Source organism: Leopardus geoffroyi, chromosome B3 (genome assembly GCF_018350155.1).
Source record: "Leopardus geoffroyi isolate Oge1 chromosome B3, O.geoffroyi_Oge1_pat1.0, whole genome shotgun sequence".
NCBI lineage: Eukaryota > Metazoa > Chordata > Mammalia > Carnivora > Felidae > Leopardus > Leopardus geoffroyi.
The window spans coordinates 67,585,674-67,729,852 of record NC_059337.1 but is presented as its reverse complement, the minus strand read 5'-3'; the positions used below and the strand labels follow the sequence as shown (position 1 = coordinate 67,729,852).

Sequence of the window (144,179 nt, the reverse complement as noted above, 5' to 3'; positions counted from 1 at the left end):
GATGATGGTCATTAGGGCCTTGGAGACTTTTAAAAGGATCTAAGGATGAATGAATAAATAAAATCCATGATGACTCATTCTGCACCCAGTGCCATTAGCTGAACACACATGGGCCTAGTTCCTCCCTCACAAAACTGCACTATTTAAATACATGTTAAATTTCTTTTTCAAACAGAATGAATATAATTTATTCAAAGAACATCATGAGATTGTGGACTGTCAGCCATCAAATAGGCATGTTGCAGAAAGGAAATACATTTTACCAGGTTGATTTTTTTTTTTTCTTTAAAACTAGTCCTTGTAGAAAAACCACCAGATTCTGTCAGGCTCTATGCTTATTCCTTCCCTCGTAAATGAAAGGAGCTTATTCTTTGCTACATTTTCATTGCCTTCTTTAGTTTATGTTTTAAATGTGTTAAAGAATGTCAAGTTGAATTTCCTTCTAGTATTGCTTTAGGTTAAGTGGGGAAAAAAATAGGATACTGAGATCTTAGAGCATCATCTTTTACATTATTAAATTATTACAGATGAACTAATATTTTATATTCATATTCATAAAAAATGTGAATGCACAGACTCTGACCCTTAATACTAGCATACAGGTACAAAGAGATATTCCAGAATTATTTTTATAAAGACATATGTAGTATTTCCCTAAAAGTAAAGTTGTCACAAGGTGGTATGGTATGGCCATGATGGTGCCTTTTATTTCACAAAAGATTAAATGATAGAAAATCCCAAGGCTGCAAAAAGATTTGGTGATGCTCATTAGGCACTGAGTTTATTAGTAGAGTTTCTGTTTTTCCCTTTAGGAGCCAGTTTCAAAGCCACTGACAGGCTTCCCAGTGACATGGGAAAGTATTTCTTTATCTAGTTCCCATATACCTGTTCTTCTCTTCTTGCAGCAGTCAGTGGAGCAGTGAAAAGGACATTGAACCTGAACTCAGATAACACGGATTCTATGCATAACTATCCACTCAAGGGTCAGGTGACTGATCACTGGATGGTGGCCAGAGTCACCTGTGGCTTGCTCTCTTCCTCATAATATAAAGAAAAGAGCACCACAGGGTCAGTATGACACAATTGTCATAATTCTGTTTAGTCTGCAAAAAAAAAAAAAAAAAAAAAAAAAAAAAAAATCACCAACAGCCCCAAAGAGAAGTAAGCTATAGAAAGGTTCTGGCTTTAGACAGATTCAGTATATTAAAATTTGTATTTAAATTAAAAGATAGGGGAGCCTGGGTGGCTCCGTCAGTTAAGCGCCAGACTCTCGGTTTCAGCTCAGGTCACGATCTCAGGGTTTTGTGGGTTGGAGCTTCATGTCAGGCTCCGTGCTGAGAGAGTGGAGCCTGCTTGGGATTCTCTGTCTCCCTTGGTCTCTGCCTCTCCCCCACTCACGCTGTCTCAGTCTCTCTCAAAATAAATAAATAAATTTAAAAAAAAATAAACTAAAAGATAGATGAGGAGGTATTCACTTTACTTTAGAAATATCTGATACAAGAAATGATGCACTTTAAAAGCTCACTTCCATAAAATGTTCAAAGCACAATTCAATTTGCAAATATTGAATTAAAATGCACCTATGGCAAGGCCTGAGGCACAACTGCATTTTAAAACCCACTGAGGGGCTTTGTACACCATTTAGGCTAATACGATAAGGAAGAGTACTTCAGATCGGGATTGATTGTTCTGAATCAAATTCTGTCTGTCCTATTTTCATGAGGCTGGCCCAATGAAAACCAAAACTTTCATCTGCCTGTGAAGGGCGAGAACTCCCCATGGCTGTTCGGGCTGGAAAGGAGCCAGTTGCCAGGCTTTGAGTTTGGACTCTTGAGCACGACTTGCTGCATGAAAATGAAATGTGCCTTTTGGTTCATTTGGCACATTTGCCAAACCCCTTGCTTTGGTAGCCAGCCACAAGGTGATAGATACTAAGTGCACATTGGTGCATTTCTCTTTCGGGAGGATGAACCAAAGCCCTTTTGGTAAAATGCTTTTGGAACATGAGCGGCAGAGCTCCCCTTTGAGTCAGAGCTGGTTTGGGGAGTGAGGCTTTGACTCTCGCTTATGTGTGTGTGTACCGTGGAGTCAGATTTACACTGGGTGGGTCTGAGCACCGCAGGGCATCTCTGAAGCGTGGTGTTTATGGTACTGTGTACACAAAACCTATTCACAATATGTATGTATAAATGTCTAATGCGTGCAACACGGCTTAGAATATAATAAAGAGGGTTATACGGTTGAAAAAAATAAATTTCTTTAAAAAACTTTTTTTAAGTTTGTTTATTTATTTTGAGAGAGGTGGGGGGAGAGAGAATCCCAAGCAGGCTCTGTGCTGTCATCAAAGAGCCCGATGTGGGGCTCGATCTCACAAACCTTGAGACCATGACCTGAGCCAAGATCAAGAGCTGGACGATTAACCCACTTAGCCATCCAAGTGCCCCCCCCCCCCCAATAAATTTCTTTAAACACTTTCAATCACTCATAGGGTAGTGAAGGGTTCACACAAAGGGTAAGACAAGCGAGGTGAGCAGCAGAAATGGTGGACTCCTGTCTCCCACTCTCTCGCCGACTGGATGGGGGCAAAGCCTCCTGCACTGCTCAGGTTGTTCTACCTCTCTCTCTGACAGGCACAGATGATGTGATTCCACAGTCTGTACTTCCTGTCAGCTTTCTAATAGCCACCTTACCTGCATGTAGTACTTTGGCATGAATGCTGTCTTTTCTATAGAATCTTCAAAAACACAGCGGTGCGGTTTGGCTGTCTTCAGAGACTTCTTGCTTCTAGAAGCATAGCCATAAGGTCTTCTAGTGTCCTGTTTAAATCAGGTGCGGAAATAGACAGTGACGTCCATCTTGAAGGAAATGGCAATTGAGGTACTTGATGCAGAACTGGATGCCACCGCTTCACACTCAATTTGAAAACCCTCAGTATTGTCTTCAAAGCAAAATACTTCCTTCTAAATGGTTCGTCCACCACTGCAATGATGTGCCACTCAATTGCAGCATCTCTGGGGAGACGGGGAACTGCCGCTACCACCAGGATATGACCTGTGTCATTGGAATTGCCGTGACACTTGTGTTCTTCCCAGAATAAAAGAACACAAGCAGGATGTAATGTCAGAATGGATCTTCTAGGATTTCAGAAACTTTATTAGGTTTACGTATGCATACTTCAGTAAATTTTTAGCAAATTAAATAATTATGTAATTAATGGAAATTGGTTGAAATACAGGGGATATATGAGGTGTTTCAGTTTACCAGCTCGTTAATTAATTAATAGGCATTGCCCATAATTACCAATATAAGTTATGAACTTTTTTTTAAAAAAAATTTTTAACGTTTATTAATTCTTGAGAGACAGAGAGACAGAGCATGAATGTGGGAGATGCAGAGTGAGAAAGGGAGACACAGAATCCAAAGCAGGCTCCAGGCTCCGAGCTGTCAGCACAGAACCTGACGCGGGGCTCGAACTCATGAACTGTGAGATCATGACTTGAGCCAAAGTCGGATGCTTAACTGACTGAGCCACCGAGGTGCCCCAAGTTATGAACATTTTAATGTACTTGTGCGATCTGAATAGTTTTTGTAACTTCACTTTAATGTCTTCAGTAGAACAAGAGAGAAAAGGTAAGAAAAAAATTATGCTTAGAAACATATGTGAGCATATATATTCAATCCAACTTGTTACTTCAGTATGTCACCCAACGTGAATGCGAACATATTGAAGTGTATTTATCTATGTAGATACATATAACTCAAAAAAGTACAGCACATCATCTGTGCTGACTTAGTTGGTGGTGTCATGCTTTTCACTGACTATACCAGTTCAGGGTCATGACAATAATTCAACTCTTAGAAACAAGTGCTTTTTGTATACCTTTACATTTCAAAAAGACTCTTATGAGGAAAGAAGAATATTTTTATATTGAACAATGAGATTTGTTTTGTATGTAAGGAAAGTATGCTCATAATTACTATGTAGGTATTTAGATTTGTTTCATCCATTTGTAATGGATTTGTGTACATCTAGTCTGAGACTACAGGGAGGAGTCCAAAAATAAACTTACCACTTTCCCTACCAAACACATCTTCCTCATCTTAGGAAATGGCATTTATCCACTTGGTTTCCCCAGGCTGGAGAACTGCACCTCATCCTTGTCTCTGTGTCTTCCTTAGGAACTTCTCCCAATGTCATTCCAAGTAGCCACTAAGTCTTGTCATCTCTAACCCCTTAAAATCACTTAAATAGGCCCATTCTTTCTGCCTCTTTACGTTTACCTTAATTTAGGCCACTGTCATTTATGTTGCTTAGATTTCTGTGAAGCCTCCTAATGGTTCTCCTTACTCATTTTCAGTCTTCTTCTTCAATCCATTTGCCACACTTCAGCTAATGTCATTTCTTTCTAAAATATATCTGCCTTTTTTTTTTTAAGACTCTGCATGATTAATATTATTACTTAGTGGCTTTTGATCTAACATTTAAGTTCCTTAGTGTGGCCTACAAAGCCCTTCAGGATCTGGCCTTATTTATCTCAATCAACTATGCATGCCCCACCCCTCATTCCTGGGACCATCTACAATTAACAGCTGTTCATCCAACTCTGTATTCCGACTTAATCTTTGGAATTCTCTGCTCCCTTGATACAGAAGGCCTTGCTACAACTCTGCCAGGCTTAATCATTCCAGGATGTTAGACCTCTCTTTCACTGGGAAAGTCTTTGCTGAATTTCCCACAGTCTCTTAAATGCACTGCATGAGGCCCAATCATAACTCTTCAACACCCAACATATATCTGTTAGGTGTCTGCTGTGTGCCCAGTAATAGTTTGGGAGGTGGGTGAGGTTGCTGATCAGAAGCAGAAAAAGATCCTTGCCTCCACGAGCTTTCATTCTTCCAGCGTTAGCATGGCAACCTATCTCACTATCTTCCTGACTCTCTTGCTTACTAGATGGAGGGCTCTCCTGAAGTTTTTGTATTATTCTGATTAGCACAGTGTCCAATCAGTAAATGTTTAAAGACATGAATAGACTAGCAAGCGTGAAACAAAGAAATGTCAATATATTTCCTTTATCTAGGTCATTATAATTATTCTGAAGCCAAAATAATAGTTCAGAAGTAAAAGAACCTGACTTTTTACATGACATGGGAATTTCATGAATAGACACAGAAACATGTCTTCAAACTTATATGTAACCTTTTCTTTCCCTTAACTTGGTTTTAATCGAGCCCATCTATTACCTCTTTTAATGTCTAGGCCAATCTGCTCATTTTCTGACCAACAGAGTCTATAACAGAGTCTCTAAGAATCTGTCTGAAAGACAAAAACACCGACTAGTCTTCTGAAACAGAAGAATAAACTGAACAATAGTATTAAATATCTGCTTTCAATGGGCCTGAGATTACTTGAGGGAAAGATATTTTTCTTGCAAACCTAAAACAGCCACAATAAACTCTTAAGCCATCCTTCAGAATTAGAAATAAACATCTAGAAGACAAGAAAAGGGTTTTTGATGTTTTGAAGTCTCATTGATTTTCTTTTTCTATAGCGAAAAGGAAGACCACAGCAGTATTTTGCTTTTGATAAGAATACATCAGATGGACTTGAAAAATCAGAAGCTAATTACTTTTAAGATGATCTTAGGCATGAAAAAATTTAAGGTGACATGTAGAGTTGGCATATCTAACATTTAGCATTCAAGTCCCATAATTCTTTTGCAAAACAAATATGATCAAAACATGATTTTTAAAAATGGTCAGGAACATGTATATTTCTTATCTGCCTACTAAAAATATGCACCTTTATTTAAACAGGTTTATATTTTCTGCTTCCTAGGTGCTTTAGACTTCTATGCCTATGCTATTCTTTTTCCAAACACTGTTGGTGTGTTTTGTTTTTGTAGAGATCACAAGTCCACTTGATATTAGTGACTTATACTTTCCTCTGCTTTGTGAGTGTGGGTAATAGCCTTTTTGTATACCAATTTGCTTACACTGCAGTCTATGCTGGTAATACTGTACCTTGCCTGACCTCTGAATGGAAAAATAATAACAAGTTAAAACAGTCATTTTACCTGAAGTCGATAAGGCCATAACACTCAACCTGCTTTCAATTCACATACTCAATTTTCATCCACTCACTCTCGACTTTGAGAGGAAGGAATAATGACAGGTTACAGGCACTTTATTTCAAAATTCACTCACAAAGTTATTGACAAGCATTTTTCACAGAAACAGCTCTTCTCTCTGACCCTCGTGAGCTGTTTACATGAAAAATGCTCTTCCTTGTAGATTAATGAGAGAGTGGAACCTAATTCCATACCAAACATGTAGCAATTGCTTTAGCATCTCTGTTTTTGATATGGGAACAAAAATAGGGATAATTTGCCTCAAATTGCAGTCACTTCAGTCATAATAAAATCTCAGAGAGTACTGTTTGCTTTCAACTTTCATTAGGTGAGCTGGGGCTGTTATTAAGGCACCAACACATAAATGTTATATTAGCACTTAACAGAAGCATAGCATTCTCCTCTAGGAGATAAATTCTACCCTTGTCAATATAATTCCTTACTGAGTGCAGTAAAAGAGTTTGAAAAGATGAAATAGTGAAGCTTTGAACTAGAGGAAAAAAAATACCCTGTTCATTCAAGCTTAAAGGCCATTTTGCTGGCCCAAGGTGCTAGGGTACTGTTTAGAAAATAAGTCTCAGAGAGACTCTCTTAGGTCAAGTCAAACATTGAGACAAACTTTCAGACATGTTCTCTTTGTCTGAGGTTGTTAAGTCAGTTACTTTAAATTTCGGAATGCTTTCAGCTGGCATTTCAACTCTGTGTAGAAATATAAAAATTTAGGGCCAAGATGGAGTTCATTTCCAGAGAGTAAATGATAATCCTTATGTGTAAGCCACTGTGTATACACAGCACCCACACTTTGGGTGTTTTGTTTTGTTTTTGTTTTTGTTTGGTAAGCCTTTTCAAAATGTAAGATATTGTGTATAATCGTTGTGATATAGCTGTTGAAATGAAATCTGTGTTTATCCATACTCTTACTACTATGTGTTGTAGGTATTTTTAAAATAACTATCTCCAATTTAGGCCTAAGAAAAGTGTTGTCACCCTTAGTGAAGTGAGGAGCACGTATTCATCTAAAATTGGAAATAAAGGAAAAGGAGGGGCATCTAAAAGCTTGGTTATTGCGTTTCGTTTCCATAGTCTGTCTTTCCCAACTTTTCAGAATTCCTTATCATATAATATTCGGCAATTTTAAGGTCTTTTAAGGAGTCTGTTGTCATTTGGATTATTTAGAAGCCTGATTGCATACAATAGACTATTTTAACTACCAAGTTGAAGCCATAGTGTTCTTCATGTGACATGTGAAATACAGAAGTGGCTACTGTCCCTCTGCATTTGTAAGACACATGATTACAGACAACAACATACAGTACACGATTATGCCTAAAAATGGCGTTGATGACTATTTGGCTTAAAGTTCTATTCATAAGGTCAAATGTATTTGTATTTGCCAATTTATGTTGCTATTCTGCAAATCTGGGAAGTCACTGTCATTCAGCCATTCCCAGAAGGTTAATGCATTTCTGTCTATCCTCCCTCATGTCCTTTGCATTCTGGTAATCCTGAGAACGGCCTGTAAATGTCCGTGGTGGCCAGCCATAAGGAGAAAAGAGGTGGTAAGTAAATTTCTGCTGAGACTTCAAAGCCACGGGTTTAATAGATGTTCATTTGTAATCAAGTTTTGAAACGGTAGTTTTGATACATAACATTTATATCAACAAGTTTCCTCTTCAAGACCAAATTAAAATAACTTTCAATTCATAAATATGAAGCAATTATCTTTTCCTTATTAAACACATTTTGGGGGTAAAATGATAACTATTGAATATACCCACAATTTAATATGAAGACAAATATTTTACGTGGAAGTTTTTGGTTGGCTTCAAAACTTAGAAAGGCTTTTTTGGGCAATATATAGTTAAAAAATAAATTTAGGTCCAAGCCAGGAACTTCTCAATCATACCACCAATAGAAATTCAAATACACTTTTTAGGGAAAGTAGCAGAGGCCTACCATCTAATTGAAGCAAACGGCTAACTGCAAGCTTTTTGATATGTTACATATTTTTGAATCCTCAGCAGGTAGCATGGTGCCTGGTACCCAGAAGGTGCTCAATCAAGCTTTCATGCTAAAGGGCAATGTATATCAAATTCCAAAACGTTCATTCAATTTGACCCTGAAATCCTAAATTCAGAAATTTTGTCTAAGAAAATAATTAGAGATGTCCGCAAAGAAAACATCTGGAGTTATACAGGGTTTTTATCATAGTGTTATATGTAATAGCAAAAACTGCTAGCAATCAAAATATCCAATAATAGAGTATTAGCCAAACACATTAGGGTCTATCCTGTAATGAAATTATGCAACTACGAAACTGTGTTTTGAACATTTGATGGAAAACAAAATATGTGGGAGGAAAAGAGTTCCAAGTCTAGTAGGTATGATATTAATAAAATGCATATGTAACATGTGTGTGCAGGTTTATATACACACATATATATACACATGCATACATATCTGAATGAGACAGGACAAAATTATCTAAGAAGAAACTCCACGGGTTTTTTGCAAGCCCTTGCTAGCCTATAAAGGTAGAGGATGCTAAAATGGACCCTTTATTTACTGCGTGAAACACAGAAAGAAGAGAGGCCAGAGCCGCGGACAGGGCCAGCTCTGTGCAGCAGGGCTAGTGATGGACAAGGAATTAAGGCAGCTGGCAATTAATAGGGAGAAGAACCCAGATGTCTAATGGGGATTTTTAATTCAGTTTTTCTGTGCAATATGCATTGTAGACTTCTCCTTTGCCTCCTCCTGAAAACTTCAGCAAAATTTTCATTTTTCTCTTACACTTTGTTAAGGTAGGTAGGTTTGCTTTGAGGGGAAGTGACAGAGTGTTGACTCCTGCTCAGGGGCAAAATGCAAGGCTGCCTAAGGGGCCCAACCACATCTGGGATATCTTTAAAAAGAAATGAACCAAAATATTAGCTTTGGGTAGACAGAAAAGAGGGATTTTTATTCCCTGCTGTGCATGGTAATGGATTTTCCAAATTTATTTAATGAATATGCATTACTATTATAATCAGAAAAAAGTTATTTAAAAAAATAAATTGATGTCGGATGAATGAATAAATAAGTTAATAAATGAATGAATTTAAAAAGTGGTAGTCTCGAGAAAGACTTTCTAATATATTCAAAAGCAAACTCCTCTAATTTACAATTAATTTAAGAAACCTCAGAGGCTCCTTTCATCTTTGGTTACCCTCTGAAATAGGACATTTGCTTTCAGCATACACAGATACACATAGCATATATATATATATATATATATGTATGTATGTATATATTTATATTTCTCAATGACTTTTATAATGCCTGATTAGCCAAATAATAAATTTACCAATTTTTTTCTTGAAAAAAATTAATTTTACCCTTTCAAATCAATATTTTAGTAATACATTTTAATATATATATTACTTGTGCCTATAATAAAGTAGGCAATGAACGTAATTTTAAAAATTCCATTCCTGGGGCACCAGGGGGGCTCAGTCAGTTCAACGTCTGACTCTTGATCTCAGCTCAGGTCATGATGTCAAGGGTTCATGAGTTCAAGCCCCACATTGGGCTCCTTGCACTGACAGTGTGGAGCCTGCTTCCAGTTCTCTCTCGCTCCCTCTCTCTCTGCCCCTCCTCTACACACTCTCTCTCACAATAAATAAACTTAAAAAAAGAAAAAAAATCCATTCCTCTATATTTTCCATTGCCTATCTAGCAAAATAGGCATGTGCATTTAAGTGACTAATGAATGTAGTTGTGTGGACGTTACTGTTCTCTCAATTGTCACTGCCAATGATCAAGATCACTGATACTAGCCAGACAACAGGTGCTTGACTCTTGGCTGCACCACTTACTGGCCGTGTGATCTCAGGGCAGGCATTTCACTTTCCCGTTTCCTATTCTGTAAAATGGGATAACACTAATTCCTGTCCCACGGTCATCATGAGAATAATAGAAAGCATTTTTAGATTTGTTTAGATGATCATCTTTTATGTGGCATTGCCACACATATTTATGGCCTTGTTTACATTGTGTTGATGCCAGCAATCATGTAAAGCACCTAACGGTTAAAGTATTCATTTGGCACCAACTTATGCAAACACGGACCCTACATCCTGCAGTTCTTGCATTCATTATTACTGCCCTCACAGTCTTTCGTCAGCTATGACTGAACTTGGCTTTGTAGTAAAAATTCACCATTAAAGATATTTTAATAGAGTAAGATTTTAGTTTCTTAACTTATGTAATAAATTGAGATTATGATTTGACATCAGGAAATTATACTGCAGTGGAGTAATGTACTACTTTAACTGTCTTACACTAACAGGGAAAGAACCTAGATGGACTAATATATAAATGATGCCCTTGTGCCAAGTAGAGGCCAAGTGATATGACATTCTGCTCAGAAGAAGGTTTTACAGTGGTTCATATTGAGAAAAATAGTGGGAGAAATGAGTCACTACATGTCATGTGGTATAGCTACACTAGCCATGAAAGGGCTTATACCATAGGAGTCAGCATTTATTTGATCAGGAGATCCATTACGTGAGTCCTACTTTTCAAATATTTTTTTTGCAGCAGCTCATTAGCAGTGCGGAGAAGTAAATATACAATAAGCTCTACAATTTCTTTGTTTAACAATATTTCTGTATTAATCAGTGTTAGGATCATTAAAGTGATTATCCTTCTAAATAAAGATGTATATACTTGTGACTAAAATCACAGTAATGTCACAATAATGTGATGCTTTCAATTACAGTTGTGTCGGCCTTGTAGGTTGATTTTTCTTTCACCTTTACATTTGTTTTGGTTGTATGAGTGATAAGAGCTGTAGTTAAAGGAGTTCATAGACTGTTTCGTAATTTTATGTGTACAAGTAATGTTATACTAAAAATAATACAGACCCAAACTGGACATTTGCAAACATTTTTTCCCTTATTTTCAAGAGTAAAAAGTTTGAGAAACACTGTAGTAGAGCAACCTGCTTTTCTTTGCAGAATGTTTCAAACCATATCATTACCAAAAGTAACGTGCAATTTTGGCTGAAAATCCAATACATTTGGCTTCTATTTAAGAAGCAGATAGCTTTGTGGGCTTATTATACTGACAAAGTCGACAATGAGAGTGGTTGAGGATGATTCTGCAAATCTAAAGATGAGGATCCCAGTCCCCATCAATAGTATGTGCACAGATTTATGCTGACCCATGGACAATTTTCATCTGGTTATGATAAATGACATGCATTTGCAGGTTTCCATTCTTACATCTATAAAACGGACAATACCTGTATGATTATCTTTGAAGTTTAAGGTAAGGAACAAAGGAATGTGTGAAAGCAATTTAAATAGCAAATTAAATAGTCTATGGCTACCCAAATGACATCATTATTATTTCATTAAGAATAGTCTCAGGCCTATTTACCCTTTGAGTTCTTGTTCTTCCTGTTTAAGTGATCAGGAATAGGTTACATGCAGTTAGGAACAGGTAGCAGTTAGTTCTTGGGCATAATAAAATGTGGTTGCTGAAACCTGATTGTTTTCAGACGTTACACATCACTAAAACTTTGGCACCTTTTAGAGAACCAAGGAAGCTTTCAAAGCAAAAACTACCATTCCATCTCTTTGATGAATATAGAGATATATATATTAAAACACCAATATAAATATATATAAACAATAAATATATATAAATTATATATATATATATACACATATATATGTATATATATATATATAACACCAATATAAATATATTGGTGTAGATGCCCCATGCAAAACAGCCACTGTGCCTCCTGGAGGCTGTAGCCCACGTTACAGAAAGAATGGAAGCTGAGAAACAACTCCAGTCTTACCACCTGAGCGTCTGCCCTTGAATTGATATTAAGTAACCATATCACTCATTATAGCCTTTAATGTCCCTTGCTGATACCTTTTAATTTTTAAACAGCCCTACTTTACAAATCATATCCTCTTTCATGTGTTCTCCCAGCTAAAGAATTAATTTTGCAAGCAAAATATCTAAACAGTAAGCATAATAAGAATGAAACAGGTTAAAGCTCATTAGCAGCAGGGAGCAGATGTAGTAAAACTCTGCCAGTTCCCGTACATTTCCTTCTCAGCGGGGACTGGGCACCAAGCTGTGAGTTAGTTCCACTGCACAATGCTTCGCTGCAGTTTCAGCAAGTGCACCTCTATTGCTTCAAGTATAAAACTAAGAATTCACTTTGAGTTTTGATTTTTCTTTGCAATAATAATGTCTAAAAGGACCCTGCAGAGCTAAAATGTAAAGTTAAGCACCAAGTGCCAGCTAATCAGGAGACTATAAAAAATGTAATTGATAGGAAAATAATTATAGATTATAAAGTCATTTTATCCTTTTAAAAATATTACCTTCTTGACAAACAGAGGCCCCAAAATTACTGCATGAAATCAGTAATTGCTCAAGTTAAACTTCCTTGAAATATCATGCCATATCTAACATTCATTAAAGTATTTGTTGCATAACTGATAAAAGAAAGCTGCATATGGATCGAAGCAATACACTGATCATGATATAAACTAAATGCAAATGAGTTCTGTTGGGAAAAACACCATCTCAAATTATTAAAATAGGAATTCTTCCTCATAGAGCAGTGTTAAAATAGATCCATCTTTTAGGAAACAGCATTATCTACCAAATTGAGGAGCCTACAGATGTGAATATTAGCAAGGTTTTACTTAAAAAATACTCTCCTAGAAAATAGAATACATTCCTGGGACTATAAGTAGTGCCTAGATGTGTCAAAAACACTGTCGGAGAGACAAATCATTAATATGAAATCACCAGCTAAGTTCTGGATGTCTAGGATAGATTGTTAGGACATATATTTTTTTTTCCAGAAAAGTGAAGATACATTGTAGAATCCAATTCATGGAATTTCCAATAAATAAAACTGCAACAGATCTGCATGTAACAATCAATAAATTTATCTGCATAGTCTTACAACTCTATAAATTACTCTAAAAACTGATGCCGTGTGTTTGTTTGCTGTGTTAGTGTAGATTTAGTTTCTGCAATGGATTCATTCAGCCAAGTCTGATAGACAAGATGCTTTTAAAAGAATGACATTAACAGTGTTCCAGGAAAGCTACTCTAAATCTTTCAGAGAAAGAAAAAGAAACTTAGAAGTGTAATTACTGGGAGAGAGGGAACGCACATTCTGAGTCTTCGAAGCTGCTAAAATAAACTCCTAATCTTTCCTCTGAAAAGTAATAGCATTGGCTTCAAAGCCTGAAGCAGAGCTAAACCTGCCCATTTCATGAAAATTCAAATGGTAAGGTCAAGAGGATCATTAGAGTATGAAGAAGCTGACCTAAAAAAAGTCACTTATATCTTCCTTTTTCCATTGTAAAAGGATAAGTGGGTTTCCTGACATGTCTCCTTTAATGCAAACATTTTTGAGTACCTTCACACTCAACTCCCAACAGTTTATATCAATTGGATCATGCATTTCAAAATCTGGGTTAATTCTTCAAACTCAATAGATTGTAGGTAATGTTGGAAGTCATGGCAACAGTGACCCGAGACTTGTGTATACTTTCAGGTGACACAAGACTGTGGGTCACTTTGTGGTATCAGCATTTTACTGTGCAGCTTCAATAACTAAAATCAACTGAGCTCTCTTAGCAATCGCCAGCATAGATCCTATGGACAGTTTCAGTATGGAAATATGGAACTGAAAACTTCCAGAGGATTCTGCCTTTAGGTTTTATCAGAAATTGATTAAGAATAGAACTGAATTGAAAAAGAAGACACGTATGTAGAAAGTGCATCTCTAATGTGGCAGGAAAACCCACCCACAAAAAAAATTTAACTAAAAAAAATTATGCTCTCTAATATTTTACAGGCTAGAAAACATGGACAGTTGCTGACATTATATCTACCTTCTGGAATAATTTTACCTGGGTTACTTGTCATCGGACCTGAAAATCAAGTGACAAGAAAAGAGTAGTAACTATAAAGTCCTTGAGAGAAACCACACCAACGGGACTGAAGGGATGCTCATCAAAACACAATTTCTGCCTACTGGTCATGTATGAGGAAGAGACAACAGCAGGGTACTGAGCACACTGGAGTAGAGTGTTCTGAAGTGTGATATTTCCAAACAGGAAGGCAGAGAAATGCTTTAAATCACTACTGAAGCAGAGCCTAGAGCAATATGGAATTAACTGTGGATGACTATGACATTAGGTGACAGAGCAGCCTAGTATGCAGTTACAAGAAATAGAATTGTTTTTAGTAAAAAAAAAAAAAAAAAACAAAACCACTTCAGGCTGATTACTGCCTAGAAGGTAGAAGGTAGAGTTGCAAATAGTGACGAACCTTTTCAGGTAGTAGCTCCTGCCATATAAATGACAGTTTTCACATGAAAATGTCTGAGTGGAGAAAATATTAAAGATCACGGAATTATAGGGGCGCCTGGGTGGTTGAGCGACTGAGTCTGACTCTTCATTTCAGCTCAGGTCATGGTCCCAGGGTCATGGGATCCCACGTTCAGCATGGAGCCTTCTTAGGATTCTCTCTCTCCCTCAGTCCCTCTCCCCTGCTCATACTCAATTTCTCTCTAAAATTAAAAACAAAACAAAAAAAAAGCATCATGGAATTTATAAAACTGTAAGATGGGGCAGAGCCATAGTCCTCATCTGTTCAATCTTCTCAAGTCCTCTTTGCTCACCAGTTAGAGAGTTAGCACTTGAATCCACGTCTCTGGATGTCTGGTCTAGCCACCCACCCTACTTACAGTGCATTTTATTTTTATTTATTTATTTTTTTTGAAGAATGTCTTATTTTATTTATTTATTTATTTATTTATTTATTTATTTATTTATTTTTAATATATGAAATTTATTGTCAAATTGGTTTCCATACAACACCCAGTGCTCATCCCAAAAGGTGCCCTCCTCAATACCCATCACCCACCCTCCCCTCCCTCCCACCCCCCATCAACCCTCAGTTTGTTCTCAGTTTTTAACAGTCTCTTATGCTTTGGCTCTCTCCCACTCTAACCTCTTTTTTTTCTTTTTTCCTTCCCCTCCCCCATGGGTTTCTGTTAAGTTTCTCAGGATCCACATAAGAGTGAAACCATATGGTATCTGTCTTTCTCTGTATGGCTTATTTACTTAGCATCACACTCTCCAGTTCCATCCACGTTGCTACAAAAGGCCATATTTCATTTTTTCTCATTGCCACGTAGTATTCCATTGTGTATATAAACCACAATTTCTTTATCCATTCATCAGTTGATGGACATTTAGGCTCTTTCCATAATTTGGCTATTGTTGAGAGTGCTGCTATAAACATTGGGGTACAAGTGCCCCTATGCATCAGTACTCCTGTATCCCTTGGATAAATTCCTAGCAGTGCTATTGCTGGGTCATAGGGTAGGTCTATTTTTAATTTTCTGAGGAACCTCCACACTGCTTTCCAGAGCGGCTGCACCAATTTGCATTCCCACCAACAGTGCAAGAGGGTTCCCGTTTCTCCACATCCTCTCCAGCATCTATAGTCTCCTGATTTGTTCATTTTGGCCACTCTGACTGGTGTGAGGTGATATCTGAGTGTGGTTTTGATTTGTATTTCCCTGATGAGGAGCGACGTTGAGCATCTTTTCATGTGCCTGTTGGCCATCCGGATGTCTTCTTTAGAGAAGTGTCTATTCATGTTTTCTGCCCATTTCTTCACTGGGTTATTTGTTTTTCGGGTGTGGAGTTTGGTGAGCTCTTTATAGATTCTGGATACTAGCCCTTTGTCCGATATGTCATTTGCAAATATCTTTTCCCATTCCGTTGGTTGCCTTTTAGTTTTGTTGGTTGTTTCCTTTGCTGTGCAGAAGCTTTTTATCTTCATAAGGTCCCAGTAATTCACTTTTGCTTTTAATTCCCTTGCCTTTGGGGATGTGTCGAGTAAGAGATTGCTACGGCTGAGGTCAGAGAGGTCTTTTCCTGCTTTCTCCTCTAAGGTTTTGATGGTTTCCTGTCTCACATTCAGGTCCTTTATCCATTTTGAGTTTATTTTTGTGAATGGTGTGAGAAAGTGGTCTGGTTTCAACCTTCTGCATGTTGCTGTCCAGTTCTCCCAGCACCATTTGTTAAAGAGACGGTCTTTTTTCCATTGGATGTTCTTTCCTGCTTTGTCAAAGATGAGTTGGCCATACGTTTGTGGGTCTAGTTCTGGGGTTTCTATTCTATTCCATTGGTCTATGTGTCTGTTTTTGTGCCATACAGTGCATTTTAGAAGCATCAGCTTTAAAATAAAGGTGATACTATTCAATTAGAAGAAAGCCTGTACCAATTTCTTTATATCTTCAAAGAAAATCTGGGGAGGGGCCAGTATACAAGGTGTGAAATCTGTATACTCAAAACCTTCAAGGTATCATTAAATACCACACCTTGATGATGTCTTTGAATTTCTAATCCAGCTGTGTGATTTTTTGTCTACCACAAAGGCCTGTTTTGATCTTGAAGGTTACCTTTTCCAACCCTTTCATTTCAAGAAGTAGGAGCTTTCTTAACTCATTTCCACATAAGTAGCCCTTTCTACTCTCTCTGTAAACATATGCACTGATACTTATGGTGGGATGAATAATTTGGGCTACTAACACTTCTCCAGAGTTCCTACCACTTTGCTCCTACCAATTGAGTTGTGCATTTACAAATCATCAGTTTTTTTTTATTTCGAACTTGAGTATGCTGGTTGCAATTGCTATTGACGTTATGTACTTTCAATTAAGTATTGCATAATCCTGTGAAATACGGATGTGAAGCAAGGTAGTGTTGTTTCTATAAAGCTTAAGTTGAATAAACTTCACAAAAAATGAGCTGTTAATAAAAATATACTGTCAGTGTTGGTGAGGATATGGAGAAATTGGAGCTCTTTTTCACAGTTGGTAGAAATGTAAAATGGTATAGCTGCTATGAAGAACTATATGAAGGTACCTGAAAAAATTAAACATAGATGTACCACATGATACAGAAGTCCCACTTTTGGGTATTTATCCAAAAGAATTGAAATCAGCATCTCAAAGAGACACCTGCATTTTCATGTTTTTTTTTTCTTTAAAAAAATAATTTATTGTCAAGTTGTCTAACATACAGTAGATACAGTGTATGCATTTTCATGTTCATTGCAGCATTGTTCACAATAGCCAACAACAGGTGGAAACAACCTAAGGTCCACTGATAGATTAATGGATAAATAAAATGTGTCATATACCTACAATGGAATATTATTCAGCCACAGAAAAGAAAGAAATTCAACCACGAATTAAACCTTGAAGACATCGTGCTAAGTGAAATAAGCCAGTCACAGAAAAACAAATCCTGCATGATTCCACTTATATGAGGTGTCTACAGTGTCATATTCCTAGAAGCACAAAGTAGAAGGATGGTTGCCAAAGGCTGGGGAGAGGCAGGAAGTGGGAAGTTGCTGTTCAATGGGTATAAAGTTTCAGTCATGCAAGATAAAAAAGCTCTAGAGATCTGATGCATAAAATTATGCTGATAGTTAACGATACTACAATGCACACTTAAACATTTGTTCTGAGAGTAGATCTTGTGGTATGTGTGCGTGGTTTTTTTTTTACCACAATAAAAAAAGCTATTAATTTAGCTGCAAAAGATTAGAAAAAAAATGTTAAAATTCAGAAATGTTTTTCACTCAGATTACTTCATAAGTGTCTTTAATTTGTCGCTCCATTTTATAGAAAAAGAAAACAGAAATTTTAGGAAATGTATTATGAGTATGATTTATGCAACAGATATCCAACACATACAGCACATGCCAAGACCAGACTTAGGCCCTACACCAAAAGACTAGTGAATTAATGTACATTATTTGTTTTAATCAGAATGTTTTAGGGCATGTGTAGTTCATTTCTTAATGAATCCCGGATTTAAACAACTTTTTTAATCCATAGTTTAAGTATAGGTCCCATGTCTAAGTTATTAGTTGAGATACCCAAAATTTTCACTCATAATGCAAAAATGATGATTTGGGCCTAAACTTTAAAGGATATGTTTGATGATTTGCTCACTTCCACTATAACCCAGCTCTTTTATCAGTTCAGTAGATATTTCTTGAGTGTCTGCTTTGTGCTAGGTACCATGCCTGGCATCTTACTATGTGGTATGGAGGGCGCATGAAATTTGGACTAAAACTCAGGCTCAAGGCCTGGCTCTGTAATACCCACCTCATTAAGTTGCCTAGAAGAATAAATCGTAGGCTACCTGACTCATGGAAGGTGCTCAATAAATATCAGCCTCCCCAAATATGTCATTGCATTGAATCACAATGACAAGTGACAAATGGGTACTACCATCCTTATTTTATAATTGTACAACTAATCATTTGGAGAGCCTGTATAAAAACCCAGCCCTGTCCAAAGCCTGTGCTATTTCCACGGCAAAATGCTGTTTCATTATGGTCTAATTTTGAGTAGGATTCCATTCTGGATGATTTAGCCAGGTTGGGTTGCAAATGCACCGTCAATAGCTAAATGAATTAATGTAACTGTTGAACATGAAGTAGACAGAATGGCTTAGTGGCACCCATTTATAAACTGGGGAATAGCTGCCAGATGCAATGATTTAAATTTCATTAGTGTTTATGCCTAGCTGCTTTTTTGTTTTGGCGGGAGGGTGGGGGGCAATAATCACTCAGGTTGTCCGGATGCTTCTTGGGTCTGCTTCTTTTATTGTAGTTTGATTTATTGTATTTTATAAGTTAAGAAGTAGCCATACAAAGCAATTTAAATAGAAGTTTGAGAGAAAGGAATGGCAAGGGCACAGTCATACTTCTCACCAGAATTTTAACTGGTTTCCGTGCACTCTGATTTCAGGAGGGCTACTGCTCTGGGATTTGGAGAAGCATGAAAAGCCTGGGGTCACTAACAAAGTACTATTGTTAGTGTTGCTCTCGTTCTGCCTTTCTAGTTGAAGGAGCATCAGCATGGCTGGATAGGACAGAAACAGATTCGAAAGTGAACGCCAATGCCCTTTTCTGTCAGCTGGTAACTTCACAGTAGGCTTCCCAGGCAATGAGATGATCACTTCTTTGCTCTACTTCTTACTCTAAAAGTAGCATTTAAATGACTTGTCATGATTAGGTATCTTAGCATAGTGACCAGCTTTACTTCATGCTACATTTCAGGTTTTTTTCTATCACTGTTCTTATGCTGGTACCACAAAGGTACTAACTGGTCTTGGTGTCCCTTTCTCCATTTTTTTCTCATATTCCTTTTGCTTCAGAGAGTCTGTTTCACAATTTAAGAGCCAGGCAAACCCCAAACCTGGAATTATCTGCTAAACTTGGAATTATCTCTCCCTGTTTGACTTCTCCATTGCATTTGTTATGGCATTGATTATAATTTACAGTACATTTGCAAATCCCTTGAAGGAACTTTTGTAATTTTTTTCTCAAAAAATTGTTTGAAATTTCAATGAATTTCAAGATGTATCATCAATCACTTTATAATGAAGCAAATAACAAGCAAAAATATAAATTCAGTGTAATGGGCCGTATTTCATTGTGCGCCAAAGGCATTTTACATCAAACTGACCCGTAGCTTGAGGTATATATACCTTTGTCATAAAATCAACCAAGCTTCCCCTAGAGACAATGTTTTTCTTTTTGTGTTGTGTTCCAACAACCAAGTTTTTCTTTAGGTAGCATACCCAGAAAGAAGAACGAAGCATGATTCTACTAAAATGGTGATTAGAGCAACCACCATTTTTGAAGGCCTTCTCTGTGTTAGGCATTGACGGTACTTGTCATTTGGAAATTCTGTGAACGCCTTCACTTTGTAAATGATAAAATTAAAAATTAGCATGGATAAGCAACTTGCATAAGATCACCAAGAAGTAGAACAGGGATATGGATCAAAGTTCATCTCAAGTCAAAGTCTGTTCTCTTCCACTATGAAGACCCTCCCTATTAGTCCCTCTCCCCGCCGCTGAGATGGGTATGACTTCTGATAAAGGTGGTGAAAATAACTTGTGTCGTTGGTTTATGCTCTGCCTTATTTTAGAAAGGATTCAAGATACAGGTGAAGCACAATCATGTTCTCTGCATAGAAGAATGGGTTTTGTGTTGTACAGCCCCAGTTTAAATCTTGGGACCCCTACTTGATAGCTGTGAGAAACCTGTTTCCTCATTAAATCTTGGGGCCCCTACTTGATAGCTGGGAGAAACCTGTTTCCTCATTAATAAAAGGGAATAAAACTGTCCAACTTCTAGCTGTGAGAAACCTGTTTCCTCATTAACAAAAGGGAATAATACTGCCCAACTCGTAGTAAGAACTACAAGAAGCAACAGTTACAGTTCCTGGCATAGTGGCTGGTGTGAGTAGAGATCATAAATATTAGTTCCCTCTTCATTCTACCCTATCTTGTGACCATGATTTCCCTCTCTTTATGTGGCAGTCCATTTGAGAGCAAAATAGTTCTGTTGTTTTCTCCCACTGACAATTACCATCAAGTTTAACCATTATTTCCCCCATGGATGAACAACTCTAGGTGCCATCCCAAGCCTTAGAAAAGGTCTTCAGTGACCACATCCGTTTTTCTCCATAAGATGGAGCCATATAACCTGCTTGGGATTAAGCTTGCGTGTCGATCTCTATGAGGTTCTTTGTTGCTTCTTGATGTACATTAAAATATAGTTAACTGGCACTATTTTGTAAGACTGTTGAATTTGTACACTTATAGCAACCCTACACAATTTGTGTGCATCTGCAACATCAATATCATTCATTTATTTATTTACAGAGCATTTTTGAAGTATTTGCCAGGCACCATGCCAAGAACGTATGTGTTGATAAGAAATGAACATAAGGCAGGCAAGGTTGTTGCTTTCTAGAAACTGCCAATCTTGAAGGGGGAAGAGACAGAGGTGTAAGTTAATGCTGGGAACTCAAACTGACACATGCTATATTGAATTATATTAAAAGATCTAATAGATCAAAGAGAAGACTTCACACCTTTGTAACGCTAAATTCTTATCTTCTATCTCAAAAATAATATTAATATAACAAAGATAAAGATAATGTATGTGTTGAGAAAATAAATTTACAATATCTATGAGTAATATCTGAATAGCAAACTATTTTCATTAAATAGTATCATTGAAATATATTTTTTTCAGGGGCTCCTGTGTGGCTCAGTTGGTTAAGCGTCCAACTCTGGATTTCAGCTCAGGTCATGATCTCATGGTTTGTGAGACTGAGCCCTGTATTGGGCTCTGCACTGACAGTGTGGAGTCTGCTTGGGATGCTTTCTCTTCCTCTCTGTCTGCTCCTTCCCTGCTCACACACGTGTGTACACGCTCTCCTTCTCTCTCTCAAAATAAATAAATAAACATTAAAAAAAACTTTTTCAAACCTTTACCCTTTGTAAGAATGATGCAAACACAGAGAAATTCGGACACTCACTAAATCTGGCTTCGCTAAATGATCCTAACTTAATGAAAAAAAGAACTTTTCATTTAACATTGAAAAGGGATTTTTCATTTAACAAAGGAAATCATACCAACAGACATGCAAACCAAAGATGAATTAACAATATTTGAGTACTGTTTAACTCTTGCAGTTATTGCTTAATATTTTCTCAGATATATATTCAGCTTTACATTTTTCTTCTCCTTTTACTTTTGGCTTTCGCTTATTAATCTAGATGGTCATGGAAATGTTCATTGGAAGTAGTGAAGGTAGTTGCATGAAATGAACAGGAGGGAAGTGTTTTAAATAAGACTCCTTCAAAGACTGTAAAGACAATATAGTGTTCAAACTAAGAAATTGTAGAGTTAGAATAATACAAACAGTTTTGGTTTAGAAATCACAACTAGAGAATTAGATGGGAGTTTCCGAAATGCATCTGAGGCATTTTTTTCCCACCTCATGCATGATGGACAAAACATCAAGAAAGGTTCAGTAATTAATCAGTGCCAAACCAATATGTGACTGGGACAATGACACCCACTTGTGAATAAGACTTTCAAGAAGTAAAGTCAGAACACACACAAAACAACAGCATATCATGAATAAGATAAAACACCAAGAGGGAAGAGGAAACAAATAAACATAGCTCAAAGAAGTTCTCAGCAAATGGTGTGGCACGGTGCTTCCTTCCCATTCTCATTTTGATGTTTAGTCTTCATCAGGAGTGCCGATTATAATTGACATTTGCTCAGAGCACCTAAGATGACATGGTTCAAATGAAGACTCTGATGCCAGTCAAAGAGGATGACAAGAAAACCTTGTTAAGAATACTCATTTACTTGTTAACAGAGTTTTTCTACACACTTTTTTTATGCTGCCCTCTAGGATTCATTTTTATTTATTTCCTCCTATGATTCCATATCTTTTATGACAGTCTTCTCAGTCATGTTGCCCAGAAATGAAAGAGCCTGGGGTTTCCTGACATTAATGCTTTTAAGATATGCTCTATTCCCGGGTTTTGAGCAAAAGTCAAAGGAAAAGATAATATATGAGTACAGGGTGACCTGAAGCTTGACAAAGGATCTCCCTCTTTCTAGAGAGCGAGAATACCTCTTCCTCATTAGGAATAAAAGCCCAGAAGCCACGAGCTGACATCAGCCCCTGCAACCCCAGGCTTCCTCAGGTTGTCAAAGTACACAATAGCCCTGTAGTGTCTGAAAGCGTGACAACTTCTCATACCCAGTAATAACCTATTTTTCTGGTCACCTTTGTTCTAACACGATGCACAGTATGTGTTCATGGAGTCAGATGTACCGATCAGCACCCACATATAGGATTATAAGATCTATTAATTGCAGGTCCTGTGAAAAGGGGATGATAGCCAGCGCTATTTCGGGCACTGCACCAGGGTTGCACTTGTATGTTTTCATTTAAACTTCACAGTAACAGTATGTTGAAATACTATTAATATAAACCATTTTACAGAAGAGGAAACTAAGGCTTAGGGAGGAGAAAGTCAAAAGTTTGGGTAAACAAATACCAAAGTCTTGCAGGCACTGAATCCACTTTCAAAGCAAGAGAGGTGGATTCAAGTATGGGAGATAAGGAAACATTTAGACAGCAGGCTAAAATGCCCTTTTATCCACACACGACTGTCTTAAGTCTATAGATCCAGTTTTTTATAATGGGCTGTGAGCAGGTCTGATACTCAGTCAGTATTTACAGGTAAGGCTTCACAGATTATTAAAATATTTTAAATTAAGAAAAATTAATGTTTATTTATTTTGGGGAGACAGAGAGAGAGCATGAGCAGGGAATTATTAAAATATTTTAAAACTCCCCAAAAGGTTGGTAAAAGTGTCTGCCATGCTGGCTTCTCACCTAAGATGTCCTTGGTATAGCAAGTAAAGAGTTAATGCCCTGGTTTGCAGAAATCTGCTCTAACTCTGACTAGATGATGCCTGTGCCAGTCAGTCTCTCAAAGCCTTCCCTCCTGGGTACGGCCAGTGTCTCCTACAGGGATGCCTACAGATAGACTGGCCCTTGTCCCTTCTGTAGCTCTGGGAACTTAAGTCTCCATGGGAATTTGGCTCTGACGGAGCCAAGGAGAGAAAAAGAACCCAGAAGTGTGGGTTGGTTGGTGGGCCACGAGTGGGTGCTACAGTAGATGTTAAATATTTTACTGCCATCTCTGAATTGAAGAGTAGGAGAGAAATTCAAGTATTGATAAAATGAGCTATCCTTTATTTAATAGAATAGGGCTCTTAATCACATTTTAATGGAATCCACAGGGAAAAAATAAAAACTTCTTTCCAAATGCAAACACGAAATCTAAGGTAAGACAGTGTAAACATTTCTCAAAAAGAATAACAAGAATATTGGGCTATGCTAAAGAGATCATGAAATAAATTCACCACAGGTGAAAATAGATTATGGTGTCAGAAACTCCGCCACTTCTGGTAAAGAGACAAAAATCCCTCTGCTTTGGCAATTAGTTATTTTTGTGGATCAATATTAATCATGTACCTGATTGGGTAGAATCTTTGGTAGAGATTTTAAGCTTATTAAAAAGGTGAAGTTCTTAAATCCAGTAAGGTTCTAATTATTCATTAGCCAGAAAAGCTTTATAGTGTATTGCCCTATCCATTTGGTGGGGGGGGGGGGGTAGCTGTGTGGCAGGGTACTTATGCTGAGGAAGGAGAAATGGCAATGAGTTGAGAACAAGATATTAGCACAATATCTTTCTGGGTAGCTGATCTATAGAATAAGCTTGTAACAATTTATGCATTCTTTGACTCTGAAACTTGGTGGTGGCTTTCTGCCATATTTGAGCTTGCTTTGTAAGGCACTTGACAATGTGTTGAAAAGAGGTTTGCTGAGTTATTTGTGTCCTTGCCTTTTTTTCCACACCACCAGTAAGTAAGCTCTTAAGGGTTGAGATAGCATTGACGCTTAAGTGTCCATTGGAAGGATCTGAATTTATAGCATCATTTCTAAGAAAACTGCATTTTGAGTTCAGGCAACTAACTTGTAAGCAAAGTCCGGGAAACACATTCAGGTAAATTGGTTACCACTTGAAAGTATTACCATCTTCAACTAAGTCAACTTTAAATCAAACATCTCTTTGGGATTCTCGAATGAATTCCCTATTGTTTTTGTACTTTTAAATTTTTTTGCAATTATACAAGGAACTCATAACTTGGTTAGTACTAAAGATTAAATTGCACTGGACTTTACTCTTCAAAGGCACACACAAACAATTGCTGGACTCAGTCACATTAATTCTTGTGAACACAGTCCTCTAAAATACAAGAAATGTTAATACTATAATTCACAGTAGAGCCCTGCAATCTTTAATGTAATAAAATGCAACCCAAAACTCATAGGACTGGAAGAATATTGCTGTCTGGTGTTGAAATGCATCATTTAAAAAATTGGAACTAAGTGCTGAACAGGGAAATCCACAATAAAAATGGCAGCAGTAAAGGGAAAAAGCAGCTTTCATAAAGAATGTCAACATTTCCTTTCATATGGATGCTTCTGCTAAAATATGTTAATCTGATCATTTTGACTTACTGGTTTTGTTTAATATTTACAAAAGGCCAATCATGTAGAATTTTACATCTTATACTACACATTCCATGGACTTTTACTATAATATCCACCCCTCAAAAAAGAGGAAAAAGTACTGATGAATGGTTGTGGCCCTGGATATGAGTACTATAAAAATGAGATAAGATGGTAACACACTCCTTTTGTAAAGCCCAACTAGAACTTTAAAAGGTGGCAAAGAATCTTATTTTACACATGGAAAATGGATACGTGCCTGAAGTATACGCAATCGTCCTATCTCTAGGGTTTCTAGGCATTTCAGAATATTTTTTGAATTAAGGCACATTACCATAGCAAGCAATTGTGTGTTATCCCCATAAAAGCAGTTTTCCTTGACCACTGACCTGAGAAATAGCTAACTGAAGTTCTCTGATGTTTACTGTAAAGATAGTGAAGAGCCAAGTGACCTCCTAAAAATGCAAATGGAAGAAATTTTTCTCAGCTTTCAGCATCATTCATTCATTCTGGAAATAGTTATTAAATCTCTAGAAATAGCGGGGCTTCACCTGAGTGGCCAGTTTGTTTTTATCTCATTGACATTATGGATTCTTTCACTGACTGCATTCCCTTTTTTGCATAGACTGCTAGAAAGCTCAGAGCCAAATCTGACAAGGACATAAAACTTTATGGCACATATTTTTATTAAAAAAAAACAAACCTAAACTCAACCCCTGCTGGTTTCATTTTATCATAAGAAACAAACATTTAGTGAGCACGATAAATGAACCAGGTACTCTACTTGGGTTTTCTTTTTCTAATTTCTATATTTAATAAAGACAATTTTTTTCATATTTTATATACTTTTCTAAGCTATCGAATATAGAATACTAGGCTCCTAATTTTTAAGGGTACAGATTGCAGCCATAAGACCACGCTTCTCCAAACTAGAGAATTAACTTGCCTCAGTTCCTGGCAAGAAGGATGGTTTTCTATAAATTCCAATCACATCATATGGTTTGGTGCAAAATGAACTATCTATATGCATGAAGCTAATTGCTTAATAGCCCTTCTAGCATATGCTTTCTGAAAAAAAATGTACACACACATACACATACAACAAATGTACTTGGTGGAATCCTTTGCTTAAAGGTCTCTGGAATCTTAGCAGAAAGTTGTAAGCAAACCAAGAAACTTGCATGCAAAATTATTCATTTATTCTACTCTTTGAATCACGTGCAAGTCAGGAAGAGCTATTCATCTTGGAAAACTGTCTGGCTATTCTTTCTTTTAAAAGCAATTTCCTCAGGTGAGCAAATATGAAATGTGTTAAGTTCTTCTTGAAGGATACCAAAGATGTACCTTCCTATATTCTGAAAGTAACAGCAAACATAATGGGATCTGAAATCTTTATTTGAAAAGTCATCATGGAAGAAAGTTGCCTGCTCAAAATTCTTAAAAGTTAAATATAGGTAATATACCACCGTAAGTACAACTGGGAGGTGATTGTAAAAAATATAAATGCATTCCTATAAAATAACACCCCAAATAGCTTTAAATATAGAAATTAAAAAATTTTATTATTCTTTTGATAGAATGACATAACATAATTTAATGCTTTAGGTGTTCTATTTTAAATATATATACATATATGTATATATATTAATATTAATGTATATTTTAAATATATATACATATATTATTTAATATATAAATATATATATATATATATATTTATTTATAAGTAGGCTTCACACCCAGCATGGGGCCCCACATGGAGCTTGAACTCACAACTCTGAGATCAAGACCTAAGCTGAAATCAAGAGTCGGAAGCTTAACCAACTGAGCCACCCAGGTACTCCTTAATTCAAGCTCTAGTTTTAAAAGACCTTGCCTAAGAAGCTCAGTCAAAAGCCAAGATTCAACATCTTAGTTATAGTATAATCAGCTTCCTCAGAGTTTCATGCAGAAAGCAATGCAACTTGTATCATGGAGGTGAGAACTACCTCTTAATCATTTCTGTTCTAATTCATTTATAAATGAATACCTGACACAGTGGTGGAAAATCAGTAAACATTCAATAAATAGCATTGGTTGAATATATAAATAAGTGAAATGGTCAAAGACTGTTAGAGATGGAAGAGATATTATTTTTAAAGAAAACGGAGGTCACAGTTGGTTTAACTGCCATTCATTTTAACTTGTGGCTGAGAGAAAAACAGTAAGGACTAGAACCCAACTTTCTTGACTTCCAGATCAATTATTTTTCATGTTATTATGTTTTCAGTGTAAACTGAGGATGACAAATTGCCAAGCTTTTATGTGGAGAGTCCTGTGTCATAGAGAAGAATGGAATAACTACAACATCGGCTGAATACAATTCAGCGAAATGCTGAGCATAAATGACCCTGAGGGGAAGAAGATCCTCTCTCAACAGAACAGGACCATGCTCAGTGGGTGGCAGGAGGGGTATGGGTATATAATAGAAGAAAGAGAAAAAAAATACACTTCTTAAAACGAAGGCACCAAGACTTGAAGAAGGGTAAGGGTCCGACATTGTGACACCATTACAACGTAGACTCCAGGGAGCTGTTTTAATGAAAAATGATTCCCTGAGAATTAAATGTTGAGTCATTCAAAGGAGAGGTGGAGGAGAATGGTTTCTGTTTCTCCACTGGAGAAGTTTTGGGCTCCTCAAAAGAAATAAGATTCCAAGCAAGGGAGAACTTGTAAGCCAAATGCCCAGAGATGCTCTGGAAAACAAAGAAAGAATAGAAGAGAGAGGTTTTGAATAGGTGGCATGGTGCTATAGTTTAAGGGGGGGGGGGTTAAATTTCCAAAACCAGAAAGTCCCCTAGGAAGATTACAGGGCTAGCATGGCAAAAGGGAAGAAGTAAGACACTACTCTGGTGTTTTCAGTTCTTGCCTTGTGTACTATCCTACATCTTCCTAGGTTAAATTAAAAGAGGATTGTTTTTGGTTTTTTTTGAGAGAGAGAGAGAGAGAGAGAGAGAGAGAGAGCATGTGTGTCTGTGAGTTGGGGAGTGGGGCAGAAGGAGAGGGAGAAAGAATCTCCTTGATCTCATGTGGGACTTGATCTTATGACCCTGAGATCATGATCTGAGCTGAAATCAATAGTTGGGCACCAACTGACTGAGCCACCCAGGCACCCACAAAAGATGAGTGAGATATTTTTAATTGGTTCAAATTAGATACTAGATAATCCAAGAATTGGCATTCCTTAATTAGCTTGTCCCCTTAAAAAATGACTAACATGGAAAGAAAAAGATTATTTGAAAGGACCAATTCATTAATATTTTTGCAAATAGATGAGTTTTGAATTGATTAGTTATTTCTTTAGTCAAATATTTATTGCATACCTACTACGTATTACACATTATGCCAGGGTGCCTGGCTGGCTCAGTCGGAAGAATGTGTGACTCTTGATCTCAGGGTTGTGAGTTTAAGCCCCACATTCGGTGTAGAGATTACTTTAAAAAAAAAAAAAAGAGAGAGAAACCATTATGCTAAGTGCTGGAAATATAATGGTGAGCATTGCTGTATGCCCTCTGCTTATAGAGGTTATTCTAATTGTACATTACAAAAGGAAAAGGAAAACAACAACAAAACTGTATCTTACTTAAATTTTTTTTTTCTAATGTTCATTTATTTGAGAGAGACAGAGTGCGAGTGGGAGAGGGGCAGAAAGAGAGAGGGAGACGCAGAATCCAAAGCAGGCTCCAGGCTCTGAGCTGTCAGCACAGAGCCTGATGGCAGGCTCATACTCACAGACTAGGAGATCATGACCTGAGCTAAGTCGGATGCTTAACTGACTGAGCGACCCAGGCGCCCTGAAAATTGTATCTTGAGGCAAGTCTGGAATTATTTTATGCTAATAAATTTGATGCTAATAAACAAATTTTATAATATTTGTTATGTGCAGGGATAACATGATGGCTACTTTAAAATCCAAGGACAAAAACTTTTGCTTTTCTGATTATATAATATACTATAATTGAAGAAAGAAACTGGAAATTACAAAAACTATAAAGAAGAAAATTAAAATCATCTGTAATCAGATCAACATTCCCTGCCCCTGCCCTGCCCCCCCCCCTTTTTTTTTTTTTTTACCATTTTTATCATTCTGGTATAATTCCTACCAGTTTATATGTATGTATGTGTGTGTGTATGTATATACATATATATACATATGTATATACATACACACACACATACACAGGCATGTACATACACGCACATGTTTTTTACCTGACTAAACTCATATTGCATAAATATTTTCAATTTTTTCTATTTTATGAGCATTTCTATGCAATTAAAACTCCTTAAAAATTATGTTTAATGTCTGATTTCTATTGTATCATTCTTTTTTTTCTTTCCAAATTTCCAGCCAAATCTTTTACTATCATTCACTGAATAGCCCATCCTGTCTACATTATTAGGAGTTTCTGTCGTATTTGGTTCATAGAAATGTAGAGTTAATTTTATGTTTATCTTTCACATTTTACTAATCTGGCTGCAGCTGTACCAAGCCATCCTAAACATGGTAGTGTTAGAAAAATATTTTCATATTTAATACATCATATCTCTTCTTATTAATACTTTTTAAATTGTCCTTTGCCATTTTGATTCCTAAACAGTTTATTTTTTTTAAAAAATTTTTATACATTTATTTACTTTTGAGAGAGAGACCGAGACAGAGAGCGAGTCGGGGAGGGGCAGAGAAAGAGGGAGACACAGAATCTGAAGCAGGCTCCAGGCTCTGAGCTGTCAGCACAGAGCCCGACGCAGGGCTTGAACCCACAAACCCTGAGATCATGACCTGAGCCGAAGTCGGACGCTCAATTCTGAGCCACCGACTGAGCCACCCAGGCATCCTGACTCCTAAACACTTTAAAACAGCTTTTTCATGTTTTTAAAATAATCCCATTAGAATTCTGACTGATGTGTTACAGTTATGTCTGTACGTTGAATGCCGTCTTACAATAGTCCTATTAAGAAGCATAACTCTTGACGCTTATCTGTCTTCCTGTATGTTACACAGGAAAGTATTGTAATTCTGTCCAGACAGGGGTCTTGTGTAATTTTTAAGAATGTTACCAGTTATTTAATAGTTGTGATTATTATATGATCTTATTTTCCCTCTTCCCCACCCACAAATCAAGTTATTATTGGAGGATGAAAAATTTAAAAATATATTCTTTATTTGTATCATGCCATCTTAATTAATTTTCTTTTTAGTTCAAGAAGTTTTCCCAGTTGATTTACTTGGATTTCTCCATGTGAGAATGAGCTCAACACAAATATACATATGTGTAAGGCAGGAGTCTGCAAATGTATTAGAAAAAGTTATATCAGGCAATTCCCATTATCCCAATTTATTATAGTCTTCCGAAACAGGATGAGTAAGCCCTGGGCAATTTTAGGTATGTTTGATCTAAATTACATTGTATGTGATTATACATTTCATGATAATGACAATTTGCTCTCCTTTTTTCTAATGCATCTTAGTAGTTCAGTGCCTTACTGAATTGTCTAGAACTTCCAGAATAATCTTAAATTTTAGTGCTATTGTTAGCCGTCTTTGACTCGGTCCAGATATTAATGTGGTCTGTGCCTGTTATGTACAATATAGTAGCTGTTTTCGAGGACTTCATCAAGCATAAACAATGAATAGTAGCTATATTAATATATTAACTCCTACCGGTACTGGGAAGACACTTGTTTGTTTTCTAAAGTAACGTCTGGGTTTATCAGAACATTCAAACAAGCTGCTATGCTAGCATGTGCTCCACACAAATACATGTTCACTTAGAGAGAAAGTCTGTAATCTTTTAGAAAATGTTGTATTATTTTAGCCTGTTACATTGACCCAACTTATCATTTTCTTTTGAGACAGTATAATTTAGCCTCAAGCAATCACTGGGTATGTTTTAGCACTAAAACAGTTTCTGAATATCATTTAGAGCTCAATGAACTTTATCGATATTTGCACTCTTTTGTAAAGAAACTTCCTGTAAGATCACATGATATCATCCAATGTAATATAATTTTTACACTGGTTTTCAGTAACTGATCATTCAGTGACAGGCTGGTCCAGTTTAGCACTCACAACCAGCACAAAGAAATAATTTATTTCCTTTTGGCTTTAACAAAGCCAATGTCCTGAGAGAAAGAGTGAAAGAGAGGAAGAGAGAGAGAGAGAGAGAGAGAGAGAGAGAGAGAGAGAGAGGTCCTACTGTATCTGAGCACTTCAGTGAGAAAGATGGAAAATCACTTATGGGGCTCAAATAAAAAGACTGCTTCAGGGGAAAAAGGAGTCTGGAAAAATCTGCCGTGGGTACATAGCTCTGCTGAGCAATTCTTTCCCAAGTCTGTGAACAAATAAAATACAATTTTCCTCCCACTTTCCATCATGGGAATAAAAAGGAAATATCAAGATTTTTTCAAATATACATATCTCTGATTGTAAAGATTGTAAAGATTGTTAATAGTATCTCATGTGTTTCAAATGTATAATTATTTGATTCAGATGCCTTATTTTAAAAATTCATTTAAGCAATTTATGCTCTTTTCTGCCAAAGATTTCATTAGATTCACAAATAGAACAATATAGCATCGTTAAACAAGGCGTGGTAATCTTTTTCAATCTCACTGTGGAAAAATGTATAAAAAGGCAAATTATTTCTAAGCACTTCTAGGGTGCCAGTATTCTCCATTTGACCCATGTTAAATATTCTCATTACAATTACTTCAAATGAATACAAAATCTCAATTTAATCCCAACCCTAGGGAAATGAAACATACCACTCTGAGATGAAAGGCCTAATGTTACTTAGCTATTTGAATGCACTGCGTGTTCTTAGCATAGATCATAAGCAAACTCTATTTTAATAACTCAAATCATTGCACATTCACAACAATATCTAGCTACCAAATAAATGTCATAAACCTGATAATGCAGAATAAATAAACAGAAACCTGCATATTTTAACTATTGAATTTATGGTGGAGTCCCACATGGTTCATGCCGATAATTTTCAAAACTCTTAGCTTTCTCTTAGTAACACAACCAATTATATTAATTAATCGGTAGGAGTTCATTGACAATGAAATCTAGGGCATAGCTTTTTGATAATCTAACAGCACAATTTTTGTTAATGTCAGCCATCTCTTTGTATCTTTTAAAATTCTACTTTTGTGTTAATTGCCAGACTGTTGAGTAGTTTTTTGGTGGAAATTTTACATTATGTTTTCAAAAAGGAGACCTGATCTCAATTAACATTTCCTTGACAAGGTATAACAATATTGTACATCTAAATTTTTATTTATTTTGCCTTTCATTGTTGGCAATCCCTTAAGCTTGAAAACATTTTTCTTCTCTCTGATTTGACATTTGGCAAACATCAATCTTTCTTGTACTTAAATGCATCATAGTTGACAGGCTGCTTTTGTTCAAGAACTTCAGCTTATATACTGCTTTAGTACGAAACATTTATTTCTTTATTCACAGCATGATCAGTTACTATCATCCCATCTTCAAAAATTAAGTAGTAGCCTGAAAAAAACATTATATATATTTTTCGCCTGACAAAAATGATTAAATCAAAGTCCGAATGACTAGGGACTAAATTTAGAAATTTATTATAGAGAACTTTAATATTGTTTCTTCTGTAAGAACATTACATCTTAAAAAGAAGATTAGTTGGATAAATATTCCAGGGCTCTTAAAGTATTATAAAGAAAATTTGCTTCCATATAGTTCTTATTTATTTAAAACACAATTTTAATACCTTTTGTTTGCCTTTAAATAATTTTGGGCCATATGAAATACATGGAATACAAATTAAGTTCTGAGGTTTAGTCTTCATGTCTTATTTTTAGGAATGTATGGTCTTTTTTGAGTGGAGAGGATGGGCCATTCTCAAAACTATAGTTGAGAGGTTTCAAGAGAAAATTCTCTAGCAAAATACAGTGAAGAGAGTCATTCATTCACTACACATATGATCAAATATTTTTAGATATTTGCTCTGTTCTAGATAGTTTTTTCTTCTTTCCATCAGCGGGAAGACATAACAAACTGTCTCCAAATATACAAAATTGAAAATAAGAAAGGAAAAATAAAATCTTAAAACAATCACCAGATAACAACATAACTACATTGCAGTGTTGCCTGAAAAGTTTCTCATTTCATGATCCAAAGGAATGGCTGATGTGTCTTTCTGTCTTTGTTTCTGTCTCTCAATGTATGAAAGAGTACCAAAGGAGGAAGGAGAGAGGGAGAAAGACAAACATCAATAATGAGAAAATTTAGAAGGGTATTGGGGCAGGGTAAAGGCTGTGAATGTAGTTCAGAGTAAAAATTGTTCCCAAATTTTATTGGAAAGCACTTTTATTTGTGATTCCATAAAGGAAGAAAATAAAAGTCTTTACTGATAAAAAAAAAAAAAAAAAAAAAAAAAAACACCAAAAAAACAAAAAACAAAAAGCAAAAAAACAGAACAACCCATGCCTTTTATATTACTTAGATTTGATTTTTTTTAAGTTTATTTTTATTTTTGAGAAAGAGAGAGAGAGTGAGAGTGAAAGCATGGGAGGGGCGGGGGGGGGGGGGTTGGGAAGAGAGGATCCCAAGCAGGCTCTGCACTATCAGTGCTGAGCCCGACATGGGGCTTAAACTCATAAACCATAAGATCATGACCTGAGCCCAACTAAGATTCAGACGCTTAACCAACTGAGCCACTCAGGTGCCCCTGGACTTTGATTTTATCTTAAATGTTTATTTATTTACTTTAGAGAGAAAGAGAGAGAGAGAGAGAGAGAGAGAGAGAGAGAGAGAGAGGAGAGATTGGAGGGGGAGGCGGATAAGAAAGAGCAAGCATGGATGGAAGAGGGGCTGAGAGAGGGAGTGAGCGAGAATCCCAAGCAAGATCCACTCTGTTAACACAGAGCCTGATGCGGGGCTCAAACCCATGAACTGTGAAATCATGATGTGAGGCCAAATCATGAGTCAGATGCTTAACTGACTGAGCCACCTAAGTGCCCCTAAACTTTGATTTTTTTTTTAAAGGAACAGTAAATATGAGTAGAATTCCATATCACTTCAATTAGTGCTAGTCTTTTCCTTGGTTTATTATTGGTCGTAAGATTTCTATCAGGACATTGTCTATGCCATTTTAATCAGTGCTTCTGAAACTGTCCTAAAGTGTTGGAGAAATCTGGAATCGTCAGGGTGTATTTGGTTCACTTGTATTTGCTAGCGCAGTAGGAATACAAGTAGTGCTGTTTTGCTCTAAATCATATGGCAGACAGTCTATCTTTAGTGGGATATGTCTAAGTTACCTTGTCCTCTTCTTGCCTCACTGAATGCTCTTACATAGTTTTGACTAAATAAACCTTGGTCAACTTATTCTTTCAATATGACTACATAGTCTGTATCTATAGGAACTTTCTTAAAAGATTGACCTTATCACACTTTAGCTTAAAGTTTCTATTTGATTCATGGGATCACACTATAACTTTGAAAATATATATATAACTAAACTCTATGTTTCCAAATGTTTGTAGATGTACAGCGTCGTACCTTATTTATCAACCAGCAAACATCGAACTCTCGGTATGTATAAGGCAGTTAGCTAGATACTGGGAATTTAGTGATGTCAGTCAGGAGTGCAGGTAACTTGATAAATTTTTAGCTAAATATAAAAGGCTTTAGTTTTTATGTTTTTGTATTTTTTTCACAGTAATAAATTTACAAATTAAAAAAAATGCGATTGGACAATGTGTCCTGAATTTTAGTTTGAAACATAGGGACTACTCTTAAAGAATTTATATTATTTTCTCTATAAAATAGTAAGTTATCTGGAGGTACGATCAGAAACCTCCTAGCAGTGTTTAAATACATATAGACTTGCTTCAGATTCTGTGTCTCCCTCTCTCTCTGCCCCTCCCCAACTCATGCTCTGTCTCTCTCTCTCTCTCTCAAAAAGAAATAAACATTAAAAAAATAATAAATACATAGTAGACTTTCAACAGTAGGGATTGATAGCATTTTAAAAACAAAACAATGGCAATAGAAGTTTGGGAATGACTCAAACTATCATTTTTTTACTCTGCAGTTGCAAAAGTAAAGCTTGACTACATGCATTCAGTAAGCATTTAAACAATACAAAAGTATACACAGTAAAAAGTGAAGACCTCTTTCCCACTGGATTTCATCTATTTCTACTAGTGCAGGTGTGATTTTGGAATGAAGTCCAACATTTGTGAGGCCAGTGCATTAACTATACTATACCAGCAGTAACCCTTCTTAAAATGACTCAATTTTCAAATTGAGAAAATGAAATATAATTAGAACTTGAATCATACCATTCATCATTCTCTCCTTATGTTCACACTTATATTAGGACATAATTTTAGGAAATCTATTGGGGGTAGAAATTTGTGCAAGAGGCAAATGTACAGAGAGTCTTTAAGACTAGCCCTTTCCTCTCTGCCTCCCACTGGAGGTGATGTTGGGGAAGGACTGTTATGGAATCTGTACTTCATTCACTTTGGGGATCCTATCTTTAACTTACTGTCTGCTCCAAATACTGTTTTCAGCCTTAAAATCCTCAGTATTGAACTGATGGCTTGGTCAGGAATCAGATAAACACAAAGGCTTATAAAGAAAAATGTCCATCATGTAAAATAAAGTATTAACTGGAAGGTAATTAATGCTACAATTCACACAGTGATATAATTAAATGGAATACATGGTAACTGAATAAATTACTTAATTTGCCTGTTACTGTAGAAATTAAAGTATTAAAATTCAGAAGTCAGTCCCTGCGATAACATTATACAATAAATATTTGGAATATTTCCATCTATCAATAATGCCATCTGTCCTATCAATACAAATGGACTACAACCCATATGGCTCCTTTCCCCATTGATTACTCTGATGAATGAGATAGCAAAACCACTCATAAAACCATCATATTATATGACACTGTCATTAAAAAGATATGGAGAAAGGAAAAACACAAGATGATACTTAATTTGAAACTGTCAAGTCAATTTAGTAAAGTTTTAACAGCCAACACTATGATCCTAAAAAGTACCAGCATGTTGAATAATATTATGTCAGTGTGTACTCTCCTAGCACCTTCAGAAAAAACAAAAGAACCAAGAAATTTCTGGAAAGCGTATAATAGCTTATTATGATATGTTCATATTACTAATTATTCCAGTAAGAACATACTCAAATATCCTTTTAGGCATAGGTAATTAAATTAAAAACACTTTTCTTTCACTTTATAGAAAATTATAAAATGATCATTTAACTTCTGATAGCAAGTAATTTTTATTTTTATTTTTTAATTTTTATTTTATTTTTGTTTTTAGCACGTCATTTTTATTTATTTTTATTTTTTAAAAAAAATTTTAACACTTATTCATTTTTGAGAGACAGAGAGAGACAGAGCATGAGCGGGGTAGGGGCAGAGAGAGGGAGACACAGAATCTGAAATCGGTTCCAGACTCTGAGCTGTCAGCACAGAGCCTAACACGGGTCTTGAACTCAAGGACCTTGAGCTCATGACCTGAGCTGAAGTTGGACACTCAACCGACTGAGCCACCCAGGTGACCCAACAAGTCATTTTTAAAGCAAAAACTAGGTACATTCCTTTTATATCTTGGAATACTGGCCATAAGTGTCAACTCTGCAAAATAATCTTTCCCAAACTTATTTTCTTCTTCACTCTAAATGCACTCTTACAACAGCAAAATAATTACATACAATGATTCTGTAACAAAGTATTATAAGCAGTGCCCAAACTGACACTAACTAAGCAGGACACTAAATACCACTAACTGGAACACTCAAATTTTCTGTTTGATATGGTAATTTGCATTACACTTAGTTGTAAAGTGGGCACAGTTGGCATGCTTAGAAATTACCTTTATTTTTCAAGATCTATAAAGATGACCAGTATTTATTTGGCCCCTTAGCCTCACTGAAAATACTGCCCAATCTTCTCTTGGTGAAACTTTTTGAAAATTGGGACTTACATCTGTGGATAAGTGAGAAGAAATACATTATGACTAAATATTTTAATTCTATATTAAAACTGAAGTTTAGCTTATATAATTTAAATTTTTATATCATCTTATTTTTAGCTTACATTGAATACCAAATGAAGCCACTAGGGGCGGGGGGGGGGGATCTGTGAAATAGCTCAAATTCAAATGTGTCAGCCACAGCAAAAATTAAATAAAGCACAAATCCAGGAAATATTTTCCCTACCAATTGAAAGTGACTTTTATAAGAATGCTACAGACCCCCGTAGTCACGAGGAGGAGGGAGGGCTCTCAGATACTTGAGCTTTAGACCCTGCTGGGTTCGGAGAAACTTCAAGTGTAACAATCAAAGTAAGAGGCAGCTAGTACAGACTGTTGGCAAACTCCACCTTTTATCAGGTGTGGAATGAGCAGGCTCGTTCATGGAAGACAAGGCATCTCCAAAGCAAAGTTTGCTAAATCCTTAACAGGCAGCATCTAAGCAAACACTTCTACCTCTACAAATATGAAAGCATGTGATTTTAAGAGAGATTTCAAGTTTGGGATTATTATCTGTTACTGTACCAAAGCTACTTGATTTTAATTGTATCTTTCCATTATATTTTAACATCTGGCAGTGTGAGGCTTTTTTTTTTTTTTTTTTTATTCTTCCTCCTCTCCTCTTTTATATCTTTCTTTCTTCTTTTGTTTCTTTTTCTGGTAAAAATTTCCAGGCTATTTTTGCCTGCTTTGTTCTTCCAAATCTGCTTCAGAATCATTGTGTTAAGAACATTCCTTATGAGATTTGATTTTAACGAAATAACGTTTATTTTAAAAATAAAAACTATTTAAAACCATATATCTTTAAATAATTTCCATTCAGAAACATGGTGTATCTTATGAATTTTTTTAAACATTTTTTTTTAATGTTTATTCATTTCTGAGACGGAGAGAGACAGAGCACGAGTGGGAGAGGGGCAGAGAGAGCGGGAGACACAGAACCCGAAGCAGGCTCCAGGCTCTGAGCTGTCAGCACAGAGTCTAATGCGGGGCTCAAACCCACAAACTGTGAGATCATGACCTGAGCTGAAGTGGACACTTAACTGACAGTGGCTCACCTCTTATAAAGGCACCCCTCTTCTAAATTTTTTAAAGCTTCATCCTGCCATAAAGATTTACAGTTTTCTTCATAGAAGAAACCCAAAATATATTTTTAAGTTTATTTGTTTTTGAGAGAGAGAGTGTGTGTAAGTGTGGGTGAGGTACAGAAAGAGAGAGAGGGAGAGAGAGAGAGAGAGAGAGAGAGAGAGAGAGAGAGAGAATCCCAAGCAGGCTCTGTGTTCAGCGCGGAGCCCAACATGGGGCTCGATCTCATGACTATGAGATCATGACCTGAGCGGAAACCAAGAGTCAGTCACTCAACAGATTGAGCCACCCAGACACCCCTAGGTCCTAACATTTCTTATAGTTTTTGAAGACTACTGTGCATGTTGTCTTTTTTCCTCCATTATCTTTTTAAATTGGTTACTCCTGATATTTAGAAAGTAAAAGATTTTTTCATATTTCCTTATCACCGAAAAACCTTATTAAGCTCTAAACATACTAAAACTCTTACTAGCTTTACTGGTTGTTCATCCATCTCAGAGATTTACTAGGGAAATAATAATACCACTGCAAATAACAATGGCATTGCCAATGTAGCTTTAAATATTAGCAGAGAACAGATTCTTAGAAGTTCTTTCTAGAATAAATTCCAACCATCAGCTTAAACTACTACTTATTTAAAAACTTCTTATATTTATTTATTTATTTATTTATTTTGAGAGAGAGAGAGAGAGAGTGTGCACAAGCAGGGGAGGGGCAGAGAGAAGGAGAGACAGAATCCCAACCAAGCTCTGCACCATCAGAGCAGAGCCCGATGCAGGGCTCAGACTCACAAACTACCATGGACCTGAGCTGAGACCAAGAGTTGGATGCTTAATCGACTGCACCACCCAGGCACCCCTTCTATTTATTTTAAATATTCATTCCTTTCTGATGATACAATAGTATAAATAATGGTGCATTCTAAATTCAGTATATTTCAGAAATGGCTTTTGGATGTCTGTGGGATAACTAAAAGTTACCACCTTAAACCAAGATACAGCTCTTATGCTGAAAAATATCATCTCTGTTACATATTTTAGAAGAATAGATAGAAAAGGCCCTTTTCAAATGTCTCTGGAGAAATAAGATAAAACTCACCCCAAGAGAATACGATGTCAGAAAGATAAACCCCCATTTCCAGAGAGGACAGTGTGCCATATGGACAGAAGTGTTTCTAAACAGAGTAGTTTTTCAACGTTTTCTGAGAGCTCTAAGCTGCTCTTAAATGAGTCTTAACTTACTGCTTTGGAGAATTAAGATAAAGTTAGTGATGACTATAACTTCCTATTAAGCAATTTTCTTTCTCAATTGTGCACAGCCACTTACGCAGCAGAACATAACAGCTCGATCAAATCTCATTATGCCAGATTTAGTTCGAAGCGTTATGAAATGCACAGAGAATGACTTGATATTGTCTGAAGAAAACCTTTTCATGAATTGCTCCTTTGGAGACCAGAAATAGAACAGATACTGTAGGTACCTTCTTATGTGTTCTGAAGTTCTTCAGCCAGGAATCCAGAGCAGTTGCCATGAACTTGGTGCTTGTTATGTAACAGTGAGCCCTGAGAACGTGGGGAAGCCCAGTGCCTCTATGCGTGGCCTCCAGAATTTGCAGGGTATGGTGTAGGGACAAGGAAGCTTCTGCTCATGTTCCACCACTCACAAGTTTCATTGTGCAAAGTGTTAGTGCAATTTGCCCAGCAAGGCACAGGACTTCTCCAACCTAAAACAGGTAAGGAAATTAAGGTCCAAAGTAAGAAAATAGACTCTCTTCTCACTAAAGCTATTTCTGAGTTCTTACCCTACTGGGAAAAAGATAATAATAATAATAATAATAATAATAATAATACCCACTTTGGTGAGTTATTCTGCAGATTAGAAGTAGTGTATATACAAAATTTGTTTTATAGAGTTTAGGCTCAGAGCAGCAATTGATATATGCTAGCCATCGTTATTACTTCCAAATTAGGACTTCAAACCTAATAGGTGAAGCTCTCAATTACTAACTACTGTATGTGTTTTACAGGGTGAAAAAAAATATGAGGATGAAAAGTCTTATACATTGAGCAGGAAAAGAAAAAAGCTCTCTGGGTATATATGATTAACACTTTAAAAATATAATACGTGTCTTAATGCATGGGACACAGCTATCACTAGGACATTGATTTATTCTTGAGAAACAGCTGAAATAAGATTAGGAGAAAGATCTCCTTTTAATGCAGTGTGTCCCTCAGGGGTGGCCCTGTCATTCAATGGGATGAGGGGATGTGGTGTTGGGGTCTTGAAAGAGGGTTTTCAATATGTTTCTGTAAAGTTGAAAATGGATTTGCACCTTTCTGTTTCAGAGACTAAAGGCGCAGTATTTTTGGCTCCTAACAGTTGATAGATAACATTTTTTTTTTCCTGTGGATCATTTTCTATAATTGGACATGAATTATATGAGACCTTTTTACAAAGCATCTGCTTCCTTTTTCTGTTGAGACATCTACTAGATCTTGCTCCAAAAGAGCAAGGAGGATAATAAAGGCTCTTAGCTTTCTGATTTTCATAAAAATTCTGTGAATTTTTTTCACTATTGGAAAAAATAAACATATGAACTGCTCAGTATATAGAGATGCCAAATACAGAGTGGTGTTGAGTAAAAACTTTTTTTTTTCTTCCCCATTCCTGGTGTAAATTCTTTAATAGAGACTTTGCTGAACTTCCATCACAACTAAAAATTCCTCAGTATTAAAGCTCAGTGAAAAGAAATCTCAGTGCCTGGAAGACAAGGCAATCAAATCATGTGACAGTCCCATATGCAACTCCAAATCTGTCCTCATAACTGTCTGTAGAGCTCACAAAAGAGTCACACATGTAGCTATTGGAAGAATATCTTACACAATTTGGCACACAAGTTCTAAGATTAGCAGCTGAAGAGGGGGAGGAGGAAGAGAGGAACATAATAGATTAACTGACACCCATCCACTATCTTTCTAAATTGTTTGGAATGTTAAAAAATATTATTTTGATCAATCTATATATACACCCTCAAATTTGAAAGAGAAATGCAAAGCATGTTGTGGTTGAAAGAACAAATGGTTTAAAAAAAAAAACCACTATGAAATATATGTCACTGAACAAGGGAGTCCAGCCAGCTCCCAAGTGGCATGATAACATGATGAAAAGCAAATCCAGGATGCTGTGAATCAAAAAGGCATGGGTCTATTTTTAAAGAGGTCTGTGTCTCCCCACCCTCTTTGCCAAGTATAGTTTTTCTGGAGAAGTCTAACCTCCGAAGTAGGTGAGCTTCTAAATGTTCCAGGAGTTACCTACCCAATATTTGACCGCCTCCTCCCTCTATAAGGTCTCAGGCTCTACACACATCATCCATGTTAATCACTAGACAAACAGAAGAGCTGTCCAACTAGTTCACTTCCCCTATTCTTGAACAGATTGTTTGAGACATAATATGAATACTAATTAATGATAAAATATCTGTGAGTGTTTTGAAATATGGACAAAGATAGCACTTTTAAAAAGGCACCCAGATAGATCTTATGCAACAAGCCCCACTGGTCATATGAAAGGTCAGGGTACAACTCAGAGACATGAGAGCAAAACTGGCAGAGTGCTTGGCTCCAGTACAGTGGGAAACTGTGGACTACTTTTTTTTTTGTTGTTTGTTTTTGGAAGGGGGTGTTTGATTTTCTTTTTAACCTTTTCCCTCTGTTAGATTGGAAGAGTTTAAAATGAAAACTCTCTTCACAGACAAATGGAGAGAGAGCAGAGTTTTGTTAGAGGTCAACCAGAGTAGATGGAGGAACAAGGCTCCAGCATGTTTGGCCCAGGATTATGTGACTGTGCTTTTGCTCTGCAGCAAAAGAAGTACCAGCAGGTTGGGTCTGAGCCGGTGCTCAGTGCCTGAGGCTGACTCAGGCTCTCTGATGCGAGGGCTGAGGAAAGTCATCTAAAAGAATATGATCCCTCTTCAATTCTCATTTCACAAATAGTTTTCTTAGTCTCCGAGGAGGGTACCCACAGAGACAGAGGAAATATAATTTTCTGTTACAGGGAAAGCATATTATTAGATTCAATTATGAAGACGATTAAAATAATATCTTCTGTACTAAGAACCCAAACTACTGCCAAAACATATTATCTCTCCTCCTTTCCCTCTAAAACCGAGTGTTGTACTTTCTCCTAAAAACCTGTGTAATTTGCCCCATCTGGTCTCAGAAACTTTATTCTTTAACACACTAGTCTTTGTGCTCTCTCCTAATCTTGATACTTCACATGAATGCTTAAGTAGTGCTTTATAATCTTTGGACTTCACCAATGGTAATTTGTTCTCATGCCAAAGAAAAGACAAGAGGATAATCCAGAATTAAATACAACAGCAAAATAATTTATATTTGACCTTAGAGTTGTTTTTGAATTGAATTTTGCCAATGGATGTATAAAGTATTAGAGACATTCATTTGTCTCACTCAAAGAAATGACAGGGTTTCATGGAAATCTGATGTGGGAAAGAATTAAAGTTGACCACAGTCTGTATTTCATGTTCAGTCAGTCCTTATCTGTCTGAGGATTAGGTATGGACTCCTACACTTTTCTGGAATTAGATGGTATTTTCCAAGACACACTCAAGTCTTGCCATGTTCCAAACCTTCTTGGGGGCATGAGAAAGGATCAATTATTTGCATTTCAAAGGTTTTCTTTGCATTCAACTAAATCTAAAAGAGGAGAGATGTCAACAAATTTGTCATTATCAAATGAGATGCTGTTAATAGTAGCCTAAAATGACAGTAAAATCTACCCATAAAATAAAAGAAGGAGGAGGAGGAGGAGGAGGAGGAGGAGGAGGAGGAGGGAGGAGGAGGAAGACAATTTATTGTGGACATGATTTTTTTTTGATACCACACATTTTTATGCTTTTTACATTTATTCATATTTCTCTTTATATGGATTATTCTCCACACTCTCCCCCACCAACCCACTTCCCCAGTAGACCTGTTGTTAGTGTTTGAAGGGTACAACATGACCTTTCTTAAATACTGAGGAGAAAAAAAAGAGATAGGAGAATGGTGTCTGCGTTAACTAGAAAAATATACAGTGTTCTGGGGTGGGTCTTTTCCTTGTGATAGATTGTTAGGGTCAGCCTGACCCCTTACTCGAGACTAACATTTTATACTGGGCCTCAGTTCCCCAAAGCCATCTCACCTGGAACTTCTTACCTGGACCTCCCTTTACATCACACAGGGATCCGAAGCTAACTGAAACCCCTGTATTCAGGCCCTGTGCCTGAGATCCAATCCCAGACCAACTTGGATTTCTGCTTAGCCAGGTGGTAAGATAGACAGTAAGCTTAAAGAAGACAAGGACTGTGTCATCTAATTCTCTTGTGTGTTCCAAGTATCCTCATGATGATGTTATGTTATCTAGTAAGTACTAGAGGGGGTGTTATCCTTAAGTGACAGGTAGCGCACCAATTTACACAGGGATACTCTGAATTTAGCAAGAGTACTGTTGGGACTTTTGAGTTGGTTGGGTTTCTACTTTCTAAGTATCTGAAGACTAAAATATAAATTAAAACAGTTTTACAAGTAGAGTTGACATATAGAATCACTAGGAGCAGGAAGTATGTAGGGAAGGATTTTCACGTTCTTATGTTCTTCTGTTGGTTAGGCCCTAAAACTTGTAATCTTCCTTGAATCCTTTCTTCCTTTTACTGCTCACCTTCTATCTTTCAGGAAATCCTGTCAGTTATAGCTTCAAAATATATCCAGAATACAACCACTTCTTACCAAGTTCCATGTTACCATCCTGACCCAAGTCACTATCATTTTTCATATGGATTATTGGGAATTATCTTAATTGGCCCATCTGCTTCTACCCTTTGAAGAATCCATGCTCAAGCCAGGGCCTAAGAGATACTCTTAACGCGCAAGTTACATCCGGTCAGTCCTCCGCTTAAAGCCCTCTTGGTTTCCCATTTCACTCAGAGTAAAAGTCAAATTCCTTCCCCAGGTCTGTAAGGACCTTCTCCTCCCCTGGCCTTCTCCTCTCACCTCTATGGCCTTGCCTTCTATCATTATCTTGTAAATTCACTTGGCGTTTAGTGACATTAATGTCCTTGCTGCTTCTCAAACAGGACTGGAACCTTAAACAGTGACACATTATCAAATTGTCACTGGCTGTTTCTTCTGCCTAGATTGTCCTATGCTGGTAATCTGCTTGGCTAAATCCCTTGTTTCCTTCAGTTCTTCTGCTCAGATGACACCTTCTCAATGAGCCCAACTGTGACCACCCTATTTAACGTAACATCCCCTTCCCCTCTACACCCTTACCTCCATTCTTGATTTCCCTTATCCGGTCTATTTTTTTTTTTTTTGTCTCCCCCCTCTTAGCATGTAAGTTCCATGAGGGCAGCAACAGAGAACCCAGCACAAAGAGAGTGTTCAATAAATATTTGCTAAAAGAATCCATTTCAGAAGGAACACAATCAATGATAAGGTAGGGTTTTTGCCAAGAACAAATATTGAAAATCATGGGAAACACTGTAAAAACTGGAAAAAAAAAAAAGGAATATATATTTCCAATCAAATTATACAATTCCTTTGTTTAAAATAAACCAAAAGATTAAGAGAAAGACAATCCATACTTTTATGATTTATTTTAGATGAAGACAGAGCACAAAAAATAGGTAATAGCTAGGCAAGGCACTATAGTTGTTATTATAGAATAAGAAGCGTTTGATTGAAAAAAATGGTTAGAATAAATTAGTTATTAAAGGATTAACCTAGCCATGCTAAAAACAATAAAATATGAAAATTCAAGGTTACATATCAAATATTAAGTGTAAACTGTGATCATTCCAAGGATATCTGAATAAGAGCTTAACCTGATATTAATGTCTGAATTTTATTTAAAATTTCTAAATTTTATCTGAAGAGTATAAATCAGTGTTTCTTTTCTACCCTAGTTTGAGTGAAACGAGTTCTGTAAAATCAGGGACATTCTCCTCAACCTCTAGCTCAAGGTCTATGTCACACAGCAGATACTCCATGCATGCTTATTTATTAATAGATGAGTCAACATACTTTCTCGGTGTGGTGAATTTACTGGTTCCTTCTTTGTGTGACTAGAGAGTTTCCAGTAGCATCTGGGTAAAGAGGGAGAAAAGCAATAAAGTATCTCTTGTATTTGCCTGTCTCATATATAAAGTACAGGCAATAAAAGAGAAAGAATTGGCCAGCTCTTTTAAAACCTCATTATTGAGTGAAATAAACATATTTTCTTTCACCAGTAGGGTAACAGGCCCAAGATCAAGTGGGAGATGAGGCTCTCCCCACCCTTTAACCACAAGATTTCTAATCCTGGAGGTGCTAATGAAGCAGAAGAAATAATTGGTTGATCCACACCAGAGAATCTCTTTAGCTCTGAGTGAAACTCTTCATGATTCTAATACGATATAACTAAGAGTGACTCATGGAGCTTGGTGCTCAAACAGCCAAGTTCTGTGAATTCAGTTTGTGATTTATTATAACCCCAGTTTGTGTGCTAAGTCACCAAAGAAGTGAATGTCTTTTGTGCACATTTGAGATGCAGCCTGAGGGACTAGGAACAGCTCTGCACAGGATGTTCTCTGTGCTGCCCGCCCACATGATGATCATGAAAATCAAGGGAGTCCCTAACAAACTTAAACATTTGAATATCTTATCTTTAACCCGACCTGTGTCCAGATTATTCTCTAGGTGTCAGTGTAATACATGACTCTTGTGGGTGTTCTGTAATACCAGAGCACACAGATTCAACCAGGGATAAGGAAGTATATATAACCTCATTCATTTTGGTAGTAAATCTTTATTAACAGCAATAAAAACTATATTTACTGAGCTATTATGATGTGCCAGTTACTGTGCTAAGCATTTCACCTGCATAATCTCATGTGATCTTCACAAATCCACCGATAGTTACTATTATTATCTATTGTAAAGATTCGAGCACTGAAACTTGGAGATCAAGTAGCTCATTCAAGGTTATGCAGGTAGGACACAGCAGACTTGGAACTCAAGTGTAAGACTGTGTGATGCTAAAGCCCATGCAATCTTAACTACTAAGTCATATTACCTTTAATTTCTACTGTCATTTTTCTCACCTTTGTCTCTACTGATGAACCACGCTTAACCCAGCGTTGGATATGAAACAGTGCTATATAACATGTAGTGAAGTTTCAGAATAAATAGATTGTCCAAAGTTCTAGACAAGGATGAAAACGGAGAGATTAGTGTGATAGACAGAGCTTCGGCTTTGGAGACCTGGGCCATGCATCTTTGGAGAAGTTACCCTGTGAAATCAGTCTTCTTATCCACAAAATGACAAATATGATGTTTGTATTACATGGTTCTTGAGAGGATGGCAGATAATGTGTGTGGAATTCTCAGTACTTGGTAGACAATATATAAATAGTAAGTATTAATTTAATGTTGAATCATCAGAAAATCATATGATCCCACAAAGCAAATGTTTTGATAGTATATGGATTTGTTTTCTACAGGTATTTGGTAGCTTAATTACTCAAGAATTATGGTAGTAATTTTTTCCTTTGATTTGGACTCTCTGTCTTCATATTCAATGCTGTCGGTTTAGTCACATGGATAAATTACAGCTTCTTATTTCTTATAACAGTCTGAGAAAGTATTAATTAATAATTTAATACCAGTGAAAACTTTGATTTAATGAGTTCTTAAATCATAAAAAAATTACTCTTCTATCAAGGTTTACATTTATATGTAGCATAAAGTTAATTATGGTCATTTAATTATTTATTCAGTAAATTTTTACTGAATGCCTATATGTACCAAATACTAACTTTGCTGGGGATACAATGTGAAAATATATCACTCTACTCTGAAGGAATCACACTTGAGAGGGAAGACAGTTATGCCAACAGAGGTCCACTGTGAATCATTTAGAAGACCAGCAAAAAGGCATTACAACAGTTTAATCGAGAGACAAATTGCTGAACTGAGGCAGTCACAGTGAGTTGAAATGGAGGGTACTTATATTTATTGATGATATTCAGTAACTAGAATGGATGGAAAGTGATACTTAGCAGGATGCTTATTTAGGGAGGGCAAAGGAAAAAACTCTAGGCTGACTCATGGGTTCTAGTTTGATTTAGAGGCACAAGTCATAAAAGTGATGCCTTAAACAAAATTTTCTCCTTAAAATCTAACTCATGGAATTATCAGTGATATCTGAATCAATAATAGAGAATGGAAGGGATAATGGTGTTAAATTTAAGTAGAAGAAGAGAAATAGAAAGAATAAAATAAAATAAAATGCTAACAAAGGCAACTAATTACATGACCACCCTATAAGTTAGGTGTAATGATTTATGATGATAAAAATTACTGGGACTATAGGCAGAAATTTTAGATTACTCGTTCATGAATAACCTTGAATTGCCCTTCCTCTTTTGTTCTGTAACAAATATACAATATCCCATGTCAGCAGCAGTGTATTTAAAAAGAATAGTAATCTCCTCACTAAGGGGAGACTTAAATGTGGTTCTAACCCTCAACTTGGAGACTGGTACCCGAAATGCATTTCAGCATGAGTGTGCTCAACTAGTTCCAACTTGCTGCAATCATTTAGCAAGAGAAAAGTCTAGATTGCAAAGGGATATAGTCATTGGATTGGTCTGCTCTTTAAAAAGCTATTTAGAGTTTGAAGTGCAAGCTGCTAGCTGAACAAAAATCCTCAGACACAATCAACCACAGAATTTCAACCAGACCTCAAGTATTTCACAAAGAAATGATATATCATTTGTCCAAAGAGAATGAAACACCTGTTTCTAAGAGTGATTTAAGTCAATAAGTAATAAACTAAATCTTTGTTATGAATGCTTTCTGGTGTCTGAATGACTATTGCCCTTTTAGAGGGCAAAGTGCACAAAAGATTCAGTGACCTTGTGACTTGACAGTCAAATAACTACCATTATGTTCAGTCAATGTAAATAAGCATGGCTGACAATGTGCTAATTGGCTGCCTCTGGCCAGCCAAGTGTACTTTTGACCTTAATGAGAACCTAATCAATTAATACTTAAGGCAATAAAGACCTCTTGCTGATTAAGTAAGACAGAAATCATCTTTTTCCAACAGGACTAGAGCTGCAAAATGGCAAACTTTTAATTTAATATATGATAATCCTCCCTTCTTAGGACCCTCTTATTGAGCTAACATGGCGAAATTGAACTCTGAAATGTGAAATCTTTGATTCAACTGTTTATATTTAACAGCTTTCTTAAAAAACTAACGAACTGTAATTCGAATACTAAAAGGATAACTGCCAGTATGTGTTTGAATTATTTATTAATCAGCTGAATGTGGTCATGGAGCTGAAGACACACATGTAGTTTCTTAAAACTGAAAGAGTCCATATTAAAATTCTCAAGAAAAGAATGAAACTTGATAGAATTGTTACTCAATCTGGGACTTTTCTGAGAACACTGAGATGAGAGTTGCTAGCATTTCAGGGGCGTAGAGTTGCCTTTTCAACTAAAGAGAAAATGTTACTATTGACTTTCACAAAGATACTGAAATGCTCTTATAAGAAACACTTCTTTACATTACTACAGATTGTCAGTTTTAAGTCACAAAGTGGAGTCTTCTGTCACTTGATTGCTATAAAGCAGCATCTCTTTCAATTCTCTGTACATGAGGCAGTCTTTATGCTGCAATGAGGTCATAATTTGTAAGAGCATCCAGAATTACTTTCTGTTTACAATGTATAATATCTGACTTGGCAAGGGAACACATTTATCATTTTAGGTTAAGAATTTATCATTTGGATGCAATGACTAAAAATTTACAATTCCTCTCCTTTAATGTCATACTCCTCTGAGAATAAGTTTTCCTGTTTAGAGCTTTGCAACTCCTTTGGATCAGATGATACATTTGAAAATGTATGTAATTTATATAGGAGAGGGTGTACAGTTTCTTTCTAAAAATGATGAAGAAGCAACAGCTGTGTATCTGCAGTAACTTGAGGTTTTTAATACAGATAAATATGCAAATATGTCATACTATTTTTAATGCACCGTTTTTACAGTGTAGTGACTGAAAACAGCAAGCATTCTGTGTATTTAGGTTCATAATGAGAAATATGCACCATTCAAAACTGGAGTTATTGTCATATTGTAGCAAGTAATAAAAAAATTTGGTCTTAGATGGTAAATAAAACAGTGCTAAGTCATTACAAGAACACTGACAGAGTCCAGAGTTGTGTAGATCCTACCACCATGGCATCAGTATGGATTATTTATTTATTTTTTAATGTTTGCTTATTTGTTTTGAGGGAGAGAGAGAGAGACAGAGACAGAGACGGAACTTGACAGAGAGACAGGGAGACAGAGAATCCCAAGCAGGCTCTGTGCTGTCAGCCCAGAGCCTCATGTGGGGCTCCACTGCATGAACCACGAGATCATGACCTGAGCTGAGATCAAAAGTCACGCACTTAACTGACTGAGCCACGCAGGTGCCCTCATCAGTATTGTTTTAAAAAAACTACAAAGTGAGGCACCTTGGTGGCTTGGTCGGTTGAGTGTCCGACTCTTGATTTTGGGTCAGGTCTTGATCCCAGGGCCGTGGGATTGAGACCCTCACTGGGCTCCGCACTGAGTGTGTGGAACCTGCTTAAGAATCTCTTTTTTCCTCTGCCCCTCTCCGCCACTCATGTGTGCATGCTCTCTCTCTCTCTCTCTCTCTCTCTCAAATTAAAAAAAAAAAAAAAAGTTAAAAAACTTTTAAAAATAAACTACAAAAGCACTGTTCATATTCCTCTACCCATGAGATAACACAGAATATCTAGTTGTACTTCTCAAATACAATTAACTAGTTGTACTTCTCAAATAATACTAACTAGTTAATAGTTAGCTGTATTTTCCAAATAAAAAGGTACTTTAATCTAGACTCTGGGTTTTGAAGACCAGACCAATTGGGTTTCAAAATCTAGATTACTAGTTCAGGTCATTAAGTCAAATTATGTATTTTGTACAGAATCAAATGAGAAATCCATACTGTAGTTAGAATTAAATCCCACAGGCTCATATTGATCTTACTATACTAAGCTTTACCCACAATGACTTTTCCCCCACATTTATTATGAAAAATGTCCAACAGAACAAAGTACAGTTATGAAGTGAAAATCTTTATATATCACTGTTAACATTTTAATACACTCTCTGTATCATATATCTTTCCCTCTACCACCAATTTTTTCTTTTCAATTTTGATTGTCTTTTGTTTGTTTTTTTTTAAATTTTTTTTAACATTTATTTATTTTTGAGACAGAGAGAGACAGAGCATGAACGGGGGAGGGGCAGAGAGAGAGGGAGACACAGAATCGGAAGCAGGCTCCAGGCTCTGGGCCACCAGCCCAGAGCCTGACACGGGGCTCGAACTCACGGACCGCAAGATCGCGACCTGAGCCGAAGTCGGACGTTCAACCGACTGAGCCACCCAGGCGCCCCTGTTTGTTTTTTTTAAATATACTTTGTGGAGGCAGTTTTGGGTCTGTAGAAAATTTGTGCAACAAGTACAGAGTTCCTGCATCCCCCTCAAGCCCGCTTCCCTCGTTTTTGCCATTAACATTTTGGATTTGTGTAGTACACTTGTTACAACTGATGAACCAATATTGATATATTATTATTAACCAAAGCCTATAGTTTACATTAGACTTTACTCTTGGTGTGTGTTCTATGGCTTTTGACAAATGTATATTGACACCCACCATTACAGTATCTTACAGAATGGTTTCACTGACCAAGAAATCCCTTGTACTTCTCCTCTACCTCATATCGACCCTTCCCTGAGAGATAAAGGTTAATGTCTCTTTTGAAGGATACCACAGAGGTGAAGTGTCCTTCCCATTATATCACATGCTGGGGTACATGCAATGAACATAGCTTATCAGTGATGATGTTCCTTGATCATTTGAGTAAGGTAGTGTTTGCCAGATTTATTCATTCTAAAGTTACTCTTCCTCCTTTTTTCCTACTCTAATTTCTGGAAAGGTGTACTATGACCAGTGTATACTCAAGGGTCGGGAATTATTTATATCAGTATGGACTCATATATATTTATTTTATACTTAGGATTTTGTTGCTAAAATTTGTCCAGCTTTGGCCACGGTGGGGGCTTGTTTCTGATGGCTCCTCTTGTCTACTTGTCTCTATGTCTCTATCCTTTTGGTTTTGGAACAGTTTCTTACTTTCTGAGACTATGAGACACTCCAGGCTTATTTTGTATCTTCTACCTCGGCCAGAGTCAGCCATTTCTTCAAGGAGTCCTAGTTCTTTATATTGCAGAATGGCATTTAGAAACTAAGATCTAGGTGTCAGTGTGTTCATTGCCACTGGGGTGTTACCACAACGATTTTTTTTTTTTTTTAACTAAGAATGTAATAGGAGGAGGCATAATTTGAAAATTCAATTCTTCTTAACTTTAAATACCTGAGAAAAGTTAAGGAGGAAAACTACCATTAGTTGTTCTATTTCATCTAATGTCTTAGGAAAAAAATCATACTACCTTCAATAATATTTTTATTTGTGATTTTTTTCAGCCTTATTTGGACCTTTATAAAAACTGACTTATTTTAAAAAATGACAGAAACTTCAGGAATAGTCATAAATGCTCATATATCTATTCAGTTTTATGCTCTCTGAACAAGACATGTTAGATGTTATTGGTGTGGTACAGCAGTAGCTGCTTTGGCTTTTAGTTAAAATATGGTCTCCTGGTATCTTTCTCTGCACTTCTCTTCCCCTATACTTCTGAATACCTTTCCTCAGTCTTTACATACATAAGGTAACCAACAGAAATTCATTCACTAATTACCTGACATTTGGGAGTGGTAATGAAGATTCCTACATATATCTCAAAAGGTAAAGAAAAGTGTAGTATAATTATAGTTGTATGGGTAGCCCTATCGGTGCCACTCAAAATGATGTATCATCAAAATGGTCTTATGCTTAGTGGAAAGAAAACTGTCCTGGGAATCAAAAAATGTAAGATATTTCCTATTTATATATGTATGTGTATTTAACATGCTTCTGTTAAGAAGAAGAAAAGTCAAACACTGTAGCAATGCATGGTAAGGAAAATTACCTGGAATCCCAATACTCAGAGATAACCACTTTCAATCTTTCAGACCAATAGTATATATACCCTCATTGGGCAATATACTAAGATATCTTAAGTACAAACAAATGTATATGTAACTTTACATGAATGGGACTACATGATATATGCTGTTCTGCTATAAGCTTTATTTATTGGTAAGAATGAAGATCTGCCCTTATCAATAAATGTGGATATACCAACCATTTTAATTCTGGGTAATATGTCATGGTACTATTATGCTATAACTTATTTATTAACTTTCCTACTGCTGGATATTTAAATTGCATCCAGGGGCGCCTGGGTGGCGCAGTCGGTTAAGCGTCCGACTTCAGCCAGGTCACGATCTCGCGGTCTGTGAGTTCGAGCCCCGCGTCGGGCTCTGGGCTGATGGCTCAGAGCCTGGAGCCTGTTTCCGATTCTGTGTCTCCCTCTCTCTCTGCCCCTCCCCCGTTCATGCTCTGTCTCTCTCTGTCCCAAAAATAAATAAACGTTAGAAAAAAAATTAAAAAAAAAATAAATTGCATCCAAAGTATTATTGTTATAAATTATACAGAGACCAATGTCTTTGTTGTCAGATTATCATCTTAGAATAAATTCCTAGGAGTAGGATCAGAGAGTAAAAGAATATGGATATTTTAGTCATGGATAAATATTGCTAAACTGTCCTTTGGAAAGGTTGGTCAATGCATACTCTCATCAGCAGAATATTCTCTTAAGATGTTGTTATCTCTGTTTCTGAGTTTAAACACTGTATATTTAAGTGAGGATTTCTTATTTGTCCTGCATGAGGAGTCTTTCCTCGTTCTGGAACCTCCTCACTCATGATCTCTGAGCATTGATCTTTGCCTGTTCCCCCTACCTTCTTCTTCCAAAGCACAGTTGGACATATGTTAGACCCTTCTTTCTATCTTTCATGTTTTGTTTTGTTTTTTAACCTGTTTCATGTAACTCATGACTAAGTGGAAAACAAAACACATTCCCCTGGGAATTCAAACACAGGTTTTCCCTCAAACAAATTTGGAGTTGAAACTGCGTGATGGGTGTGGTCCTGGAAACCCTAAGCAGATTAATTTTATCTTTGTCTTTGTCTTGTTGGGCTGCATTCTGGAAAATCACTTTAGTTCTATATTCCAGTTTACTCATTCTCTCTCTCTCTCTTTTTAAAATCTTTCATTTATTTTTGAGAGAGACAGAGTGTGAGCAGGGGAGGGGCAGAGAGAGAGGGAGACACAGAATCTGAAGCAGGCTCCAGGCTCTGGGCTGTCAGCACAGAGCCTGATGCGGGGTTTGAACTCACAAACCATGAGATCATGACCTGAGCCAAAAGTCAGATGCTTAACTGACTGAGCCACCCAGGCACACCTCTCTCTCTCTCTCTCTCTCTCTCTCTCTCTCTCTCTCTTTTAATGTTTATTTTTGAGACAGAGAGAGACAGAGCATGAGTTGGGGAGGGGTGGAGAGAGAGACACACACAGAATCTGAAGCACAGAGAGCTGTCAGCACAAAGCCCGACGCAAGGTTTGAACTCATGAACTGTGAGATCATGACCTGAGTGGAAGTTGGAGGCTTAACTGACTGAGCCACCTAGGCGCTCCTACTCATTCTCTTTTTGAGTTGTGTCTCATCTTCTGCTTAATCCATTCCCAGAATTTTTAATCTTAATAATAATATTTTTTATGTCTAAGTTTTCAATTTTTTTCTTTTAAAAATCTGCTTACTTTTAGTAGTCTCCTGTTTTTTCAAATACTTCATATTAAGGATCCATAATTTGAACATAGAAAGTTCCTAGGGTCTAATGCTGCTATTTTCTTTTGTGTCTTTTTATTTGTTTGTTTGTTCATTTATTGTCCTAATGACTGTTGACTCTTCTCTGTAGCGGCTTGTTTCTTGATGTAATCTGTTATTTTGGATGGCGGACTAATGTTTGGCAGGAGCTCCGATGCTTGTAGAGCTCCGATAAAGCCCGGGGTCAAGGTGCATTTCTTCAGAGGAATCTGTGCTTAGTTCTGCCAGTTGCTCCACACTACCAATTTACTAATTCAGAATTACCTAAAGTTAATTTATCGGCTTAGGGTTTCTAGGACCACACTGATCATGTGGTTTCAACACCAAATTTGTTTGAAGAAAACTCTATATGTTTGCATTTCCAGGTTAACGTGTTTTGTTTTCTCCTCAGAGCCTAAGGCAAGACACACAAATTCCTTGCTGTCTCCTTTTGCTAGTGAGCCTATTTTCTTAGTCCATCCCTTTCATGCAGATTATGGCCCTTCAAAAGTGTTTTTTTTTTTTTAATGTTTATTTGTTTTTGAGGGGTGGGGGGACAGAGAGAGAGGGAGAAAGAGATCAAGGAGGCTCCATGCTATCAGTGCAAAGCCTGACATGGGGCTCAAACCCACGAACTGTGAGATCATGACCTGAGCCAAAGTTGGACACTCAACCGACTGAGCCACCTAGGTGCCCCAAGAGTGGTGTTTTAGACAGGCCTCAGGTCCAGCTCTCCACGCAGCTGCAAAGCACTGTCTTCTGTCCCCATGTGGCCAAACACAAGTGTTTTGGTCACCATAATTAGCAAATAATTCCCATGATTTCAGCTTCAGTTTATTAATTTCTCTTCCATTTGTTACCCTAGAGATTTCCTTTACTCTCTTAGGAGCTCAGTCACACAAGGTAAAGGATATATGTATTTTTTAATATGGCATTTCTAGTTATACGTTAGGGGATTTTTTTCAGACTGTCTAAGGTTGCAAGCAATTTAGGAGGCACAGTTAAGTGTGGATTTCAGAAAAACAAGGAACACTCTGTTAGTCTAAGTTTATCCCAAACATTGCCTAGACCACACACTTCTACCGAAAGATTTAAATTTGATTGGGCATTCTGTAATTTTATTTGATATATCTGACAACTCTAGAATCTAATCCATCATATTGTTGGAAATGGAAATCTTGCTTATGTTTTAAGTACAATTTTCAGAACTCAAACATGGGAGATGCATACACATTTGAGAATATATTTTCTCCAGTGGTATCAATTTGGCTTGATACACATAGTTTTAACCTGAAAATTCTAGAAATGATTCCATTGTCTTCACATGTGCAATTTGAAAAAATCTGAATCCCTAAGTCTCCTCCCTTCCCTACACTTTTTAAGTGATCTTTAAAAAAAAAAATTTTTTTTTCATCCCTGGGGTTTAATAATTTAAAATATTTATCTTGCTATTGCCCATTCTTTATAAGCATTTTCTAAAATGAACTGAATCTTTTTGATCTATAGAGTCAGGATTTTTTCTCTTCTGCAGACTTTTTTTTTTTCTTGAATTTTTGTGTGTTTTATTTATTCAGTACCCCACCTCTTACCCCTGCCAGCATATAATAACCATATGTTAACTTTCCATTTTTCTTCACATCTACTTTGGTATTTTTAAGTGCTTAACTCTTCATGACTTCTTATTTTTGTGTGACTTTTCACAACCCTGTCCTCAATCCTGTCTGGGTTTTCTACATTGCTGAGTCTCTTCTTTGCTGTTTTTAATACATTACATGTTTTTCCCTTGTGGTGTTATTTTCCTCTCAATTTCTCTCTTTCATTCTTCCACCTTCTTTTTCACCTTATTCTTTGTCTTATCCTATATTTCATCTTATTATTTCATAAAATTCAATTTTCTTGAGTGTGCAAAGCAGTTGGACATTTTGATACCATTAAAAAAATTTTTTTAATGTTTATTTTTGAGAGACAGAGAGAGAGAGAGAGTATGAGTGGGGGCGGGCAGAGAGAGAGAGAGAGAGAGAGAGAGAGATACAGAATTTGAAACAGCCTCCAGGCTCTGAGCTGTCAGCACAGAGCCTGTTGCAGGGCTCGAACTGCGGAACAGCGAGATCATGACCTGACTGAAGTCAGACGCTTAACCAGCTGAGCCACCCAGGCCCTCATGACACCATTTTTGAAGTGCATTTTCTTCCAAGTATTCCCTCTATCTGTGTTTTATATGTTCTATTCTGCTGCTTCCATTTTTCTCATTTTAGTGGGAGCAGAATTTATTTGATAGCTCTCAATTCTAAAGGGGGTCATTCTATCCAAGCCTGGCTCATTCCAAAATAGTGTGGGTGTATTTCCATTGCTTTTCTTTTCTTGAATGCCCAAGCACTCAGTAAATTTTCTGTTCAAACATATGCAGTGGACATATGCCAATGTTCAGTATTATTTGTTTTGTGTCTCAGATATCAGAGGGGATGGGAGGAAGAAATTCTGTTTTTGATAGCACTTCATTCATTCTCCTCATACATCAGTAGAATTCAGAGGTGGGTAAGTATTCTGTGCTTCATCTTGTTTTCCTATGTTAGCATAACCCAGATATTTCCAATGTGTGGTTCATATGGTTTGACAACACAGTTTCCCCCCTGCCTCCCTGGCTTTGTTGGCTGCTGCTTGCCAGTCTGGATCAAGCCCAGTTACCCATAGAGATTATTCCCCCTTTCTCTCTTCTCTCCATTTTGACCTAGAACAGAAATGACTGAGCTCAGTGGCTCTTCAAGCTAGGACCCCAGGTTACTGTATTGAAACAATAAGGGACAGGCTGTTTCCTAAAGGAAATAGTCAACATATTTTTATGTGCCTTATTTTTACTCCTAGTTTCTATCCCTCCAGATTTAGGATAAAATTGGGAGAATATCAGTGAGTTGTTTTCAACAGTTTGATTCACATATTCTCCCCTCATTACACTACTCTCTAGAAAAGGAGTTCTGTGTTGATTCTTACCATCTTATCCTAACTTGATTTAAATTATTCTGTATGTGTAATGCATTTGATTCTTTCCTAGTTTAGCATTGGTCATTTACTTTTTATTTTTGCTTCATTTGTTAAGTTTTGGTACGTTCTACGGAAAAAAATTTTTTCGTGAAACTTCCCTTATGTTGCTTGCCATCTTTCCTCTAGTTGCTCACTCAAAACACACACATACACATGTCTCCTTAGGAAAGTCATTTTACTTCTTTAGGTCTCAACTTATAAAATGAGGAGACAGCTATATGACTAATGGGGTCTTGTCCATTTCCATGAGGACATGAATAGAGTATGTTTACTATGATGTGAACATACGAAAATAATTGGAGAACAAATGGGTACACTCTTACCTTGCTTAGTTCATATGCAAAGACTAATTTACGCCATAGGCAGCATTCTAATTTATGATTTCAAGTTTCCTTGCCTCAAAATTGGCCTTTGACACATACACAGACAGTTCATTTGCAGTAACAGGAGGAAGGCAGATAGAATATTGAGTGTGTGTGTGTGTGTGGGGGGGCAGGTTGTGGAAATTTTGCTCTGATTGCTTCCATTATCTCTGAGAATTAAGGTCCTAATCGGGAGTCAAGAGGTAGGTCCGGAATTGTTGGAGGTTTAGGATGAGAGGAGACATTGTGAACTAGTTATCAAGGAGTGCCGGGGAGTGAATGGATTCAAGAATATGGTAAGATTGCTGCATTAGCACAAAGGGCTCAGTTAGGGTACATGTTCACAGATTTAAGTAGACCATCAGTATAAAAGTGTTTTTTTCCTTAGCTATGTTTAGGTGCCTAGGTGCCGGTAAATAATGTGCAGTGAACTGGATTGCACTGGGGTTGGGGTTTTGTCGGGTGAGTGTAATAGAGGGAGGGGGAGAGAAAGAGGCCAGGAAGATGAGGGTGAATGCATGGAGTGATCATAATGATGGGCCATTACATCTTTCCAGGGAAACAAAGGAAGGACAATGGGGAGCTAACTAAGAAGGGAGGACAAGAAAGGACTAAGAAGCACTAAGAGATGGTAGGATTAATGATTATACTTCCTACTGGAATCAGAGTACTACAGGGAATAAACTGGAAAGATAGGTGGTAAACAGAGGGTACGTTGCTGCAAGTGAGAATACAGAGGGCTTGTTGTTATTGGTCAAATAACAAGCCTCAGTGTATGACCAGTGAGGTTCAGTGTGGATGAAGAGTAGGTAGGTATTGGAAGGACTACCTTGTCTATCTTGAAAGGATACTGTAATCACAAAGAACTGACAAAGAAGCAGAAGTTAAAATATGTAAGGAATGAGGGGAGATAATCTGAGGGTCTGCAGATGACTAAAATAAGAACTTCTGCAACATTTTTCTTCTATGTGTTTGCAAAGATGAAAAATATTGACAGGTTCCAGTGTTGGCCAAGTGTGGGAAGAGTATGGGACAACATGTTCATAGGCAGTCTGGCAATATTTATCTGTATTCTCAAGCTTTCACTCAGCAATTTCATTATGGGGAATTTGCCCTACATAAATAGTTGCACAAGAATGTAAAGACATTTGTAAAAGAATGTTCAAGTGAAGAAATTTTTACAATAGCAAATAACTGTAAATAACCTAGATGTCCATAAATAATTGGTGAAATAAATTATTATACACTCATCAATGAAAAATCATACAACCATGAAAAGGAATGAAGAGGGTGGTACATGTACAGACATCAAACAGTGTCCCCAGTGCCTCATTAAGTGGTAGGGAGGGTGAGGAAAGATATAAAATGGTATTCACAAAGTACGTCCTTTTTGTTGTTAAAAATAATTTAAAACTTCTTGGATTTTATAAGCTTGTACACGTTCTTAAATAAAAAAAAAAAAAAGTAAAGTTATTCCAGTACAAAATCAATGAAAGGTAAAAACATTAGACTTCATCAGAGGTCTGTGGAATACTCCAATGACTTGAGAACAAAGTTGGAGAATGAAGACAGTAGGAATTTGAAGCTCATCTCCAGCTGAATACCAGCCGCCCTGAGAGACAGGCACAGAGGACTCCTATATGGATCTGGCCCTAGGTCCACTCTGACTACACCCCACCTCTCCCCTCATCACTCACCATGCTCTAGCCACTGCTTCTTTCCCCCTCTATTTTCTATGCTAATTTACTCCTACTTTTTGCCTTGGCAGTTGCTATTTCGGCTGCCTTTGAGGCTCTTAGAGATCTCTGCATGTCTGCCTTTTTCTTCTCAATCAAGTCTCAGCTCAAGCATCACCTCTTCAGATAAATGCTCCACTTAATTGACTCAAGTTCATTCTCTTTTATTTTCTGCATTGTATTTATCATCCTCTAAAGATACCTTGTTTTTTTGCCTATGTGACAATGTCTACAACTCCCCTGCTAACAGAAGGCACCCATTATGTTTTGTTCCTCACTGTACTTCTAGTATTCAGATGAGTATCAGGTATACAGCAGGTGCTTCATACTTATTGAGTGCATTAATGAAGGAATGGTTGGGAGATAGTCATATGTCCAAGTGATGAAGCTTCACTCTTCTGGTTTACTCCAGGTTGGATCTATAGGGAATTTCTGTGACATCCAGTCACAAGGCTATATTAATGGCAAAGCTGTGTCCTAACTAAGTAAGTATGGTAACAAGGCTTTTTTGTCTTTTTGTTTGCAGGGGTGGGATGATGAGGTGACAATAGTGGTGGGAGTGATAGCATGGGTGGTATGCTTTGCATACTAACACATAGATTCTGAGAACTCCTTGCTTCTCCTTCCATCCAAACCAATTCTGCTCACCCCAATTTGCCTCATAAAATGGCTGAAACATTACCACACCTGTAGTTGGAAATGAGGTTCAGAACACAGCCGATCCAGAGATGAGTTGCTCTTTATTAATTTCTTTCCTAGCGTGCACTTTCTTTTTCTTCATTTGTAATACTATTCTGAATGTCCAAATGATGAAATTTGAATAGTATTGACTCCACTCATGAATGTAAGCCAGATTTTGTAATGGGCATGCGACACAGGCATAAGCCAATGAACACACTGCATTTCTGTGGTCTTTTCCACTGAAATAAGATGGAGCATGGGATCTAAACCGGATCAAAGCAAGTAACCCAGTATTTTTGCTGTGAAAATTGCGCTATGGTATCCCTCTTTTCTATTTGTGCCTGGTGTATGGAGATGTAAATCTTGTAACCGCAACAGCGATGGGAAGAGAGACTGGAGCTGGTAGGAGGTCACAGCAGAATGGTGTAAACCGAGAGCAAGTAGAGCTGAGAGACGGAACCTGATAATACTGTGTAAATTCCAAAATAGACTACATCTGAAGTGAGATGTATTCAGTTTCCATATCCTGAAATCAAAATATTCTTAATAGATACCAAGGCAAATGTAGATCTTCAGTTGGGCTTTATTTCTGTCTCTGGTATCTGGGGTACAACCTGTTGCCGACAATGTCAGTGCTTTGCCCAGAAGTCCTTTTGCTCTTTTTGTTTTTATGCATTTACCTCCCTTTGGTGTAACAGCCACATCTTCCTGGGCCACTGGAACCACTTGGCCCACAAGTAGCAGAGAGCCTGGGAGTTTCCCAATGACTGTCTAGTCCAGGGGTAGGAGAGTGCAGTTCCCCTGCCTTGATTGGGATAATGCTATGGCATAACGTATACTCCAGTGATCCCGTGCCCGACATCTGCCTGAGGATGCCCTATGCCTGGCTTCCTCTGTTTCCTATCCTACACTTCCCTCATGAATCACTTGCACACGGACCTTCATTTCAGGGTCTGATTCTAAGACAGTGTCCCCTCGATATGTCAATTGTTGGCAGAAAAGTTCCAATAAAAATATTAGAACTAGGAGAAGTTTCTCTTTTGTCTAGTTTTTACTGGCTCCAGAGAGAACAGAGAGCGCCCATCTGCAATGCAACTTCACAGACTTCTAATCAAAGATTCAGTGTCAAGTGTGTTTTCTGGATATATAATGTTTTAAAACTTCAAATTCATAGAAACTTATAGTATTCCAGATTTTAGCTTTTTATTTTATTTATTTTAATTTTTTAATTTATTTTGAGAGAGACAGAGAGTGTGAGCAGGGGAGGGTCAGAGAGAAAGGGAGGAGAGAGAAATCCCATGCAGTCTCCACACTGTCAGCACAGAGCCTGATGCGGGGCTCGAACTCATGAACCAAACAGTGAGATCATGACCTGAGGTGAAATCAAGAGTCAGACACTTAACCAACTGAACCACCCAGGCACCCCAGATTTTAACTTTTTAAGATGGAGAATTATTTCTCAAATACTTGAATCCTTGTATCTGCTCACAACATTCTTCCCCACAGTGTGCTATATCATCTGTGGAGGATTTGCTGTCTGGGTTGTAGGAAAATATACTGCTGTTGCAGGCTATTCGGCTTAGAAACTACTGATTGTGCCTTCAAAGTCTAATCTGTGGTATGAATATTTTCTTAGTTAAAAAAGGAACAACCAGAAAAATACTGTGACTAATAGTATACCGAAATAACACCAACACATATGCTTATTATAATGTGTGATTAGATGGACTCAAAGAACTAAGTGCTTTCTAATCTACTATTTTTATAGAACCACATGAGTTTCTGGCTTTAAGGTTTTTTTTTAAATTTTTTTGAAGTTTATTTATTTTGAGAAACAGAGAGAGTGAGCAGAGAGGAGCAGAGAGAGAGAGGGGGAGGGGGGAGTAAAAGAGAATCCCAAGCAGGCTCTACACTGTCAGCGCAGACCCCGACGCCGCTCGAACTCCCCAGCCGCGAGACCATGATCTGAGCCAACACCAAGAGCCAGCTGCTTAACTGACTGAATCACCCAGGTGCCCCTCTGGCTTTAAGTTTTATGCTCTTGTCTCATTTTATATTTATATATATAATATATAATATTATATATATTGCATATATTGCACATTCCACAATATTAGGTCAGTATTTTACTATTTATGGAAAAATAATCATTTCATTTTATAAAGTTCACTTATAAGTCAATATAAGTGGACAAGTAGTAAGAGGTTTGAAAGTGGATGTTGGTGAAAATATTCAAATAGGAATAATTGTGGACTCATAATTTGTGAGTTCAAGCCCCACTTCGGGTTCTCTGTTGTCAGTGCACAGCAAACTTCAGATCCTCTGTCCCTCTCTGTCCCTGCACCTCCCCAGATCATGCTCTCTCTCTCTCTCAAAAAACCAAAAACAAACAAACAAACAAACAAACCAATAATTATAGGCTATGTAATCTCTTAAAGGAATTTGCTGTATTATAATCATATGTTAGGAAACCTTGAGTGTTGATGATATTCAGGCATCTACTATTCATATGTATTATAATGGTTATCTACCCAGGATCTTGGTGTCCTTTCTGTAGAGCATCACTACCTATAAGTTGGTATAATTTGATGAGTTTAGATAAATAACCAGCAGTAATAACTGTTGCTTTAATTAAATAATATAATATGGAAGTCATTTCATTACTCAATAGCCTCAAGAGCTGGGTTCTTCCGTGCGGCTTTCCATGACACACTTAATGTATTCTGACTGATGCATAGATAATAATGCTTGACACAAATTATATCATCTGGTGAGTTGTTGAGGGCACTGGACCTGAGAATTCTGAAATTAATAGTTAAGTGGCTAAGAAAGTCTTATGGAGATTTAAAAGAAATGCTATTTATAAGTGGTACAAGTGGTTTACTCACCTCTGAATTTCATTACTGGATATCATACTTTCAATAAAAATACAATTAGGAAAGTTTTGGATTTAGGCCCATAATGAATAATAATAATAAAAAAATACAACATGGGCCTTTAGGGTTAGTCCCGAGTTAAAATCCAGGTTTTTTCCTGCTTGTAAGCTGTGTGATCTTAGACTACCTAGATAACATCCTTCAGGGTCTTATTTTGATGTTATTTTAAAAATGGGATGAAAAGATCTTTTGTGGAGGGTTATTGTAAGGACTATGTGAGTTGATGCATGGAAAACACCAGATTTATAACTGGCTCTCAATAAATGATAGCCATTATTATCATTGTTGTTAGTGGTAGAAAACACGTGAGATTAGAAAATTACTTATGGGTTGAGTGCTACTTTCAAACTGGGATGGTTGGTAAGGATTTATGGATTGTTCACATGGCCTTCAATGCAGTTGGCTTCTTTGCCATCATCCATAAAAGTCAAATCAATAGTAATTTTCAATGACTGTTATGTATATGGTATTGTTTAGGCACTAACAGAATTTGAAGGATTCTTGTCTCCAATAGTCTACAAGCAAGTGGGGCAAACACATGAGCCTATGGCAAATTGTAAGACCAGGTATGATAAGGGCTCAGGTTTTTAAAGAAACGGTTGTCATCTGTTTTAAGGGTGACAGAGGAGGAAAACGAAGGAAAGCAGGAATTCTGCCATCTTTTATAGCAACATTAATACATATGAGAAAGAGAAATCTTTGGTTACGTAATTAACAAATGGCAGAAGTAGAATTCAAATCCTATCTGTTCAATCCCCACATTGATGCTTTCAAATTCTATGCTAAATATCATACACTGCCTTAGATGCTGCAGTTTTCATATATCATAATTGATACTGGTTTTCTTAGGTTGGAATGGATACACTTAGTTGTTGTTTGGCTGCTTGGGTTTTCCTATACAATTCCACTTTGATGGTAATCCTTACTTAGAATTTCTCCCAGTATCTTGACTTGAAAAGCCAGCATAGAAAGAGTGACCATAAGCAGTAAATGAAGTCATGCTGTCAGGACCGTGTGGCAAGAACTACTTCCTGCTTACAAAGTCATTTCATTTCAGTAGCTGCCTTTCCTCACTACTGGGCAACACTTTATTAAGACATTTCAATATGTTTCCTGCTTTAATTAGCCATGCAAATGATACACCACCTTCAGGAGCAAATATTACTGAAAACTGAGTCACATGAAGAACAAATGCCCAGGTCTGCAACTCGGTAATGAGATTATTTTGAGCAAACTTATTCATATCTCTGTGGTTCTCTTTATCTCCTTGGAAATTCAGGAATAGACAAATCTGCCAATAACATTCTGTCACTTCTATTTTGCATCATGATTATTTACATAATAATTTTATTTGCCTTACCAACGTATAAGCTACTTCGATGCAGCAGCTAGAGTAGTATCTTGCACATGACCAATAATTATTGGATGAGTGATTCATAAAACTGAAATATTTCCAGTGAATGTTCATATGCTTAATGTTCAAGAAAACTAACAGTATTGGATTATGTAATTCAGAACAGTGATGAAAGCTTTAAAGAGTAAAAACTTTTTGGCTTTTAAGCTACTTGAAGGCAGAAGCTATAAACAAATGTGAAACATTCTCATGATCAGATAAGAGTGGAATATACAAAATGATGTTTAATTAATGATTTTGAATCAATATAAAATGAGAATGATTCAGAGTGCAATCAGCATTTTTTAAAAATTCCAAACTATCTGCTTTCTATGGCATTTTGCCCCCTTCTCACTTTTTTCTCCCCTCTGGGAACTGGAAGAGCCCCTGGAATGACCTCTTTAATGTTAAGCTTTCTCTGTTGCACTTCAGTGTGAAATCTTTTTCTCCTTCTGAAAGCTGGAGGGAGCTTCCTGAATGATTGATTCGTTGGGTGTCCTCTGGACACACTATGCAACCACTGATTGATGTGCTCGCTCTTTCACGAGCACATTCATTTTCTCTTCTCTAACTCATACAATTTATTCATCCCACGATGCATTTCTGCATCCATTATCACTGTCTTTCAATTTTTAAGCAGGTGAAAAGATGGAAAGTTAACACTTATAAGGGTATAAGGCTTATAAAGCAGGTTTGTCGTAAGTAAAATATCGGATCATTCCACATATCCAGAAGAATATTTTCTGGAGAGTTTCTTTTACTTTGATCAGTTACAAATTTAGAACAACTTTGGGAAGGGTGGGGCGATGTAGTTATAGACTTCTACTACAAACTAACTGAGTCAGCTACTAACACAAGAGCTAAAATAGGGATCAAAATATCAAAATTCCAGTTAGAATCCTATCGTTGCTTGGCATCTTGGGAAAGTCAGTTAAACTTCTTAGGATTCAGTTTCCTTATCTGTACAGTGTGAAGAATGAACTAGAGCTTTGAAGCTTTGAAGTCTCCTTCTGGCTACAATGTGCAATGATTCTGTAACTACCATCAACAGGTAGCAACATCATGAAGAAATCTGACACTCATGAGAAATTTAAACCAAAGTCATTACACTTTTGGGGGGAGGCTAATCACAGTACGTATTGTTAATGTGATTTAAATATGAACACCATGACCGCTCAGGAAAAATATGAACAATTTATAAAAGAATCTGTCATCTAACTCAAGATTCTATACAATGAGGAAAAAAAATTCTCCAATCTACATGTACTTTAGGAACAAACATTAATCTTATTAACATTGCTGGGTCACTTTTCTACATTGGGGTAAAGAAGAGGCATCATGAGGTAAAGTAGAAATTTAGTTTAAAATTGGTTAGCCTTTTGGTTTACAAAGCAGAGAGAGCCTTCTCTGATATAAGAGAAGGTTGCTTTTACTTTCCAAGACCTATCTCCACATGGCTCATCACTTCAATGAACTGCAAAACAGCCCTTTCACATCAACCAAATCAAAACATTTTAACTTTTCATGAAATTAAGCATTTTGAAATGTCTTAACTCAAGAGTCTCCCACAATGACATAATTTACAGTGTTTATCTGTGAGAAATTTTAATCCCAGAAGAAGATTTAAGTAATATAATGCAGGACATTCTGAAGCAAATGCTAAGACAGTCTGAGAGAGACGTTTCATTGGCAGGTCAAAACACACTGGCGAACTTTTATTCATTCATTAATTCAGATAATATTTGTGGAACAGTTAATTGTCAGGTGCAGTCTTTTGTTTATTCCATTCATCCGTGTATCCTTACCGAAGATGACACATAGTCAGATGATAATTTGTATGTTGTGATATCAGCTACCGTAGCCTACCTGCTTCCCTGTCAGTGTCTCCCTTTTGACTAGTATTTTTCTTCAAAGCTCTGCCTGCCTTTTACTGAGCAATGGGATTAGTGCCAGACCGCAGTAAGCAATTTGTTCATCCTTGGAGAGCACATTTGCACTACCCCATGATACAGGCATTTAAATGATTTTATTCGTTCACCTGTGTTGAACATTAAGGGGGTAAATTTTCAGTCCAGGGATTTGGCTTTAAAACTCCAATTGATGTTAATGAGAATTTGTAATGAGCCCCTTCTTCTTAATTAGTGGCACCATACCTGTGACTGTAGGAGGCATGGCTTAGACGTGGAGAGCTTAACGAGGTGATAACAAGGAGAAAATGTTTAAGCCTGGATTTTGGCCTGGTCCATACTTTACTATGCAAACATACTTTAGGAGCTGGTGCTTTAAAGTAAATTTATTACCTGGCTTTTATGACCGTGTAGACCTTCCCTAAGAACAATCTGTCTTTTCTATAAAAATACTCGTGTTCCATAGAAAAAGAGTGACACAGAGGAAACTAAATCAAAGGAGCAAGAATAGGATCCGACTTTCCCTCCTTGTTCATGTAGAGCGAATTTGATGTTGAAACAAACGATCTCTCACTGTTTTGTTTGCCTCAATTAGGGAATACCACAGCTTATAAAACTCTTTCCACACTGAGGGGCAAAATTTTGTTCTTTAGGTAAATTGAACCTGTAAATATCATTCAGGATATCACAGGGATGATTTAAGGAAATAAGAATCTGGCTTTTATAGCATCTTTCCTTGAATATTATATGATCATTATGGCATGTGGGTAAAAACCCAAGTTTCGATCTTGCAAATTCTATCCACTTGAGCTGCTTCTTACTGCTACAGCACATGACCTAATCCAGGAAGAATAAAATAATCACAGAATAATAAAATTTTCACTGTACCTAGCAAAGGACATAAAAGTTGGATTATTGATTTTGTTTGAATGATGTGCTGTAATTTCATACGCCAACAGAGTGGAGCACAAATCCTGGCCTGCCAGCTTTCATTACTGGAATTCACTTTCTTGCCACCAAGTAACTTCTACCGAGTCACAAAATAAATCTGGATTTCTCAACTTACTGAAAATGAATCTCTTTTGCCCCAGGTAATTAATAGGAATTGAGGGCTATAGATCTGCTTCATTTGGGAGAAGAGGGGAAACAGCTGAACACAGACAGTTCTGTTACCGCTTCTCTGGTTTACCATTATTCCTGTGCCAAAGATAAAGTAACATGCATGCAATTTCTAAATCTTTACCGTATCTCTTTGCCTCCTTGACATACTGTTTTTGGTTCTTTCTGTTGGTTCCACTGTGCTAGTTTAATAAATAGTATTGGTAAAAGTAAAAAACTGTGCATCAAAACAAGAAATAGGGGCGTCCAGGTGGCCCAGTCGGTTGAGCGTCCGACTCTTGATTTCAGCTCAGGTCATGATCCCAGAGTCATGGGATGAAGCCCCGTGTCTGGCTCGGTGCTAGGCATGGAACCTGTTTGATATTCTCTCTTTCTCTCACCCTCTGCCCCTTTCCCCTGCTTGCACACACTCTCTCTTTCTCTCTCTAAAACAACACAACACAACACAACAAAACAAAACCAAACAAAAAACAAGAAATAAAACCAGGTAGAGGTCAAAGTGGCCAGGTTTGACCATTGTAAACATTGTTTTGCATCAGCTATCATATGTTCATAGAGCTAAACCTAAGAGTTAACTTGTACTGATTTTTAAGGGAAAATGTGTGGATGACAATATAAAATCAATGGTAAACAGTGCAAAGGGCCTGAAAACATGTCAGTTAGTCCATGATGCAATTCTTATGTACATAAAAAATTAGAAATTCATATGTAACTAAAGGCATATACTATGCAAGTGACAAACTATCTCTGATTTATTTAAATAGGAAGAATTTTGTAACACAAATAATATATACCAATGGAATGAGAATTTCATAGAATCAAGAGGAGCTATGGATATAATTCCCAATAATGATTATTATATAATTAAGTGACAAGTAATATGTAAAGCTTTATGCATTATAGTTTTTCTTCCATACTCCAATAATATCTACTGAACTCATGTCTAAAGTATCAGAGTTAACAATGAATAAAGATGGCATGCTTACGGAACTAGCAGAAACTGTAGAATTATATTACAAAATTCTAGGCCTATAATTACTTGAAGAAGAAGTGGTCCATATCAAGATGAAGGTTAATATAATGGTGGCATAAATTAGGATTGTGCTTCTTTTATTGAAAAATGACATGGCCTATGTATTTTCAGGGACTATAGTCCCTCAGCTTGTCCCTCGAGAAAGCAGCCTTTTATGAACCACATTTATTCCTGTAGATGAAATTAATCTGCAACTTGGAGAAAACCTGGCCTAGTCCAGGGAATTAGGAAAGACTGGTGATTAGAGAAAAATATTTACATTAGAAAAAAAGTATCTAGATTGAAAAAGTTCGATATTTAGATTAAAACAGTTTTAAGAATGAGAGAATTTTCATGGTCACCTTCCCTTCTCAAAGCATAAATTCCTTTCCTTAAAATAAAATGAAATCTTAGAAATACTTAAAAAGAATGCATGGCATAAATCTACATTCCTGGGGGTAACAAAGGCATGGATAAATTATTTTATGTAAAATTCTTTATGGTGGAATGAATAATTATTAAAACTTTTAAGACCTTCCACAGTCTTTACACTGGTTATTTTTTACTTCTTGTCTCTTTGCAGGACAGATTTATAATCTTGGTACTGCTTAAATAGAGTGGAGAGCAGAAAGTAATATGCTCCTCCAATTTGGGAGTTAAGAACAACTTTAAAAATAGCATATTAGTTCTGAATTTGGAGCTGATAATGTCTTTTCTGCTATCACGTAAGTTTGTGTGATATGTTAGGGAATGGAGAAAACTGGCACAACATAAAATTAGATTAAAATACTTACAAGCAGACATTCAACTGATGTCTGATAAAACTGTTTCAGATATAATCTAACGGTTTAACATCACCAGAAGACTAGAACTTCCTGTGCCTTCAAACAGACCAACCAGCAGGAGTCCCACGGCAGGGAAGAGAGGCTTCTGGTTAAAATACATGACTTAAAATGTCCTCACCACAGTGTGTAGTGTTGTAAATATCAGAGAAACTGACATTTCATAACCATCAAACTAAAAGTTTGGGCTTATTTTTCCATTAAGGTTCATGTAACAGGGCAGTTCAAATTTATGTTGGAGGCTAATATAATCTCAAGGTTTTAAAAGTACAAGGAACACATTATGCAAAAATTCTCCTATGGCATTTTATAACTAATACTGCTGAATATTATTTGAATTTCTCTTTTCAGAATGAAATTAGAGTAATGGTGATTCACGTATTATATACCTACACCATTCAGTAAGTACTTACTATGTATCATTTGTGGATGGGTCTGGAAATACAAAGATAGACAAGCTCCAGGAATCCAAGAAACAATGAGAAAGAAGAGGAAAGTGGAGGAAAGCCTTAAAATTATGAACACAACAGAAAGTGACAAGTGTTTTAGCAGAGCCATGTGTAAAACTGAGTAAGCATGCAGATAAAAGGAAGCAATTTTTCAGTGTGATTTCTAACTTTGTATATGGCATTTTACAGTTAATTTTTAGCTGTATACTCCCATATACTCCCAGTAAGTTAGTGAGTTAGTCGCTTTTGGTTTGCACTGCCAGTAGTCTTCATGAGTTGTATCAAGCAATCTACACATATGCTTAATTAGTCCTTGAGAAGAAGGTTATAGTTACAAAACTGATGACAGGCTGTGGCCCATGGAAGTTTCTTTTTGAAAAACTCTGTCCCTGGTTATAAAATTAAATTGAGCCATGATTTGCACCACCTCCTAAACTAGAGATGCCAGTCTTATTCTTTGTTCCTCCATTTGCCTGTTCCCCTCCTTCAATTGGTTGTGGATTTTTACCAATTCTGCCTCAGAAATGTCTCTTTAATCTGTGTATGTTCTCTCCATTCCCATCGCCACTGCCTCTGTCCAGACGCCCACAACATCTTTCCTGTCTCCCTTTCTCCCTTCTCTTTTGTCCTTCCAGTCCCAGATGTCAAGTTTTCTTTCTAAAAAACAAGGCAGATCATGTCATTCTCATACATAAAGATTCTCTATTCGCTTTGTTGTTTGCAGGATACAACTCAAACTTCTGAGCTTGGATACAAAATACTTGATGCTTGGGCTCCAGTCTACCCTGTCCAGGTGCCACATATGCTTGTCACAACCAACATCTCATACTCACCTTCATTTCCCAGATACACTAGTCTCTTTCACAGAAGGTAAAACCACTCTCTCTCTCTCTCTCTCTCTCTCTCTCTCTCTCTGGGATTTCCCTTCTTCTTCTCTGGCAGTTTCTGAGACATCCAGTGGTTTGTCAGTGGCCAACTAAAACCTTTGGGGTCTCTTAGAGTTGGCAATAGACTCTGTCATCAGCACTGCACAGTGCTCCAGTTCCTATCTTTGTCCCTGCCCTTTCGATATGGTTCATACATGGCTTACATGCCTCCTTCTCCTTACTTCTATCTTATCCTATTGGCTCATCAAATCTCTGGGTCCAACCCAGTGCCTTACATAAAGTTTACTCCCTATATACATCCAGTAAACCAAAGCAAATACAGCAACGATGCTGGTCTCAATAATAGCATTGGCGGTATTACTGTTATTAAATAATGTCAACAGCAAATAGTTGCATAACACAGTGTGACAGACACTGTTCTAAGTGTTTTACGCAAATTAGCTCATTTAATCTTCATGCCAGTGGCACTATTACTATCTCCATTTATAGAAGAGGAAATTGAACCACAGAGAAAGTAAGTGGTTTGCCCAAAGATGCCTAAGCCTCTCACAAATTTCCATGAAAGATATTCATTGGCATTAAAAGAAACAAACATATGAACAAACAAACAAAGGTTTTGTGTTCAAAGTAGTTTTGGAAATCCGGGGTTAAACAGAGATATACAAATTTCTTTACTGCAGGACTCTGTAGAGTCTTTATGCTGCCAACAAGCACTGTGACCATGTAAAACTGTATTAAGGGCATATATGCCCTGATTCTCTAGACATAGCCTTGTGGTGGCCAAGCGTCCTATGAAACTAGTGATCCATGAAACACACTTTGAAAAACACTGCTAGAGGGTTATTTAAGGTGACACAATAAAATCTGTTATCAATTAATATTTGCATGTCACTTTCTCTTCCTCTCCTTCTCCGATCCCAAAATAGGTCTTAAGTCCCGTGGTCCTGCCTAAGGTCAGAGGTGAACAAATAAATTGTCAAAGACAGTAGTTAATTTCCTTTCTTCCTTCTCTCCTTTTGATTTACAGATACTTTAATTACATATTAAGAAACACTGGACGATTTTTTTTTGCTGGTGTTACATATAGTTCTTAAACTAAAGTGCAAAGGCTTTTATATTACAGCTAGAACATGTCAGCAACTTTCTATGCCTAGTTGAGAAATGTACATTACAGTTGTATCAACCTTCCACTGAGCTTCTATGTGTTTCTAAAGGCAGCAAGCAGGATATGTACAGGGTAGAAATAAAGAGACCTGAGTTTGCACAAACTAGCTGTGAGATCTTACTCTGTGCCTCAGTTTCTTTATCTGTACATTAAGGATATTTGAGTAGCGATCTCTCAAGTACCATCTAATTCTAAAAGTCAAACTCATGCAGATTGCTCCTCCAAATTCACTGAAGCATAGAACAGAAAAACATTAACTAAATATCTCAACTACATTGTTGGGAGTTTTTCCCCCATATTATAAAGAAACTTCTGTCGACGAAATTAAATATAAATAGTGGGTCGTGGAAAGCATCGTCAGGAGAAGTGAAGAACAGGAGGTAAGAGGAATAAAATTTTTACTGCTTCCTTGGTAGAGACAGTTTTTTAGGCTAGAGAAATGGCAGATTCTTATATTCTGGTGTACAGGAACCATATGAATAAAACATGGCTGTGCAAATGAACTCGCAACCTTATTCCAAAGTACCATTCGGGAATAATACGTTTAATGTCTCATCAACTTCCCCAGAAAAGTGAGAGTAAACCTGTGCGCACAGACAAAACAACCATAACAAAAACCAAGGTAGAAATAAATCTGCTCTGGGGAACAGATTTGATCGACATTTGAAGGTTTTCAAAACTCTAAGTAATATGCTAGTCACTTAAAAATATTCCCACATTTCTGCCTTCTCCCATCATTCTATGCCTTAAGATTCATCTGTCAACTTTGATGCATCTTTTTAAGTACCCCTCCAAGCCTAAAAATCTAGACCACAGAAGAGCCCTCTTTGCTTTGAAACTATCTGATCAGTCCATAGATCATTTACCTGCAAGGATTATTTGGTGAAGCTAAAGCGGCACATCCACCAGCAGCATCTGAGGGCCGAGGCGGCTGAACGTGAACAACAAATTGTCATTGGCATCCCATTTATGAACCTTCAAACGGCATCAGATCTTTTCCATGGGAAACCAGATCAGGTCAGACTAGAGCTGAATATTTCTTAACAAGCTAACCATCAAAAGAATTTACGTTTTGAATAAAAAGGCTATCATTTGTTGATTTGAATATCAAAGGGATCCACTGCAAACTCCCAGTCTAGAAAAACCTCCCTAAGCTACACTAGACAGGTGTTTAATAATCTATTATTAAGGCACTATTTTAGGTTACTCAGAATTATAAAAAATAGCTGTAACTGTGAAGCTGCAAATGGGACTGCACAAAGAAATGAATGCTATTAACATACTATTAACAATTCAAAAGAATGAGTTGACATACCAATCAAACTTGTTAATTGACTGTCAATGGCCTGTCCCTGAATATACAACATGACTGCATTATAGATTTCAAATGCTGACAGGAAGACAGTTCCATTTGCATTAACTTCATAAACTGATCAACAACCAAACTGCCACATACATTTATAATGGGAAGCTGAATCATTTCAATATTCATGGAGCTCTGTAATTGTAAATTAGGTACTGGCAAACAATACAATACTGTACGTACTCTAAAATATCCTAAATTTCATTGACCTACTTTCGTTCTGATTTTAAAAGACAGAGAAAAGTTTCATCTTGAAGTGATCATTACTTTAATTTATGGTTTGTGCCTTAGGCAAAATGTGTTTGCAACCCAATTTGCAACTGTGGTTTATAGAGGCAACTCTAGAAGCATCTGTGGTCTAGAAAATAGAAGGTATAAAAGGTGACGCACAGGTGCTCTTGCTTTAGTTGGGGATTTTGAAAACAGAAATATGGAACAAGATGGTATCAGCTCCTTCAGTGACGACCAAATGATCCATCATGACAAGATGTTTAGCAAATAAACATTCATATAACAAAAAGAAGGTTAAGTATTAGTCCTGTCCTGGAGCTTCCTCAAATCTACTTACACAGCCCTGCTGCTGTGAAACCATACTTCAACATCTTCAATCATCTATCAGTTTGGAAATCAATAGAGTAACAGTGAAGATAAATGAGGGCTGAAGATTATGGCTAACAGACGCTTCATGAGAAATGATCTGAAATTCAATAGTTATCAGCATGGAAATAGGCCTTTCAAATGCTTCTATGACCTCTTCAAGAATTAACACTGATTTCTTTAAAAAGCTGTTTCCCATGGAGGTAAATGCTACTTTTATCTCTAACATTTTTCTCTGATCGTTATCTATGCATGACTCCACCAGCCACTGGAGGTTGCTCAAAGTTTGTGGAGCAGTCCTGGAGAATTTGAACGTGTCTTCACAATTTTGGATTGGCCAATTTACTCTCATTAGCTTCTATAAAAAATATATTAATTTTGTTGTTGTTGACTTTCCCAATAGCCTACTGCTAGATAATTAACCAAATGAGTTTACTTGTTGAAGGGGAGGTGTGGTACTCCTAAATAATTTGAATGTTATCCTTAGAGGATTACTCATCCAATCTGTTAAGATTTTTAAAATCTTTGTACAAATAAGCAATAATATATACTACATAAAAGTAAATGATATACACACAATATGTCTGTGTATATAAACCTATATAAATGTTTAAATATAATATATAATGTATTTACTGTACTTACTTCTATTTACAAATATAAATGTTTATAATATAAATACATGTATTTATTTATATGCAGACAATGTATATATTTTATAAACTTTTTCTTTACAGTAGTTTTAGATTTACAGAAAAGTTGCATAGGATAGTACAGTGTATATAATAAACTGCATCCAGTTTCCCTTATTGCTAACATCTTACATTATCATGCCACATTTGTCACAACTACTTTACGAATACTGATACTTTATTATTAAGTAAACTCCATACTTTACTTGGATTTCTCTAGTTTTTAGCTAATGTTCTCTTCTCTTTTGCAAGATCTCGTCCAGGCTACCACATTACATTTAGTCATCAGGTTGCCTTTGGTTCCTTTGACTGTGACAGTTTCTCAAACTTTCCTTGTGTTTGATGAACCTGACAGTTTTGAGTAGTCCTTGTCAGATAATTTATAAATGATTCTTCTATTTGGGTTTGTCTGATGTTTTTCTCGTGGTTAGACCAAGATTATGGATTTTGGGGAAGAAGTCCACAGAAGTAAAGTGCCATTCTCGTAAGTGATATATTTTTATCTTTGAAGGTTCTCAGGATAGTAACTGTACTTAAAATATAATAATTTGTTTACTTAGAAATAAAAGGCAACTTATTTAAATCATCAATAATAATATACTAAAGAGGCCGTGTGGCTATAACAGAAAGGCATTCTATTACTAATTGGTAGTACAGTAGATGTCAAGCTATGTGTTCACTGCAGGTTTTGGGCATGTCTGGGCATGTCTGTAGCACTGGTAGTTTAAGTCCACCAGGGGATGCATTCATAAGAAACGGAGCCAGGCAGGTAGAGACAGCAGAGGAAGAAGACACATCCTGACCAAAGGGAAAAGAGAAAACTTTACAAGTATGGTTCAGGGTCAGTGGACAAGCTTGTGGGGGCAGGGGGGATAAGAGTAGTGGTGATCTTGACTACATTATTTCCAAACTTTAGGACAAGAAATGTACATCGAGAGCATAAAGAAATATTAAAAAGGGTCTTTTGATAGACATTAGAGGTAGGGGTGGTAGCTACTTCAGCACTAATAGAATGTTAGTGGCTTGGTAGTGATACTGGAGGGTGTTGGTGACTTGGGAAAAGACTGAGTACCATTAGAATAAACCTTAGTGTCTTCATTTAGTGTCAGTAATGACATGGGCAGGTATCACTCCCTAAAGATGATATCAGTATAGCAAACCAGGAAAGGAGGAGAAAAATAGGAGAAGCTCCATAAATAGCCAAGGGTATTTGTTTTTCATTTTTATGTAAGCTATTTCTTAGGAACACATAAATAACATCTTTGGGAAAAATCTTTGGGCTAGATTTTTCTCAGAGAAGTTACAGCGTCTAGTTAGAGATATGCCAGATTAGATGGTTGTTTACCTATTGGACTGACCTACAGTCATTTGCATTTTCTGAGTTTCCATAACCATGAAATGGGATCTAACGTACTTCAAAAAGTTGTTCTAAGACTTTGTAGATATGAGAATGATTTGGAAAGTATAACAATTTCTTTAAATTGGTTCTTGGGTTCTATGCAACTCAGGTTCAAGAAATGAGGATTTACGTAGGGATCCGAGGGACATTATAGGAAACAAAATCTCAGAAAAATGCCTCATGAGCACTGGAACTAAAGTCTTGTTGTGGATTGAAGGTGGTTCTGAAGAACCACAGTAGCAAGGTGTTCAGGAGTCTCCATTCTAGCGTTCAAATGAAATTACAATTATTTTTTAGGTGTCAGCTTTTTCTGTGTGGCTTTCTTACTCATTCTATCATTATGACATATCTATTGATTAACTTGTGGTACCCCTGAACAATTTCAATGTGTTACCCTTCGATCATAAATGCAAGCAATAAAGGGAACTCCACAAATGGCTAGCTACTTAATTCACCACTCCATACAGCTTCCCTACCTGTTAGGTTCTGGTTTCTTGTGGATACAACTTCAGCTCTCCTATGGAACATCATAGCCCCTCCTATTTTGTGACATCTTTCTATGAATTCTTTTTACCTTAGCTGCCTGATATTTGCCTAACCCATATCTTTATGGGTAGGATATTATTCTTTTTGCTTTTCAGTTTGTGCCAAGCCATTTGATAAGACCATTGCATGGCTGATGGAATGCCTAGTCCCTGGAACCTTTCTCTCTCTCTCTCTCTCTCTTTTTTAAATGTTTATTTATTTTGAGAGAGACAGAGACAGTGAGAGAGAGCAGGGGAAGGGCAGAGAGAGAGGGTGGGGGAGAAAGCGTGGGGGAGAGAGAGAGCCCAAGTAGGCTCTGCAATATCAGCCCAGAGTCCAATGCGGGGCTCAATCTCACGACCCTGGGATCATGACCTGAGATGACATCAAGAGTTGGACGCTTAACCAACTGAGCCACCCAGGTACCCCTTTGAGCCTTTCTTGGACAAAAAGCCACTGGTGGTATGAGAGGTGGGAGTGGAAGTCATACCCCTGCACAAAGACAGAGGAGCCTGTAATTGTTTTCTTCTACAAAGGAGATTGGAAGACATTTTTTCTTAGAAGGGAACAATGGACCCGGGAGCCTCCAGAATGGTCAAGACCAGTGTAAGACTTGAGAAAAGACACTTTGATTGTGATATTAGTTGGCTGTACAAAATCTAAACCTATACTTTAAAGTCTGCTCCTCAGAAAAATCATAGAATTTTAGAGTTAGAAAGGATACTAGAGATCATCTGGTCTAAAATTTTCAATTCATAATTTTCATATTCATATATAATGATGTGTATAATTATATCATACATAGTTTTTTATTATGTAGGCTTTTTATCTCATAACTTTTAGTGCGAAAGTTCAAGTCTGGGTTAAGTGTCTGCTAAAGGTTGGAAGGCTCTTTAGAACACTGTTAGGTTTAGAGCTTAATGTCCTTGCTTTTAGTCCAACCTGTCTCAGGAAGCTTAGATATATGTTAATGTGGCAATAAACCTTTATCAAGATAGGAATTCAATTTTCTTTGAAACATGTTCACTCTTTTCTTTTTTTGGCCAATACTTGGACATCTATCTTTTACATGGTTTCATAAGGATTCCTTTGTCTTCACTAGTTGGTGATATATACACCTACATTTTCTATAGCTTCCAAATCCTTTCACCTTCCCTTATATATTTACTGCCCTTCATACTCCATATTCATCGTCTCTTTAAAATTCCTCCTATATGATCATCTCTCCCTCTCCATCTCCTCTTGAATTCTACTAGGTGGTTCTAATTTCTATCAGATATTTGTAGAGGCAAGCTTAAGGCAACACTTTTTGCCCCACTTCAGTCAAAATCTTATGAGGCAGCTGAAAGAAGAGAATTACTGGCTACTGTGATTTATCCAAAGCAGAGATTTTGCTACAAATATAACTAATGACTGTGCATGTATACTATACCTCCCAAGAGGAAAAGCTGTCTTTGACACATAACCTATCATAGAAAGAAATGATACGTTCCTGTAATCAGTGATAGTATTTATTCATAAGTAATATAAAATAGATGAAATAGAAATATAAGATTTCAATTATGAAATGCAGCTTCATAGGAATGGGCTCTGGAACATGCTGTACAGCTCCCTTTTGTATTTGCGATAATAAAGACGCTGAGAATTAATTAATTAATAATTAATTTTTGATAGAAAGAGAGAGAAAGGGAGAAAGAGTAGGGAAGGGGCAGAGAGAGGAGAGAGAGAATCCTAAGCACGTTCTGCGCTGTCAGTGCAGAGCCCAAGGTGGGGCTCAAACCCACAAACTGTGATCATGGCCTGAGCAGAAACCCAGGGTCTGATGCTTAACTGACTGAGCCAACCAGTTGCCCCAAGACACTGACAATTTATTTTTGCTTATTTATTTATTTATTTATTTATTTATTTATTTATTAAAAAAAAAATTTTTTTTAATGTTTATCTTAGAGAGACAGACAAAGCAGGAGCAGGGCAGGGGCACACAGAGAGAGAGGGAGACACAGAATCCAAAACAGGCTCCAGGCTCTGAGCTGTCAGCACAGAGTCCAACGCGGGGCTCAAACCTACCAGCTGTGAGATCACGACCTGAGCTGAAGTCGGATTCTCAACCAACGGAACCACCCAGGCACCCCCCTGACAATTTAAAACAGGTTAAGTGATACACAGAAATAAGTAATGTCATGATGTTTACTATCCAGAATGTAGTCAAGGGCCTTGAAGCAAGCTCCTTCCTACCTCCTTTACCAGAATTAAGCTACTGAGCAGCCAATCTCAGTCCTGAAAGAGCCACATGCTTGTTAAGCTCACACAATCTCAGTGCAGTTTCTCAGATGTCTCCTCAAAAGTTACGTTCCTTTTACTTTACTTGTGGTTATCCCAAGCTTCTCGTCTGGTTTTTCTGCCCACAAGAAGTTAGATACATGGGGCGCCTGGGTGGCGCAGTCGGTTAAGCGTCCGACTTCAGCCAGGTCACGATCTCGCGGTCCGTGAGTTCGAGCCCCGCGTCAGGCTCTGGGCTGATGGCTCAGAGCCTGGAGCCTGTTTCTGATTCTGTGTCTCCCTCTCTCTCTGCCCCTCCCCTGTTCATGCTCTGTCTCTCTCTGTCCCAAAAATAAATAAACGTTGAAAAAAAAAAAAAAAAAGAAGTTAGATACAACAAATTGGAAAGTGTCAGAGAAGAAGGCATGAGACTCAAGCTCATGGATGTTACCAGGAAGGGACAGCTGGTCAAGTAGTAGCCAGGGAGGAGACATAAGGACTACAGAAAACAAGTCCAAATACTCAGAAATCTAAATGGGGATAGTCTTATTAACCTCAATAGCCTTTGGGAAAATTATCACTTTAGAGTAAAATAATGCTCATGATGTGACCATAAATCTTTAAGAACAATAACATTCTTCAGTATATTCTTTTTAATATGCAGGGTGAAGTGAAATATATTTCACCAAGTTTTTTACTTAAAATATTTAAATAACATAAGTAATCTGAATCCTTCACTCATATAGAATATTTTTTTTCTCTATGAATTTAGGATAAATGAAGCAACCGCATACAATGGTTGCTCAACTCACTTTAGCTCTGATGAAAAGTCACATACTAATTTTCATGTATTTTACCTAGTTCCTTTTTGTCTCCTCCCCTATCTCAAGAGGAGAGTTCCTTTACAACAACTGTATTATCTTCTGGTTCTTATTTTTTAGCCTCTGACCTCAGGCAATCCATTTAAGAAAACTTTCAATTCCTTCAGAGTATCCTTTTCTTTGTTTCCAGATGCACTGGGCCTAAGGACATCAATATGATCTGTAGAGGGTTCCAGCACAATTGTTACTTAGTGGTACTCATTAATTTTTCTGGAAGAACTCTAAGTCATTCCTTTTACCTTATACATTTTCTATATAACATTTTAACAACTACCCATCCTTACAGTTATTCATGTCTTGTCTATTGATTTATGAAAAGAAATTCCCAGAAGTCAAAGCCCACAATCTATTAAATCATTTCTTCTTGGAAGTCATTTCTGCATACCTCGGTCCTTCTTGCCTCATCTCCTTAGATGACTTAGTTTTTTTCTTTAACGGTTGCCCCAAATACATTCCTTATGCAGTTTCATTCGGCTTTTATAGAGAGATTTTATCCTTCCTGACAGAGCACAGCAATAAAGTGTGCCTCAAGCACGGTACCCATAATCACACCGCTCTCTTTGCTGTCATGCAGAACTGGAAACATTCAGCTAACCTGAAATCCAGCATTATCTAGAGGTCTTTGTTGGCTTTAAGGGTTCCTCCCCCTCCTCTTGAAGGTCTTTTTTTGCTCCGTCTTTTAGTTCAAGTTGAACTTAATTCTCTGCATGATGATTGTTTTTCATGTTCACTCACTATCTTTTGCAGATGCTATGGCATAATTTAGTAGTTCCACCTTGATCATTAATATAGCCAAAAATATAGATTTGATTTCTCCAAATTATTAGACATAAACTTTATATATATATAATAGAAGTGCTTAGGTAAACTGATGCCTCAGGATGGAGTAGGAATACAAATCTAGAAAGTTAGTGAAAAAAGAAAACTCCTCCTTTGAATTACAGAAAGGAATGGGAATTTTACATTAAAGTGACCCAAAGCATAGAGTAAAATAGTTTTAGTTGAACTGCTACTGGTGAAAGGGAAGTGAATACCACACATATTTAAAAAGTGATATAGGGGCACCTGGGTGACTCAGTCATTTGAGCATCTGACCCTTGATTTCAGCTCAGGTCATGATCCCAGAGTCATGAGATCCAGCCCTGTGTCAAGCTCTTGCTGAGCATGGAGCCTGCTTGAGATTCTCTCTCTCTCTCTCTCTCTCTCTCTCTCTCTCTCTCTCTCTCCCTCTCTCTCTCTCTCTGTCTCTCTCTTCCCTCCTCTACCCTGCTTACACCCTCTCTCTAAAATAAAGAAAAAAAATTGTTAAAAGGTATATAGGGTGAAGATATATAAAAAAAGGGTCTGCTTGAGAACTACTATGTATGGCCCTTACACTTTTCTCCATGTTTACTATCCTGGGGGTTTTGTGTAATATAACAAATGAGTATACTAGAAAGACTGCTTATAACTCAAGATTCCACAGCAGTCAGTAAGTTTATACATTTGTACCATTTTTTCTCATTTCCTTAAAGATTTAAATTAGATTTGTTACCAGAGGCTCCTAAAATTTCCTATTTGAAAAGTGATATAAATTTTTTTGTGTAATCTCCAAAGTGCTTGCAAAACAAGATAAACACATTTTATAAAATATTTTAATTCTAATAATGAGTCAGAAAACATTTAATCTACATGAACTAATTTTTCCTAAGTCTTAAAAATTTTTTTCTCTAAGTGATTTTTCAGAAATTAAGATTTCTGAAATAGCCATTTATGGAAAACTTTCTTTACTTTCTAACTGTATAAATATCTCTCTGTTTTCTTGCCAGATGCCATAGAGAGATCTTTACCATGATATCTTCTAGGAGTCCTACCACTAGATTATTCTCATGCTTACATGTCTTAGAGTGGAAAATGAAAACGGGAGAACCATGCAAAATTTTGCCCTTATAAATCATTAGCAAGTTAAAATTGTACCATCAAATAAGGAATATGCCTTTAAAATATTTGAATCTTGGGGGATTTTAGCTCAATATGGATGATTAAGTGCCAAAAGGAAGACCTCTGCTTGACATGATAAGAGAAAAAGACATAGAAACTTTCTAATGAAGAAAGACATCTCAGTGGATTTGAACTCATTACTTTTGATAACTAAGGGAGATATTTCATTTACAAGTTTATCACACCAACTAATAATAATACTTTATCTACATATGTCGCATTTCATCCAGCAATCTCAGACAAACATCTAACTGATCTTCTCAACCCCGGGTGAGACTATGGTACCTGGGAATATTACAGGCATAAATTAGCTCTAGAAAGATCCTCCATATTGTCTCTAAATTTGAAAGAGGATATTACCAAGAAAATGTTTTCAATGGAACATAACAGCTTATTTTTTTAATGGCTTTTTTTCTTAGTTCATCGACTTTTCACTCATATAAATCAAGTCTCATTTTAAAATTCAGGATCAAAGGAAGGATGCAAGTATTAAAATAAGTATTTCTCAAATGTCACAGGTTCTCTTTTCTCCTTCAGAGCAAGCAGCAAAATCTATTTCAAGAATTTATGCCGTGTGTTTTTTGAGTGCTTTATGAAAATAAAAAATAAAATTTTGTTTGTTTTCTTCAGTACTATCTGCTTCATTGAAATTAGATTCAATTTGGCATTTATTTCACCTGAATTTTTCTTTTTTCTACCACTGGCAATGACATTCAATATTTTCCAAACTCTGCTCAAAATGGCATTTAAAGGTTCTACTCTTATCTGACCCAGCATTTTAATATCTCTTTAATATTATCCTATTGCCATGAATAAACCATAGCAGACTCTCTCTGGTTCTTAGGTCTACTAGAACTACAAGTTTACAAGTATTGTTTGAAAAACAAAAGGGCTATTTTTAATTTTAATTGTGGCTAACATCCTGAAGTAGATCCTGAATTTCCCAATCATGTTGATGAACCTACCTTCAAACTTGGTGGGTGGGAACTGAGCAGTAGTCATGTGGAATGGCCTTTAATTGAGGTATCAGTTTAATACAACAAAGCACAACATGCATATTCATCTGTTCATGCATTCAGACAACAAACATTTGCTGACCGAGGTTCTGAGAACACAGAGATAAATAGGACACAGTCAAGACTGTAATGGAATCCCCGATACAATGCCAACACAGTGTGCAAGGTGTTCGGGGAGCAGAAAGTCTGGGAATCTAACACTGTCGAGAGTCAGGGAAGACCTCATTGATGAGATATTTGGCCTCTATTGGCTGAGTAAGAATATAACATGAAAAGCAGGATTTCAAGAACCCTCCTGGACATTTAGAAATAATTGAATGGAAATATATTATACTCCAATGTTCATAATTATTATTTATATAAATAATTATGCCCTACCAGATTGGGCCATGCTGTTTGTCGTCCACGCAGTGAAAACAAACCCATCGTGTCCACTAGAAAAATAATTAAATATAAGCTCCAGGTTCTAGGGTCAGAAAACACAAAATAACAGTACTGTTTTTGACTATAAACATGGTAAAATAGCTTTAAATTAAATGTAGACTATAAGGAGAATCAAAAGAGGTATTTAATCCTAAAATTCTATAAAAAGGAAAGAGCACAATACAAATGTAAGAAACCACTATAATAAAAAGAGTAAACTTTCAACTTAGCCATAAGAAAGCCAAAAAACTTCCTTTTGATAATCCTTAAATTAAATTTCATTTTTCAGAATGTGTCTCTTTTTCTTGAAGGCATCCACAGTCTTCCACATGATGCCTAAGTGTAGCCAGACTGAAGTGACAGTCTTTAGGCATTTCTTCAAAGAAAGGAATAAGATCTGACAGATTCCTTTGCACGAGGGGAAAAGGCATAGAAGGACAAGGTCTGGTGGGAATCTTAACATTACTCTCTCCATCTGCAAGATAGTCCTTCTCTGCTATACTGTGATAATAGCTTCTGAAGGTGTTAGCACCCAGCAAGACATCTCTCTGTTTTTTTTTGAAAAAAATTACATAGCTTTTACTTTTGGATTGGGACTTATCCATTGTCTTTAAAAATATACACACTTATCCCGATAATCTGTTAGAATTCAGTTTAGAAATACTAATTTTCATTACTCGACAGGTAAAATAGGGAACCAATTTAGAAAACAAACCAAAAAAAAAAAAAAAAGAAGTAAATTGACAAATTAGAAACAACAACAACAACAACAACAACAACAACAACACGGTCTCTCTTTTATATTGCTGTCATTTGAGAATTGTGGCATTATCAGTATTTTGAAGTCACACTGAAGTGTAACTGACCAGATGTAGCATAATACCTAAATTGCCTCATTAATGTTGAAGCGTATAAATGGCGACTTGTACAGTCAAACAACCTTGTTTACAGTTTCAACTGGTTGGCTCTGAGTATAAGTACTTCAGGACACGTGGAAGGAATATATTTTTGTAAAAGGATGTGTAATATGAAAACATCTAGGCCCAAAGTAATTTCTCCATCTGAAGTAATCTGAAAGGACTTCATGATATCATGAAAGGCTTGGGCTGCTATTTGGTGGTACTTGCTCCTGCACCAACTGCCTAGTTATGGGCGTAGCCAGTGGAGGTGCTTATTATATACTGTGGACCACAACATTCCACATATGATGCTTATAGGTCCACAAAAGTTTGAACCAGTGTATGGAATAGGCAATTATACTATAGTACATTTATACAGGAGAGCTATGGTAGCAGGAGTGGGGGGGGGGGGAAGAAATCATGCTCAGACTAAGTATTAGAGTAGCTTGATTGGCTTGTATTGGTTTTATGGGTATATCTAATAAATCAGGTAAGATATACAAGATATGGTTACAGACCAACTGTTCATCCCTGGAAAAGTGGGAATTAAACTTCTAGTTTTAGTTCTGAACTAGTTGGAGCTTGCACTTTCAATCAATTAATATAAATTTTGTACTGTGCCAGTCTGAATCCATTCTGATTGGTTAGTGCCTGTTCAATAATGACTGCTAACATTTTGAATATTATTCCATGTTGGTATCTAAAGGAAGTATACCAGGCTACATACTTTCATTATAATTGTATTTAATAGTACCATATACACAGGACTTGAAAATCAAAAAGATAATATTTAATCAGCTGATAATCCTTTAAAACTGTTCTCCATTGTCCTTCCTAGCTCTGCATTTCTACAATGAAACAGGTATTATACTGGGAGCTTTGCGTGAAAGAACAGAAAGACATTGTTCATGCACTCAAGGAGTTTACTAAGATAGATAAAATGATTAGAGAACAGTTAAGTGCCAAACTGGGTAGAAATTATTATAAAAACCACAGATATTCAGAGGAAGTTATAATCACTGTAGGGAGCAATAAAAGATGATTTCAATGAAGAGATCAGTCATAAACTGGTCTTGAAAGAATGTGAAGATTTGAATAAATGAAAGATGAGACAAAGGAAATGTTACAATCCAGGAAGTGGAAATGTGCACGGACAGTATAAAATGCAGTGAAAAACAAACAAAACAAAACAAAACAAAACAAAACTGAGAGCAGTGAAAGATAAGGCTGCCAGGGGCCCTTCTCACTTCCAAAGAGCTTCATAAACTGTGGTTAACAGGCAGGGAAGGGCTGCTAATCAGACTAGGTGAGGTGCCTTGACCTGGACCAGGCCCCTTTTCTCTGGGTGCCAAAACGTCACATGCAGGCACAGATCCTCTTTCTTTCTTTTCTTCTACTCTGGAAACTAGATCTGTAAAAGGATTAAGGACTTCTTCTTGGGTCAACTACCTCTCGTTCTGCTGCTGCTGCTGCTGTTATTTTCTCACCCATCAGGCTGAGAGATAAGCCCTTCTCAAGGCAGGCACTTATTCTTACCTACTTATTGCCTCTCAGTCTGTCTGTCTCTATCTGTCTTCCCCAATCCTACCAGCACTTAGCTTCCCAGGAGTTCTTATTATCTCAGGCTTGGTGATTTGTTTATGGCACTATCTGGCCTTTGCAGGATAAGGGCGTTGTGCTTAGGCCTAAACCTCCAATTGCTCATCAGTTTTCTGGAATAACCTGAAGGTTTCAGACACCTTGCTAATATTACATATAATTCATATTCTCATTTGCCATTGCTCTTTGTGTATTTATCTCCCTTGAGAACCTCATTAGGACAAGGGCTGCATGGCAGGACAGGATATGGGAACTCCTGGTTCTCTTAGCCCAAGGCTGTAATGGGATCCTCATGTACCATTATAGTCTAATGGAAAGCAGGCAAAATAATTTGAACTTGACATAGTATATTAAAAGAACCCAAAGGATTTTGAACAGTAAAGTAACAATAATAAAACAGTGTTGTGGCCATGTCTGCAGAAAGAATTACGAAGGAGGGAGATGGAGATAGGTAGACCAGATAGACAACAATCCCAGTTGTCTAGATGTAAGGCAGGATGGCAGTGGTAGGAAACATGATGAAAGACAGATCTGAGAGGCATTATTAAAGAAAAAATGACAGGACTTGGTGACAAATTCAATGCAGAAGTGATGATGAAATATTCAAAGGTGACTTGAGGGCTCCTATTTGGGAAGCCTGGAAGGTTAGTGATTTTATAGCACTAGAGAGAACATGAGGGATAGTGCGTCTATTTTTTTTTTTTTTTTTATTTCTCTTTTTTTTATAGAGGGATGTAGAAAAAACCTAGTGAAGGTGAAATGACTACAGGATGTCTTTTAATACCATATTTTTTGTTGAAACATAAGATTAGAAGGCAGGAGATCATAAACCAAATCATGCTACAGGACCACAAGGGCAGATAGGCTAATTAATAGAAGTCATGAAAAATGAATAAATGGCCTAAAACAAAGTGCCAGGAATTGGGCTTTGTGGAGGTAACCTTGGCTAGGGCACATGAGGAGGAAAAGATAGAAAAAGTAAGGTTGGCAAGGTAGAAGGAGAGCCAGGAAAGGCCACTAGGCAAAAGGAATGAAAGGAAAACTAAATAGGTTACATGTAAAACAATGTTGAGATGGGGCACCTGGCTGTCTCCATCAGTGGAGCATGTGACTCTTGATCTTGGGGTTATCAGTTTCAGCCCAACATTGGGTATAGAGATTACTTAAAAAAAAATCTTAAAAAAATATCAAGATGGATGTGATCAACACAAAAACTACCTTTTGATTATATAAATCTCTGAGCAAATAACTATATGATGGAGAATTTAAAGTAACTCCTCAATTTTAATCCCCAATTTCTTTGCTTCTATTCAGACTCATTCTGAGTAACCTGTAAAAGTAGAGAGTACCTTATGAGGACCATCTATATAAATTCCTTTCACATGTTTGAAGACTATTGTTTTTTTAAGCCATTCCTTTCTAAGTTAAATGATTTTAATTCCTTAAGACCTATGCTCTTTTTTTTTCCAGTGCTGTCTTATGAACTCTCCCAAATGCATTAGATATTGATGGTACCTAAGATAACCCCCGCCAAAAAAACTCCAAAACTCTGATTATAGGGTCTGCCTAAAACTATAGAAATAGGGAGAATTTGTGTAATCCCTGAAATCTTTTTATTTTTAACGTTTATTTATTATGGAGAGACAGAGAGAAACAGAGCATGAGCGGGGAGGAGCTGAGAGATGGGGAGACACAGAAAGTGAAGCAGGCTCCAGGCTCTGAGCTGTCGGCACAAAGCCCAACATGGGGCTTGAACTCACAAACTGTGAGATCATGACCTGAGCTGAAGTCGGATGCTCAACTGACTGAGACACCCAAGTGCCCCAATCCCTGAAATCTTTGAACATGACAGGGATTATATAAATTCTCCCTAGAAGATGTTTTGACTTATTAGTAGTTTCAGTAAGCAAGAATAAACTTATTTCAGTAAATTTCAGGACCTAATTTTATATATATATATAATATATATATTATATATATATTATATATAAAATATATATATATAATATATATGTATATATATATTTTTTTTTTACATTGTTAAGGCTAAGCTTCTAAATTCTTAAGAATGTTGACTGAAAGACAAGATGCAATCCATAGAGTTGGAACTTCTATATGTCAACAATCAAAAGAATGATATTCATTGGCATCAATAAGGAAAATGAGAACTATGAAATAAAAAGAAACAATGGAAATGGACTTGCTATAAACCTCAGTCTGTGTTATGTTGCAGTGGGAAGTCGTTTTCAGAGAAACAATCTTGGGGACAGAATGCATCCAGTTCTGCTAATCTTGTTAGCTATTTTGTAACTTGCATAGTAAGTTAAAGGTAAGAACATTTCAAAGATGAACAGAAACATGAGGGCTTTGGTTCCCAAATATTGGACAGAAGTATGCAGGGCTAAGCGTTAGAAATTTTTTCAAGCCTTTACAAACTGTACCTCAAGTTGTAGTATGCCGATAACACAGTTAAAACTATATTTCAACAGTTATTTCTCTATAAGATTTTGGGCTTGGGGCGCCTGAGTGGCTCAGTTGGTTAAATGTTCGACTCTGGCTCAGATCATGATCTTGTGGTTTGTGAGTTTGAGACCCTCATCAGGCTCTCTGCTGTCAGTACAGAGTTGGCTTCGGATCCTCTGTACCCCTCTTCTGCCCCTACCCCACTCGTGTGCTCTCTCTCTCTCTCTCTCTCTCAAAAATGAGTAAACATTTAAAAATATTTTTGGCTTAATTAATGCATTTGGTCCACAATAGCAGAAATTTTATCTATTTTATTTCTTTAAGGCCATCTAGGAAAAGTCTAAGCTATTTCTCCAATACTCTTTAATATCCTGAAGTACTAAATGTTCCTTCAAGCTGCTCTTGCATATGTAGGGAATGGCAACTGCCTAGAAGGATCCAGTCCACCACATATCATTATTATGGTCATATTTTCTTAATAAAGAGACTGGGAAACAGACAATATTGTTGAGCTTCTAACACAGACAAGATACATGGATACATTTGCACTTAATTTGCATAGCGGTTTTATGACCTAAGGATCATTCTACTTTATATCTCAGTAAACAGACTCAGAGAAGTTAGTAACTTGTCAAAGGTCACATCCCTTGTAAAATGGAAGAAGTGGGAGTTGAAGTGAAGACTCTCTACCTATAAATACCTTGTTCTTTAGTTATTGGTCTAGTCAGATGGAGAGGAGTTTAAGGTAGGGTATAAACATGCCTATGAAACCACTGGCAGTCAAACATGAGGCTTCTGTACAAAAGGGTTAGTCCAGCCAAACTTCTTCACATTATCAAACTAACTCTATTTCCACAAAACTGCCAGACTGCTAAAACTGCAGACAGTTCCCTTAGGAATAGAGAGGTTTATATTTATTTATTTATGTTTTTAATGTTTGTTTATTTTTGAGAGACAGAGAATGAGCAAGGGAGGGGCAGAGAGAGAGAGAGAGAGAGAGAGAGAGAGAGAGAGAGAGACATGGAATCCGAAGCAGGCTCCAGGCTCCAAGCTGTCAGCAAGATCCTGACATGGGCCTTGAACTTACAAACTGCTACATCATGACCTGAGTCAAAGTGGGATGCTTAACCGACTGAGCCACCAGACATCCCAGGGATAGAGAGGCTCAGAGGTCCACTGGGGCACCTAGGTGGCTCAGTCATTTGAGTGTCCGACTCTTGATTTTGGTTTGGATCATGATCTCATGGTTCATGAGTTCAAGCCCCACATTGGGCTCTATGCTGACAGCGCAGAGCCTGCTTAGGATTCTCTCTCTTTCTCTCTCTCTCTCAATGAATAAATAAACTTTCAAAAAAATAAATAGAGGTCAACTGAGTTAAACAAACAAACAAATAAGCACTACTCATTCTTCCTGGTTTTTCTTTTTCCAGCTGGATACCTTTCTTTTCATTACTTGAAGTAAAGCAGGAAAAAAAATTCTTTGCAAATATTTCCTTAAGCAAGATAAAACAAACATTTGATGAAAACACCTTCAACAGTTAAACTTGTTCCAAGAAAAACATCTGGATCAAAGTACCATTTTCAGGGGAGAACAAGAGTAAAACACAAAACAAAAACATGAAGAACATATTGGCCATTCCTAGTAATACATCAAGTATAAGCAGTTAGAGTAATATATAATGACCATTTTTCCACTCCTTTAATCAATACTGTTAAGTATTATGCAGGGCAAAGCTGATCCACATTGGTAGTAGAAGTCTCTTGCTTGGGCATATGGGATGGGGAACTGGAAGAGTTGTAACATGGAAACTCTGGACCTGAGGGCTGACAGTATTCCTCTGTGTGGACTGAAGAAGCAGAGAAAGCTATGCCACAAGACAGAGCAAATGCTGAGACAGGAACAGAGATGACAGAGGGAGTCCTGTTAGCTTCTAGAAGGGCAGTTTAGCTCAGTGTTCAAGGGCATGGACTCCATGGCACATGCAGCTGTGTTTCAGCTTGGCTTCATCATTTATAAGCTATGTGACCCTGGCACGTTACTTAACTTTTTTTCTGCTTTCTCTTCCTCATCTATGAGATGGCAATAAATAGTACCGACTTTATAGGATCCATGTGTGCACTAAATAGCTTAATACATGGATGCATGCTTATACGAAGGCCTGGTATCTAGGAAGTAGGATGCTATAGACTGACTTGTATTCTTCCCAAATTCATATATTGAAACCTTAACCCACAATGGACTATACGTGGAATTAAGGCTTTAGAAGGTAATTAAGGTTAAATGGGACCATAAGGATGGAGTCCTAATCTGATAGGATTGATGGCTTTGCAAAAAGAGGAAAAGAGAGAGAGAGAGGTTGCTCTCTCCCTTTAAGTACATGCACTGAGGAAAGGCCATGTGAGGACACAGTGAGAAGGCAGCTGTCTGCAAGCCAGGAAGGGAGGCCTCACCAGAAACTGAACTGGCTGACACCAAGATCTTGACCTTCCAACCTCCAGAACCGAGAGAAATAAATTTCTGTTGTTTAAGCCACCCTGTCCCTGGTACGTTGTTATGGTGGTCTGAGTGGACAATGTAAACATGATGTAAACCTTTGCTGTCATTATTGGTCTGATTTTAGTTCCTGGTTATAGTTCTGATGACTTTTTGAGGGCTAGCCAGCTCCTACCTTGAGGTTCTGGGAGGCAGTGAAGCATCATCATCACCAATTTCCTACATTTGCTTAAGTCAGCTTCTGTAATTGATAACCAAAGAGTCTTACCAATAAATGACATTGGATGTTAACATAGACAAAAATGACTTGTAGACCATGGCTGGGATGAAAGTACCATCGAGGAGATGAGATTTAAGCTGGAACTTAAAAATGGCTAGACTTTGAAAAGGTGGAGAGAGGGAATGCTCTGAGACTATGGCATAGAGTCATGTGTGCTGGGCATGTCACAGAGGTACACACAGAGGTACACACAGAGGGCTCAAGAGTAATAATCTGAACCCGAAATTTGGATTATTCTGTATTAAGTAATCACAGTTACAGAGAACTATTTACCAATGTATCTTAAACATATTAAAGGTACAAATGTCAAATTCAAATATCCAGATGATTCAATAAATTTAAAGCCTGGTTAAATAGGTGAGGTAAAAAATTCATTTTTCTCTTTTTTATTATGTTTGGTGAGGATGCAAATGCTACGAATTCCCTCAATGTTATCCATAACTGTCATTGCATAGAATTAGTTTTTAAAAGTTCAAATTCTCTCAGGAGTCTAGCGAATTTCTTGGCTCTCCTAGATCTTTGTCAGACAGATGATTCTATGCCTTCTACTGATGAAAGCCTCTTCAAATGTAATATTAAAATAGACAGATAATTGCCTATCTGTCCTTTAACACCACTTCATTTACAATTCTGAGTGAACTATCCTGTAAAAATCAAAAGGGTATCTAAAGTCTTGCTCCCTAAAACAAATTCTTGTTTATAGGAGATCTCAAGGGTGAATTTCATCACTACTTCCTTTTAAAACTTTAATCAAACCATTCTAAAACAAAATTATTACGTATATTTCCCCAAATAGCTCATAAAACTAAAGACTCAAGAAAGACATTGCCTGAAAACTATTACTTAAATGTTGCTATTTAAATATGCACTGAGACATATTTGGACCCCAAATAATTTTTTTAATTGAGAAAGCATGTTCCATGAATACATTTTCCAGTGTCACTTAAAATGGCCAAGAGGAGACATGCCTTTTGACCTGAGCAGGTTGCTGGAAGGCAGGGAACTCAATTTTATTTTCTATGGCTTTTCACAAAGTCATGACCTGTCAATATCCATTCTTCTTTGCAAAAAAACTGGCCCACTCTTTTAGGTGTCATCTCTTTTAGGAAGACATTCATGAATTCCCAGGCTGGTGAAGAAAAGTACTCATTCATTCAGTAATTTGTTCATTCCTAAAACACTTACTGATTATTTTGTATGTGTCAGGCAAACATTCTAAGCAAAGAATCACACAGAGCCAATACAGCTTAGGGAAAAACATGCCACAGAGATATCTATTGTAGATATCTCAGGTAGCCTGTGTCAAGCTTTCAATACTCTCTGGTCAAGAGGCTGGTCAAGTACTCACTCACTCACTCACTCACTCTCTGGTCAAGTACTCACATGCAACAAACTGGTTTTTCATTGTGCGCTAGTTTTCTTGTTTTCACTTAAATTCAGTCCCTTGTATACGGTCTTCAGTTAACAATAGTCTAAGATGCTTCATGCTTTAGACAACATGACAATATTCAAGAGTATAATAATATTCAACTCGTCTTATTAGTCCTTGCTTCTCCAAGACAATCCTTGATCCTTCTGTTTTCGTCAGTTAAAAAACTAAGATTCCAGATCTTGACCTGTTTTTCTTGCTCCTAAGGCATGATTCAGTTTCTGTGCATAGGTTTTAAAGGAGCTTAGTTTTTGCCTTTTTCCTGGGTTCCTTCTTTCCCCAACTTGAAAAACAATGGATTAAAAGCACATAGTTTGAAGTCAGGTAGAACTGAGGTTCATAACCTATTCCACATGCTACAGAGAGGCAGGTAGTAGCTGTGTCCTTCCGGACAAGTTACATAACCTCTCTGAAGCTCAGTTTCCATAATTGAAAATAGGGATAACAATATTCATCTAAAAGGGTGACTGTGAGGATTAAATAATAAATGCATGGTTTAGCATGAGGAATATACAGTCTTTATGGCTTTGCCCCTGGCCCGTGACCAGTTTTTTCTCTTTTCTTTTTTTTCCCCAATTAGGTCTAAACTAAATTGCTTTTAAGAATGGTCTCCCTATTCTGTGGAGCCAAGCTTCTTCATCTTAACTGACTGTTCTTATTTATACTTTGGGTGTGCTCGCATTGTAGTCATATGGTCTTGGAAGGGAATTTCATCTTTTCCTGGACCTTAACTCTATCATTTTAGCTCCCTTTCCTGGCCAGACACAAGTTTTATGTCTTTCTGTTACCAGCTCTCCCCACTTCTCTTTGTGCTCCTGATGACTCATTACTTCTGTGGTCCTTCCACCCCCTCTAACTCCAGGGAAAGACCCTATGGAATCCCATCATCAACACCAAAACACTTTCAACCTCAAGTGAAAACAACGGCCACCATTTCTAGCAAGAAATATGATTTACCTTTATTCACTGAGCAGATAGTGTGCACATGGTCTTAGACAAGTTCTGAATGCACTGGAAAGTAGTTTAGACACCCCCTATATAAGATGTATATCACAGTGATATAAATTGATGGTGGGGAGAACTGGTTCTCTAAGAGTTACATTAGTGATCCTTCTGGCTCTACATGTCTTTGCTGTGGTAATTTCAGATGTTTTATTCTCTCATCATGCATAAATTTTAGAATCCACTTGTTTTAATCCAGTTCCAAGGGCCAACAGGACAATAGGAACGCAATTTCTTTTCTGGACACACTTCTGTTCTGTCAATAGGAAAGCCTTCCATGTGAAGTGTGATCTGATCATCTTCCACAATCAGACCAGTGGCCTTTTCTCTTTTGTCATCTATTCTCATTCATTAACTGCCACACGCTTTCAGAAACTTTGAGAGTTTGATGACATCCCACTCTACATGCACAGTATGATCATAACACATATTTACAATTAATATATTTCCCATATAATATATGCAAGAAAAAATCCTCTGAATCGTCTGTGAGGAATAAAATTACCATGTGTGTGAAGGAAATGAAGTGATATCTTTTCTCTTTTTTTGCTAAGTTAAAATGACTATCATTTGGCTAAATTCTTACCCTGAAATTCTCCAAGGAGCCCTGTCTACATCACGGACTAATAGACTGCAAAAATTTTCTGGGCAATAAAAATGGTGTTTTAAAAATTAATGAAGAGAAGCAAAATGAAAGAACTCATTGTTCTATTTATTTTATCATTTCAGAAATGTTTTCTAGTATAAATTATACATATAGTATATAAATTATTTTATAACAGTCAGTGGAACATTAATTTTTTTTGGTCAGGGGGAGAAAAGTGAGGTTAGAAAAGAGTGGTTGAGGGAAGGACACCTTCTTTTCTTCACTGTCCTGGTAAAAGGACTTCAGGGCTTAAAAGGTAAGTTTGAGCCAGAAACAAGTACAATGACTTTTGTATTAAAAGAAGCAAACCTATGACAGATATAAAAGGAAAATACAGGGGTGAACCTCCAAAATTTATGTACACTGAAATGTTATTAGAGACATCTCCCCTGGTGGGGGAAAAGAAAACTGTATTTGAAATAAATATATGCTATTCTTTGCCTTGGTTTCTTTTTAGTTATTTTCCATTACCAACACCTTTTCAAAGAATTTATTAGTAAGTGAATATTTTTCTTTAAAATAATAAATTTTAAATTAAAATTTCAATAAATATTAATAAATTACTTAATCTGTTTCCTGTATATTTAGTAATAAATATTTAGGGGCACCTGGGTGGCTCAGTCGGTTAAGTGCCCAACTCTTGATTTCAGCTCAGGTCATGATCCCATCATCATGAGGTCCAGCCTAGCACTGGGCTCTGTGCTGATAGTGTAGAGCCTGCTTGGGATTCTCTCTCTCTCTCTCTCTCTCTCTCTCTCTCTCTCTCTGTCTTTCTCTGCCACTCTCCCACCCTTTCTCTCTCTGTCTCTCTCTCTCAAAATAAATGAATAAATATTTAAAAAAGAAATATTTAGCATTAAATTCTGTGGATTGTGGTTTAGCTAACATTCTCATTTACTCAGGCAAGTTACCTGTCTACCCTGAAATATCTACAAAAAATATCTCTATGGTACATTCTTTCTTAAGCTCTATCAGCTCTATGATATTCTTGGTTGACCTAGTCATCATTTTCTTTGATGGTCTTTCTTGAGACTACTTGCCCACTACATAGAATCCTAAAGAACAACTATTAAATGATAGAGTTTATAGAGACCACTATTAAATTAAAGTTTGGGCAAAATAATAATAAAAAAGCATGCAAATACCATTAATAATCTTTGAGACAGTAAGCTTATTAAAGGAGACAGGTGAGTGAAAGCAGACTGGAAAACAAGTATAGTTTCCTTCCTCAAGTCACCTTTACTGGAAAACAAACAAACAAACAAACATTTTATTCTCAAATAAATTGGTGATTTGGGTTGCATCACAAAGTAGGTGGACAAAGAACCACAGATCAGATACCCTTCTGTTAACATGAAGATTACCAGGTACTTTGATAATGTAATGAATTTTCCAGGCAAGCACCAAGAACTGAATCCAGTCCAGATGTGATGATAGCACGTTAATAAGCTAATTCCTTTAGCTACCTCTTCATTTTCTGAGGCTCATTCCCAGAGTGGCAATGCCATTAACTCTGGATGAGGTGCTTTGCCCAATAAATACCTCTTGATTAAATTTGCTGATTGGGCCTTCTCTGCTCACTTCACTCTTTATCCCTCTGGGAAATAAACTCTCACACGGTATACTTCACAGGACACAGAAGAGCCTCCATAAACAGTAGGAACATATACGGACTGAGCGAACAAATGCCTGAATAAACAGTTCATAAGACATTAAAAGTTAAACTAGCATTGCTAGGTTAGTGGTCACTAGACAGGGTAACAGAATAATAAAGTTTAAAGACACTGCAGAAATGGATCTATATATTGCATTACTCTACATGACTACATTGTTCTTTTTATTTAATTTAGAAAACCTTGTATGAAGAAATACAATTTACACTTTTATTTTATTAAAATATATGGGAGGTGGGTGGTGAGAGGTATACTTATTTGAAAAAGTTTTCATCATTCATCATAATCTTCTGTAAGAAAAGCTAAGAAATGGTTGCTGGCTGGTTCCTCCCCTGAAGATCATCTAAGAGTACTTTGCAATTTAAGGGAAAATACTAAAAAAGGTTCTAACCAAGACAAACTATCTGGCACATTTCCTGCAAGGAAAGAAATCTCACAGAAGCAACAGGTGCCTTTTTTTCCCCCATGGTGGTATCCATCAAAAATAAGACAATGCAAAAATAATTAAAACGTGGCATAGACAACAAAAATGGAGTCTATAATCCCCACTCTTAATGCAACAAATATTGTACAGGATATCCACTTAATAGCCACAATACTGAAATTTGGCTGAAATGTTACAACCCAGCAAACAGGGTTCATTAAAACAATCTTCTTATGAGTCAAGAAGTGATATATTAGGGAAATAATGTTCATAAAAAAACCTAGTTTTTGACAATTGGCACCATAAAGCAGTTATTATCTCTGATTAGTAAAACAGTTTGTTTGAAAGCAATCAGTTCTGAAGAATACAGACAGGAGGGCAAGTTATAAAACATATGAGGTTTATATAGAAGGCCATTATTTTACAAACAACAAATGATTTAAAATGCTCTGAACTAACAATTATTTGGAGTCACTTTCATGTTATAGAACTCAATAAATAATACTTTAAAAAAAAAAACTTCACACAGTTTGTCTTGATCTTCTTGTAATTGTAGGGCATTATTAGTTTCATGTGTATCATGTTTCTGGATACTGGGTGTTGAAAGATTTATTCACGTTGAGCTGTGCCCGAAGGTAATTTTAGTTTTCATAAAACCTAATTCTACAATTATAACCATCTGAGAAAATGAGTATTCTTCCTATCTAACACTGTAGTAAGAAGAAACATTCTTATTACAAGCCTGATCCACACAAGTGATTTTTTTCATTTTCCTTAAATTCTTTAATTTTTTTTCTTATTAGACCCTCAACCCACAAATGTTCAACTGTCATAAAAGATCAATGTTACTGAACTGCCAGCATTAATCTTTTGTTTGAAATGTATAAAGAAAGACAAATAAAGGAGACATTGCAAAATGTCTTTGTGAAGTGGAAGCAGATATTGAAATGATAAATAACATAACCTGCAAGCACTAGTTATAATGTTCTTGGGTAGAAGAAATTCCTAAATACCAAAGACGGCGGCATGACTGTCAGGTGCTCTATAAATAAACCATGGACAATTCCTGACATTGGACCTTTCATTCTTGCAACACTATGCTAAATAAGCATGCTCTCCTTGCCTGTCTGAATTCTACATGCCCATTTCCAGAAATGCCGCTGCAGATAAGTAACACTGTCATGTTTGTTTTGTCAACTACATGCTGATTATCCTTTCCTATCTGCAGTTGGGGAACATTATCAAGTTCAGAAGCAATCTCTCAGAGAACCTTTCCTAATGTGGCTGTATTCGATCATTTCTGTAAGCGACTTCCATAAGCAAACTTTTCAGAAGCACACATGTATTTTCCAGGATTTGACTTTTAGACCATGATAAAAGGAATGACTTAACCAGTAAGGCTTTGGGAATTTAAAACCAAAAGGAGGATGAAGTCATTCATTCTATGTATTTTCATTTACTCCCTGAAAATGCAATACTGGAGGATGGCATATCCAATTTTTTGAGATGCTTGTGCAATGACCCTACTTTCTCTTCCTTCCTAACCTCTTCCTATTTGTTTTATTTTATTTTGACAAATCGTTTATGAAGCATTTGCAACTGATGCACATATCACAAAATTATTTCTGCCAAGCTTCCTCTGTGACCTGCCCGTGGGACATGACATGCTCCAAGATGCATCGCTCTATCAACCCACATTTTTCCAGGACAATGCAAATTATGACAAATTCCATCATCCTGCATTATGTGCTTCATGCTAATCTCACTAATTCTGAAGAATCAGGAGGGCCCACTGTTCCGCTGAAGGGCATACTGTCTGATTGAATGATAGGAAAACCACATTCGCCATCCCCTTCTCACAATCCCAGCTGTGGCCACCACTGCCCCACTTCTGCCAGGCAACTGCTCTTGCTGTGTAACTTCCATACCAGAATTAACTTCACATCGGCTGAGCTGTCTGCCAGGAAATTACACATCGCCAACCAAGATGGTGCTCAAGTCCAGAAAATAAAAGGCATTTGGTGGTAAAACGGAAAGAGGAAACTGTATTTCTACTGACTGCTGGATATCCAGATTTATTTTCAACTGTTTAAAATGAAGAGGGAAGACCAGACTTATCATCTAGATGCTAACAACCAGACAGACTTGAATGCTTTTGACCCAGAAGGCTTTTGCTACTGGATCACTGCAAATGGCCACCTGAGAAGTCTGAACAGCTAACCTTGAAGATAATCCTTCTGTGCTTCAGAAGGTGGCAGTATTACTACATGAAAGAAGCCTAAAGTCTACGTGCGATTCTATGGCCACATTGCTGAAATAAACATGTTTAATTCCCAAAGAAACGTATATTTTATCCGGTGGCATAATTTACTTATAACATTAAAACTCAAACACGGAGCAATTTGTAGCAATAACCATGATTATGCTGTTAGTGGCCCAAATGTCACTGTCTAGATTAGGCTAAATGATACCTAGCACCGAAGAGCTACTATGATTTATTTTTTATGATCACGGGTAGAACTTGCATGCTTAAAAGGCTCACCAGAAAACTGCCTTCAATAAATAAAAAGGATGAAAAGATTGAAAGAATCTTGTATTATTGTTCGGAGATGTGCTTGTAAAAAAATGTCACAGGAATGAGGTAAATTTTAAATCTCAGAGACACTTGCAAAAGGAAAAAAAAATAGAGGGAAATATCTTGAACATTTGTAATGTTATGTTTTAGATTTTAAAATATTTGTTGTAAGCAAATCATTCATCTTATAGAATAGTAAATTAAAATATATCTAAAGTGTTTTGTCCTTTTATGAGTGTCTTCTGAAATCTCAGAACAAAATAAAGATTTTTAAATACATGTAATGCATTAAAATTGATTATTTTAACTACTTCTAGAGAATGCAGTAAATATAAATCTGTTGATAAGTGTTAGGAGTAAAATAGCCTATTCAAACCTCTAATAATTTACTTTTGGGGAATTCTGGTCTGCTGTGTACTTCTACCTAGAATAGATTTTTTTTTTTTTTTGCTCATTATCATCCATCAAATTGAAATTGTTATTTGTAATCAAAGAGAAAGGAACTTAACCTGTACTATCTAAAGTTGAAAAAGGATTTTACAATAAACATACATTTCACTAGTTACTAAAATAAGGGCAAATTTAAGTCAGCATTTATATTTGTGCTTTAATGGAACATTGCATAATTGGTTTAACGTTTTAGTGAGTCCTCATATAAGCTTCATAAGTACACAGCACAAATCGACATTAAAGTATCACTAAGAAGAGACAGGAAGATCTTTAGCTTTCTACTCTGCTCCCAGGGAGACCCAAGCCCCTTAGAGGAATACGACAATGCGAGCATGGCTTCAGCAAAGGCACTGGGCACACCCTGCGCATGCTGTGGCTTGTTGACATGAACCAGGGCAGGCAGGCACCAATAATACATGAAGTGCGGTTCAGAGGCAATTAGGATCAGTTGTCAAGGCCAGGCCATTAATGAAAGAACATGTCAGAGGAGCTGGAGACTTCAATGGTTGAGGGCAAGAAGGCGATTTAGTGTGACAGATCGAGTCCTTCCAATGTCCTCAGTGGTATATGCTAATACCAGCCTTAACAACCTTTTGTGGCAGTGTATAATGCGACTAACATGGACTTTGATTCAGCAAAATGACTGCTGCCACTGTTAGTCTGTCTCATTCAAACAACAGTAAAAGCATTGCTACAAATAATTATCCACTTCCGTCCCTCCCTCTACCACTTAATGCATCCGCCCTTTGTGCATGCCACAGTGTTTGTTACTAGAAGGTTAGGGTGTTTTTCACTTTTGGTGTATGTGATACAGTTTTTTTGTGTTTTGTGTTTTTTTTTTTTTGGCGGTGCATATATTCCCAATTAATTAATTACAATGGGTTTTAGGAGGCAAAATAAATAAACGTATTCCATTCTCATGGAGTTAACATTAAGAGTTGCTAACATAAGTCAACTTTGTCTAAGAGAAACGACGACTATCTTGTAAGTTACTCACAGGCAATAAGGGAAGTTGCTTACCTAAGGCTCCAAAACCATTAGCAGAAAATTAGCCTTATCTTCAAAGAAGTAAAAGCAGGAGCATTACAGAAAATTGCTTCATTGCCACTTTTCTGGTCTTTACAATTTGATAGTAATTTAAAATAAAACCCTACATTCCTATAACCTGATGATCATCAATGACTAGGAAGATGTGTTAAACACTGGTTAACAACCCAGATAAACAATAGCAAGGGAAATATGATATTGTAATACAACTCAACCAATAGATTTTTATGTTATGATAAAACTCCATAGTATCCAACTCTTAAATTGTTTTTGGGTATAAACCCTGTAATTTGTTAATTTTTGGTTCTTCTTTCTTATTTTCTGTTTATTTGGGTAAGATATTCTTATGAAGGGAAAACTGACTTAATAGAAGATAAATGGCATAAGTTTTTTTTTATAATTTATTTATGTTTGCACCCCCTCACATTTTTTCCATGATTTACTTCTAGCATCTCAGCTACAAAAGCTGATGTTATGATACCTTAGGGCTTATGGCAGAAAGCTCAACCTTGCCTGCTTATGAATGACCAGGGAGATATGAAGAAAGGTGTTTGGGTAGAGATTAATGGGAATCATGTTGTCAGGGTGGTAACTTCGTATGATATATACATTATTTTCCTGTGTCTTATTTTTTCCTTCACTTCTGAGATGGTTTTCACTTCTTTATTTCCTATCTCACATACTGTTGTTCTCTTTTTTAGGAATTTTGTTCAATTCTCTTTGCTTACTCTGTTTTTCTCTTGCCTTAGCCAGTGTCACTGCCTTCCCTAGTACTTGATTAATTATCAGCTTTCTTGCATCCTCATATAAGCACTTTTTTCCTTTCTCAGGAAAGCTTTTAGAACTGAGCCCTAAAAGGAGTACTGGTGTTAAAAGAATTGTCAGTACAAACACCTAAATGTTCATGCATTTAAGAAACAAAACAGATGAATGTATGGGAAGGGGGGAGGGGGAGCGGAGAAAAGAGAGGGAAACTAACCACAAGAGACTCTTAAATATAGAGAACAAACTGAGGGTTGATGGAGGGAGGTGGGTAGGGCATGGGCTAGATGGGTGATGGGTACTAAGGAGGGCACTTGTTGTGATGAGCCCTGGGTGTTGCACATAAGTGATGAATCACTGAATTCTATCCTGGAAATCAATATCACATGTATGTTAACTAACTTAAATAAAACAAAAAATTAAAAGAACAAAAAAAGAAAAAACAATAATAAATGTTCATGTAATGCCAAAACACATTTTCATAAATAAATATTTTTTTGATAAAAATATATATTTAGGAAAAAGGTTACTGTGCTAAAAATTATATTCCTTATAGTTGTATACAAAGTAAACACACTTTCCAAATGTCTGGCAGTATTAAGCTGTTATTACATTAAAAATATACTAATGTAAATTGTCTACCTGGTCCTAACCAATAATGAATATATGCCCTTCTATAGAGAAGTTCAACAGACCAGTGATCAACTCTTGGTCAATCTTGGCAAGATTAAGATTAGCCCTCCAAAAAAAAAAAAAAAAAAAAAAAAAAAAATCAGCCCTCCAAGTCTGGGTCTCTGTTGTGAGACATGATATTTCTACATCTTGATATAAGATCAGCTGATATGTATTTTTCCCCCTGAACTTTTAGGACTAATATGATAATGGAACTGGTTCAGCTGGTGACAGGGACTAGTTTTCATGATTTTTTCAGGCTCCTAGACTTCATGACTCAGAAACAGAGCTATTGGGCTAGGAGTTAATATCACAAAGTTAGCTGTGACACTACCCATTGGTAGAACTTCAGAGTTTGCCAAAATAAAAATGATTTTATAGGTATTCATATGGATAATAAAAAATTCCAAATCTATCAAAAGAAAATTCCTGGAAACTTCCTATATTTAAAAAAAAGTACAGTTTGAAATGAGCAACTTTTTTGAGATGGCCTTTGATAACTGTGTTCTGTCTCTCTCCCTCTTGGTTTGAAAATCTGGCATCTGTCATAATGTGTTTCCTTTGAGCATAACATTGTAAAGGTATTATTTTGTCTTCTAAAAACTCCTAGAAGGTTTGTTTCTCTTTGTAAGCATAATTATACCTAGTTTCTTCAATCAGTGTCTCATATTTTAATAATATGTTGCCATTTGGGTACAGCCATAACCATAATAATGAACATGGGGTTCAAAGATCACTAGATATATAGATGGCATGAACCATTAGTAAGAAATATTCTACACCACAGAGATCACACATTAAAAAACCCTGAAATTCACTATAGAATTTGCTATTCTGACTAAGGCATCCTTCTATGTAATTAACATAAATCTCGTTACAAAACACGCTAGTTTTAATAACAAATAGGGACATTTTACAGGAAAAATAAAGAATAGAATACAAATAAAATTATAATATGAATAATTTAGTTATCTCCTTCTCATACCTCAAAAAGACATTTGTGTAGCTATAATGGACCTAAATCGGAACTATTTCCCTTGAAAAATAGGCTTATCTCCCTTTCCTATATGTCACTGAAATGCATATCATCACTTCCACACAAAAACACATAATTAATTCTAATTGTTTCCAACACTCTGAAAAGGAGAAATGGAGCCTGGGTTTCTCTCTTTTATGTGTGTTTAGCCTTTCTGGCCACAAGGGCACCATTTAGTAAGTTACTTCCTCCAAAACCCCGGCCACTGGCCTCTTGGCCTGAAGGAGTTAACACAGCTGCAAGAGGTGAGTCACAGAATTCCTTTGTGACAGAAAGATGAAACTGGGTGATTGCTCAGAGGTGTCCTCCTCTGCTATTGAATGATGAGCCAGTAAGGAAAAAAAATCACTTCTCACAAGCAGGTTTTAACAAGACAAATGACGAGTATGCACTGTAAATGCACAGAGGGGGTGGGCGTGAAAGGAATGTGAGGGTGTTCCTGACTGGCACAAAATTAAAATGGAAACAGAATGAACTCTTCCCTAGAGGAGATTCTTCAACTTTGTTATGACTTGTGTCCACGATGACCTGACTCTGTATTTGCTGTCTTAGGATATTTGTTTTGGGTGACACTTGGTAGCACAAGGGAAGAGCACAATTCCCATAAAACCTCTGGCATTCCAACCTCTAGACTCCAAGTCCCACTCAGTTGGAAGAGAGCCTCACACCCTAGCTAGTTAAGTCGTTTGCTCCAACTATGACTAACTCTGACTTTCCCAAATAACTGTCTGACGCATGGCTACGCTCCCCCAAATGCCCCGGTTCCTGGGTCTACCTCAAATATGGTCAAGTGCTTTCCTGCTTCAGAATGTTGCAATGCTATTTTGTATCCTCTTTTTCTCATCCTCTTCTCCCCTCCCCATTGTATCCCCAAAGCACCTCTTCCTTCCTGGGTGCACTTTGCTCCCTCAACCATTTACAGAACTGTAACAGCGGCTACTTCCTCAACCAGGGCTAGGTTCTTGTAGGAGCTGTCTTTGAAGTTGCCTCCAGACCTTTGTTGTCCCCCAAGATTTCCATCTTACGCCCTTCTGGCAATTACTGTTGCAACTAATATAGTCTTTAAATAGTTCTTTGCTTGCAGACCCTAGGTTCCCAGTGTTGCCTCCTCAAGATTGGCTAGGTCATGTCCATGAAGACTGAAAAGGAAGATGTTCATGAAGACATTGCAGGAAGAGGTCCTCCTTGCAATTTAACAGTATCTCCTTACTATTCTCTTACTGGTTCTCTTTAGCACCCTTTACACCCTTTCTTTTGGGTCATTTATACCTGCCAGCTCTGATTTGTTAATTCATTAAATGTATCATTGCCGAGCACCTACTATATGCCATACCCCAGGCTTGAGGTATCTTAGTGAACAAAAGCAGGTATGCCCCTTTTGTAGGAAGCTGGGTCTAGTAAAACAGTCAAATTTGATAAAACAATCTCAGGCATAAAATGCAACTGAGACGCATTAATAAATAGATTTAAAGGTGAAGTGCGAGGTGATGTAAGAGCCTGGTCAGGGATGCCAGAGAGACAGAAGAGGTTTCCCTGAAGACATGAAGCTTGTGCACAGACCTCAGAGAAGACAACCAGTTAGTTAGTTTCCAGGCCCAGGATGAGGTACCTGCAAAGGTCCTGCTGCAGAAAGGAGCATGTTCAAGTTCAAGGGGCTCAGTGAAACTGCCTTTCTTCACAGCCTCAATCCTCGTCCTATTGCTATATCACTACTTCAAGACTGAAGGGAAGTCCCTGGAATTGCTTTGCTTCCAGTGAGGTTGCTCTTCCTCAGCTGAAACACCATCTCTCCTCTGAAACCTACCTAAGAAATCAAACTGTGAAGAAGGCTCATATGGACTGACCGTCCACATTTTCTTTCATTACCATCATGACTAATCAGATCCGTGTTAATCTTAGCCCAACCCTCCCTAGTCATTTTCATTTGACCCCATCTCCCACCCTTCTCTGACCTCCCAAAGACTTTCCGTGGGCCCTGTGGAAGGCGCAAACTTAATAAAACGATACCACGGCAACAAAGTCCCCATATGCACAAACTTTCACTCAATTTTCTTTTCACTTTTTTGCTCACAGTGAAACCAGGCTATATTCTGAGTCTATATCTTTCCCTGAGGTCATTCAAACCAGGCTCCTTTTTTCTTTCCCATCTCACATTCTAGGACCTGGGGCTAGTGTGTTCTCTCCAGTGCTTTAAAGCCCATAGCCTCTTAGAAGCACAAATCACAGCCAGACTGTACCACCATTTCTGCTTCATATCATTGAGCACCTATCACACTTGGCATGGCTCTCATTCATGGACTCAGTTGGCATGTATGTCTCTGTCTTCCACTGTGCCGCTACTCCTGTCATCCTTGGCCGCTTCCACACGTAGACAGATAATTTAGCTGACCCTGTGGACTCTCAGGTGTCTGAATTCTGCATTTCCCACCACCCTTTCCCCATTCCCATAGTCATTAGAGCTGTGTTTACAAACTGCAAGTTTGGGTCCATTAGCAATCATAAAAATCAATGAGTTTTTTATTTGATTTAACAAATTATAACCAGACTTTTTTTTTCCTTTTATGTGAGATAAAATAGATTTTGAATATCAGTTCATTACATTAAGTAAGGTAAACATTGTTTCATGAAAATTTCCTTCGGTTACACATCATATATGTATGGGCATACAAAGCTGTTTCGAAAATCATATTATTTATTTACTGTGTCCAGTCCAAAAAGTGTAAGAAATACTGACCTGTTTTGTCTTCACCAATGGCTACCTTACTTCCAAAACTTTGACTTTAATTTTCTTAATGTTTTTTTTTTTTTTTTTGAGAGAGAGAGAGAGAAAGACAGAGCGTGAGCAAGGGAGGGGCAGAGAGAGGGAGACACAGAATCTGAAAGAGGCTCCAGGCTCTGAGCTGTCAGCACAGAGCCCAGTATGGGGCTCCAACTCACAAACCATGAGATCATGACCTGAGCTGAAGTTGGAAGCTTAACTGACTGAGTCACCCAGGTACCCTCCCCCCTCCCCCCCAAAAATATTGACTTTAAACATCCCACTTGCTAACTACTACCTTCTACTTTCAGAGCCCACATGTTCCAGGCTCTTCTCTATAAAGTTTTAACCTCATTCAGACTTCCAAATCACTGACTCCACCACTCTCCACTAAATTGCCCCTTCCTGCTTCATATGCTCAAAACTCTCCTTGTCTGGCTCAGATTCCAGGCTCTAATTTTAATCATTCCCTTAACTGCTTTGCCCCTTGCTACTCTGGTTTTTTTTTTTTTTTGGTCAAAATCCCAGAAGCTACACCAAACTCTCCAACTACTTTGTGCTACCATCTAAGCTTCTTACTGTCACTGGAGAAAACAGAACTGTGTAGATATCACATTGAATTTCTGATCACAGATTTCAAGCAGGCTTTCAATGCTGCTTAATCCTACTACATCTCCCTAGGAATTTAACTTTCCCATTCTCCTGGCAACCATTTTATGTTTCATCTTCATTTTATGCTAAAATGATGACCTGGTTTATTTGGTTTTTCCAATACCAAATCTGTGAACAGTTGAGCCCATATACTGTGCCTACCCTTAGGTCACAATAGAAGCAGCCCTACTTCTGTTTAAGGTTAAACCACTCCACTTACAGTGAATTCTCATCCATCTTGCTGACACAAAGATTTGGATTCTGAAATTACTGTTATACTGTCCTATGTGTTCAGTTTTATCCTCTCATTTGGATTATATCCATTAACATAAAAATATGCTGTAGTAACCTCCATCTTAACTTTTTTGTTTTTTTATGATAGAGAGAGAGTGAGTGGGCGAGTGGGAGAGGGGCAAAAGGAGAGGGAGAGAGAGAGTCTTAAGCAGGCTCCATGCCCAGCATGGAACTTGACATGAGGCTTGATGTGGGACTTGATCATGACCTGAGCTGAAATCAAAAGTCAGACGCTTTACTGACTGAACCACCCAGGTGCCCAATAACCTCTATCTTAAAAACAATCATCTCTCAATGCTAATTTACAACTGCCCTATTTCTGTTCCCCTCTATACCAAAACCCCGTGAAAGTGTAATCCATACCCAGTCCTTTTCCCACTTGCACTTTCACTTTAGCTATCAGTTTTTATCTCTACCCATCTGTTGAATCCAGTCTCGTCTAAGTTTGCAACAACCCCCACTTTGCCAAATCCAGAGGTCAGTTCCCTGTCCTCATCTTATTCTATTCAGAGCAGCATTTATACCACTATCTAAGTCTTCATTTTTTTTTCCCACTCCCTCATTCTTTAACTTTATTCTTCTGAGATACCATGCTTTCTTGGTTTTCTTTTTATCTCTAACACATAGAAATCCACAAAGGAGATTAACTGATGATCTTATTGAGAGTACTATAGGACTTGATCCCTCTCCTTGTCACTTCCCAAAGTTTTCTGTCTACTCATTTCTTAGATTTTAATCCCCACTGACATGCTATGGCTTTCAATTTTATATCTAGAGCCCTGACTTCTCCCTTGAGTTCCAAACTCATATAATTATATACTTGCTTGATAGGAACACTTGGATGTCTACCAGATACCATAAACTTACTTTCCCCAGCCAAAGGGGAAACTGGGTTTTCTCCCATCCCCACTTAACCTGCTTCTGTTCTACTCTTCCCTGTCTTTGTTTATAGGACTACCATTCATTTGATAGTCAAGCCAAATATTTAGGGACTATCTTTTTTTCCCCTTTATTTGAGTACAGTTGATACACAATGTTACATTAGTTTCAGGTTGATAACTTAGTAATTTGACAAGTTTATACATTATGCTATGTTCATCACAGGTGTAACTACCATCTGTCACATTACATTGCTATTACAATATCAAGGACTGTATTCCTTATCCTGTTCCTTTTATTCTCTTGACATATGCATTCCATCCATCCACATCCCTCCCTTCTGGCAGTCATCAGTTTGTTCTCTGTATTCATAAGTCTGATTCAACTTTTTGTTTGTTCATTTGTGGGTTTTTAAAAAATCTTTTTAGATTCTACTTATGAGTGGAATCATGGTATGTGCCTTTCTCAGATTGACTTATTTCTATTAGCATAATACCCTTTATGTCCATCCATGTTGTGTCAAATGGCACAATCTCATCCTTTTTTACGACTATGTAATATTCTCGTGTGTGTGTGTGCATTTGTGTGTGTGTGTGTGTGTGTGTGTGTGTGTGTATACCACATTTTCCTTATCCATTCTTCTATCAATAGATACTTAGGTTGCTTCCCTGTCTTGACCATTATAAATAATGCTGCAACAAACACAGGGATGCATATATCTTTTTGAATTATTGTTTTCCTTTTTTGGGGGCAAATACTTAAGAGTGGAATTATTGGATCATATGGTATTTCTATTTCTAATTTTTGGAGGAACCTCCATACTGTTTTCTACCAATTTACATTCCCATCAATAGTGCACAAGGGTTCTTTTTTCTCCACATCCTCGCCAACACTTGTCATTTTTTTATCATTTTGATTGCAGCCATTCTGACAGGTGAGATGATATCTCATTGTGGTTTTGATTTGCATTTCCCTAATGATTAGTGATGTTGAGCATCTTTTCATGTGTCTGTGGTTTAGGTATCATCCTTAATTCCTACCTTTCTTTTTACCAACCATTAGCAAATTCTGTTAGCTCTACATTCAGAATGTGCCAAATCATCCCCTTTTCTTTATCTCCTACCACCATCTCCTACCTCTCCAACCTTATCTCTGACCATTTTCTTCCTCACCTACTATGCTTCTCCCCACCCTAGCTCCTTCCTGCCTTTTTCTGCAGATTTTCACAAGCTAATTCTTGGGGGAAAGACTTCTCCAACTCTCTAATCTAAAAGGGAATACCCATCCTAATTATTCTCTATCTCTGTGTCCTAATTGATTTTCCTCCTACTACTTAGTGGAATCTGAAATTATTCCATTTGTTTGTACAGTTAGTGCCTACTTCTCCAACTAAATATTGATTCTCTAAGGTCAGGGCTATATGTTCAGCAACTTGAATGTAGTTGAATGAATGAATGGGAGGTGAAAGTGGAATCATGGTGGAAAGAGTAGTAATGGAAAAGGAATAAAGAGGGCAGCATGATCAAATACAGTACTTTTAGGAAAATATCATTCTGGCTAGAGAATCAGAGTTGATACCAAGGCCAGTAAGGAAGCTGCTAGAACAGGCTGGGTGAGTGATGATGGGAGCTTGTCCTAAGACAGTGAAGGTAGAGATGGTGAAAAGAGAATGGATTCCAGGGATGCTTAGAAAGAAGATCACTTGATGTCCTATCACACTTGGATATCAAAAGTGAGGGTCCAGGAAAGGGATATTTGAAGGATGTCATAAAAAAAATTTGTACTTATGCTTTACTACTGACTTAGGGACATTAAGAGAGGCCAACTTTTAAGGACAAGTCATGACTTATTGTTTGGGCATGCTAACTCTGATTTCTCTTGGTGTAATTACGAGGAGATGAGAAAATGGCAGCTTGATATAAAATTCTAGAACTCTGAGAAATAATTTTGACTAATATTACAAATTTTTGAATCATTTTATATATATAAGTGGTGACTGAGGTCATACATATGGAAACATGGAAAATCTCCAGGTTCCTGCCTTCAGAAACTGGTTGAATATTTATGATATTTCCCGTGATGGTGGAAAGACTGAAGGAAAAATGAGTTGGGGAGATATGTGGAAGTTAGGTCAGGTTAATAAACTATTATGGTGTTTTATTGTCTTTCACCACACATTGTAAGTCTGTATATTATTCAATAATTCTGGTGACTGTTTCCTTAGGTTAGTACTGAGGACTGAAGGTTCTCAGATATTCTTTGCAACATTTGCGGAGTAAGAATTTTCCTTGGTAATGATCTCTTATGCCCCTGTGTGGTCACAGGCACATGTAGTATCATTATGCTGGGTTCTATACTTTATTCAACCATGTTGTCCTCTTCACAGAGTGCCACCAGTACAATTCAACAACCAGGGTATGAGAAAAAATCATCCGCTTTTTAAGTGTTAGAATTGAATGGTCACAAGGGAGTTATTCAAGATTAGTTTTTGACCTGAACAACAATTACGTGATCTTGTTTACAAGTTAGAAAAAAAGAATAGGAATCAAGAACCAAGGGCTTTTCTGAATTTAAACGTAAATCACACTAATTCTTTCAAATAGTACTATGTAGGTTTCAAGAAACTTAAAATTAAATGTATTATGAAAACACCCTTTCCAATATTAATTTGACCATATAGGTAACCGTACACTTTATCATCCATGCCAATGCATTTTGGGGAGTGAAAGAAGGAGTGGTTGATTATTACAGGTAACCATCAAGACTGCTCAGGCGTATTGGGACCTATGGTCACTCATTTTATACAGCCTGATATATTTTTTTTAATGTTTATTTATTTTTGAGAGAGAGAGAGAGAGCATAAGTGGGGGAGGGGCAGAGAGAGAGGGAGACACAAGAATTGGAAGCAGGCTCCAGGCTCTGAGCTGTCAGCACAGAGCCTGATGCAGGGCTCAGACTCATGAACAGTGAGATCATGACCTGAGCTGAAGTCAGACCCTGAACTGACTGAGACATCCAGGTGCCCCTATACAGCCTGTTATATTAAGAATGAAAATCCAGACCAGTATCTTGTCCCACTTAGCTACATCAGGTGGTAAAATATAAGCATAAAATGAAAGTCCAGAATTCTGCATCTATTTAGTATTCTTGTTTTTCTTTTTTTTTCATTGGTTGATTTAAACACATAATAACTGAGTAAGTTTTGAAAATTCAATTTGTTTACATACCTGTGTATTAAATTTGTGGTACAAATCCAGGTAATATTCTCATTTCATTACATCAACCCAGATCATATATTAGTACTTTAAAAACTTAAAGGGAATGCTAGAGACATATCATTTACACATTAAAAGAAAAATGAAACTGATTTCAAAAACCCAAATTATAAAGTAATACAGATTAAAAACACCAGTTCCAACATTCATTGTAGTTAATACATAAAATACATCTATTAATAGGTTTGTTAAATATGTGCATACAAAGAAAACACTGTTTACATATAGAATAAAACTATCATGCCTAAGCTCAATCACACTGAATACCACCTCTTTAGTAACCAAGGGAAAAGGTTCCCCATAATGTAAATATATACTTGGGGATGTTTATTTTTCTCATTTCAGTTTCATTTTCAAAATATGCTGTATTTTCCATGTAACCCATTTTTCATCTGCCCAATTACTAGCAATCTTTTTTCTACTATCAAAAATGATCATTTGTTTCTTTATTGTCGTAGATAAAACATCCTTTCATTGTTTCAGCTCACAAGCTGCGCAGATCCTACCCACTGTTCTCGCCTCCAGCACTTTACATTATTGGTGCATTATTTCATGCGTGCCCTACTCTTTTATCAATTGCTTTTGAAGTAATGTTAATAGACTAGAAAATTGAGACATTTATGAAGTATAGGCAGTGTTTATGAAAAAATCCATAAAATATGACACAGGCAAGACAAGATAAAAGCAGCATTTTAATAGATTATGGCAAAGAGATCCTGTCAGAGTTGACAACTGACTCCTTCGAGATCACTAATTTTTATGGGATTAATTCTGTGGTATAAAAAATGAAGTTAAATGTCCTAATTAATCTGTAAATAGCACACCCACAATTAAACCTTGTGGCCCTTTCTTGGATTGGGGCTGCAATGATTTTTGAAAAGTAATTATCTCATATTCATAATGAAGAAGGTTTTTCTTTTTTCATTTTTTTTTCTCATGGCATTTCAGTTAAAAATCCACCTGGATTCAAACTGGAATAGCAGCCTTCTGAAACATAGATCAGTTCAGAGCTTGGTGTGGAGTCACAGCCATTAGACTTGTGAGCCAAATATTTATGAATGGTTTATGTATTAAGAAACTAAAATTTGGAGAAATGGAGTGAGGTGGTGAAGGAAAATCTAGAGTTTCTCCACATTTGAGTAACTCTTCTTTGTTCCACGATTTATAGCACCCAGAAAGGTATAGAATTCCCTTCTCTTATTGCGCCGGTAACATGGTGAAGCCCTGTCTTTTACAGGAGTTAGAAAGTACATCTATATAGAAGGTAGAAAATAAAGCTCTTGTCTGGCTTTTCCTGATGCTGAGGCAGGGTACTCAAGAAATGTTGGTTCCATTCCCCTTCCTGCCTTCCACATTTCATATTTGAGTTTTATAATACTTTCTGTAAATGTATGATGCTAGTTGTATGTAGTCAGATGGAAATAATATAATTTATTAAATATGAAATATTTTAGAATATTTTTGTAAGACTTAATGTTAATAATACATACTGGCCTTTATGACTCACATTCATTATTTCATTTCATCCAGACAACAGTAATCCAAGGTAAGGATTACTGTTACCACCTTGTTAAAAACAAGGAAAATGAGGCTCAGAGATGTTTAAGGAATTATCCTAATCATATCTACATGACAGGTGACAGATTCTTGAACCTAGCTCTCCTGAGTTAACGTCCTATGTTTTTTCCACTATAAGTAAACTATGAGGTTATGTCTTTACAATCAGAAATACCCTGTTAAAATGGTAAAATATTCTGTTTTGGTGAAGAAAAAAATTATTCAAATTAGTGAGTTCTCAAATTAAAAAAGGTTCAATGACTACTTAGTTTTCATTTGGATATTCTGCGTTTTGGAGGAATAAGGATATAGTTGGTTTTTTGTTTGTTTGTTTTGTTTTTAAGAAGGACAGTTATGTTCTTCCTTGAGTCCCAGGAGAAAGTAAGTTTGTGAAACTTAATCTGATTTATCTACTTTATTTATAGCCTATGGCCCTAGCAATAGGTAAACTGTGGTTATAATCTGGAAGATAATATTGTAGCAAAGTCATGTACTACTACCATATTTGAGAGAAAGATCTTTTAAGTCGTCATTGCTTGGCAAAGTAGTACCAATATTAAGAAAACAGATACTGATGTTCTCAAGATACGACAATGTGGTTTTCTGACCGTTCATAGTCTTACTATAAACGGTTTAAATATTTTGGGGGATCAGATGCTTGGTTAACATGGTTAAATGACTTATTTATTTGATGCTTAACTGATGGAATGTATTTTGCACTGGAGGAAACTTACAGGCTGGCCAAAACCTCTCACATTTCACATGGAGATATAGAGAATCAAGAGACATTGAGTGATTGCTCAAGATCATATACAAATTAACTTGCAGACTCCTGACTAGAACCCATGACTTCTGATTCCAAGTCCAAAGTTCTCTTCCAATAAATTACCTTATCTGATTATATCAGACTACTATTCAGTCAAAACCTTGGGTACACACAATCCAAGAGTTTAGCACATCCTCTGATGGAACATTCTTCAACAGGTAAAACATTTAAGAACAGATAGGCCCAGTATTATAAACATGTTCGCAAAGAGAAGTCCTAAGCTGACAGAAAGAGAAAATAATAAATGGCACCTTTTTCATCTCTAAACTCTCTAATACCAAGAAAACACCTTAAAGCCCTTGCCTTGGGTAAAAAATATTTGAAATGCCAAGTCCAGTTATCAATTCATCTCTATGTGTGTCGGGAAGGATTACTACAGTTAAGTATATTCTAAGCCTGTTTATACCCAGCATAACTCCTAAAGTTCCAATAAGAGTGCCTATTTTTATTTTTATTTTTGAAGTGACACTAACTTGAGAAGAAAGAAAAAGAACAAGCAAGTTTACACCATTCTTCAAAGTTCATTGCCATGAAGCTATTTCGATGGTTTAAAAAAAGAGGAAGCAGGCTGCAGCTCAATTAGATGGTCTCACTCTCACATTCTCTGCATACAAATAGCAAAGGAACTTGATGTAACAGAGTTTGCTAATCAAATCTGACATTCTGTTTATTTATACAGTTACTGCATCCTAGAGCTGAGAATAGAGACAACTAGTTATAGAGGAACACTTTTAATATTACTGTTTCCACATCTTCATGTAAGAGTAGATGAGGAAGTTTCCTTGTATGGCGTGGCAGGCAACAAGGTCAGCCTGTGTACTCGGGAATGCTTCGGAGATGTGAGTAAAGGTTTTTACTGAGCATTTAATAATACTCGTTGAATAAATAAACTTGGGTGTCTCTGAGTCAGGGAGTACGCTGTTGACTCTACTATGTACAGTGAGTGCTACGCAGTGACTCTTTCCAGGGTATGTAATAATTATCAGTGACATTCCTTACACTTACAAAGGGCTCAGTAGTATTGAATGGAAAACAATGACCACAGTCTTAAAGAATGTAGAACTAGTTTTCGTGACTTTGGACTGCGGACACACTCAGCAACAACAAAATTAACATTTTCCAAACCACTTTCGTGTTCAGTTCCTCATTACTCCCATGATTCAAACCACTTAGGCTTTAAGTTTTAGATTACTCCCTTTTACATTCAATTACCACATCAGAAGGTTTATAATTGAGTTGAGATCTACCATCTCTCTACTTGCCACAAAGCCACCTGTGTTAGAGTTTGAGGAATTTTGACACAGGCATAGAGAAAATTAGACTCTTGGCTATTGTGCTTAGACACGTTGAAAAAACCCATTAAAGGCCTCACTCACGTCAACAGAATCCTACATATATTCCTACGAAAGATCAGTTACATTTTATTTTTCAAGAATACACAAAATAAAATAACATTAAAATGGAAATAGAAAATTAGCATGACGGAAAAGAAACACATTAGTCAGACCTCAAGGGTCAACATGGTAAATCAAGTTTCATCATTTTTTTTTTTAATGGTTATTCTGTTATTCTTGTGTTAGGTAATGGTATTGTTGGAACAGTAAGCCCTCAACATCTGTGCACTTTGGATCACCTTAAGCCAGCTGGTTCCTCTCAAAAGTGCTCATCTTTTGTTCTTACTATGTCCTGACCTGGGCCTCTAGCCTTAAGACAGCTCTGTGCTTTCTGCAGCCAGGATATCCTCTTCAAGACTGTCAGGCAATTTCAAATGATTGATGTGCTAGTCTGGTGCTCTGGTATTTTTCCCTCAGTAAGTCTCCAGTAAATCTACAGCTCATTCTGTAAGAATGCTAATTAGATCTACTCTTACTTAACTTCATGCACATTTTTCTTCTTTTCCCGTGTCTTTGGAGGTGAGCTCGAAGTTTACAACACAGTGTGTTTCTAAGATAGTTTTTTTTTTCCCCACCAAGGGAAGCAATTCAAGCAGTAAACTCGGTTGACGCTCTTCTCTCTAGAGCTGTGCATCCATTCTGCCCACCTTGAAACATGATTTCTAGGCCCACTCTGAAAGTTAGCAATCATTTACCCACTGGCCTTTGAATCCCTTTCTCCTACTACTCTGTACTCTGCTAAGTCTTATTTGGATGCTGCTCTACTCCTTCCTTCGTGACTGGAGGCGACCAGCAGAGGAGACCCTGCGCTCTCATCTCGGAAGAGAACTTTAGCTTCTGCTGCAGAGGGTCACAGACAGGACTCTCACCTTACGTGGGCCATGCCCCTAACTGAGACAGCCTTCTCTCAGTCAAAGCCCACACAAGGCACAATACATATGGAAGATTAGAAAAACATATCAAATTAAAATTTACTTGTATGCAAGACAGTATTCCTATTCTTAGAAAAAAAATACACTGAACAATGTAAAAGGCCACGTAACTGACGTTTAAAAGGCTCAGAAAAATGCATGTATGCACATAAAAATACACACACATATAAATACGCACATAATAAATATATGTTTTCTATATACACATATACATATGCAGAGAGAGGGAGAAAGAGCAGGTGAGCACACACATCTGATAAAGGAAATGGGGCAAAGTGTCCACAACAGGTGAATCTGGGCAGAAGATATATGAGTATTCTATGTATATGCCCTGTATTCTTATATTTGTCATTTTCTGTAAGTTTGAAATAATTGCAAAATGAAGCCATAAAGAAACAAAAATAGTGCTTTAGAATCCCAATAGCTTCTACCATACAAGATATCGTCAGCTATGGTGAGGGGGCAGGGAAAGCATGAAGAAGGTAGGACAATTGGTGCAGTAGAGAGAAATCTCTCAGTTTAAGTGTGTGGTAGTCAGAGAGAGAAGGCAAATACTTGGATAACCCATAATTGGAAAGGTAATTCCTGTAGAGAGGAGAATATATACATATGCCCAGAGGAGATTGCTTTCTTTCTTTATTTTTTTTATAGTTGGAGTTGAAAGATTTGGATTTTATGAAGACATAAAAAACGACTTTGTGTAGTGATGTCTATGTTATTTGTACTTCTCTACACTAAATGTAATAAATGTAACTTGAACATAACAATATGAGGATCAACACTGTGGACAGAGTTAATATGTGCTTATCTGAAACTTAGCAGATAAAGAGATACTGCCAAAATAAACAACCGAAAGTGAGAACGGACATTCGAAGTACATTATTGTGTTACTGGAACATCTGGTACTAACACTGTCAAGTTTACATATGTTCTCAAATACTTATTTATGTAACAATCAAATGCTAAGCATTCCAGCTGCACTTGTAAACTTTTTATGAACTGAGTCATATGCACAAGCTCAGCTAAATATACTTGACAGAGGGAGGAGCGTGAGGAAACTATTAACTCTCAGAAGTGAAGTTTGATTGCAGTGGGGCGTCTGGCAATGCTACGGACCAGTGTTTGGTAGAGCTGAGCTGCTTGGCTTGTGTGAGATTGATTTCATTCTGGTGGGTAGAATCACAAATATCTAGTCAATGGTCAAAATCATGATGTGACAGCTAATTGTGTTTTTAGATACAATTTTCTCAGGAAAGAAAACTGTATACAGATTTAAAAAAATAAGAGTGGAGGACATGATGATGTAAGGTGATTAAGAAAAGGGTATTGGATTCTAAAAGTAAAAAAATATTTTCCTCAACACATTCTAGAGTCAGACAGGTGGTCTGACTGTAGCAATGCATAAATTAGAAAAGATAGCATAAAAAGACAAGGCACTTTTGCATGATGATCATCTAATATTGCTCCCAATGAAAATTAGTTTTGTGATACTTTCCTCTTTAGAGACAGAATAAACAGTAACTACCTTAAACCCCTCTGAAAGAGTAAAAACGCAAGAAGAATGGAAACAAATATTTCTACGCCCTGTTTCCTTTTCTACAAACAAAAGGAAGAAGATGGACATGGCTTTTCCCAAAGTTTGCTTAATCATTGCTTTGATCCAATTTCTAGAGTATGCAATACCACAGAAATTCACCGAGTTCTTTATTTTATGAACAGCAGACCTTAATCAAAGTGATTTCTGGCAGGTTGAGGTTAAAAGGACATATTTGGAGGGTGGGGGTAAGAATCGTTTCCACCCCCAATCTCCTGGCAGGATTCTGAAAGTTCCTTTAGAATTCACCAGATGTTTCAGAATGATTCCTTGATGTGGAGGTGTGAAGATCTGTAATCTATGTGACCCTCCTGCCGATACTTGACTTATGCCAAAACTTGAAATCACAGATCCTGAGCCAGGAAAAATACTATTTCCCCTTCACCTTGTGTAGCTCTAGGAAACCTAGATTCATGTTTAACTTCCTGGGGGAACTCTTAAAAATCTGAAACCCATGCTCCATCCCAGACCAGTGAAATCAGAGTGAAATGTAGGTATCAGCCGCACTTGATTGTGCACCCAAGGTTGAGGATAAGGTTGGGCATTTTTTCAGGATCATGGGATTAGTTTTATAAAAAGGGCATCATTTTTGCAAAATAATTTGGAAGCGGTAGGCGTTCCCCATGCTCTGTCTTTTAATTAGGTCTGGAAATGTGGGAGTTACAAACACAATAGCTCTGACTCTTCAAACTCCATCTCTTCTCACATCTTGAGAACACCTTAAGGGCTGCTAAGGGACCGTCTGAGGATAGGTCGTCTAGCTTTCCAAGTCCTACAGCTTCCCTCATTTTAGCTGAAGAAGGGCTGAGCAAGAACAATGTTTTGTTTTGTTTTTTTTTTTATTTTTGACAAGTTATGAAAAAAGTTGCAAATTCTGCCTACACAACTATATTGTACAGTCATGAATGTGAAGGAGAGGGTGGGATTTAAGCAGGAGCTTAAATTATGAGCAGGACAGAACATACTAACCTTTTAAAAATACCTTTTAGGGCTTTTTGAAACAATGAAGAATATAAACATATACATATAAATTTCTTGCCAAGAAGAATAACCTGGAATTGAGCTTGAAGAAGAATGACTATAAATCCTGCTCTGCCTGGACAGTTCCAGTTTATACCTATTGCCTCTGTGTATTACTAACAGTACCTTCTTTGATTCAGAGTGTCCTGTTTGGATTGTGAATTACACTATGAGGGATTAGAGAGTTCAGATTGAACAGAGAACTCAGTTTAAAAAGTAGAGACAATGGGGTACCTTGGTGGGTCCGTTGGTTCGGCAGCCGACTGGCTCATGATCTCATGGTTTGTGAGTTTGAGCCTGCTTGGGATTCTCTCTCCCTCTCTCTCTGTCTCTCTCCTACTTGTGCTTTCTCTCTCTCCAAATAAGTAAATAAGCTTTAAAAAAAGAGTAGAGACAAGATACATGAATTATACATAGCAAATGCTCAATAAGTATCATCTGCTGTAAGACTATCGTCATTATTATTAATTCACAAGCAACATGTTTTACAGGCAGTCTACAAGTATTAAAAGGAAACAAAACACATACTGCCAGATTTCAACCACATCTCTACAATTGAAAATTGGTTTCCTCTGCATTCCCACAAGTGGTAATACAGTGTCATCTTTGAAAATAGAGGGCGGTTTTCTTACTCCTTTTTCTATTAAAAAAATGTAATTCAAGGTAATTAAAAAGGATTTTGTCTTCGAAATGTCAGAGGGTGTGTAAGACGTAATGTAAAGATAGTTTTTAATCATTACTAAATAGATGGCCTTCCTTCTATTATTATCTAAGCTTAGCGATTTATGTTCGATGGTCTGGGACAAGAAAGCAGAAAAGAAATTAATTAAAAATGAAAAAGACAGGAATGGCATTTAGATCTGCTTTAAGTACTATCTAAAATGTTCTCTTGTTTTGACTTACTCCAGAAGGAAAACTTAAAACAATGAGTAAATGAGTATAAGTTACAAAGAGGCATATTTTAGCTCAACATAAGGATTTTTAAAATAGAGTTGTCCAACAGAATGGATTGTTTCAGGAAATGATGAGCTCCTTTGCTGAAGATATCCAAACTGAGACCGGATGAGCATATGCCAAGGATGCTGCAGGAAACATTTCTGCACTGTGTGGGAGGTTAGCCAACAGAAGATGATGCCTTAGGTTCCTTCCAATGCTAAATTGTATAAGTCCTATGACTATCGCAAACATGAATAACTACCTTAATGATACAAATCCCGCGGCCTGGTTAAGAAATTGAAAAAAAAAAAAGAAAAGAAAAGAAAAGAAAAGAAAACCAACCAAACAACGAACTTTACTCGGGTTCTAGGGAAAACAAAGCATGTGAGGAAGCTTTTTTTTTTTTTTGAATGTGAAGATAAGAGAAGTTGCTACATTCTAAAAGTATATGCTTTATGATAAATGCAGTTATTTTATAAAATTTAAGGCAACCAATAAAGCATGCATTTTCAAAAGATAAATGAACTGAAGAATAAAGAACCATTTGCTGAATTACCAAATTATCCAAAATAGGATAAGAAGCTAGGCAGAAAGCCACTGAAGGAAGGTTTTCCACAGTCTCACAGTCCCATGGAGAAAAAAAAATAGAGTTCAGAAACTTCTAAGGGGGAGAAATCCTGATTAAAAACCCTAGGATTGCAATTAGAAACCCAGGTATCCACAATAGCAAAGCAGAGACAAAAAAGTGGTAGATTGAGCAATTACCAAATCTGCAGTTAAATCTCAGGATCAGAATAAGGTAATCTGCCAACATTGTATTGCTCAACCAGATCCACAGAGAAAGTTGACATTATCCAGAGTCACTACAGTTTAGCAAACATAGTTTTTGATACTAATAAAACACATACACACACACACACACACACACACACACACACACACACACCAAAATAGGACAGGAAATAAAAACCAAATCAGTAGATGAGCGATTTATCGGAATTATCAGGTTGGAAACAAAGAACTATGACTAATAGTTTTAAAAAAATAAATGACATGAAAAATTTATAGATTCTAGAGTGGTAGAACTTATTTAGAAAATGAAATAGAATTTCTAGGACCAATAATAAGTGGAAATAAGAACAAGACTGGTGGGTTAAATACAATGTTGGAAACTGAAAGGGGTAAGTGATCTGGAAGAAACACCAGAGAGTATTTGGGTTGAAATCTGGGTAATAAAAGGAATGAAAATACTAAAAATTTTAGCTATAATATATAAATGAAAAAAAGTATACTTCATGTTCAGACTGTGGAGGAGAAAAATAATAGGACAGGAAACAACTGAATAAATAAAGGCAAAGGATTTCCAAAGTGAAAAGCATCAAGGCAAAGAAAGACACATCATAGCAATACTGCTAAAAACGATAGACAAAGGAAAAAAAAGTTGAAAATAGCCAAAGGGGAAAAATATACCTTACTTTCAAAGGTACAGAAATAAGAATAATAGTTGACTTATCAATGGAAATAATGAAAGGCAGATAACGGAATGACATTTTCAAGCTGCTGAAAGACAATTGTCATCCTGGATTTTATACCCACCAAAAATGTTCTCCAAAGTGAAAGTGAAATAGACAATAGCAGACAAACAAAAAGAAAATGAAAAAACCTCAATGAAATGCATACAAAAGTTAGTTCTGCTGGCAAAAGGAAAATGATTCCATTAAGATACAAAACAGATGAACATAAAGGAAGAGAAGCAAAAATAATGTAAAAACAGGGAGGGGGACAAAACACAAGAGACTCTTAACTACAGAGAACAAACTGAGGGTTGCTGGAGGGGTGTTGGGTGGGTGGATGGGCATTAAGGAGGGCATTAAGGAGGGCACTGGTTGGGATGAGCACTGGGTGTTATACTCCAGTATATTCATCTGTATATTCCAGATGAATCACTGGAATCTACTCCTGAAATCACTATTGGACTATACGCTAACTTGGATGTAAATTAAAAATAAATAAATAAATTAATTAATTAATTAACGTTAAAAAACAAAAAAGGAAAATGATTCCAAATGGAAATATAGAAATTCAACAGGAATAATAAAAATGTAGGTAAATATAAATGAATACTGATGGTACATAGCAGTAATTACAACACTTCCTGGGGGAATAAAATAGATGCATTAGTACAATGATTGATGACAATAACACAAAGGATGGTGATATGTAGTATTCTAAAGTCCTAGCATTGTTCAGGACGTTTTAAATGTATGGAATTATATTATGTTGTAATAAGATCAGACTGTATGGTGTATTCTTCAGGATAGGCACTAACCATAATAAAAGAATGTGTAATTAACAAACCAACAGGGGCACCTGGGTGACCCAGTCAGTGTTCGACTTTGGCTCAGGTCATGGATCTCACAGCTGGTGAGTTCGAGCCCCGTGTCAGGCTCTGTGCTGACAGCTCGGAGTGTGAAGCCTGCTTTAGATTCTGTGTCTCCCTCTCTCTCTCTGCCCCTCCCCTGCTTGTGCCCTGTCTCTCTTTCTCAAAAATAAATAAACATTAAAAAAATTAAAAAAAAAAAAAAAAGAAGAGTGGGGTATAATAAGGAAGGAAATCTGTTTAACCTTAAATAATGTAAAGAAGGAAAAAAAGGAACATGAAAAAAGTGAAAAGAGAAGAAAACAGTTATAAACACAAATACATGAGTAATTACATTAAAAGTAGTTGCTTTGGTTAAAAAATATTTCACACTAGATTAAAAAATACTGTAAGAGGAGTGCCTGGGTGGCTCAGTTGGTTAAGCGTCAGACTCTTGATTTCAGCTCAGGTCATGATCTCACGGTTGGTGGGATCAAGCCCTGTGTTGAGCCATGCACTGGGGTCTATGCTGACAGTGCAGAGCCTGTTTAGGACTCTCTTACTCCCTCTCTCTCTCTCAAATTAAATAAATTAACTTTAAAAAATACACTCAGATGCTATTTATAATTGATATTCTTTAAATATAAGGATAGAGAGAGGAGCCTGGGTGGTTCAGTCAGCTAAGTGCCTGACTCTTGGTTTTGGCTCAGGTCATGATCTCGCAGCTTTGTGGGTTTGAGCCCCACATCGGGTTCTGTGCTGGCCTGCTTGGGATTCTCTCTCTCTCCCTCTCTCTCTGCTCCTCCCCACTCATGCCTTCTCTCCCTCTTTCTCTCTTAAAATAAATAAATAAACTTAAAAAAATAAATATAAGTATAGAGAAAGGTTGGAAGTAAAAGGATACAAAAATATATAGCATTGTAACTCTAACCAGAAAATCTGCTGCGTTATTCTACTTTTAAAATGGATGATAAATGATAATCCGTCAGAAAGAAAACAATTCTAAATTTGCTTTCACATACCTCCAAATGTCTAAAGCAAAATGGACAAAACTTAAAGGAGAAGACAAATCTTTACAACCAGTTCCATCAATTATTGGTAAAGAAGGGAAAGGAAAAATACCAGCAAAGATATAGAAGATCTAAACAATACTTTCAACAAACCTCCTGTAAGTGGCATATATACAGCACTGCACCCAACAGTAATAGAATGCACATTCTACATAAATGAATATGGATCATTTTCCAAAGTTGGTCATGTGGGCCATAAAGCACGCCACAACCAATTGCAAGAGACTAAAATCATCTAGAGTACATTCTTTGACCACTACTTACTTAATTAAGCTGGAAATCAACAACTAAAAAATAACAAATATCTTTGTTTCCTATCCTAAACTAACACTACAACAAATAAGAACAACCAGGAGTTTTCCATTGCAGAAACTGATCCAGAAATTATTTTCAAACATTTAAAACCATGCCGTAAAATAAATTTGCATTGATTTTCAACTAATTACCAAAAATCTGCAGAGCATTTGTTTTGATTAACTTTGTATAGATGAAATAATACATAAAATTGCTTAATTGTTTTTTTGCCAATAAATGAGGTTCCCCTCTTAAGGATGTCACTCTACATACCTGGGATCACTAATATGATAAAGATTATACTTGAATTGAAAACTTTGTTATTAAAAAAGGGCCAACCTGTCAACTTCACATATTTAGTCAATTGCCACAAAAACAAGAAAATCTTAAGCGCATCTACTAACCTTGATAGACTGTATGGTCCAATGCCAGCAGGCGCTCAATGAGAAATACTCTGAACATGGAGGATTTCTTTGGGACGAGAGGGAGACCATCACCAATCTTCACGTCACTCTGGTGGGCAAGGCAATCTACTGAGAAACGTATTCCTTCCAGCAACCTAGTTTCTACACATACTCTGAAAAGTAAGCCGAATTGAAAGGAATGAGGTAAAATTAAAAAAATCAAAACCCCAAACCATGGTAATCAATGTGGAAAGATCGTTTATTATTGTGGGTTAAGTTATCGGATGGAAATTAAACATTTATTTTTTGTTCCTTTCCTAATTCTAGTGAAGCAACAGTAATACTATAAATCTAAAAATACATCTTTAGCAATGCTGCAAAGTTAGAGGGGTGCTAACAGCATACCAGAAGAGGAAGGAATTTCTGGAAGGTATGAAGCAAGACTATGAAAGAAAAACTGGGGAAAAATTGCAACAAAGTAGAGAATTTGCAAACTCAAAACAAAACAAAAACAAAGAAAGGATATTGCATTCAACAATTATAACTTTCACCTCTTTGCTAGTTCACATGGGGTGATGTAAAAGTTAGTCTATTTAACCTCCAGTTCACTAAACTTATCTTCAGCCTGTTCCATTATTCAGCCTGAGTGATTTTTTTAATGTTTATTTTAATTTTTGAGAGAGAGAGAGAGAGGGAAGGAGGGGCAGAGAGAGAGGGAGACACAGAATCAGAAGCAGACTTCAGGCTCGGGGCTGTCAGCACACAGCCCGACATGGGGCTAGAACACATGAACAGCGAGATAATGACTTGAGCCAAAGTCAGATGCTTAACTGACTGAGCCACCCAGGAGCTCCTGGCCTGAATGATTTTTAAGAAATCACTAATAATTTCATTTTCATAGCAGCTTTTTATTTTTTTCAATTTTTCAAGTTTATTTCTTTTGAGAGAGAGAGAGAGAAGGGAAAAAGAGAAGCCTAAGCAGACTCCACACTCAGCATGGAGTCCACTGTGGGGCTCACTCTCACGACTGTGACATCATGACCTGAGTCAAAATCAAGAGTTGAATGCTAAACCGACTGAGCTACCCAGGCACCCCCATAGCAGCTTTTCAAAAAAGCTATTATCTACCTCGGGTGCCTGGGTGGCTCAGTTAAGCATCAGACTTCAGTTCATCTCATGGTTCGTAAACTTGAGTCCCTCTCAGGGGAGCATGAGCCCTGCTTTGGGTGAGCCCTGCTTCTCTATCTCTCTCTCTCTCTCCCTCCCTTTCTCTCTCTTCCTCTCTGCGCCTAGTGGGATTCTCTCTCTCCCTCTCGCTCTGCCCCTCACTCACTTGCACCTTCTCTCTCAAAAAAAAAAAAAAGAATATAAAAAATTAAAAAAATATTATCTACCTCAATGTCACTAAAGGTATTAAATAGAATAATTTTGAAGTTTTCTTTATTTATCAAATTAATTTTGTTTCCACAAAAGTTCCATTGTTTTATTTGTCGAGTTCCTTGCCTCTTTGTGCTTGTGTTGGTTATTCTTGAATTTTGGTTCTTGGTTATCTACTCATATTTATATGCAAGGATCTTGATTACTGAATATTGTTACCTGGAGTGTATTTCAAGTGACAATGTTCACCTGAACATTGTTCTGACAGCAAAGATGATTCCCTGGTGTTGGCCACACTTACAGGCTGGCTTGTGTATATACCATACCTTTTTGGTGGACACATTCCCTTGTTTTGGGGACCCCACTAATCAGAAGAGACCCTATCCCATTAAAATCTCCTTTGGGACTCTCTCATATCATATTTAGTTTTCCCAGTTTGTGGCTTTATCCTGTACTTAGTAGAGTCAGCTACTTTGAAAGCAGAGTGCTGGTATAGTTGTTCTAACACCTTGTAATTAATTGGCCAACCAGACATAGCCTATTCCTCTCAGTTCCTTATAGCTGCTAATCATGGGCTTATTCCTTTTGTTTTGGAAGATCTTTTCCATCTCTATGGAGCTTTGTTGGGATATGCCATCAGTCTTATCCTATTTGCTTTGTATCTTCCAGAAATTTGTACTTCTGATAGACCCCTTCCCTGCTTTCTGTAGTTGCTATGGATTTATTATTGTTTTATATTTCTTGTGTCAGTTCAATAGAATTCTGGTAGGGAGAAAAGACAAAAGCTGTCAAAATGTTCAGTCAGTTCTCTTGAACCAGTATATAAATTTCTGTCAACTCACTCGAACTGAATGAGCAATTAAACAAATGTAATCTGATAACACTTTCTAGTTTACTGAAATGGGAGCCATCCATCTTAATTCCAACTCTCCATTAACGTTTTAGTAAATTCACTTAGACTCTGCTTTTCTAACCTTTCTTCAATATTAAGAAGTACACTGTCCCACTCCCCAACTCTTTCTCTCTTTTGTATCTCTAATCTTTCTCCTGTGGGTCCTTCTTTTCTTCTACAACTGATGATAAATCTTCCCTATCCCCCAAATAGCTCCTCAATTCAACCTCTCTCCTATCCTTCACAGCCCTTTCATTAACTCTAAGCCCTATAGCAATGAACACTGCCAAATACTCACTCTTGAGGAAGTTTTCCTTGGAGTTCCATGATCCTATCTCTTAGTTTGAAGTTAGTGGGATAATGGGGAGTGGAAAGAGCATAATGCCAAAGATAGAGAAGAATCATGAAAATTCACCAGGAATGGGGAAAGGATGGAAAACAATGCTGGAGCCTTCATAAGTCAAAACCTATGTTCTTTCTTTTCTTAGTCTTCATCTGCAGCAATGAACACCACTGAACCCTCTCTCTGAACGTAACTTCCCTAGAATTCCATGGTATTATTTGAACTGGGTCTTCTTCTCACCTTTTTGACAATTCCTTCTTAGTCTGAAGGTAGTCATACAATGCAGGAGGTTTCTACAATATGGAGTATAATCTGTAGGAGAGTCAAAGATTAAAAAAAATTCCTTGAAATTCATCAGAATGTGGAAGGAAAATATAGAAAATAGGACAAACAAGAAAACAGGCTGGAAGTAATATAAAGTAAACGGTGGACCTGGCCAGTCAGTGGGTAACTCTGGGCTTCAGAGCCACTGAAGTCTGTGTAGGAAGTTGTAATCTTAGCGTTGTCTACACAGTAGAATGGCTGGCAGATGTCAGGTACTTGAGCCCCTATCTGTAAAGCACCCAGTGAGCATTTCTTATCTCATTTGCCTAATAGTAATAGAGATTCTCATATCCTGGTCACTGTTCACTAGTTCTGGGGTGAAATGGGTAGCCTGCTCATGCCTGAAAGCTGTTCACTGTGCCACCTGAAATAGGCCCAAAGCAAAGCAGATGTTCCTGGTTTCCCTGGGTAATGCCAGAATACTCTGATCATTCCTTTATCTCCTGCCTACTAAGTATTAAAACATTTTCTCATTTGTAAATCACTTTCTGCTTATTAACCTGTGCTGGGCCTTTGGTTGTTTCACAAAATTATATTACCTAATTCTTAGAGAGTTAGAGTCTCTAAGTCTAAGAAAAATCTTTTTCCTTTCTTTCTTTTAAAAGATGTATCTCCCTGGAATAGCGTTTTGCATAAAAATTAAATGACTACCAGTCTCTAGAAAACTTCCCAGAAAATCAACTTTTCTGTCAAATTACTTTAAGCGTTTTCTGTGATACAATCAAAACCATTTTCTTTTTCTTCCTTGATTTACTTTGAAGGTTAAGTAATTCAAAAATAATTGAAAAATATGATTAAATATTAGTCAATTTCCTTGGTCAGTCTTATATAGTCAAAAAAAGAACAAAACATGTGGTGTTCAGTTGTTTAAAAGTATGCCTGAAGTCATTTACTTGGAAACCAGGCCAAGTTGGACCATTTGAAAATGAACATAGATTGGAAGCAGAGGTGAGGGGAGAGAGTAAGAGGAAGAGTGTACTAGCTCTGCAAAGATGCCTTCTTGACCTCATTGCCAGTACCTCTCTCCAGTATTAATTTTCCTCTGCGTATATTCCAGAATCCCTTTACTTCTCAAGCCGTACCATGAATGCATGTCTCTCTGTGTGTGGATTACTGACAATGGTTGTTAAAGAACAGTAAGAATGGCCACGTAAGATAGGGATAGAAAAGAAGCCTGTGATAACAAATCGTGCTAGGAAACATGAAAGACACATACATTTGGAAAGCAACACAACCACTCTCCTAATGGGAGAGAGCACGATAAAGGGCAGGCTTGGGAGCCAGACAGAGCAAGGCATGAAACTGGAATGGGGATTTCAACGAGATAACCAGAAAAGTGCCTCATGTCAGGCATTCAGGCAACTTTCTCTTCACATGACAGCAATAGTTACCTACCTCGCAGGCAGACAGAGGTGAATGTGGTCACATATGCTGAGTTAGCAGCCGGGAAATTCTTCACGCTTTTTCAGATAGGTGGACCAAAATGATATCTTTAAATTCCATTTCCCTAATTTAATAGGAGCTGCAGAAGAAAAGAGATTTTCATAAGTTCAGGAAAATTGTAATTAAAATTCTTCTTCTAAACAATTATTGGTGATATTTTGAGCAGGCTTCATAGAAAATATATTCCATATATTATATATATTTCTCATAATGTACTAGTGTGACTGTAGCACTTGGTGATGAAATAATGCAGAGGTTGGCACACTTTTTCTGTAAAGGACTAGATAGTAAATATTTTAGGCTTTGCAGAACAAGAGGCAAAAATGAAGACATTATATAGAACATAACACATTTTGGAAAATCTAACAAAATGTAGACAACAAATTGCTTTATTAGCAAAATTCAAAATACAACAGTAATAATTGAAACATTAAAAAATACGTCGATTAATGCGAAGAGTGGAGTTCTCTTTTCTTTTGGGATAACATTTCACTCAATAAACTTTCAACGTTAGTATTCCTGACATCAAAATGGTTGCAAAAGGTCATCTGTAAAAATCATTCTTAGCTTGTGGGTGGTATCAAAAAGGCAGCAAACTGGCTTTGGTCTAAGAGCTTTAATTCATTGAAGCAGTACTCAGCTCTAAAGCTATCATGATTTGGCCTTTTATAAAAATTAAAGTGTGACTTTAAACTTCAGGTTTTAGAAAATCAATTATAATTCACCAATTTTTTTCCTTATAAATTTTATATTAATAATATTAAGTAAATGAATACACTTTTAAATGTTAACATTATGGAAAAACAATCTATTGGTTTTTATTTTAGCATACTTCCAATGAGTAATCTCAATGCTTTTAATAACTCATCCCTTAGTGAACAATAGCCAGAATAAGGAAAGAAACCATTACCCAAATTTCAATTAAAACAAATTGATCTTATTTTTGACCTCTGAAATTTCTTGTAATGCCCTCTATGCTAGATCTGACATTAGAACACTTTCTATTTGATTTGCCTTAGATTGTAAATACTAGAAAATTAAGATAAATACAATTTTCTTCAAGATTGTTGATTATTTACATATATTGCTATCACTTACTTTCTCCAAAGCTCTAGAAAATAATGAGATAAATCTTCATGGAAACAAACACCAAAAGGATTTAATGTGATAAAGAAGCTAGAAACCAGAACCACATCTGAGGAGACTGAACATTACAAATAAAACAGAAAAGGGCAATAAAATTCTTGGGATGAAGTTAATCCTGGGATGACCATTGACTTTATAGAACTCAGTTGTTAAGGAACTTGGGAGAAATTCTCTCTCCTTTAAGGTGATTCAGTTAGAACTGAGAATCACAGACAAAGAATGCTGAGAAGATAACTGAGCAGCTAATTATCAGTAAAGTGACAAAAGGAATAGGATTTAATATATATGATATATTCTGAATAAACGAAAATAGCTACAAAACAAAATAATAACTTACAAACAGTTCCATTTGAGGATCTTAAGCTGTTTTCTAAATTAATATTATGTCATTCTTACACACTAAAAAATTATGTCAAAATAACAATTTATTTCTTGTGCCAGCAAACAGCGATATTCTTTTCTTGCCAGATCCATTTATTTGGGCCGGGGCAGGGCACTAACTTCTCTTATTCAACATTCATCGGTGATAGTCTTTCTTAAAGTACTAAGAAAATGAATTAAAATTATTCTAATGTGTTATAGCTTGATATGCAAGTTAATACTTAAAAGTAAGCCAAAGATAAAAGGTTAAAAGTGAGATCTCTAAGTAAGGATTAAATATTTAGTCTTAAATTTAAAAAAAATCCCATTTATTAGAACTTCTGGCTATAAGAATTCCGAAATATTTGACTATTGGAAAGATTTTTGAGTTTCATTCTTTATATTTTTCAAAGAAAGCACTGCTATTTTTCCAAGTTCAAGTATAATTCTGCTCAAGAATAGAGATTGGGCCCAGATGAGCTCTTGCCATTCCTTTCTGCTTGGTGATTGTTTGCTAAATGTGGCACTCAACAGCATTTACACCTAGGAGACAGAGGATACCATTATAAAGCAGAGAATCTGAAGCTCCCATGTCAGAATCCTTCTCCAACTGCTCCTAGTCTAGAAGTAACAGAGAATTAGAAACTTCCCTCACTCACATCTGTGTTTTCAATAGGTCTGACAGCTGGAGATCTTGAATTGAAACATGTTATACAAAATACGTCTACTTTTAGGATTTGGAATTTTCAACCCACAGCTATTCCCTGAGGATGACAAACAGGTGATAAAAGATACCTGACCCACTTGCTGGCAACACCTGGCTGGTTTGCTTGCCTACTGAGAACACTTGGGATGGAGCTGCTCCCACTCTTGATGGTCTAGGGATACTGAAGTCCTTGCACTATGATGCTGAGAATACTAGGTGTCCTGATTATATGCAGCTATCCCCACAAACAGTAGTAGATAAGAGATGGGCTGAAAGGTCCACTATTATCCATAGCTCCCCAGAAGATGAAGGCTATCTGCTACTGTGGCAATATCCCTTTTCCTCCCAACAAGTCTGTAGTGGGTCAGTGTGCTAAGGAATGCTACTCTGGGAGCATCAAGATGCACTTCACTGCTTTTTAATTCTTCGGAGATTATCCTTTTCATTATCCCACTGGGCTATCTGGATTTATGACACGTTAATGCCGAGAATTTTCAACTAGGAATTTCTAGCTGAAAATATAATTTTTGTCATAGAAATTGATTTGCAAGAAAAAGTTTGTTTAGTCATGCACATGTTATGGAAAAATGATTTGAGACAGCTACTTGTGAAAATTTACCTTGCCAGCAACTTTGTCAGAATCTGTTACCCTGCTAACTTTATAAGCAAGAAACAATGTAACCACAACATTTAAAGTGCTTGGTCTCTTGAATTCAGAAAATTCTCTTTCAACTAGACTATATTGAAAAAAAAAAGTATTATGGATACTTTAAAAATATATTCTTTATCATTTTTGTGTGTCCTAAATATCTTGAAAATTTGAATAACTATAGAAAGCTATACCTTACCGTATTAATAAAAGTAAAAGATATTAATAATAGTTTGTGCAAATTTTGGCAAGTGTGTGAGAAAAGTTGGAATTCATGCACATTTTATAGGCATATAAATTGGTTTAACGTTTAAAAAAAATTTTTTTTAACGTTTATTTATTTTTGAGACAGAGAGAGACAGAGCATAAACGGGGGAGGGTCAGAGAGAGGGAGACACAGAATCTGAAACAAGCTCCAGGCTCTGAGCTGTCAGCACAGAGCCCGATGTGGGGCTCGAACTCATGGAGCGTGAGAACATGACCTGAGCCGAAGTCGGACGCTTAACCGACTGAGCCACCCAGGCGCCCCTGGTTCAACGTTTTAAAACAGTAATTTAACCAAATGTTCAGAGTCCATATTTGGAATACGAAAGATACAACTTTTGGAAGATAACGGGGTCTTCATGACTTTGAGACAGGGAAATATTTTTCTTAAATGAGACACAAAAAGCTAACCTTAAAAGACAAAAAAAAAAAAAAAAAAAAAAAAAAAGAATAAATTGTTCACCAAAAGACATCACTGAGAATGAAAAGGGAAGCCACAGTATAGAAGATGATATTGCAACACACATCTCTGACAAAGGGCTTACATTTAAAATAGTAAGAAGGCTCTTAGTGATCAATTAAAAAGTATGACAGATAATCTTGTAAAAGAATGTACAAGAGACTTACACAAACACTTTAGGATTTCCAGATGGCTAAAAAGCAAGCAATCACAGGACTACTAATTAATACAATGAGATACCACCAGGAACTCACTATGACGGCAAGTATTAGAAAGACTGACATTGTAAGTGTTGGTGAGGCTATGGGGCAAATGGAACTCTACTAAACTGCTGGTAGGAATTCAAATTGTTTCACACACTTTAGAAAACCCAGCAATTCTACTCAATGAGAAGGCATACACATGTAAACAAAAGTTCCATAGAAGAGTATTCATAGCACAATTATTTGTAATAGCCATTTAATGCCCAAAAGTCCATCCTAGAATGGATAAAGTGTAGTATATCCATACAAAGGAATATTCTTCAGAAAAAGATTTAAAAGAAAAGATGAACCCAAGCTGTCTTTACAACAACATGGAAGACTCTCATCACCATAATGTTGTGAGAAATGAAATGAAAGAAGCCAGGCACTTCGGATTCTGTGTCTCCCTCTCTCTCTGCCTCTCCCCCACTCATGCTCTGTCTTTCTCTCTCTCTCTCTCTCTCTCTCTGTCAAAAATAAATAAACGTTAAAAAAATTTAAAAAAAAAAGAAAGAAAGAAGCCAGGCACAACAGAATACCTGAGAATGAACGTTTTCATTTGTGTAGTGTTCAAAAACAAGCACTCCTAATTACCTGTGGTATTAATTGTGAGAACAGTGCTCACCTTCAGGAGAAAGGGAAGGAATGGTGACTGGGAAAGTCACAAAGCTGAGGGGAGGACTTCTGCAGTCCTGATAAAGTTTTATTCCTTGGCCTGCATAGCAATTATGCAGGTGTGAGCACTTTGTGAAAATTCACTCATCTGTGTATTTGATTCTTGCTCTTTGTGTTAATACATCAACAAAATGATACAAAGCAGTTGTATGGATTTCACTAAAGCGATTCTCCCAATATCATTTCATTCATGCACAGGTGACTGGACAGACACATTTCTTCCAGCTTCTCCATTTGCACAGCCACCATCTTCTAATAAGTTTTGGTCATGTCACCTGTATTTTTAAACATTTTCTCTCACCATCCTTTCTGTGTTACTGCATTTGTCTTTTTCTTTGAAGTGGTAGATAATAACCCTGAGAGCATCCAAGAGTAGTTTTGGGTGGAAGTTTTAGTCTGAATGATCATGTCTTCTCAAACTAAGGACAATTTTCTTCTATTTTATAAAATATCTCTCCTCTACGACCGATTTGTGTTCTGTTTATTTTAAAGTGGGGCTCACATTTTTCTTCCACATCTCTCAACTTCTCTTCCATATTTTCCAGTTTGTTATATATTCTGGGCCACATCCTTGACAGGTGGGAAATTATTAGATTATAAACTTGTTCTTCTGTTTTGAACTATATGATATGTCTCTGAAAGTCAGGTTAACATATACTTGATCTCAGGAATCCAAGTAGCTTTCTGAATGAATTTATCAATATTTTTGGAAACACCTGGATTTTCATTGAATTTTTGAGATTTTTCACTCACATATATTATTCAAACACAGTGAAAGAATAAAGGAAAAATAATGAAGACAATGCTCATGGATGAGTTTGAAAAAGATGCTAAATTCCGCCTTATCAAATGTTATACAGTGCAGACATTAAGTAATTAAGCTGGATTCTTAAAAAGTTAAGGTCCAATTCTGAATATGGCATTTAAAAGAACATTCTATTTAAGGAATAAAGAATAACATCTATTCTTAGAATCTATTATAGAATAACATCTATTCTATGATGTTATTAAGATATAACATGCTTTAGATGTGTCATTTTCCTATGAATGCCTTTGAATCATCTTTCTTATAGAGAATTTTGGTTTTATGTCTCACTTAAAACAGTTTTTTGGTTTTGTTTCAATGAACATATTTGTGGGACGACAGCCAAGAAAAGGTGCCATTTGGGGAATGAAGGGGAAAACATTTTGTTTCTTTTTTTTTTCTTGGGATATTTTTGTTTACAGAGAGAACACAGGTTGCCATCAAACTTCCAGATCTGAACAGCAGAGGTGACTGTCAGCATCACTTTGTTCCTAAAGTCAGTAGCTTTCCAAAACAGTGTCCTTGCCAGCTGACCTCTTTAGTTACTGCCACATTTAGACACGTTAACAAAAGCCTATTGTTTACCCTAAGTGGTATCATTTCATTTTTATGTATGGCTTGCTCAAGGTGAATTTATTTGTAAGGAGGATTACTGCTCTAGAGTTATTCCATTATTAAATTGCTCTAACAACACTGAGAAATTATTTTCAGCCACTAATTAAAACTAAATGCAGCACCAGAACCCATCCAGTAAGTATTTGCTTTGCTTCAGCACCTAGAAAATGCTGTCATTAGGATTCCATTGGAAATAATTTATTTGACAACATCTGACAAATTTCTACACTTAACTTTTCACTTAAAATTTCATAGCTAAGTAGCTTGAGAAAAGTACCTATATTTTTTAACACAATCCTTCAATGGCAGCCTTATAATGTAGGTACATCACTGACCTATGGAGAGGTCATATAGCATAGAAGTTAAAGGCAGAAGCATGAGAGCCAGAGTACTTCTGTTTATCTCACCAACTGACTACTTGTGTGAATTTAGCCTAATTAATTTTTAGATACCTCAGTTTCATCATCTGTAAAATGGGGATGACAACAGTACCTAACTCATAGCGTTGTTGTGAGGATAGATGAGTTAATACAGTGCCTGGCACATAGTAAGTATTAAATAAAATCTAGCAGAGTGCCTGGATGGCTCAGTCAGTGAAGCATCTGACCTCAGCTTAGGTCATGATCTCATGGTTCATGAGTTTGGGCCCCACGTTGGGCTCTCTGCTGTCAGTGCAGAGTCCGCTTCAGATCCTCCGTCTCCCTCTCTCTCTGCCCCTCCCCTGCTTGCACTCTCTCTCTCTCTCTCTCACACACACACACACAAATAAATAAACATTTTAAAAATTTAAAAAAATTTAGCCAATTCCTGTTTTTAGTGAGGAATCATTAGAGAGTGTCTGAAGATGCTAAATCAGTAGAGATATGCATGTATTGTATAAAGTTATAAGTCATCTTCCAAAAGACCTAAAGATAGAAATTGCTAACTTTAGAAGTCAAGGGAATGATAAACCCAATAAAAATAGACGAAAAATAGCATAAAAAATAAGGGCATAAGTTAAATACAAAACCACTCTTTCCTCTCGTGCCTTCTGGCTTTGCTATTTCTGTTATTCCTGATGCTTTTTAGCAGCTCTCTCTATGATTTCAAACATTGCCTATGCCCTGTCTTTCAAGCACTGAGCATATACACACAATCACATTGAAGCTGAGGAACCTGTAAACCCCAAGAAGAGAATAAAGATCGCCACACACAAGTTCCTGTACTTTTCCATCTCTGCAATTTTTGCACTGGGTTGTGTAAAAATTCCTCAGCTTAACCTTCCAGCTCCTTAAGCTGATGTTTAGATCAGTTCTTCCTGCCATGCATCCCAATATCAAGGTTTCATTTTGTTTACAATTGACTCACTGTTACAACAGCAGCCCTTTTTGTTAAGTCAGCTGTACCTTCTGTAATTTATCTGATGCTAATGGTAATAATTAGTTTTCTTCTGCTTCTCAACTCATCTTCCCAAACAGGTAAATTATTCCTGTGTGTTGAATACGATGCCTGTCTTTTGTGCCTGCGTTGGTTTTCCTCAAATTTTTGGTGATTCTTGGTTATCACTTGATGTTTATGGATAAGCATCTAGATTCCTGATCACTGCTAGCTGCAGTATATGTCCCCAGTCCTAGTGACAATATATATTTTTTTCCCGATTCTGTGTATAAGCTCTGATTATATGGGCTCTGGCCATGCGCCCAGGCCTTCATGTGGGCTTATCTTTTGGATGCAAGTATGCCTGCTCTCGTGAGGCCACCCAGTAGCCTACATCTCTAGCTGAGGAACAGAGTATAAGCAGAGTGGAAGAAGCAAAATATACCCTATGTTAGATAAGGACAAGTGTTATTGAGACTTTTAAAACAAGGAAGCACAGACAAGATATTAGAGTGAGTATGTGGCATTCCTAGATAGGGCAGCCAAGGCAGGCCTCCCTGAGAAGGTGACATGCCCCCAGGGGCACAAAGTAAGGCAAGAATGTTCCAGGCAGGCTAAATTGCAAGTGCAAAGGCCCTATACAATGTCTGAAACTTATGTAAAAGGAAGCTGTGTTAATCATTCACATTTTGCCTTTTGGAACTTCTACTGGTTCCCCATTTGCTTTGTGCTGCAATTTAAGATGTTGCAAGTTTTTGAAGCATTAAACACGTTAGTTCTTGCTGAGTGGTTATAATCTAGGTACTTTGTAAAGGCTTTCTAAAATTGACTTTCCAAAATCATTATAATCTTACTACCAAAAAGTCCTGACTAAAATCTCCAGGGAAGGTCCTATAAGCAATGTTGAGAGTCTCTGAACTGGAAGTCAGGTGATAAGCGCTCCAGTCCCATCCCTGCTGGTAACTTGCTGTCAGCCTTTGGTCTCTAAACTTCTTCAGTCCTCAGTTTCCTCACCTATGGAATGGGACAGGTGAGTTGATTCAGGTATCTTATGTCCACATTTTGTTCAATGAATAGGGTATTTTGAATAACCTTAGATTGAACTCTTTGGTTTACCTCTACTTTGCCCCAGTAAACATCGAAACTTGCCATCTTCTATCTGGCCCATTTCATTCCTTGTTATCTGCCTGACTCCTGACAAAACATCTTTTATGGACCCTCTAAGTTATAAGGGCATGGTACTATGACTGTACGTTGTTTATTAAACCCTCCTAAACTTAGGAGGCCACTCTGGTTAGTTCATTTATCTTCGCATAACAGGAACCATCGAAACTTCCACTCACTGGGATAAAGTTAGGGATACGTTGTGAAAAAATGATATTGAGTTTATTATTTCCTGATTGTGAAAAGGTGGAGGCTGTCATATCTGGGAAAAAACATACCCAGGACAGTTTTCAAGCAACTGCCTTTTATGTAGCTAAGGCAGGGTGAGGTGGCTGGAAGAGTCTTCATGGGATAAAAGTACAAGTCTTTGAACAATCTCCAAAGCTTTTTTTTTTTTTTTTCTGCAAAAAAACCTTCATCTTAATCCTTAAATACAAACTGAATACACACTCTTGCCAGTAGATTGTAAGCTCTCTGAAGGCAGGACCTATTCCTTAGTTGTCTTTACATCTCAATGGCATGACATAGTACCGCACATAATACACGCTCAACACATGCTTGTAGGTTGACTTATGTTCAAAATTTTCTGCCTCCCTTGTCTGCCTTCTGGCCCTCTGTGGCATCATACTCTCTCTTGTTTCTAGATCTCATAAGGCTATTTGTTGTCTTTGACAAGGCAGTATTTTTCTCCTTCTTTCTCCTATCTTCACCTGATAACTCCCAAGACACCTGAATCCCCCCGAGATCTAGGTCAGGTGCATTGCTCTCTCTCTGTCTCTCCGCCTCTCATACCTATTTTGTTATGGGTATTATTTTCACTAGACTCTAAATCCTGTGAGTGCAGACAAGTCCGTTTCCATCTCTGTGGTACGCCCAGCATTTAGCACAGTTCCTGGCACAGGATAGATACCAAGAAAGTGTTTGCTCAATGAAAGTTATGAAAAGAAGGAGTCCTAGGATACAGCTGGTCAAAAGAAGAAAAGGTGATGAAAGAAATAGGTGATAAGAGGAAACAAAGACTTAAAATAATTTATCAAGGAAGATAAATCAAAGTTAAGTCCTGAAAAGTTATTTGAAACTAGTGCTCCAAAATGATTGCTAAAAAATTAAGCTGAAGAATCCTCATAGGTCACAATCCTTCATATTGAGATTTATTCCAAATAGGTGGGAACGGAATGCCGTTAAGTGCAAGCAAAGACACTTCCTTGGGGGTCAGTGAAATATATTAGAAAAGTATAAATTAATGGTCACCGGGGAGGACTTAAGCGTGGCGAAGCACAGTATCAGATACCTACAGTGTGTGCTAGCAATTATTCACATCCAGGATGTATTGACTTCTAAGATTATAACACACAAATGCTATCTGGCAATATTTGTTATTCGATAAAATATAGGGAGATAGAGTTGTGAAGGATGGGAGGAGTGTCAGCTTTCAAGACAGTAATAAACACTAAGGAGCAACTCAGTCTTAATTTTAATATTACTTCAACTCACTTGTGAAATTCTAAATTCTTAAATGTGGACTTCTGAATTCCTCTGGCAAAATTTATCTTCTTTGGGGGTTATTAAATCAATTAACCTTGGGAAGGGAAGGTTAAAAGGACTTCTGTGGGCTACGTTCTCACAGCATGAAAGCAAACAGGCAGAAGCCTGACTGAACCACGGGTAGGGTTCAAGGAAAGGTTTACACTAGCAGATGATCAGCTCTGTTCTTGCTAAAATTTGGCAAAGAAATACACTGTGGTTTCTTCAGATGACAGCATCATAATTCATTTAGCTCTCTCCTACCTTTTCACAAAAAGGCCAAAACCCCACAGGAAATGTGAGCACTGACATTTTCTACCCAGGATCAAAAACCGACTATTTTGCCAGAAATTGAAAACAATATAGCTAAAACAGTAAATACAACAGTAATGTGTTGAAAGAAATAGGCTGCTGGACTGGCCAGTGACACAATCCATCATTTCTATTTTAACTTCTGATGGATAGAAAGGTAAAAAAGAAAAAAGAAACAAAAAATAACAAAAATATGTTTGGGTTGGCAGACTTCCATGAAATATAATGAAAACCAAATAAATGTCAAAAAATCCCTTTGCATTAATTTACAGATTATGCTCCACAGATTTGCACTAAACGCAGTACTTCTAATGGCAAGTTTGATTATATGTTTCTAGCTGATTTCCAGGCAGTTAAAAGCTAGCTTAAGGGCCATCTAGGAGGCCTGATTTCTTTTCTTTCCGCAAAATGCTAAAGCTTCTTTATCATTCTGTATTCAGCCATGAACTCAGCTGCACAAGCCAAATGTAAAGGTTTTATGGGCCAATCTATCATGTGAATTCGTGAACAAGAATACAAGCCTACTCATGCAGACGCTGAGGGTGATTTCCATTTTTATGAATGAAAAAGAACCCTGCATAAACATTCTTTATTTAAAGTTTTAAATGAAGAAAGATGCAAAACAAAATGGGAGCATTTTGTTTTATATGTCAATATCTTGTAAGAGGGGCAAAGTAAGGGATCTGGCTCACATGATTCCCAAGACAGCAGTATCTCCTTTGCATTAAGTACATAAATGAGATTTATGGCCACTGACCTAATCTTAGATGCCAAAATGTACAGCAGGAACAGCTTTCTGAAAAACTTAATTTAAAATTATGGTGTTAACAAAAGCATTTTAGGAAGCAGACAACACCGCTGGCGTGCACGCACACAGGCATCTAGGAGAGCTGGCTCTAGAAAGGAGCTGTGGGTATTTGCATAAAGCTTTTCAATACATCTCAGAGGTAATTTAAATCCACAGGTTTTCCTTTTTCTCCCTACCACCCTGGTGTTAATGAATTTCCAAATAAACTCATATCACCAGACAGTTGATTTTCACCACTAAAGGTCATTTAATACCAGACATTCATAGATTTGGGGGAGGCTTAGAATAAAGAAAAATAAATAAACCTGTTTATTCCTTTTCTGAATTTTAAAAGCAGGTTCCTTACCACTAAGTACTTAACTAGATTAGCACCTTGGAGAAAAGAAAAGGCTTGAGCAACTGCACTTGTAATACTTTATCCACTGAATGAGAGAAAATGGGCTGTGATACTGCTAATCCACTGGTAACCACTTGGAGATTTTCCTGAACACACTGGTTTTTGACCTGAAAAAGACCAAAAAGAAAAAAAAAAAAAAGAAGAAGAAGAAAAAAAAAAGAAAGTAGTAAAGGAAACCTACACTGACAGATATCAAGTCAACACTTTCTTAATATAGTCCCATAAAACAGAATTCCTGGAAAAAATAACATCCTGAAGAATAAAATGTCAAGTTGAAGAAACACATCCCTTCCCTTATCATTGGATTTTAACAAGTGAACTGTGCGCATAGTTGGAGGAGGTAAACATATAGTAACATGTTTTCCCAATGATTTCAAAAGCTTTTACTTTTAAATACAGATTTGAAGCATGAAAGTGTACACTTCAGGTATACCTACATATATCATCTTCCTGAAACAGATAAATCATGTCACTATGTAACATGTATATAGGGCTAAAAAGATTATCAAAGAGAATCATCGAAATTTTGAAATTAAAATGCAGAGTTCAAAAGAATGTTGGATTATGTAAATTATCTGAACATTCAGTTCCAAATTCCTGTCTTAGTTTATGTTGTCCCTGAACAGTCTAAAATATGAACTTGGCTGTAGGTAATTTCTTTGGGAGGTGAATCCTAGGAAACAGAGTGAAGGAGGCGTGGGGAATGAGAGAGGGAAAGAAAAACCAATAATGCTATTGAGTTCATTAATGATCTGGGCAACTGAGGATCAATTCTCCTGGGCATTCTCTGAGGAGCTCTGTAGAAAGTGCCTTAAAATTGCTTATCTGAAGGATGTCAGGCTGGTGCCTTTATTCACAATACCCTGTTTCCCATTAGTTGAGGGCTGTTGCAGGTGGCAGTGACTCCCTCACCCTTTCAGGCTTTCCTGGCATAAGGGCTGAGTGAGGTCCGCTGGCTTCAGAGAAGGCCTCAGGGAAGAAGAATGGAGGAATGCACAGCTCATGCTTCTGGCAGAACACTGTCAGTGTGCCTAGGGCTGTTCAGTACTGCTGTAGCTAGGGTCAGAGGTGAGATGACAGCATGTGACAAGGGCATCAGACACCTGTACCTCAGATGCTAGGTCACCTACAAAAGCTTTCACTACATGACTTTGAATCAGCTCACAGGATGGAGATTAGTAAGACTCTTCATAAATTCAAAGTTTTTGCTTTCTAAAATTCATTATTATTCCTAAATTTAAAAAAAGCTGCAAACAATCTAATTTATAAAAATAATTTGTGTTCATGTAACCAATCCAATTTCCTTTCCAATTAATATTTCTGTGTGTGTGTGTGTGTACTTTCTGAAGAAATTAATGTTTAAACTAGGCAAAAGAATGCACTTGAAATTTAAAGAAAAAGAGGAAAGAGGAGAGGGCAATGATGCTAAAAAAGAGAAAGAAAGAGTATCACCTAAATAGGTGTTTATGACAACTAATTTTCACATTGTGTCAGCAGTACAAAATTATTTAAATAGAAAATAATGTAATTATTTTTTCACCTCAATAAAGAACAATCTGGTTTGGATTAATTTAACATTTTTCAAATGGTTGCTTCAGCATCACGAACAAACACATTGTCTTAATTGTATTTTTTTAAAAAGACCATATATCATAGTGGTTAAAACTGCTCAGGCCTTGAGGTCAGATACTTATGTCTGAATTCTCACTCTACAACTTACCAGCTGTGCAAAATGGTAACAGTGACATATTTAGTAATACATTCAGTAATTGGTACTTTAGAATTAAATCACATGACATCATATGATATGTATGGAGCCCTCAGAAAAGTGTCCAACTCAGAATAACTGCTCGGTAACATTGTTTATTATTATTGTTGTTGTTAATATTCTGCAAAAATTAGGTGGTAAAAAGTCATAAGGGCAAGTTCGTAATTATGTGTGTACTCATATATTGTTACAGTACAAAGTAATAGAGGAGAAAGAGCATGTAACTGAGTAAAATATAGACTCACTGTTTTGTAGAAGGTGACTCCATGATTTCCAATGGGAGGTGGAGTTTCACCTTGGTTTTCTTCCCCTGTTACAGTGAGGACATTGTCCTCATTACGGTTCACCTCACATGAACGGCTACCCATAAACAGCTTGTCTGAGGATTCCAAAAGCTAAGAAAAAAGATTAGTGAGCAGAATAAGAAATGATGACTCAGGAAGCTTTTTAAAAAAGCTGAAATCGGATAGGTAAGTAGAATTTACATTTACTCAAGATAAAACTGAGAGGAAAAGCAAAAAGTTTACCCATTCATAGGAAAACGCGATTATCTGGGAATGGCAAGCAAGTTGATGTTGGTGACACCATGCGGTCTGTGAGCAGCGGAGAAGAAAAGAAGAGCTACAACAATCGCACAAATCCTTGGTGTATCACAATCATACAAAGGAACAAAGGCGTTATACTACAGCAGTGTAGAGTTGGGTGGTGAAGTGCTTAAGAGAAAAGGAAAAATACATGGCTGCTAAAAGCATAAGAGACACAAAGAGAGCGTCAATAAAAAAAAATCTTTAAAAATTTAAAAATTCCAGTAGGAGAAAAGGTTGATCATGCAGTATCAGGCCAGCATTAGAAACTCATGTGTCAGCACCATTAATAAATGAGTTCAATTAAATAAATTAGTACACAAATGTTGTGTAAAGTAGGACAAAGTAATATAAATGAACAAACTTAAAGTACTGGCCATACTCGTAAGAAATGAAATTTGTTTTCAATCTGGATTAAATTTGTTCTTGCACATGGGTGTTATGGGTCTAAATTGCTATAGTGATCTAATGGGCACCAAATGTGATAGATATCCATTCTTCATTCTTCAAAGTCCTCTAATTTTAAAAATGGAATAGAGAAGTGTACTAATTTGAGATTCTGTAATTTCAGCTCTAAAAGAAACATCAGCTTAAAAAGAAATTTTTAATGTTTATTTTTGAAGGAGAAAGAGACAGAGAGAGAGAGAGAGAGAGAGTGTGTGTGTGTGAGAAGGGGTGGAGCAGAGAGGAGACACAGAATCCAAAGCAGGTTCCAGGCTCTGAGCTGTCAGCACAGACCCCAACGCGTGGCTGGAAATAACAAACCATGAGATCGTGACCTCAGCTGAAGTAGGACACTTAACCGACTGAGCCACCCAGGTAACCCAAAACATCAGCTTTTAAAAGATGAAAACTAAATTTATTTTAAAGAACAGACGACTGGGTTTCTAATAAAGTTTGGTTTAAAGTAGACACACGTAAAATATGTATGAAAGGTAAACTTGTGTATCACAATAGAAAATAAAGTACTTTTTCCTCTAGGTTTTCAAATTGGTTTCCAAGTGGTTTTTTAAACTGGGTTTCACGTCAAAATCAACTTTTCTTATTATATGGGTTTTCATAATATGAACTTGAGAAAAAATGTTAAATGCTTTCCTAAAAAACTAACCAGTAAATTTTAGAGGAGTCAAAGATGATTAATTCATGCCCATCAGGTCTGCTTTTCTCAATAATATTAAATAGAGGTTCTGCAATTCATGGGTTGTCTGACTTCCTTCCTTTGGATACGGTCAAATGAAGAATGAGACTCAGCCTAGTATTCCTCCCACTCAGCTTTAACATTTGTCAATTCAAAGCTAATCTTTTCATCGTACTTTCACCCACCTCTTTATCCTCACCGTGATTATGTTGAAGGAATCCCAGATATACCATTTCATCAGTATATATTTCAGTAAGTTAAGGCAGAAAACTCATTTTTTCTTTTTAAATACAACCACGATACAATTATCACACCTAAAAAAATAATTCTTTAATATCATCAACTATCTTGTCAATGATGGTTTATTGAACTTTGACAAACTATAGTTCGATGAACTATAACAAAGTGTAAGCTATCTTAGCAGATGGTACAATAAATGGCTGAAGCAAAATCCACACACCTGATCTAAATATATGCCTTCGTAATTAATTGCCATATGAATTGTTAACAGGTAAAATTCCTAAGTATCCAACGTTATTTAATTTAAAATCTCCACTAAGCAATATAGAAGGATTTTGACTTGAAGATTCAGTAGTTGCCAATGAATTATCTCCCATGTGTTCACTTTTCTTTCTGTGAATAGTCAACGCTAACTTATATTAATATCTGCACACAGATAAAAAGAGATGATGCCCATAACACAACAGTGCATGAGGTCCTTTTAGTTATATTGCTGCCTTATTTTCTATTATATACTACCTCATATTCCAATAACTATTTTATCTATGGTGACAATGAATAGTAGGGCTCGACTGCTGTAAAAGATGGCTTTTAAATCAATCATCCTCTGACAAATTTAAGGAGATGAATAATTCACCTCAACTTAATTCAACAAATATGTATGTATGTATGTATGCATGTATGTATTTAGAAGCAGCAGGAGAGAGGAGCAGAAGGACAGAGAGAGAGAATCTTAAGCAGGCTCTACTCAGAGTGGACCCTGATGCGGGGCTTTATCCCACTACCCTGGGATCACCACCTGAGCCGAAACCAAGAGAATGATACTCAACCGACTGAACCATCCAGGTGCCTCTCAACAAATATTTATTGAATGCCTAGTAAATGCCTCTGCAATATTATATATACTGTGACGTCTGCAGTCACCAAGAGAAAAGTGATCTCTCCTCTCATCTAGCTAATGATATAATTTAATAGGAAAACTGTAAAAATATGCCAAAGCAATAAATGCCCATGTGATCTATTTCTAACGTTTAGAAAATATGATATTTAAAACAATACCTAGCAACATTTGTTTCTCATGTGGAAAATATAATTTTATTAATAAAAAATTGAGGAGAGGTAGGAAGCTTTGCATATAGAAGGCTACTCAAAATTAATGGGACTAAACTGATTAATCTAGATTTTTTTCCTGGATAAGGCACTAGTTACTTTCCATTTTTAATAACAGTTAGCTGTGTTTAGGCAGATGAAATAACTTATAATTAAACCTGAAGTAATCAAACAAGATAAGTTTAAAACATCAAGTCTATGTTTTATTATTAGGTACCTTTCCTTTTCAGAAGTTTATGATTAGTACTGATGATAAAGGGAAGCCAAGCTAGAAAGAAAAAGGAGTGGCGGGACATATACTAAGTTCAAAGAGAAAATATAATTGCCAATCCTAAATCCATTTAAAAAATGGTCTCTCTCTTAAAAACTGAGAACAAACTGAGGGTTGATGGGGGGTGGGAGGGAAGGGAGGGTGGGTGATGGGTATTGAGGAGGGCACCTTTTGGGATGAGCACTGGGTGTTGTATGGAAACCAATTTGACGATAAATTTCATATTTAAAAAAATTAAAAATAAATAAAAAATAAAAATAAATAAAAATAAAAATAAAAAATGGTCTCCATCTTTAGAAAAATACTCATTCCAAACTGAAAGCCCCATTATTTGCAATGGAATGGAAACTTAGCTTATAATTGACGTGGGTCAAAAGTATAAACCAGAAATTCAAAATATACATAAGTACTTGACCTAAATACAGAAAGTCTCTAGTTAAGTAAAGCTGTACATTGAAAGTTCTCAGAAGACTCAATTACTGTCCTTCATTCTTCTAGTAAATACAATTCAGGAGAGGCTTAAAAGGAAGTTTAGAAAAGATTCCCAAAGGATTTATATTCTCTCAT

The 144,179-nt window shown here is 36.8% G+C and overlaps 2 long non-coding RNA genes across 3 annotated transcripts; both read right to left on the bottom strand.

Annotated features, from left to right (window-relative positions):
* Positions 1 to 680: 680 nt before the first annotated feature.
* Positions 681 to 3,099, bottom strand: LOC123583213. Its single transcript, XR_006704784.1, has 2 exons — positions 2,691 to 3,099; positions 681 to 1,103 (listed from the first exon to the last, which is right to left on the bottom strand). It is a non-coding gene; the product is annotated as an uncharacterized LOC123583213 (long non-coding RNA).
* A 36,736-nt stretch (positions 3,100 to 39,835) lies between these two features.
* LOC123583211 lies at positions 39,836 to 141,498 on the bottom strand. Of its 2 annotated transcripts, XR_006704782.1 has the most exons (6): positions 140,797 to 141,498; positions 140,515 to 140,664; positions 126,971 to 127,097; positions 125,492 to 125,563; positions 122,640 to 122,812; positions 39,836 to 40,072 (listed from the first exon to the last, which is right to left on the bottom strand). It is a non-coding gene; the product is annotated as an uncharacterized LOC123583211 (long non-coding RNA). The 2 variants fall into 2 exon arrangements; XR_006704783.1 differs by lacking the exon at positions 125,492 to 125,563 and having other exon boundaries at positions 140,797 to 141,495.
* Between the last annotated feature and the right edge of the window lie 2,681 nt (positions 141,499 to 144,179).